General features: G+C 43.4%; 2 protein-coding genes and 1 non-coding gene across 3 annotated transcripts; all 3 read right to left on the minus strand.

Moving 5' to 3' along the window:
• Positions 1-23,121: 23,121 nt before the first annotated feature.
• On the minus strand, positions 23,122-117,673 carry LOC136155196 (exocyst complex component 1-like). The gene is given in 18 exon segments (XM_065917059.1): positions 23,122-23,785; positions 25,407-25,490; positions 25,492-25,607; positions 27,827-28,010; positions 31,540-31,768; positions 32,286-32,362; positions 41,555-41,662; positions 42,232-42,395; positions 48,487-48,592; positions 55,099-55,248; positions 59,965-60,077; positions 60,660-60,792; positions 61,006-61,233; positions 63,291-63,328; positions 66,485-68,201; positions 76,294-76,647; positions 112,379-112,480; positions 117,532-117,673. Coding segments are annotated over 13 exon segments (1,788 nt in total). The 5' UTR covers positions 61,216-61,233; positions 63,291-63,328; positions 66,485-68,201; positions 76,294-76,647; positions 112,379-112,480; positions 117,532-117,673; the 3' UTR covers positions 23,122-23,671.
• On the minus strand, positions 27,568-27,640 carry TRNAG-CCC (transfer RNA glycine (anticodon CCC)). Its single transcript has one exon. It is a non-coding gene; the product is annotated as a tRNA-Gly (tRNA).
• Positions 33,064-40,816, minus strand: LOC136155197 (uncharacterized). Its single transcript, XM_065917060.1, has 2 exons — positions 40,197-40,816; positions 33,064-39,212 (listed from the first exon to the last, which is right to left on the minus strand). The coding sequence occupies exon 2, from the start codon at positions 36,283-36,285 to the stop codon at positions 35,044-35,046; it is 1,242 nt and encodes a 413-aa protein (XP_065773132.1). The 5' UTR covers positions 36,286-39,212; positions 40,197-40,816; the 3' UTR covers positions 33,064-35,043.
• Positions 117,674-118,102: the final 429 nt, after the last annotated feature.

Here is a 118,102-nt window from a genome sequence, read left to right on the forward strand (position 1 = left end):
GCGCGGGCTAGGGTGCTGCTGACCCCAGGCCCCCAGCCTCCCAAGCTCCCAGGCTCCCAGGCGCGGTCTATGGTGCTGCGGACCCCAGACTTCCAGCATCCCAGGCTCCCAGGCTCACAGGCGCGGGCTAGGGTGCTGCGGACCCCAGGCCCCCAGCATCCCAGGCTCCCAGGCTCCCAGGCGCGGGCTCGTGTGCAGCGGACCCCAGGCTCCCAAGCGCGGTCTCGGGAGCTGATGGCCCCAGGCCCCCAGCCTCCCAGGCTCCCAGCTCCCAGGCGATGCTAGGGTGCTGCGGACCCCAGGCTCCCAGGCTCCCAGGCGCGGGCTAGGGTGCTGCGGACCCCAGGCCCCCAGGCTCCCAGGCTCCCAGGCTCCCAGGCGCGGTCTATGGTGCTGCGGACCCCAGACTCCCAGGCTCCCAGGCTCCCAGGCTCCCAGGCGCTGCTAGGGTGCTGCGGACCCCAGGCCCCCAGCCTCCCAGGCTCCCAGGCTCCCAGGCGCGTTCTATGGTGCTGCGGACCCCAGACTCCCAGGCTCCCAGGCTCCCATTCTCCCAGGCGCTGCTAGGGTGCTCCGGACCCCAGGCTCCCAGGCTCCCAGGCGCGGGCTAGGGTGCTGCGGACCCAAGGCCCCCAGCCTCCCAGGCTCCCAGGATCCCAGGCGCGGTCTATGGTGCTGCGGACCCCAGACTCCCAGGCTCCCAGGCTCCCAGGCGCGGCTCGTGTGCTGCGGACCCCAGGCTCCCAAGCGCGGGCTCGGGAGCTGAGGGCCCCAGGCTCCCAGGCTCCCAGGCTCCCAGGCTCCCATGCGCTGGCTCAGGTCCTGCGAACCCCAGGCTCCCAAGCTCCCAGGCTCACAGGCTCCCAGGCGCTGCTAGGGTGCTGCGGACACCAGGCTCCCAGGCTCCCAGGCGCGGACTAGGGTGCTGCGGACCCCAGGCCCCCAGCCTCCCAGGCTCCCAGGCTCCCAGGCGCGGTCTATGGTGCTGCGGACCCCAGACTCCCAGGATCCCAGGCTCCCAGGCTCCCAGGCGCGGGCTCGGGTGCTGCGGACCCCAGGCTCCCAGGCTCCCAGGCTCCCAGGCTCCCAGGCGCGGGCTCGGGAGCTGAGGGCCCCAGGCTCCCAGGCTCCCAGGCGCGGGCTCGTGTGCTGCGGACCCCAGGCTCCCAAGCGCGGGCTCGGGAGCTGAGGGCCCCAGGCTCCCAGGCTCCCAGCCTCCCAGGCTCCCATGTGCGGACTCAGGTCCTGCGGACCCCAGGCTCCCAAGCTCCCAGGCTCCCAGGCTCCCAGGCGCTGCTAGGGTGCTGCGGACCCCAGGCTCCCAGGCTCCCAGGCGCGGGCTAGGGTGCTGCGGACCCCAGGCCCCCAGCCTCCCAGGCTCCCAGGCTCCCAGGCGCGGTCTATGGTGCTGCGGACCCCAGACTCCCAGGCTCCCAGGCTCCCAGGGTCGGGCTCGGGTGCTGCGGACCCCAGGCTCCCAGGCTCCCAGGCTCCAAGGCGCGTGCTCGGGAGCTGAGGGCCCCAGGCTCCCAGGCTCGCAGGCGCTGGCTAGGGTGCTGCGGATCCCAGGCCCCCAGCCTCCCAGGCTCCCAGGCTCCCAGGCTCCCAGGCGCGGGCTCGTGTGCTACGGACCCCAGGCTCCCAAGCGCGGGCTCGGGAGCTGAGGGCCCCAGGCTCCCAGGCTCCCAGGCTCCCAGGCTCCCAGGCGCTGCTAGGGTGCTGCGCACCCCAGGCTCCCAGGCTCCCAGGCGCGGGCTAGGGTGCTGCGGACCCCAGGCTCACAGGCTCCCAGGCGCGGGCTAGGGTGCTGCGGACCCCAGGCTCCCAGGCTCCCAGGCGCTGCTAGGGTGCTGCGCACCCCAGGCTCCCAGGCTCCCAGGCGCGGGCTAGGGTGCTGCGGACCCCAGACTCCCAGGCTCCAAGGCTCCCAGGCGCGGGCTCGTGTGCTGCGGACCCCAGGCTCCCAAGCGCGTGCTCGGGAGCTGAGGGGCCCAGGCCCCCAGCCTCCCAGGCTCCCAGGCTCCCAGGCGCGGGATAGGGTGCTGCGGACCCCAGGTCCCCAGGCTCCCAGGCTCCCAGGTGCGGGCTCGTGTGCTGCGGACCCCAGGCTCCCAAGCGCGGGCTCGGGAGATGAGGGCCCCAGGCCCCCAGCCTCCCAGGCTCCAAGGCTCCCAGTCGCTGCTAGGGTGCTAAGGACCCCAGGCTCCCAGGCTCCCAGGCGCGGGCTAGGGTGCTGCGGACCCCAGGCCCCCAGCCTCCCAGGCTCCCAGGCTCCCAGGCTCCCAGGCGCGGTCTATGGTGCTGCGGACCCCAGGCCCCCAGGCTCCCAGGCTCCCAGGCTCCCAGGCGCGGGCTCGGGAGCTGAGGGCCCCAGGCTCCCAGGCTCCCAGGCTCCCAGGCGCGGGCTCGGGAGCTGAGAGCCCCAGGCTCCCAGGCTCCCAGGCTCCCAGGCGCGGGCTCGGGTGCTGCGGACCCCAGGCCCCCAGCCTCCCAGGCTCCTAGGCTCCCAGGCTCCCAGGCGCGGGCTCGTGTGCTGCGGACCCCAGGCTCCCAGGCGCGGGCTCGTGTGCTGCGGACCCCCGGCTCCCAAGCGCGGGCTCGAGAGCTGAGGGCCCCAGGCTCCCAGGCTCCCAGGCTCCAGGCGCGGGCTCAGGTCCTGCGGACCCCAGGCTCCCAAGCTCCCAGGCTCCCAGGCTCCCAGGCGCTGCTAGAGTGCTGCGGACCCCAGGCTCCCAGGCTCCCAGGCGCGGGCTAGGGTGCTGCGGACCCCAGAACCCAGGCACCCAGGCTCCCAGGCTCCTAGGCGCGAGCTTGAGTGCTGCGGACCCGAGGCTCCCAGGCGCTGGCTTGTGAGCTGCATCTCCCTGGCTTCGAGTGCAGGCCCGGGAGCTGCCTCCCCCAGGTTCAAAGGCAACCAGGCGCGGGTTCCGGAGCTGCGGCCCCAGGATCCCAGGCTCCCAGGCTCCCAGGCGCGGGCTAGGGTGCTGCGGACCCCAGGCCCCCAGCCTCCAAGCCTCCCAGGCTCCCAGGCGCGGGCTCGTGTGCTGCGGACCCCAGGCTCCCGAGCGCGGGCTCGGGAGCTGAGGGCCCCAGGCCCCCAGCCTCCCAGGCTCCCAGGCTCCCAGGCGCGGGATAGGGTGCTGCGGACCCCAGGCCACCAGGCTCCCAGGCTCCCAGGCTCCCAGGCGCGGGCTCGGGAGCTGAGGGCCCCAGGCTCCCAGGCTCCTAGGCGTGGGGTAGGGTGGTGCGGACCCCAGGCTCCCAGGCTCCCAGGCTCCCAGGCGCCGGCTCAGGTGCTGCGGACCCCAGGCTCCCAGGCGCGGGCTCGTGAGCTGCATCTCCCTGGCTTCGAGTGCAGGCCCGGGAGCTGCTTCCCCCAGGTTCAAAGGCAACCAGGCGCGGGCTCAGGTCCTGCGGACCCCAGGCTCCCAGGCTCCCAGGCGCGGGCTCGGGTGCTGCGGACCCCAGGCTCCCAGGCTTCCAGGCTCCCAGGCTCCCAGGCGCGGGCTCGGGAGCTGAGGGCCCTAGGCTCCCAGGCTCCCAGGCGCGGGCTAGGGTGCTGCGAACCCCAGGCCCCCAGCCTCCCAGGCTCCCAGGCTCCCAGGCGCGGGCTCGTGTGCAGCGGACCCCAGGCTCCCAAGCGCGGGCTCGTGCGCTGAGGGCCCCAGGCCCCCAGCCTCCCAGGCTCCCAGGCTCCCATTCTCCCAGGCGCTGCTAGGGTGCTGCGGACCCCAGGCTCCCAGGCTCCCAGGCGCGGACTAGGGTGCTGCGTACCCCAGGCCCCCAGCCTCCCAGGCTCCCAGGATCCCAGGCGCGGTCTTTGGTGCTGCGGACCCCAGACTCCCAGGCTCCCAGGCTCCCAGGCGCGGGCTTGTGTGCTGCGGACCCCAGGCTCCCAAGCGCGGGCTCGGGAGCTGAGGTCCCCAGGCCCGCAGCTTCGCAGGCTCCCAGGCTCCCAGGCGCGGGATAGGGTGCTACGGACCCCAGGTCCCCAGGCTCCGAGGCTCCCAGGCTCGGGCTCGTGTGCTGCGGACCCCAGGCTCCCAAGCGCGGGCTCGGGAGCTGAGGGCCCCAGGCTCCCAGACTCCCAGGCTCCCAGGCTCCCATGCGCGGGCTCAGGTCCTGCGGACCCCAGGCTCCCAAGCTCCCAGGCTCCCAGGCGCTGCTAGGGTGCTGCGGACCCCAGGCTCCCAGGCTCCCAGGCGCGGGCTAGGGTGCTGCGGACCCCAGGCCCCCAGCCTCCCAGGCTCCCAGGCTCCCAGACGCTGCTAGGGTGCTGCGGACCCCAGGCTCCCAGGCTCCCAGGCGCGGGCTAGGGTGCTGCGGACCCCAGAACCCAGGCACCCAGGCGCGGGCTTGAGTGCTGCGGACCCGAGGCTCCCAGGCGCTGGCTTGTGAGCTGCATCTCCCTGGCTTCGAGTGCAGGCCCGGGAGCTGCCTCCCCCAGGTTCAAAGGCAACCAGGCGCGGGTTCCGGAGCTGCGGCCCCAGGATCCCAGGCTCCCAGGCTCCCAGGCGCGGGCTAGGGTGCTGCGGACCCCAGGCCCCCAGCCTCCAAGGCTCCCAGGCTCCCAGGCGCGGGCTCGTGTGCTGCGGACCCCAGGCTCCCGAGCGCGGGCTCGGGAGCTGAGGGCCCCAGGCCCCCAGCCTCCCAGGCTCCCAGGCTCCCAGGCGCGGGATAGGGTGCTGCGGACCCCAGGTCCCCAGGCTCCCAGGCTCGGGCTCGTGTGCTGCGGACCCCAGGCTCCCAAGCGCGTGCTCGGGAGCTGAGGGCCCCAGGTTCCCAGGCTCCCAGGCTCCCAGGCTACCATGCGCGGGCTCAGGTCCTGCGAACCCCAGGCTCCCAAGCTCCCAGGCTCACAGGCTCCCAGGCGCTGCTAGGGTGCTGCGGACACCAGGCTCCCAGGCTCCCAGGCGCGGGCTAGGGTGCTGCGGACCCCAGGCCCCCAGCCTCCCAGGCTCCCAGGCTCCCAGGCGCGGTCTATGGTGCTGCGGACCCCAGACTCCCAGGATCCCAGGCTCCCAGGCTCCCAGGCGCGGGCTCGGGTGCTGCGGACCCCAGACTCCCAGGATCCCAGGCTCCCAGGCTCCCAGGCACGGGCTAGGGTGCTGCGGACGCCAGGCCCCCAGGCTCCCAGGCTCCCAGGCTCGCAGGCTCCCAGGCGCGGGCTAGGGTGCTGCGTACCCCATGCTCCCAGGCTCCCAGGCTCCCAGGCGCGGGCTCGGGAGCTGGGGACCCCAGACTCCCAGTCTCCCAGGCTCCCAGGCGCGGGCTCGTGTGCTGCGGACCCCAGGCTCCCAAGCGCGGGCTCGGGAGCTGAGGGCCCCAGGCTCCCAGGCTCCCAGCCTCCCAGGCGCGCGCTAGGGTGCTGCGGACCCCAGGCCCCCAGCCTCCCAGGCTCCCAGGCTCCCAGGCGCGGGCTAGGGTGCTGCGGACCCCATGCCCCCAGCCTCCCAGGCTCCCAGGCTCCCAGGCGCCGGCTTGGGAGCTGAGGGCCCCACGCTCCCAGGCTCCCAGGCTCCCAGGCGCGGTCTCGGATGCTGCGGACCCCAGGCTCCCAGGCACGGCCTCGCGAGCTGCATCTCCCTGGCTTCGAGTGCAGGCCCGGGAGCTGCCTCCCCCAGGTTCAAAGGCAACCAGACGCGGGTTCGGCAGCTGCGGCCCCAGGCTCCCAGGCTCCCAGGCTCCCAGGTTACCAGGCGCGGGCTAGGGTGCTTCGGACCCCTGGCTCCCAGGCGCCCAGGCTCCCAGGCGCGGGCTAGGTTGCTGCGGACCCCAGGCCTCCAGGCTCCCAGGCTCCCAGGCTCGCAGGCGCGGGCTCGGGAGCTGAGGGCCCCAGGCTCCCAGGCTCCCAGGCTCCCAGGCGCGGGCTCGGGAGCTGAGGGCCCCAGGCCCCCAGCCTCCCAGGCTCCCAGGCTCCCAGGCGCGGGATAGGGTGCTGCGGACCCCAGGCCCCCAGGCTCCCAGGCTCCCAGGCGCGAGCTCGGGAGCTGAGGGCCCCAGGCTCCCAGGCTCCAGGCTCCCAGGCGCTGCTAGCGTGCTGCCGACCCCGTGCTCCCAGGCTCCCAGGCTCCCAGGCGCGGGCTCGTGTGCTGAGGATCCCAGGCTCCCAGGCTCCCAGGCTCCCAGGCGCGGGCTAGGGTGCTGCGGACCCCATGCTCCCGAGCGCGGGCTCGGGAGCTGAGGGCCCCAGGCCCCCAGCCTCCCAGGCTCCCAGGCTCCCAGGCGCGGGATAGGGTGCTGCGGACCCCAGGCCACCAGGCTCCCAGGCTCCCAGGCTCCTAGGCTCCTAGGCGCGGGGTAGGGTGGTGCGGACTCCAGGCTCCCAGGCTCCCAGGCGCCGGCTCAGGTGCTGCGGACCCCAGGCTCCCAGGCTCCCAGGCTTCCAGGCTCACAGGCGTGGTCTAGGGTGCTGCGGACCCCAGACCCCAGGCTCCCAGGCTCCCAGGCTCCTAGGCGCGGGCTTGGGTGCTGGGGACCCCAGGCTCCCAGCGCGGGCTCGTGTGCTGCATCTACCTGGTTTCGAGTGCAGGCCCGGGAGCTGCCTCCCCCAGGTTCAAAGGCAACCAGGCGCGGGCTCAGGTCCTGCGAACCCCAGGCTCCCAGGCTTCCAGGCGCGGGCTCGGGTGCTGCGGACCCCAGGCTCCCAGGCTCCCAGGCGCGGGCTAGGGTGCTGCGGAACCCAGGCCCCCAGCTTCCCAGGCTCCCAGGCTCCCAGGCGCGGTCTATGGTGCTGCGGACCCCAGACTCCCAGGCTCCCAGCCTCCCAGGCTCCCAGGCGCGGGCTAGGTTGCTGCGGACCCCAGGCCCCCAGCCTCCCAAGCTCCCAGGCTCACAGGCTACCAGGTGCGGGCTCAGGTCCTGTGGACCCCAGGCTCCCAGGCGCAGGCTCGTGTGCTGCATCTCCCAGGGTCCGAGGGGCAGGCTCGGGAGCTGCCTCCCCCAGGTTCAAAGGCAACCATGCGCGGGCTCGGGTGCTGCTGAAAACCAGTCTACGGGCTCACGTGCGTTTGCTCGGGAGCTGAACGCCCCAGTCTCCCAGGTTCCCAGGCTCCTAGGCGCGGCTCGGATGCTGCCGACACCTGGGTCCCAGGCGCGGGCCGTGAGCTGCATCTCCCAGGCTCCGAGCGGTTGCCTTTGAACCTGGGTGAGGCAGCTCCCGAGCCTGCCCCTCGGAGCCTGGGAGATGCAGCCCAGGAGCCCGCGCCTGGGAGCCTGGGAGCCTAAGAGCCTGGGGCCCTCAGCTCCCGAGCAAACGCCCGGGAGCCCGGAGACTGGTTTACAGCAGCTCTCGTGTCTTCGCCTAGGAGCCTGGGAGTCTGGGGCCCCAGCTCCCGAGCCCGCGCCTGTTTGCCTTTGAACCTGGGGGAGGCAGCTCCCGAGCCTGCCCCTCCGAGCCTGGGAGATGCAGCTCTCGAGCCCGCGCCTGGGACCGTGGGGTCCGCAGCACCTGAGCCCGCGCCTGGGAGCCTGGGAGCCTGGTGCCATCAGCTCCCGAGCAAACGCCCGGGAGCCCAGAGACTGGTTTACAGCAGCTCTCGTGTCTTCGCCTGGGAGCCTGGGAGCCTGGGGACCCAGCTCCCGAGCAAACGCCCGGGAGCCCGGAGACTGGTTTACAGCAGCTCTCGTGTCTTCGCCTGGGAGCCTGGGAGTCTGGGGCCCCAGCTCCCGAGCCCGCGCCTGGTAGCCTGTGAGCATGGGGACCCCAGCTTCCGAGCCCGCTCCAGGTAGCCTGTGAGCCTTGGGGTCCTAGCTCCCGAGCCCGCGCCTGGGAGCCTGGAAGCCTGGGAGTCTGGGGCCCACAGCACCCGAGCCCGCGCCTGGGAGCCTGGGAGTCTGGGGCCCCAGCTTCCGAGCCCGCGCCTGGTAGCCTGTGAGCACCAGTTCCCGAACCCGCGCCTTGTAGCGTGTGAGCCTGGGGGCCCCAGCTCCGGAGCCCGCGCCTGTTAGCCTGTGAGCCTGGGGGCCCCAGCTCCCGAGCCCACGCCTGGAAGCCTCTGAGCCTTAGGGTCCCAGCTCCCAAGCCCGCGCCTGATAACCTGTGAGCCTTGGGTCCCAGCTCACGAGCCCGCGCTTGGGAGCCTTGTGTCCGCATCACCCAAGCCGGCGCCTGTGTGCCTAGGAGACGGGGAGCCTGGAACCTGGTAGCCTGGGAGCCTGGGGCCCGCAGCTCCCGAGCCCGCGCCCGGGAGCCTGGAAGCATGGGGCCCCAGCTCCCGAGCCCGCGCCTGGGAGCCTGTGAGCCTGGGAGACCCAGCTCACGAGCCCGCGCCTGGGAGCCTGTGAGGCCCAGCTCCCGAGCCCGCGCCTGGTAGCCTGTGAGCCTTGGGGTCCCAGCTCACGAGCCCGCGCCTGGGAGCCTGGTGTGCGCAACACACGAGCACGCCCCTGGGAGCCTGTGAGCCTGGGGGCACAATCTCCCGAGAACGCACCTGTTACCCTATGAGCCTTGGGGTTCCCAGCTCACGAGCACGGGCTTGGGAGCCTGGGGCACGCATCTGCCGAGCAAACACCCAGGAGGCCGGATACTGGTTTTCAGCTGCTTTGTATCTTCGCCAAGGAGCCTGGGGCCCCCATCTCCCGAGGAAACGCACGGAGCCCGGAGACTGGTTTACAGCAGCTCTCGTGTCATCGCCTGGGAGCCCGGGAGTCTGGGGCCCCAGCTCCCGAGCCCGCGCCTGGTAGCCTGTGAGCATGGGGACCCCAGCTTCCGAGCCCGCTCCAGGTAGCCTGTGAGCCTTGGGGTCCTAGCTCCCGAGCCCGCGCCTGGGAGCCTGGGAGCCTGGGGCCCTCAGCTCACGAGCCCGCGCCTGTGAGCCTGGGAGTCTGGGGCCCCAGCTCCCGGGCCCGCGACCGGGAGCCTGTGAGCCTGGGGGCCCCAGGTCCCGAGCCCGCGCCTGGAAGCCTCTGAGCCTTAGGGTCCCAGCTCCCAAGCCCGCGCCTGATAACCTGTGAGCCTTGGGTCCCAGCTCACGAGCCCACGCTTGGGAGCCTTGTGTCCGCATCACCCAAGCCCGCGCCTGTGTGCCTAGGAGACGGGGAGCCTGGAACCTGGTAGCCTGGGAGCCTGGGGCCCGCAGCTCCCGAGCCCGCGCCTGGGAGCCTGGGGTGCCCAGCACACGAGCACGCGCCTGGGAGCCTGTGAACCTGGGGGCACAATCTCCCGAGAACGCACTTGTTAGCCTATGAGCCTTGGGGTCCCAGCTCACGAGCACGCGCTTGGGAGCCTGGTGCACGCATCTGCCGAGCAAACGCCCGGGAGGCCGGATACTTGTTTTCAGCTGCTTTCGATCTTCGCCTGGGAGCCTGGGAGCCTGGGGCCCCCATCTCCCGAGCAAACGCTCGGGAGCCCGGAGACTGGTTTACAGCAGCTCTCGTGTCTTCGCCTGGGAGCCTGGGAGTCTGGGGCCCAAGCTCCCGAGCCCGCGCCTGGGAGCCTGGGAGTCTGGGGCCCCAGCTTCCGAGCCCGCGCCTGGGAGCCTGGGAGTCTGGGGCCCACAGCACCCGAGCCCGCGCCAGGGAGCCTGGGAGCCTGGGTGCCTTGGAGCCTGGGGCCCACAGCACCCGAGCCCGCGCCTGGGAGCCTGGGAGTCTGGGGCCCCAGCTTCCGAGCCCGCGCCTGGTAGCCTGTGAGCACCAGTTCCCGAGCCCGCGTCTTGTAGCGTGTGAGCCTGGGGGCCCAGCTCCGGAGCCCGCGCCTGGTAGCCTGTGAGCATGGGGACCCCAGCTTCCGAGCCCGCTCCAGGTAGCCTGTGAGCCTTGGGGTCCCAGCTCACGAGCCCGCGCCTGGGAGTCTGGGGCCCCAGCTCCTGAGCCCGCGCCTGGGAGCCTGGGAGCCTGGGAGCCTGGGTCCCTCAGCTCCCGAGCAAACGCCCGGGAGCCTGGAGATGGTTTACAGCAGGTCTCGTATCTGCGCCTGGGAGCCTGGGGGTCTGGGGTCCCAGCTCCCGAGCCCGCGCCTAGTAGCCAGTGATCCTGGTGGCCCCAGCTCCCGAACCCGCGCCTGGTTGCCTTTTAACCTGGGGGAGGCAGCTCCCGAGCCTGCCCCTTGGAGCCTGGGAGAAGCAGCTCACGAGGCCGTGCCTGGAGCCTGGGGTCCGCAGCACCCGAGCCCACGCCTGGGAGCCTGGGGCGTCAGCTCCCGAGAAAACGCCCGGGAGCCCGGAGACTGGTTTACAGCAGCTCTCGTGTCTTCGCCAGGGAGCCTGAGAGCCTGGGGCCCTGAACTCCCGAGCAAACGCCCGGGAGCCCGGAGACTGGTTTACAGCAGCTCTCGTGTCTTCGACTGGGAGCCTGGTAGCCTGGGAGTCTGGGGTCCGCAGCACCCGAGCCTGCGCCTGGAAGCTTGGGAGACTGGGAACTTGGGAGCCTGGGGCCCTCAGCTCCCGAGAAAACGCCCGGGAGCCCGGAGACTGGTTTACAGCAGCTCTCGTGTCTTTGCCTGGAAGCATGGGAGTCTGGGGCCCCAGCTCCCTAGCCCGCGCCTGGGAGCCTGGGAGCCTGGGGGCCCCAGCTCCCGAACCCGCGCCTGGTTGCCTTTGAACCTGGGGGTGGAAGCTCCCGAGCCTGCACCTCGGAGCCTGGGAGATGCAGCTCACGTGCCCGCGCCTTCGAGCCTGAGGTCCCCAGCACCCGAGCCAGCGCCTGGGAGCCTGGGAGCCTGGGAGCCTGGGGCCCGCAGCTCCCGAGCAAACGCCCGGGAGCCCGGAGACTGGTTTACAGCAGCTCTCGTGTCTTCGCCTGGGAGCCTGGGAGTCTGGGGCCCCAGCTCCCGAGCCCGCCCCTGGTAGCCTGTGATCCTGGTGGCCCCAGCTCCCGAACCCGCGCCTGGTTGCCTTTGAACCTGGGGAAGGCAGCTCCCGAGCCTGCCCCTCGGAGCCTGGGAGATGCCGCTCACGAGCCCGCACCTGGGAGCCTGGGAGCCTGGGAGCCTGGGAGCCTGGGAGCCTGGGGCCCTCAGCTCCCGAGCAAACGCCCGGGAGCCCGGAGACTGGTTTACAGCAGCTCTCGTGTCTTCGCCTGGGAGCCTGGGAGTCTGGGGCCCCAGCTCCCGAGCCCGCGCCCGGGAGCCTGGGAACCGCCACTCCCGAGCCTGCGCCCGGGAGCCCGGGGGTCGCAGCTCACGAGCCCGCGCCTGGGATCCTGGGGGCCGCAGCTCCCGAGCTCGCGCCGGGGAGCACGGAATGAGAAGTTTGGATGATAAGGCAATTCATCAAGGCTTTTGTGTTTTTACGTGACTATCTGATCTCATAGCAGTAACGCCCAGAATTTTCACGGCTTACTTTACTTTCGATATGTTATAAAGCATAGTCAATACATACTCTGCTATCTAATGTGCTCAAGTGAAATGAACTGCGCTGATTGGTCATTTGGATTTGTCAATGTTTTAAAAATTAGTAACATAATTCTAAATTAAAAAAGACATAACGTTGGCAGTCTGATTAAAATGAAGGATGAGACAAACCAACCTAGTGAATAGATTACTGGTGTTATGAGTAAGAAACAGGACCCAGTTCATATCTAGTTTTCAGGTTCAGTGAATGAGGTTCTTTCCCAGGTCATTTAGCAGAATTTGTTGAAGATGTCTAAGATATTAACCTTATTAACATTTCTCAGAAGGCTGGTTGAGGCTTGAAGCCTTCTTCTCTGCTTTGCCTCACAGGATTTGGAAAGGCTGATGAAACAACATTAGCAAGTTTCTAAGGACTTTGTGGGTAATGGCTTCGCACACAAAGGCCTGGAGAGACTTCCTCTGTCCTGGGAAGACGCAGGTGCGCCTGCCCGGTGGGTGACTGGGTCAGGGTGAGGAACGGACCCCAGTGAGGTGTTGTCATCTTTCGGCCCAAGGATGTTGCTCCATTTCATCCACTCACCCTGGAGAGCAGAGTCTGATTGCTCAACCGTTGCTCAGAAATGCGTCGTTGATCCATTTCTTCTTAAAATTGAATGCTTATTAGCACCGTGCTAAACATTTTACAAACACCATCTGATTTAATCCTTACAATGAACCTATGAGAGAAGCACTACTCTTTCCCTTTTACAAATTAGGATCCTGAGGCCCAGAACTAACTTACCTGCACAAGATCAGACAGCCCGAGAGAGGCAGGGTGTGAGGCCTGTGCTAACTTCAGAGTCTGAACTCTCAGCTCAGGTTACACTGTTAACTGATCTTCACGGGTGCTGCCCAATGGGTGGGTGGCAGCAACTCAATGATGCATGTCTCAATTCCTTGACTTTATCAGACTACAGATACATCTAACTCCTCTGAGCTATTACAACACTGTCTGTATCATTCATTTGGCAAATACCATTTATTGTCTTATACAGTTTATTTGATTCTGTGTATAAACATATTTTAGTTTGCATTAATTGGGGATCTTCGGTTGCAAGCTACAGAAACTAACTTCAACTAACTTAAGGGCTCCCTACTACTCCCCGACTGCAATATGGGAAGAATATCGGGTGATTCACAAAATCAGAAGAAAAAAGAACCACTTCATCTTGGGAAGATCACAAACAAGGGCAACTTTGGAGATCTTTATAGAAGACATTTATGGGTGTTCTCTTTTGGTGTGAAACGGGGAGGATTTAACTCTAAGTACCTTCATTCAAGCAGTGTCGCCTGCCCAAGATTCACACTCCCGGCAGAGATGGAGAGCCTGATTGGCCCAGTTAGACCAATCATCTGCCTAGTCTTTGCAGAGCATGGGGACTGTGATGGATAATCTTTCAGGATCCAAATGATCCTACTGTGATATGGGAAGAGACACAATCCATGTCTAGATTATTGTGATTAATTTTATATCCCCTGATGCAATACTATAATTTTTCAGGCAGAAAAGACAATCTATGGTACAAAGACAAGGCTAAGAGGCAGGAAATTATTAAGACAAAGGACCCAGAGAATAAGCAGAGAAATCACAATTCTTAGAATGATGATGCCCTAGGAAGAGGCACATAATTTCAGCCTCCATCAGTAAAAGTTAAAGTATTCATCTATTATACTCTTAGCTGTTCCTCTGCTCTCTTCTACTTTCAGAACTGTTCCCTGTGATAAATTTTATGGTTTGAGCAATCTTACAGGAGATTATTCCTCCTGAATAAACAAATATGGAAATGAATTTTTATGAACACAAGTTAGATGTAGTTCATTTCATTTATAGCTGTAGCTAAATAAACTTGGCTTTAAAAAAGCTAAGTAAAATTATAATGAGTGAATTTTAATACAAACCACTTCAAGATATTTTTTTTTTTTCAAATTTAAATTTTGGTTGGGCCTACAAACTGCCTTAGGAAAGCAGGTGGTGTTTTGGATTAAATTTTGTATTATTCCACTACGTAGAAATCCTTTTAGAAAGTTCTATTTTCCCTAAGTGCTACAGTATTGACTGGTCAACCTGACCTCAAAGTAGTTGCAGAGGATCAATGTTGGCTTAGCTACAGCTTGGCAAAGACTGGGAGGTAAGATAAGAGCTGTTGGTCCAGAAAAACAACCCATGATAAAGCGTTCTTTTAAACTATAGCAAATGCATATATTCTAACAAAACAATACAAAATTTCTTCCAAACAACTCTCAGATCTCTCTACACGTATTTTAAAATCATCTGCAAAACCATAAGGATCATGGTTGTGTGATGAAAATTCAATAGAAACCTCTAAAGATTAATAGTAACATATGGATAATCATTAAAGAAATTACATTCAATACCCTAAATTTTCAAACAATTGCACCTACTCTGTTTATATACATACTTTTTTGACATGCTTGCATGTTTTAATACACATATATCATTGCATGCTTTACCTTTTTCTTTGATGGCTCTGGTAATCCTACTTCATGATCACAGCAGCCATGGCTCTCATCTCCTATCACAACATACCAAGAAGGAAGAAGATATAGAGGCTAAAGACCCTGTATGTCTTATGAACTTTCTTTTTTTTTCAGGATGGACAATCTCTCTCGAGATCTCTTAGCAGACTTCCTCCTAGATCTCACTGACTAGAGCTGGGTTTACACAAATATGTACTCCTCAATCAAACCTAGGCAAAGGAGAGCTGGACTGTCATGGCCTGCTGAGAACAGGCCAAGCATGCTGCCCATTATGGTTTGGGAGGCTTGTAAGAACCTGGGCCTCATCTTCAGAGATTCATATTTATTTGGCTAGAGTAGGGTGCAGATATCAGGAGTTTTAAACATTTCCACAACTCTAATATGCAGCAGGTCGGGATCCAAGAGTCTATGCCAGCTTTGGTGTTTCACTTTTGTCTGGCCTGTTCCTACTCTGTAAAAAGCAGAGCTCTGTTAGCAGGAGGAGCAGGCAGACCCCACAGCTCAGTGTCTACCAGAGGAGCTGACAGTAGATCAGGTACACGGCCTCCCTAAGAGAGCATATCTGAAATCTACAGAAGACATTGTTCATTTAGGCCCTTCATGAATTTAATTCGTCAGTCTTTATAGAATGTATACCACTGTGGAGACCCTGTATATGTATAAGGTAAAAACTGGGAGTAGAGTATACTTTATCTTGTAAGTCCAATTTCCTTGTAACAACCTTCACTCAGCACCTAGAATGAGATCCACATTCTAGTTACATTAGGTGCTAGGTTCAAGCAGAGAACAGAGATTCTGCCCTAATGCAACTTACTTTCAAGAATACAGTTGTGCTCTAAACATTGAAGAGAATTGTAAAGAAATTCATGCAATGGTTTCCTCCTTCCATGAGTTAACAATTCAAGGCTGCCTGTTCACTTTCTACTGTTTAAACTCAATATTTAAGTACGTACATGTTCTAGACAGATACTGTTACACAAAATAATCCTAGTCATAAAGACTGCAGGCTTAGATATAGGGGAGATATACTAAAGAAGTAGTATATTATAGTTAAGTGCCATGAAGGAAAAGAATAGGCTCTTATGAGAGAGTTACAGGGCAACATAATTGAAATGAAAGGAGATCCAGAAAGGCTAACTGTTTAAAGTGAGATGGAGACAAATTTAAATTCAGATTAAAGCACATTCCTTCCATTTCTTAATTTCTGTTTTACTACCTTCTCTTCTAGCTGACTACCTGGAACTTCTTGAAAGACTCACCATCTTGCCAGTGAAATTGATCGAGATGTTATCTCAGAGAAGCTGCTTTCTCAAGATTTTTTGGGCAAGACATGTGCTCATAGACTCATGTTTGTCTTGCTTGCTATATTCTCCATTGTTTCTTATCACCTGATTTCCCTTTTTTTCATATATTCCTCTCCCCCCTTTCATCCGCCCCACTGTCTTTTTTCTTCCTCTTTTCAAAATATGAATTGCTCCTAAATGCACTTAGTACTCGGAGAAGGCAATGGCACCCCACTCCAGTACTCTTGCCTGGAAAATCCCATGGACAGAGGAGCCTGGTAGGCTGCAGTCCATGGGGTCGCTGAGCCGGACACGACTGAGCAACTTCACTTTCACTTTTCACTTTCACGCACTGGAGAAGGAAATGGCAACCCACTCCAGTATTCTTGCCTGGAAAATCCCTTGGACAGAGAAGCCTGGTAGGCTACAGCCCATGGGGTTGCAAAGAGATGGACACAACTCAGGACCTATGCATACCAGCATACCATATCATGGTGCTGCCAAATATTAAAAGCTGAGAACTCTTAAAGCCACAAGCACACATGTGAGCTGTCTTCCAAAAGACAAAACAACAACAACAAGAAACCCCAAATTATGTTAATTTGTTCAGAGGTATGAATGATGTAGCATACACCATTGTAATTGACTAAGCCAAAGCCTTTGACTGTGTGGATAACAATAAACTGTGGAAAATTCTGAAAGAGATGGGAATACCAGACCACCTGACCTGCCTCTTGAAAAATCTGTATGCAGATCAGGAAGCGACAGTTAGAACTGCACATGGAACAACAGACTGGTTCCAAATAGGGAAAGGACTACGTCAAGGCTGTATTTTGTCACTGTGCTTATTAACTTATATGCAGAGTACATCATGAGAATTGCTGGGGTGGATGAAGCACAAGCTGGAATCAAGATTGCTGGGAGAAATATCAATAACCTCAGATATGCAGATGACACCACCCTTATGGCAGAAAGCAGGGAGGAACTAAAAGGCCTCTTGATATAGAAACGAATGAAAATGAAAACACAACAACCCAAAACTTATGGGACACTGTAAAAGCAGTGCTATGGGGAAGGTTCATAGCATTACAAGCTTACCTCAAGAAACAAGAAAAAAGTCAAATAACTAACCTAACTCTACACCTAAAGCAACTAGAGAAGGAAGAAATGAAGAACCCCAGGGTTAGTAGAAGGAAAGAAATCTTAAAACTTAGGGCAGAAATAAATGCAAAAGAAACAAAAGAGACCATAGAAAAAATCAACAAAGCTAAAAGCTGGTTTTTTGAAAAGGTAAACAAAATTGACAAACCGTTAGCCAGACTCATCAAGAAACAAAGGGAGAAGAATCAAATCAACAAAATTAGAAATGAAAATGGAGAGATAAAAAAAAAAAGAAAGAAAATGGAGAGATCACAACAGACAACACTGAAATACAAAGGATCATAAGAGACTAGTACCAGCAGCTCTATGCCAATAAAATGGACAACTTGGAAGAAATGGACAAATTCTTAGAAAAGTATAACTTTCCAAAACTGAACCAGGAAGAAAGAGAAGATCTTAACAGACCAATCACAAGCACGGAAATCGAAACTGTAATCAGAAATCTTCCAGCAAAGAAAAGCCCAGGACCAGATGGCTTCACAGCTGAATTCTACCAAAAATGTAGAGAAGAGCTAACACCCATCTTACTCAAACTCTTCCAGAAAATTGCAGAAGAAGGTAAACTTCCAAACTCATTCTATGAGGCCACCATTACCCTAATTCCAAAACCAGACAAAGATGCCACAAAAAAAGAAAACTACAGGCCAATATCACTGATGAACATAGATGCAAAATCCTTAACAAAATTCTAGCAAACAGAATCCAACAACATATTAAAAAAATCATACACCATGACCAAGTGGGTTTTATCCCAGGAATGCAAGGATTCTTTAATATCCACAAATCAATCAATGTAATACACCACATTAACAAATTGAAAGATAAAAACCATATGATTATCTCAATAGATGCAGAGAAAGCCTTTGACAAAATTCAACACTCATTTATGATTAAAACTCTCCAGAAAGCAGGAATAGAAGGAACATACCTCAACATAATAAAAGCTATATATGACAAACCCATAGCAAGCATCACCCTCAATGGTGAAAAATTGAAAGCATTTCCCCTAAAATCAGGAACAAGACAAGGGTGCCCACTCTCACCACTACTATTCAACATAGTGTTGGAAGTTTTGGCCACAGCAATCAGAGCAGAAAAGGAAGTAAAAGGAATCCAGATTGGAAAAGAAGAAGTGAAACTCTCACTGTTTGCAGATGACATGATCCTCTACACAGAAAACCCTGAAGACTCTTCCAGAAAAGTACTAGAGCTAATCAATGAATATAGTAAAGTTGCAGGATATACAATTAACAACAGAAATCTCTTGCATTCCTATATACTAACAACGAAAAAATACAAAGAGAAATTAAGGAAACAATACCATTCACCATTGCAACAAAAAGAATAAAATACTTAGGAGTATATCTACCTAAAGAAACAAAAGAGATGGACAGGGAGGCCTGGTGTGCTGCAGTCCATGGGGTCGCAGAGTCAGACATGACTGAGCGACTGAATTGAACTGATACCACTGTAAAACTTTGCAATTTCAGCTGTGGGTTATAGGCCTGTAGCACTGATATTACCTGGGATCTTGCTAGAAATGCAGAGTCTTAGATCATACAAAACCTGCATTTCAACAAGATTCCTGGTTGTTTCATACGTACATTAAAACTGGGGACTTGCAGATGCAGAGGATCCTAGAACATAGAGTTATGAGAATTAATAATCTTACTTCCTAGACACCATTGTATATTTAACCTTCCTGGCATAGCCATTTTTGCTTTCTCAGCACTTTTTCATTTCTTTATATTCTCTAAGTTATCATATGTTGCTCTTCTCATTCCATCTGTAGCACAAAATATTACATATCTCTAAGATCTAGAAAATTGTAGCTGATCAGTCATCCACTGCCTTTTCTGTCTTCATTCAAAATATCTTATTTAATTTTGAAAAGCTGTATTAAACTTAGTTTCTAATTCCTTAGAATAAACAGATACTAACACAAATATAAACTGAGACATATTAATTAACCAATGTTTATCTTTAATAGGAATCATGTACATCTTACTTTCTCAAAATTTCTATCCAGTTATTTAGATAATTTTGTTATGTGACGTGCTTACTTTTCTAGATTCTTTTCTAAGAAGTATTTTGCTATCTGCCTTTTCTTTAAATAAGAGCCATAGCACCTCAGGTAAAATTAACCTTGGTCTGTTAACACAAACATTAGACAGTGTTTGGTCTTTAGATGTTTAAATATATTTATATCTGTAACATTCTGGAGAGGGAGGTCACTGTTGTGTGGAATATCAGCTCTGAAAATACTTGGCTTGAACCTCGAGCAATCCAACCAACCTTGGATCTTCTTTGTCTCCAGATCATCTACAAATGTTAAGGTTTTTTCCTATGTCAATAAAGAATATACACACACATATGAGTTTGATTTTGTTTTTAAATTAAACGTGGAGCTAATATAAAATAAGATTTATAAGGTATGTGTAAGGTATCAAGTATCATAGTACAATGAAATCCATGTAGCCACTGCCCAGTTTAAGTAACATAACATACCTTTCAAATCCTGCCCCTGCTAGATACCATAATCTTCCCTTCCTGCTCCCTAATCACTCTAGAATTTTATGATCATTTCCTTGCTTTTTCTCAGTTATACAACACTTGTAACTCTAAATACTGTTTATTTTGAACTTTTATATTAATAGAATCATATGATATATATTCTGTGACTTTTTTTTTTTAAACCTGACATTATTTTCCTGGTATTCATCTGCAGTAATTTTTGTAGATAAAATTCACTTATTCTCACTACTCTATTGGCAAATACTGAATACACCTTAATTTATCCATCTACTACTAATGGAAAGTTGGATTATTTGCAATTTTTTGCTATTACAACTGTACTGAGGGACTTTCCCAGCAGCCTAGTGGCTAAGAATCCGCCTTCCAATGCAGGGAATGCGGGTTGATCCCTAGCCCAGGAACTGGGATCCCATAGGCCATGGGACCTGAGCCTGAGCGCCACAACTAGAGAGAAGCCCACAGGCTGCAGTGAGGATCCTGACGTAACCAAAAGTAAAATAAATGTCAGAAAAGTGAAGCCGCTGCACTGACAGGGTCTTTGTGTTTATGCATTAAGGACACGAGTCTCTTTATGGCAGTGATTCAGTCCTCACTGAGTACCACTGACTGACTATGTTTTACGATAAATGACATGTAATAATTCTTCCGTATTGATTCTATAAGGACTTGCTTTCATACAAATGACAGCACATGATAAATTTAAGAATAATATTACCACATTTCAACTTTTTGGAAAATGTATTTCAGACTGTTACACAGAATCACATGATCCTCAAAATTCAAGTTTACAACTGATCTTCACAAGACCCTTATCCATATACACAATAGTTATTCAGAAGGAAAAATTCGATACAGTATTTTAGTAGTTACATGATTTGCAACCAATACTGAATTACTGAAAGCCGAAGAACTCTCAATGAATTACATATAGGATAACCATTCTCAAATACAAGAAGCGAGACAATAAAGGAAAATTTTCTGTTCAGTCGTAGAAAAATGATAAAGGCATTTATGATGAGATAAATGCTTTAAGTTAGTACACAACCTACTGGGTGAATAAAACTGCCACACTGGTTGGTAGTTTTCCTCTTGAATATATGTGGTATGGCATCATCCATTTTGGAGAAGAAAACGGCAACCCACTCCAGTATTCTTGCGTGGAAAATTCCATGGACAGAGGAACCTGGTGGGCTACAGTCCATGGGGTTGCAAAGAGTCAGACACAACTGAGCATGCACACATTACCCAATTATCTGACATTAAGTAATACGTAAAATTTCAAGTCGGAGTTCTCAAAACGGTTGCTTGGTATTTTTGAATAGTGTCTGGTGTACTCAGAGTGTTTCTTTTCATTTATCTTTTCTTCTTTTATAAGGTTTAGTGGGACTGTGCAATGCTGGAGCAATAGTCCAGAATGTCCTGAATAGTGAATTCCATTGTAACACCAGATCCAGGATAACAGCGAGCTATCAAACCTTCAAAATGCTTGTACTGGCGAATGAATTCATCCTGCATGGAGTGCCACACCACCTACAAAATGAAAATGAGAGTCGCTAAACTGCAAGAGGAAACAATACATAACAAGAATGTAGAAATACTGTCAAGACATATTCTAAGCATTTAGGATAGCATAATTCACTTTCACACATTGGAGAAGGCAATGGCAACCCACTCCAGTGTTCTTGCCTTGAGATCCCAGGGACGGGGGAGCCTGGTGGGCCGCCGTCTATGGGGTCGCACAGGGTCGGACAGGACTGAAGTGACTTAGCAGCAGGATAGCATAATAGTTAATCACTGTGGATGGTGACTGCAGCCATGAAATTAAAAGATGCTTGCTCCTTGGAAGAAAAGCTATGACAAACCTAGACAACATATTAAACAGCAAAAACTTCACTTTGCTGACAAAGGTCTGTAGAGTCAAAACTATGGTTTTTCCAGTAGTCATGTAGAGATGTGAGACTTGGACCATAAAGAGGGCTGAGTGCCAAAAAACTGATGCTTTCGAACTGTGCTGGGGAAGATTCTTGAGTCCCTTGGACTGCAAGGAGATCCAACCAGTCAGTCCTAAAGGAAATCAACCCTGAATATTCATTGGAAGGATTGATGCTGAAGTTAAAGCTCCAATATTTTGGACACCTGATGTGAAGAGCCGACTCACTGGAAAAGACCCTGATGCTGGGAAAGATTGAAGGTGGGAAGAGGAGAAGGTGGCAGAGGATGAGATGGTTAGGTAACATCATCGACTCAATGGACATGAATGTGAGCAAACTCTGGGCAGTCCATGGGGTCGCAAAGAGTCGGACACGACTGAGCGACGGAGCTGAACTGGGAGAGAGTGAAGGACAGGGAAGCCTGGCGTGCTGCAGTCCACAGGGTCACAGAGTCACGTCTGAACGACTGAACAACAACAGTTAAGAATGTACATCCTGAAGGAAGATTCGTAACTCCTCGAGTGACCTTGAGTATGTTACACCACTCTTCTGTGCCTCAAGGCCCTCCTTATCTGTAAACTGGGTCGTGATAATAATACCTTCCCCACAGGTTCAAATGAGATTAAATGAGTGAATGTATGTAAAGTGCTCAGAACAGTGTTTGACACAGTAATGTTTATTACATTTCAGCTGTTATTGTATCTGTTCCAATAGCCAACACAGATGTGGCTATGCACTACTATGTATGAAATAAGACTAAGGATTAAATGAAACTTCACAGCAGATGAAAGTTTAATTTATCTAAAATTAAGGATGCAAAACACTTCTTGATGACATGGAGAACACCAAGATGAGTCAGACTAATCATGAGCAGTCAAAGGGATCTATAGTCTAGAAGTGGAAACTAAATTGCTGACAGATATAAGCAGAAATCAATACGACACTGTAAATCAACTGTACTTCAGTCAAGAAAAAGTAAACAAATGAACAGTCCCATCAGAAAATAAACCTTAGACAACTATCAAGGCAGAACCTGACACACACACACTGACACGGCAGCGCTGTCAATAGGCTACACTTACTCGACTTGTTTCACATCAGCACAGTGCAAAGGGCTTTATGCACGTATTATTCTATTTAAGTCTCATGACAACCTGGTGAGGGCGGGTACTATGAACGAACACCACTTCTATCTGCCAGTTCAAAGAGTGCCTTCTTCGAGGATTTTTCCTTGTAAATCCTAAATGTCACAAATCTTAAATTCCTAACAGTCAGCTTAAGACTATTTTACTAAACAGCTTTACTTACACTTTTTGCTTCTCATCTTTTAGCTCACAGTATTTCTTCCACTGGGAATGCCACTTCTATTTTTTCTGTTAAGTTAGTATCTGACTTCCAGAGACTAACATAAATGCTTTCCTTCATGAAGCCTTCCATGATGCTAAAATCAAGAGTGATTCTTACTCATCTCTAACTGAGGTTTAAACCTGACTCTATCATACATTAGCTATGGGATCGTGGTCACATTACTCTACCTCTCCAAGCTCTGATTTTCACATGTATAAAATGGCAATGGCAATAATATTAGTGCCCACCTAGAGAGTACAGGTATTATTTCTGCTTTTCAAATAAGGAAACTGAGGCTCAGAGAGGTGAACTAACTTGCTCCAAACCAGGCAGTTTTACCTGGAGGCAGATTATGAACCCATATCCAGGCTCCCATGCTCACAATCACTCCACATTCCATTCCCTTACTACCTTCCAAACTAAAACAAAACACAGAAAGTCATGAAAAACCCGTCCCCAAACAAAAGCAAAACAACTTAATGTCTCAAAATGATACCACAGAAATATAAAATACACAGAGATAGCCATATAAACTTGTATAAATATTCCTTTTTTCCTCACAATTTACTAATCTTGTCTGCATTTTATATGGCGCTTTCCTCCTGCACTAAAATTAGAAAATGTATAGCATTTCTAGAGGAATATTTAGGGGAAAATAGATATATAAAAGGATGTGCAATCTAGGTAGGTTAAGAGAACTAAAGCATACCTGAAGTAAGTTCTCCTCTTCACATAAATGTTTATCAACCTTCTTGTAGAGGTTATCGAGACCTTTTTTCACTTCTTTTCCAGGAGACTCTTTAATAACTTTTCGGAGTTCTTGCTTGTTAAACGCAAGTTGATAGCTCACTTCCTCCTCTCTTATACCCTGTGCCACCCGAGCTTCCACACCTTCAAACAAATGCTTCAAGGAAATGAAAAGAAACAACGGCTAAGAACGGCTCTCACTACCACTTAAATTAAAAAAACAAAAAAAAATCTGATTATAAACTAGTATATATCCACTGTGTAAAAATCAGACGGTGTGTGAAAATATAAAGGATAAAATAATAATCAGCTATTATCACACTACTCAGAGATAAGTACTGTCAAAAGACTAGAATTCCCTCTAGTCTTTTGATGTGTGAGTATGAAAATGAGATTAATTTTGTATGCTATATTTTCCATTTAATATTTGATATGTTTTTCCCAAAGTATAAATTTTAATGGCTGCATCATGTTCCGTCCAATGACTATACTATGTTTATTCATTCCTTCAGTATTAAGTATTTAATATTTTTTACTTTTTCTCTTGAAGTTGGCAAAATCTACTCATCAAAAACAAAATCTATTATAAATACAGCTATAAATAACTTTCATACATAGGTATTTACCCACATTTTTGATGACTGTCCAGCATAAATTTCTAGGACTATAATTCTTCAGTTGAGGAGTGTAATTGTTAAGCATTCTGAAGACTCTTCATATACACAAATTGCTTCCCAGAAAAGTTCAGTTACTTTATATTTCTGTCAGCAGTATATGACACTATTTTATCTTATCATACTATCATAAGCATTATCATAATTAAAGAAAAATCTTTGTCATTTTGAAAAGTGAAAAAGGGGGACTTTCCTGGCAGTCCAGTGGTTAAGACTCTGCCCTTCCAATGCAGACGGCATGGATTGGATCCCCGGTGGACGGACGGGGATGGGGAACTAAGATCCCACATGCCAAGTGGTGTAGCCAAAAAAAAAAGGTAAGAAAGGTTTATTTGTCATTTTATTTCAATATTCTTCAGCTAGCAATGAAGTTTATCTGCTTTTCATATGCTCAGTAAGTACATTCAGAACCCATACCCATTTATATATTGGGATCCTAGTGCTTTCCTGACTGATTTTAAAAAGATCTTTTATATTTAGCATCCTGACTCTTGTACTGTTATAAATATTCTTCTCAGGCTGCCTTTTAAGTGTAAGTGGTTTTTTAACATGTATATTGGCAAGTCTTTACTTGAGCACAACATGATTTAATACTGACAAGTCAAATCCCCTCTCTACTATTCTCTAAAATTTTCTTAGCAATTATTTATTTATTCTTCATTAAATTACTACATTTTTAATAATAATTTTCTAGACAAATCTGTTCCAGATATTTAAATTTTTTTTCTACACAGATTTTAATTAATGTATTTATTTTTCTACACAGATTTTTAATTGGTTATTATAACATATAGGAAACAAACTGTTTTTTGATATATATATATACCTTGACTAGGTTAAAAAACCTACTTTACTTTACAAGATGAAATAACTCCCACATGTCACACACAGGTGATTGTAAGCCCGAGGGCCTCCCAGGTGGCACAGTCACAGACTCCGCCTGCCAGCAGGAGACACAAGAGGCCCGGATCTGACCCCTGGGTGGTAGGATTCCGTGGAGAAGGAAATGGCAGTCCATTCCAGTATGATTCTCTTTCCATATGTCTTTATGTTTCGGTCTTACTGCATTGGCTAGAGCTTCTCTAACAATGTTACATAATAAAGGATTTATCAATGTGTCTGCTCTAAATTTGATTTCAAAGGAAGTTCCTTTATGTTGCAGTTACGCATCATGCAGGCTTTAGGTCTGAGACAGACCCTTTACCCTAAAGGAATATCTGCCTGTTCTTCAGTTTACAAGGCACTGGTTCTGCATTTGAATTGCTGACAACAGACAGACAATTTTTATTTGACTCTAACTTCAAAACAAAGATGACGAATCACACTGTGGACCTAATTTGTTAGAAGGGTCCATTTAAGCTTCTACTATGTTGCAAAGTTCTCTAAAACTACCATTTCTCATGTTTAAAGATCAGATTTGCTCTGGGGAATGACAAGTCAAGAAAGGAAGGATAAAGAAAAGGCAATGAATAAAACAATTTTTTATTTTCTTTTTATCTTGATAGAATTTTCAAAATCTTCATCTGAGCTAGGGATAAAGGTTAGCCATTTACGAGGTAAGAAATGGAAGACTGGTATAATGGAAAAGGCTAAATCTATGGTTAATCCCCCTGCTTTGCTACCTGTCAATTACTATAACTTTTTATTTACTTCCAATTTCTTCATTTGTAAAACAAGGATAATGCTATCTTACCCCACATCATCGTTTACAAGAATTAAAAGAAATAATGTATATAAAACATCTAGCAGTGTCTGAGCAGCTTCAATATCTCAGTCCATCCTTCCTTATCCTCCTGCACCCACCAATGAATGAGCAAATTTAAATGTCTGTTGTGTTACTCACATCTAAACACAGGTTCAAAACCAAGAAAAAAATACTGAATGAAAATATGCTGACATTTAGCTTTTCAAGAGGTTGTCCTAAAGTGTATATGACATAAGACTGAAGGTGATCTGTGTTTTTTTGTTTGGCTTCTTTTTTTTTCAGCTTCTAGACATGAGATTTTCAAACGAGAAAGTGTTGCAAAAATATGGTGGAAGTTTTCCATCATGAGGACATCCCTGGGGGTCTTCTGGCTTTCGTTCGCTACTTTCTCCACTAAAACAAAAATGGAAAAAATGTAACGATGACCTGGTATGAATATGACCACATTTAGCTATGGAAAAATTACATGATTTTTTTCATTTATAACTTTAAGAAGGAAGCACATTTCTGGACTTAATCAAATAAAACATACTGTATTGAAGGATCGACCTAAACCTAAATAAAAAATCATTCTAAAACAGTTATATATATATATATATATATATATGGCTAAATTTGGATTCCTATTTCACATCTTTTAGCCAACCAAATTCTAAATTGTTCAAGTGCTTAAAATGTCAAAGGCAAATAAATGAATGCAATTGTAAGTACTAAGAAAAATAAACCTAATTAAAGAAATAATTCTGTGGTAGTACGAACTTTCTAAGAATGGCCCAAAACTGAGAAGTCATAAAGAGAAAGATGAATAAACTTAACATATAATTTGGAAGCTCTTACACAGTAAAACATACCATAAGCAAAACTGAATTATATCCTTCTAGGTTAACAAAGGATAACAAGACTGATAATACCGAGAAATACTGGGTCTTGAGGCAGATGTGACAGAAACTTTCACCAAACACTCAAAGGACCAAACTGGTATAATCTTTCTATGTGGTTATTTGGCAGAAACTCAACAGACACAAAACTTCTGACCCAGGAATTATTTCTAATAACTGATCCTAGGGAAATCATTGGACAATATACAGAAATATACAGAAAACTGGAAACAAACCAAATGCCTGTTAACAGAAGATCTGCTAAGTAAACAATGACAGATGGAACTCTATGTAATCATCAGAAGTGACTACGGTTATCTGTATCAGGAGACAAGGACAGACACTAGAATCACAGAGTCTAGCAGGTTCCAAACAGGGTGTAAGGTGTGAGAAACATTTCAAATTACAGAACACACAATATGTGCATGTCTGTCAGGGAGAGAGATATACTGAAAAGTTCACACAGGTAAAAATTAAATGTTAACCTTTGTATGATGAGATTACAAATTACCTTTAGTTTCTTCTTGATTTTTAAAGTCAGTGTGCTGATTTTGGGGGGTATGTAATGAGCATATACTACTTTACAATCAGACAAAGCAAAGCTACTTTGAATTTTAAAAGAAATATCAACCATATAAACATTCAATCATGTAATTTATCATCTTTCCCCTAAACCTGTTTCCACCAAAAATGTATTATCTCTAACTGTTGAGATAATTCTACTTTGGTCATTTTTTTTAGTTTTAAAAATTCCTGAATTGATGCAGTCAGATCATTTATTTCAAATTAAACACATCCACACTGTTTCTGTAACTTAACTGTGTGATCTGACATAGCTAGATGATGAATTACACTATTTTAGCATTAATTTGGGCTTCCCTGGTAGCTCAGCTGGTAAAGAATCGGCCTGCAATGCAGGAGACCCAGATTCAGTAACTGGCTCGGGAAGATCCCCTGGAGAAGGGATAGGCTACCCACTGCAGTATTCTTGACCTTCCCCGGTGGCTCAGATGGTAAAGAAACCACCTGCAATGTGGGAGGCCTGGGTTTGATCCCGGGGTTGGGAAGATCCCCTGGCTGATTGCACGGCAACCCGTGCCAGTATTCTTGCCTGGAGAATCCCATGGACAGAGGAGCCTGGTGGGCTACAGTCCATGGTGTTGCAAAGAGTCGGACATGACTGACTGACTAAGCACACACACATACAGACATCACTATTGATCAGCTCAAGAAGACTCCTGCTAAAATGCGAATGTAATCCACAAGGTCATTTTTGTGTTTAAAAAATGAATTTCAACTTTGCATACTGATAGCCCATATGAACCCTAAAATATAAGTAGTTCCTGGTAAATACAAAAGGGTTTTACACACTGTTTTTCAAATTTAAGAAATCTTTATTATTATTATTATTTTTAATATATATATATTTTTTTATTTACTTGTGCCAGGACTTCATCGCTGCATGTGGGATCTGGTTCCCTGACCAGGGATTGAACCCAGGTTCTCCACATTGGGAGTGTGGAGTCTTAGCCACTGGACCACCAGAGAAGTCCCAAATTTAAGAAATCTTTAATTTCAGAAAACTTAAAAAAGACTAGAGACTATGGAAAATAATGAACACATCTGTCTCCCAACTTCTAACTTAATCAGAAATAATGAAAACAACTGACCAAAAACACCAGAAATAAGGAAAACCACCACCAAAAACTTCTTCATAATGTAACAAAAGTTTACCATTAACAAATACTCCTCTGATAAGTTTAGTATATGCTTTATCTAGATCTCCACGACACTCAGCATTTTTAAAGATTGATTCTGCGAGTCCAGCAAATTCTTCAAATTCAGCAACAAACGGGAGAATTCCTACTTTACTCTTCTTTGAGATCTTTACTTCTTCCATTTGCCTTATTTGGTTACTCTAAAGTTAGGCAGAAAGCAAGGGAGAAAAATAGCTAAGCAACTTAGAAACAACGTACAATTAAAAGTAAATATATATACCACAAAGGCATGATGTAATTTAATACCTAGAACATTTCGGACATTTACTAATCAAAGATTAACACAATATGGATAACTATGAAAAACTATTTCTAGAGATTAAAAAGTACATAGATATCATTGAAGGAACTAAAATCAAGGGAAAAAATCCAAATTATTCAAAACAAAATGCACTCAAAGCTTGTGAACCTCAGGTCTTTGTTTCAAGTAAAAACAACCAATGAACACTTCTATCATTTATAAAAGGTAAGTATATAATGATTGCCCACTTTGGGGCAGAGCAGATACCAGAGCACACACAGGATCTCTCAAGATTATTTCTGGTTGGTGTCTATATAGTCAAGTTGAGAACCACAACCATTTCCAAATCTCATCAGCCTAAAATTTGTTTGGATAGAGAAGTTCTATGTTTTGGGGGTATGAGCACAGAGGAGAACAGGTACTTCTACTGTGGATTTGCATTATATAGTTTTCCATGTACCTATTAGTCATTCACTCTAAATCAGTATAGCAAAGTACTTGTGTAAGATGGATACAAAGTAACAAATAGACATATAGACAGAATATAGACACTTTGGTTCAAAATAATCAATTATGATTCTGTGTACTTCCAGGGGATCTAGTTCTATTCCCAGTAAGAAGTACATTGCCAAAGTGTTGAATCATTTTCAACTCCTACCTAAAATTTCATTGTGCTGAGATTCTGGGGGTATAACCTGAAAACCATATGACATGTAGAGATTAGAAAAGTAACCGTTCTTTTGTTCAATATGGTATTGGAAGTCCTAGACATAGCAATCAGACAGGAAAAATAAATAAAAGGAATCCAAATTGGACAAATCATTCTAAAACCTGTATGGAAACACAAAAGATCGTAATGCCAAAGCAAGCTCAAGAAAGAAGAACAAAATCAGAGGTATTATGCTCCCTGATTTCAAACTATACTACAAAGTTACAGTCATCAAACAATATGGTACTGGTACAAAAACAGACATGTACATTAACAGAACAGAGCGCCCAGGAATAAACCCATCCTTATACGGTTAATTAATCTATGACAAAGAAGGCAAGACTATACAATGAGGCAGAGACACCCAGATCATACCATTTTCAAAGGTTAAAGGGTACAAAACCACATCACTGTAGTGTGAGGAATCCTGAAAAGCAAAGTAAATGCAGGTAAGAAATGTACTGGAGTGCAGTGTCCAGCTTGGTAGTACTTGATATGTTTCTAATTTTATCCCTAGTTCTTGGCAGGCTAATCTTTTTAGCCCCGTTCCTTGAAGAACACTTTGGGCTTGGCCACCAGATGAAAGTACTAAACTCAGATACCATCTATTCCACTTTCTGCAGTTGTCTGACATTCATTCTTTGGCTCAATACACAGAGAACCATTCACTACTCTTTCAAGGTATGCTTTAGGTCCAGATCTTGTCCCAAGTACCAAAAACATGTAACACTTACTGAGCACACACAACTGACGACACTGTGAAAAGACTTGATTTAAATTAAGAAACAGATTGATGATAACCAACAGAAGGAACCATCCTCTTCCCTTTAGTGACAAGGTCCATCTTTTAGAAATACATGCAATTTAGGGAAAAAACACGACTTTATACCTTTGTCTAGGTTAATTTAACTAAATTTCTTCACTTCCCAGTTTTGAGAGGAACACGAACATTCTTCAGCAAACTATTACTAATTACCACTATTGTTCCCTGGTGACTCAGATGGTAAAGCATCTGCCTACAATGTGGGAAACCTGGTTTCGATCCCTGGGTCGGGATGATCCCCTGGAGAAGGAAATGGCAACCCACTCCAGTACTCTGGCCTGGAAAATCCCATGGACGGAGGAGCATGGTAGGCTACAGTCCATGGGGTCGCAGAGAGTCGGTCACGACTAAGCGACTTTACTTTCACTTTCATTACTGTCATCATCATCATCATCATCATCACCATTACAAGCAATTAGTTACAAGCTCTTATTCTGTACCAGGCAATGTGCTAAGCACTTCATTTGAACCCATGTCTACATCTCCCTGACACTATTATATCTTACACTTCTAACAATTACATTCAACTGGATTGAGAGGTATTACATTAAAGTTTTATATACTAGCTTTATTCACTGATAAGAGCAAGAAAATCTTCATATCCTAAAAATGTACAGTGTTCTCATGGTTAATGTTCTAGCTATTCTTATTCTATGTCACATAGGACTCATTATCTTAGACTTTAGTAATTCTTTATTTTCTTTTTGGCAATCAGCTTACAATCAGACCTTACAGGTTTATCATCACTTCTGAAGAAAGCTGGGCAGGGAAGAGGATAAGTGGCCAAATTTCATAATATTTCAAATGCCAGTGCAATCATTTGGTGGGGAAGGAGGGTTAACAAGTCTGTTGAGGTGACATTTACGTTTCTACGGATGGCTTTTAAACTTTCAGAAATCAGTAAGCATTATTTTTAAAAAGTATAAAAGATGAAGTGGATTTTAATCACCCTTAATATTTTTATTATTCTCTCATTATTCTATGGGCTTCCCTGGTGGCTCAGCCGGTAAAGAATCTGCCTGCAAAGCGAGAGACCTGGGTTCGATCCCTGGGTTGGGAAGATCCCCTGGAGGGAATGGCTACCCACTCCAGTATTCTTGTCTGGATAATTCCATGGACAGAGGAGTCTGGCAAACTACAGACCATGGGGTCACAAAGACTCAAACATGACTGAGTGACTTTCACTCACTCATTATTCTATGGCTATTCAAGCACTGGATTTAACTTAGAGGTTACATAGTAGAATAATTCAGATGATAAATACCTATTTTTACATATTAATACTAAATATATTCATAAAATGAAACTCTTTTTAGAACCTGGCCCAATCCTCTTCATATCTATAAGCTTACCAAAACCTAACAGAAAAAATAAAGTTAATGATTTTTTTCCCTATTAGGAGAAAAATGATAACTACCAAAAGTTGTCATAAGAACAATTTATTCTTAAAGCAATATGATTAAAGCTATTGAACTGAAAAAAATACTTTAATCAATTAAAATAACCCAAATATTAATTACCCTATTGTGATATATTAAAAGAAGAAAAACAATAAATTCAAGTTTCAGTTGCTTCATTAAATCTATGGTCACTAATTGGTCACCTGGGATTTCAGTTACTTAGTGGATCTCGGGTGTAATCGCTGCTGCCTCTGTGTCAGTCACTCCAGGAACTGGCCATGGTTCACAGTGTAGACGGGACACAACTTGGCACTAGCCTGCTCCTGGACACTGCAGCCAATACCCTGCTGCAAGGCGTGGGGACAGGAACAGTAGGTCCCCTGGTGGGAAGCCAGAAGTCTTTGAAACACACACACACAGACACACACACACACACACAGATACTCTGCAATGGTTAAGAGTTCTAAGTTACTGAAAAAAAAAATACCCAACTTACAATACATTTGTCAAAGTTCCTTTTGACAGTCACCAAAACATTTCCCAGTGTAGTGCTCAGAAAAGAAGCGGGGTCCACGTTCTGTGCAGTCCACACATGGCGACTCATTTTGACTAGCATGTCAAGGGAGTTAAAGCTACCGATTTTGTCTCCTAATGCAATCAAGTTGTTCAGTTCTGGCTCAATGCAGCGAAATATTTTAATCATCATCTGGCGGATCATATCTTTCCTGTTCAGAAATACAAAACAGAATAGTTAGTACAAGCTTCAGGTGCATTTACCTTTAACTTTAATCCACTCGGTATACACAAATGACTAAAATTTGATATATCAACTAACACTGTCCAAATAGTTAATTATTCTAGAGTGGTTTCCAACATAAACATATTTTTTTGAGGTTGCATTTTTATCACTCAAAATAACGTCCTTTGTAGAACTGGGTCCTGAAATGTGCTTTGTGATTTCTGAGAAATACACTACAATTCAAATGCAACTTCCTACCAGCAAACATCAAAATTGACTGCATTTGTGTGATTACAAGAGCAAAGAAAAGCCAAAGAGCCATAAAGGGGACCAAGTTTACTTCATTGAGAAGCTCTGTAACACACTGGGCACACAGATCGGTGCTCTGAGTGTTGTCAGCTATGGACAGTAATCTGGACTCCTCACTGGGCAGCATTCCTTCCTGCTCAATTGAAAGTTTACTTTTTTTTCACAATAAACAACAGATAGTAACAAACACATACTCAGATGAAACAGGCAGCGGTGGGCCAGCATTATGTTGCTGTGACAAAGTTCCTCCATCTGTGTCCTCTGCTTCAGTCTGCAAAAATTATTCAGATACTTCACATAATAAAAGGCTAACAAATTGAAGAGTTTAGTTTATATAGCAATAGCCTGCTCAGTCTCCAAATTCTTAGGAGAGAATGTATGATGAGAAATAATGATTTTTAAAGGTAGTATTATCAATGAAATTATATAATTTAACATGTTGCTTCAGAATGTTCAGGAGAAGCTTTGTTTTCAGATTTTATCTGAGAATGAGAAGCTGTGTTTGCTTCTGAGCACATTTAGGGGGGGTGGGGCGGGAGAGAAAGGTAGAGGAGACTCAGAGGGAGTGCAGGAACGAGGGGACAATTTAATAAAAAGCTGAAAATATCTAGGGACATGTTCAAGGGAGAATTTTGAAAATTAAAATCATTCTAATAAAATTAATCATCCTAATAAAACTTGAGCATAAAAAATGCTGTCAGAAGTTCTTACAGAAACTAACAAATTTACTAGCAATTACCATCTACAAGAACAAACCCCCTAACCATCTGAAAGACTTAATTTTGAGCACTGTTTTTATATGCTAGTTCTTTTAAAGATCATCTTAATTTTAAAAAAATCACTCGATTTGCATTGTGTTTTTAAGTTCTTTAAAATACTCTAGCAAATGGCTCATTTTATTTTCTTACATTTATGCCACCAGAGAGCCATGTTCAGTAGGCATTATTATACCCATTACATAGATGAGGAAAAGTAGGGATTAAATAATTAGTTTATGGTCTTGAAAGGTTGTTGCTGAACGATAAGACGCGGGATTCTTGGCCTCCGGAGGAGACGAATTCAATTCGGGGCCAGAGACGAGGCTGGATCGCTCAGAGCTTTTGTGTAATAAAGTTTTATTAAAGTATAAAGGAGATAGAGAAAGCTTCTGACATAGGCATCAGAAGGGGGCAAAAGAGTACCCCCCTCCTAGTCTTTAGCTGTATGGTATATAGTCACTCACAGTCCGTTAATGAAAAGAAAGGAATGTCATAAAATCTAGAATGGCACCAGATAATTCATCCCAGGCCATAAAACTATTGACTTGCACCTTGTACCAACAAATAGTTTCGTTTACATAGATTAGGGGAACAATACCTGAACAAGTAAGTTAGGCCCTTTGGCGGAACCAACTTGAAGATGGAGTCTGGGGTTCATTAACATAGCTTAAGACAACATTTCCATACGAAAAAGAAATGTATTGGTTAACTCAAGGTTTGGGAGTAGTTAGCTTTAGGTGAGACCAGGTGTCATGGCCACACAGAATGTTAGGAGAAACCTCCTTTTAATTTTGTATAGAGAAGGAAAAACAGATCGCTGGTTTGTTCTTTTCTGCCGGTTAAGAGAGATAAAAATGTCTGGCACTTACAGTCTCATACCTCCATTTGGAGACCCCTGGCCTTCCTGCCTGTTACTCTCTCATTCCCCCCTTTTCTTTTAGGAGAATTATGTTGCCTAGGGAAAAGGGGCGTCGTTTTCATTCCATAACTGCTTCTGAGCTGACAAGGGGCGTTGTCCCTAAATTGGTGAGGCAACATATTCTCCTAAATCCTCATAGTGAGGATGTCTGATCCAGGGGCCCCAAATAGTAATCGGAAGAAGCTGCAGTGATAGCAGGAGTTTGAGCAACCATTTGTAACTTAAAAGCTTTCATGCGACTAGAAACAAATCCAGTTACACAGTTACAGATGCAGGGAGCAAAGAGCAAAAACAAAACAATCAGAATTATTGTAATTAAGATAGTTTTCCACCATGGGGAACTAGTTAATGTCTCCCAAAGTGAGGCGATTGAGGCTTCAGGAGTATCCATGGCCCCAATCATCTTGTTCATGTGTTTAGTAAAATGAGTAACATTAGTGCTCATATCAGGTATATATGTACAGCATTGAGTATGAATGATGGCACAAGTTCCTCCTTGTGCAGCAAAATAGTGATTAAACTGAGACAGTGTATAATCAAAATTAAAAGTCACATTATGTCCATAGTTAAGGTACAGAGTATTACACCAGTTCATTCTAGGGTTGTTAGATGTCATCAGATGAAGAAGAGGCATCACATGTGATTGTTGTCGAAGGTATTCGCAGACTTGGAGAAAGTCTTTTCCTTGAAGTGGAGATGTCCACCACGGGAAGCCTTCCACTGATGAAGAGGGGCGTGCTCCGCAGACCCAACAGTTAGACCGATTGTGGAATGCAGCATAGGAGTGAGCCCAGGACAGGAAGGCACTGTCTTGAGGATCAAAGGGCAGACTCAGGATTTCTGGAGTCAGCAGAAGTAGGCTCACATAGATTATCAGGCCCATCTGAAACATACAAAGTCAGAGCATAGAAAGTAAAAACAAAAAATGACATCACTTAGTTCTGGTCAGGGTGCCACCTCTTGACTCGAGTGTGATGTACCCAAGAATCAATTCCTGGCACTTTGACAGCTGTGGGAGAAGAAAGAATAACCTGGTAAGGGCCTTCCCAGAGGGGCTCGAGGGATGAGCCCCCAGATCCCAATGTTTTTGTGAGGACCTCGGTTCCTGGCTCAAATAGAGGCTTGCTGGATTCAGAGGCTGGGTCAGGAGTCGTCTCCCGGAGTTCTGTTAATGCCTGTTGAAAAGCTGAGAGCTGAGTTACATAATTAGTTAGCTCTAAGGCTTCAGGATCTATAACAATGTCTGTGCGTAAGAAAGGCCTTCCATAAATACATTCAAAGGGGGACAGTCCCTCCTTTTTGGGGGCAGTTCCAGCCCTCATTAAAGCTATGGGTTTCTTGAGTTAATTTGCGCAGATGTCTTTTGATAATGTCATTAGCTTTTTCAACCTTTCCTGAGGATTGGGGTCTCCAGGAACAGTGTGAGTGATACTCTATTCCTAGAGCTTTAGACACCCCCTGAGTTACAGCAGCTTTAAAGGCGGAGCCATTGTCACTCTGAAGGCTCCGTGGCAGCCCAAACCTGGGGATGATTTCATGGATTAAAATCTTTATAACTTCCTTAGCTTGTTCACTACGACAGGGGAACGCCTCAATCCATCCAGTAAAAGTATCCACCCAAACTTGTAAGCAAGAATATCCATTAGGTTTTGGCATATGAGTAAAATCAATTTCCCAGTCCTCTCCAGGATACTTTCCCTTTCGTTGTAATCCAGATTTTGCTAGCCTTTCCGTCTTTGGGTTATTTTTCTGACAAACCTCACACCGTTTGATAATGTTTTTTAAAGTTTTCATTATATTTTTACCTTCAAACAAACGAGAAGTCATCTGGCAAGTACTTTCTACACCCAAATGAAAACTCTGATGTAAACCCTTAAGAATTTTCCACTGAGCATTTTCAGGAATTATTAATCGTCCATCCTCGGACTGTAACCATCCTTTATCAGTAATCTTTGCTCCTCTTTTCTCATATCTTTTTAATTCTTCCTCAGTATATTGTGGTTTTTCTTGTTCTACAGGACCTGTCCATATCAAAGGCGTCTGTAGGGAGGGGGTTTCATAAAGTGCCGCTTTTTTGGCTTGAGAGTCTGCTAACAGGTTACCGGTGGCTACTTTACTCCCATCCCTGCTGTGCCCTTTGCAATGCATAACCGCTACTTCTTTAGGACAATAGATAGCAGTTAAAAGTCTCTGGATCTCTCTGAAATGCTTAATAGGTTCCCCTGTTGCTGTTTGAAACTGTCTTTCTTTCCATACTGCAGCATGAGCATGCAAAGTCAAATAAGCATACTTAGAATCAGTGTAGACATTTACTCGCTGCCCTTTGCTTAACTCTAGAGCTCGGGTCAGAGCCACAAGCTCCGCTAACTGGGCGCTGGTTTCCTGGGGGAGAGATTTTGCTTCTAAAACCTGTTCAGCCGTCACCACAGCATAACCTGCTTTACGCTTTCCATCCCGAACAAAAGAACTGCCATCTGTAAATATTTCCATGTCAGGATTGTCTAATGGGGTATCCATTAGATCTTCCCGAGCTGCATAGTTTAAAGTTAGAAATTGGGAACAATCGTGATCAGGTGTTTCATCTTCCTTCTCAGGAAGGAAAGTAGCAGGATTTAAATTTCTACAAACTTAAAGCTTAGTTACTGGTCCTTCTAACAACAGTGACTGATATTTAAGAAGCCTACTGTCTGTCATCCAAATGTTAACCTTAGAATTTAAGATTCCACTCACATCATGAGAAGTCAGTACAGTAAGGTTTCGTCCAGTAATTATTTTTAAAGCTTCAGGTGCTAATAAAGCAGCTGCCCCAATTACTCTTAGGCAGTGGGGCCACCCACGTGCAATTACATCTAATTCTTTGCTTAGATAAGCAATAGGTAGCTGGTGAGGCCCCCGGGGTTGTGTCAAAACTCCCAAGGCCATACCTTTCCTTTCAGTGACAAACAAGTTAAATTCTGACCCTGTGGGCAAACTCAAAGCTGGAGCTTGCAGGAGAGCAGTCTGAAGAACCTTAAAAGCCTTTTGAGTATCTGGAGACCAAACCAGTTTGTCAGTTTGGGCCTGCTGAGTTTCAGCTATAAGTTTATATAAAGGCCGGGCAAGTTCTCCATAACCCGGAATCCAAATACGACAGTAGCCTGTGATTCCCAAAAATCCTCTCAATTGCCTTAAAGTCATAGGTAGGGGATGGTTTAGTATAGGTTTAATTCTCTCGGGGCCTATGGCCCTAGTCCCTTCTGATATGATTAGGCCCAGATATCTAACAGATTGTTGACAAAGTTGAGCCTTTTCTCTTGATGCCTTGTAACCGCAGCCTGCCAGAAAGTTTAAGAAATCTTCTGAGGCTCGTGAACAAGCTTCCTCTGTCTCAGCACAGAGCAAAATATCATCTACATATTGTAACACTACTGCTTTAGAGCTATTAAAGTTTTGTAGATCCCGTGACAAACTTTGTCCAAATAAGTGGGGACTGTCACGAAATCCCTGGGGCAAAACTGTCCAGGTTAACTGAGAAGCTGGCTGAGTAGGGTCTTCAAAGGCAAATAGAAATTGACTTTCCTCTGCCAAAGGCACTGAAGAGAAGGCATCTTTTAAATCAATTACTGAAAAATATTTGGCTCGTTCAGGAATTTCAGACAGTAGCGTATAAGGATTAGGCACCACGGGGTGTAAAGGAACCACAGCCTCATTTATTATTCGTAAATCTTGAACTAATCTCCACTTATCATTTGATTTTTTTACACCCAAAATAGGAGTGTTGCATGGACTGTTACAGGGAACTAATAGTCCCTGCTCCTTTAAATTTTCAATGATGGGTTTTAACCCTTCCTTAACTTCAGGTTTCAGTGGATACTGCTTCTTATGTGGGAATAAGTGTGGGTCTTTGGAGCTTGACAACTACAGGAATAGCATTTTGTGCTCGACCCACAGATTTTCCATCAGCCCATACTCTAGGATTCACATTTTCTTCAACTAAAGGGAGAGAAAGGGAGGGCTCCATATTCATGAAAACAGAGGCATGGACCTTGCTCAGTATATCTCTCCCCAAAAGGGGTGAGGGTGATTCTGGCACGATAAGAAACTCGTGTGAAAATAGCACAGAATCCCAGTTGCACGATAGAGAATAACTGAAGTAATACCTTTTGGCTCGTCCAGACAGTCCCATTACGGAAGCGGATCGGGAAGAAAGTGGGCCAGGGGCTTCAGTAAGCACGGAGTAAGTTGCCCCAGTATCTAAAAGGAAATTGACGGATTGGCCTCCCACCGTTATCAATACCCGGGGTTCCTCAGGTGTAATTAGGACGGGAGCTTGTGTGGGGACCCCCGGGCACCTTCAGTCCTGATTGTCTTGAGAGTCAGACCCCTGAGACCTACACCTCTGGGGGCAGTCTCTCCTCCAGTGTGGTCCCTTGCAGACCGGACATGGAGCCGGGGGCGGCTCAGACGCCTGAGGGCAATCCCGCTTGAGATGCCCCTCCTTTCCACAGCCATAGCAAGCCCATCCCTTTTCACCTGGGTCCCTCTGGGCATTTTTCTCAGGCTGTTTAAGAACGGTTTTCATAGCCATTGCGAGGGCTTCCGCCTTTTCCTTCGTCTTTCTCTGCCTTTCTTTCTTTTCCTCATATTCCCTACCATAATAGACTGTCTGAGCCAGTTGTAACAGATTATCTACAGACTGATTTGGTCCATACGCCCGTTTTGATAACTTACGGCGAATATCTGGAGCCGACTGAGTGAGAAATCTATCCTTTAAGATCACTTTCCCCTCTTCACTTTCGGGATCAATCTCAGTGAATCTGCGAAGGGCTTCTCTCAGTCTGTCTAGGAATTTACCAGGAGCTTCCTTCTCTTCTTGTTCTATGTCTGCCAGTTTGCCATAGTTTAAAGGCTTAGAACGCGCCTGCCTGAGTCCTTCAAGAATACATCTGACAAAATGACTCTGATCCCATCTTCCTTTAGCAGTGTTAGAGTCCCAGTCTGGTTCTGTAGCTGGGACCGCCTGACTCCCAGTGGGGAGGGCAGTCATCTCGTCCTCCCTCTTTCCCACTGATTCATTACCAAGCCATTCATCTCCATAAGCAACCGCTTTACCCAAAACTCGAGGCTTTGAGTCGGCAGTCAACGTTTGTCCCAAGATATACATCACATCCTTCCAAGTAAGGTCATAATGCAGAGTAACACCTTTAAAAGCTCTAATACACTCTAATATACACTACTTCTACCCAATTCCCTTGCTTTTTACAGAACTGTTTTAATTGTAAAACAGTATTATACTTAAGAGACCCTCCAACTGGCCACCGTTCGCCATCCTCCAGTGGGTACCGCGGCCATGCAGTATCACATAGGAAGACCAGGTGTGTCTTCTTTAAGCCCTGGGGATCACATCTATCCCAGTTTTGCAGGATACAGTTCAAAGGAGTGAGGCTGGAATTGTTAGCTCCCATCTGTAAGAGAGAAAAAAAGCGACCAGCGCCATTTTTCTACCGGAGGCGTCCCTCCCTGCTCTAGATGGGGGTGTAGACAGACATTACACCAAAAGCTTTTCCTTCCTGGTCGGACTTAGTCTGTCCCTTACCGACGCAGGCGTCACACTCGTCCCTCCCGGTTCTACCACCGAGACGGGGTGGGGATGCACCCAGGGTAGACCTGATGGCATCCCTGACTGACGTCCAGCTCTTCACCTCACTTGCCTCTGATGCCACCCAGGGTGCAATCAGAGTAACCTTCCGGAATGCCTCCCAAGCCAAGACCTCTGGGGGACACATTCGTCACCTGAGTGCCTGTGCACGACCCGGAGTATATTCCTGACCACAATAAGACTGATACAAACATGAAACTGAGATGTTCCTTCCAAGAGTCACCACACCGGTATAAGAGCCTCCTCTGCTCCAGTAAGAGCCAGTGTTACCAAAAGAAAAAAACCATTGCAGTTCCAATCCAAGTAACCTTTAACATCAGAGATGCTCTGGGAGTTAGAGCTCCATCTAGCTTCCAAACTTTCCATGCCTAGCGAGGCTAGGCGCTTCCTAACTACCAATCCAAGTTTGAGACCTAGACCACAGTAGAGTAGCAACATAGGTTACAAGTCTCTTGAAAGCCTAAGATCCGAGAGATAAGGTTAGTACTTTTAATTCCCAAGGAGTTATGAAATGGTCAGAGACCGAAAAGTTTGACCGAGAAAAAAGAGTTCGGTCCACATGCTTTGCCCGTTTCTGGTCGGCTCCCAAAGGGGACACTGGTTGCCTCTTGGCATTGGCAGGTCGGTATAAACCCCCGACAAGTTTCTGCCATAAGCCTTATGAGGTCGCCGAGGAAGCGCAGAGCAGGGCCTTTCATTCATTCACACAAGCACACCGTAGAGTTAGTAAAGAACAGCGGAAAACGTGTTCGCTAGGAGAACAAAGAAGTAGAGCTCCAAGCATCCTTACCTTGTCCTGAAGGATCCCGGACGAGCCCTCAAGATGAAAGGTTGTTGCTGAACGATAAGACGCGGGATTCTTGGCCTCCGGAGGAGACGAATTCAATCCGGGGCCAGAGACGAGGCTGGATCGCTCAGAGCTTTTGTGTAATAAAGTTTTATTAAAGTATAAAGGAGATAGAGAAAGCTTCTGACATAGGCATCAGAAGGGGGCAAAAGAGTACCCCCCTCCTAGTCTTTAGCTGTATGGTATATAGTCACTCACAGTCTGTTAATGAAAAGAAAGGAATGTCATAAAATCTAGAATGGCACCAGATAATTCATCCCAGGCCATAAAACTATTGACTTGCACCTTGTACCAACAAATAGTTTCGTTTACATAGATTAGGGGAACAATACCTGAACAAGTAAGTTAGGCCCTTTGGCGGAACCAACTTGAAGATGGAGTCTGGGGTTCATTAACATAGCTTAAGACAACATTTCCATACGAAAAAGAAATGTATTGGTTAACTCAAGGTTTGGGAGTAGTTAGCTTTAGGTGAGACCAGGTGTCATGGCCACACAGAATGTTAGGAGAAACCTCCTTTTAATTTTGTATAGAGAAGGAAAAACAGATCGCTGGTTTGTTCTTTTCTGCCGGGTTAGGAGAGATAAAAATGTCTGGCACTTACAGCCTCATTCCTCCATTTGGAGACCCCTGGCCTTCCCGCCTGTTACTCTCTCAGTCTCATAGTAAGAAAGCCATAAGAAAGATTCTGATTTGAGGCTCTCCATTTTTCTCTGGCTTGCTTTCATTTATTTTTTAAGACCATGGGGGCTTCCCTGGTGGCTCAGCAGGAAAGAAATCTGCCTGCCAATGCAGGAGCCACGGGTTCAATCCCTGGGTTGGGAAGATCCCCTGGTGAAGGAACTGGCAATCCACTCCAGTATTCTTGCCTGGGGAATCCCATGGAGAGAGAAACCTGGTGGGCTACAGTCCACGGGGTTGCAAAGAGTCAGACACGACTTAGTGACTAAATAACAACAAATATACATTAAAACATCATTGTAATTTTTTAATTCTATTTACTTTTTCTTGATCACTAAAACAATAAATTTGCTTTTTAAAAATATTTTTTGCCAAGTAAACTCAGACATTTCCCCCACTCATCAATTTGGAGAATGTTTAGGCCTAAGATAGTCTAGAATATTAGATTAGATGCCCAAACACTATCCTTTTTTTTATTATCTTATATGATAAAAATTACTTAAAAAATCCTTACAATGTAAATTCTTTCTGTTCTGATATTGAAATTATGACAACATAATGATTAGGCTAATTATGATATAGATCACAAATATGAGCTAGTAAATAAATGTCACCCATACCACAGTTCCAGGCATACTCTGATGTCGCTGTAGTTTGAAAAATTTACTTATGAAGTCTTGTTCTGCCAGACACAGGGGCTCCAGTTCACTCAGTACCTGTTCAAAGATCTGAAGAAAACCAAAATGATTCTACAAAGAACTGAACAAAACGCTTAAAATAACATTCCACATTTAATCACTTTTCTGCAGCAACCAGGGAAGCTTTATCTATAATCTTAATAGAATCCCCCAAACAAATACTTCCAAGATTGACAAGACAATGCAGTATTGATGAGGCATAACAGGGTCAGAACATACCTAAAACAAAACTGACAACAATTACTCACTTGGAATCTGGAAAGAGGAACAGAGTGATAAAACTTTATTTAAACAATTTAGCTTCATAAAAGTTGTTTCCTCTTTGTAGTCACTCAAATAACTGGATTGACAATGCAAGCTCTTTATGATTTATAACAAATTTTAATAAAGCTGTTATGTCATTTAATTGATGAATCACATTTCAGTTGCCATTTGACCAGTTATTATTTTTTTTTTTTTAGATTCAGAAATGGAAAGTAAGACACGGTTAATTAAAAGAGTCAATAGAGCCCAAATCTTTGAACACAATTAAAGCAGTAACAAACTGGTGCTAGAAAACTGACAGTAATGTTTAAGAAACATGCGTCATTTTATCTTACCTTATCAAACCTGGCTCTGTCGGCGACATCGAGATCAGAGGCCGACATGTTTCCCATGTCCAGCAAGGAAGATGACTGAGACCGGCGGTTCCCGGAGCTCTGAACACTGAGCTTATTTAGACTGGAAGTAGACCCGGTTAATTTCCCGGAACTCCCGTGAAGACCTGGGAAATGATAAACCTTTAAAAGCTGTGACCTTCACGAATGAAAGGTTCATGGCATCCATCAGGGCTCCCTTCTGCTGTCCTGCTCTTCTGGGGCTCATATGGGTTAGGGCACAACTCTGCCACATGAAGAGGATGTAGAGTGTCTTCCTCTTTCATTAAGATTTGTGTTCTACTTCTGAGCCTATGTAAAGACAGGTGAAATCATACAGAATCACAGAATAAGACTGAAAGGGATCTTAGAGATCACACTGTGCCCTGCCCAGTCTCATCACAGTTGTCTGATGATTTTTCAAAAGTAGATGAGGAGTTCTTTTCCACTCAGAAGACATGACTATGGATGAAAGTCACTGACCCCCTAGAATACTAGCTAACATAATGATTGTATTTCTAGAAAAAAACTGCCATATTCCAATATTATTTGCCTCTACATTGAATCAACATATTAGGCTGAACCACATGAAACTACCAACACTCAATTAATCTTGTCCTACTAAAAACGTCAATTACACATGACTCAACTTAATACATTCCTGAACTCAGACATTCCTGTTTTTTCAGCAAGTGAATTGATTAAAGTTCTTTTAAAAACTAAACAAAACGAAAAGAGAAAAACTAACAACAAAAACAAAACCCTGAATATTTGTTGTATTTAAAATACAACTAACATAACACATACATAGTTAACTATATTAATATGGGACATCTGAGTTTAGGTATAAACATAGGTATCTATCATAGCTATGAGGAAAAATGAGAACAATATGTCTGCACAATATCCTACATACACCAAACTATTAAAGGATTCTATTTTTACAAGAAAATGTGATGTTTCTATTCAGAATTAAATTTAAACAGTAAAACATTTTTATTCTTCTTGACTATTTCTCAGCTAAACCTGTATTATTCACTGATGGTCAGAAGGGACAAATAATAAAATAAGTGATAAAAAATATGATATACAAATCATATTTGTATATGTAAAGTAAAAAATAACAACAACAAATATGATATACAGTTAGTTAGAGACAAACTTTGGTTTCATTATGCAAAATCTGACCATACGTACAAGAAATTTTATAGTTTCTAAACACAGCCTGAAAACAAAAGTATAACGGGTAAGACTTTTTATAAGTTTCTGACTACCCACCATACATGTTTAACCATGCCACACATTTCTTGGATGCAGCCATCCCACTTCCTTTCTGTTGGTTTTCTTTCTGGCCAAGCCCTGGCAACCCAGAGCAAGCAGTGTTTCTGGCGCAGCTTCTCCAGGATGAACGACTGGCTCCTAGACACACACACGCACTGAGAGCACCTGCTGACACGCCGAGCACGCCCACTCTCGGCTTCCCGTCTGACAGCACTGCCTTTCCAGGCAGTGTGGCTGCCACGGGTTAGGCTGCAAGCGTCACAGACAAAGACAAGTTAGCAAGCTGCAATCTGCACAAACCGCGCACAAGAGGAAGTTAAAGCTCTAGTTGAAAAGACACATGCAAAGAACCAGGAGCACCAAGCAACGAGAGAGGCAACATATGTTTAGTTGGTCAGCTACTGCTTGAGAAATTACATGACAGAAAAACCTTTACTAGTCTTTTAATGTACTATTTGATGCAAATATTCAGGTAAAAATATCTACATGTGTAAACCTCCCCCACACTTTTAAGTCTCCTAAGCTGATGTACTTAAATTTAAAGACTACACTTCCAAGTTCTGATTTCTGAAGAAAACAGAGTTCAAGTAAATAATTTAATACAGTGAAAATTTAATAGAATGAACTTGCACATTTATACATTAAATGCATTAACAATCCTGTATTCACTGAAAGCTCTTGGAAGGAATCTCCACTGTACTAAATAATTTTATACTCCCTCTGATAAAAAAAATTATGAGTGGAGTTTTAAAACCATTTTAGAAATAATAAGCTAAACTGTTTAGTAACTTAGCTGGCTCTGTGAACACTGAGAATAAAACACATGTATCAAAACACTAATTATTGGGAGATGGGTAGGTAGAAGGGTAAAGCTGAGAGACAGGTCTAATGTGGGAATTGGAGTTCTTTCAGGGTCATTTGGCATTTCCTTTATCTAAAACCTCTCTTTAGTATTTGTTCGATCAATTGTAGAGATCGTTTTGTGAAACATTCTAAACCCAAATGAGAATCTAACTTGAATGGCAAAGAAAGAAATTATAGAATAAAACAGAAAATTAATGAATATAACTCTAGAAATATTTAAGAAACGGAAAACAAGGTGTCAACTCCTGCCAAACAGGGATAGTGATAGTTGCTATTGCTAGGCAAAAGCTCGAGTATAAACTACTAATTTGCCACACCAAAAACATGTCAATCTTCCTAGCCTTGTCTGCCTGAAGTTTAAAGGAATATGAAATGATAAGGCTGGACACACAGCAACCAGGAGCGGGGGATGCACTGGAGCCACTAGCTTGTCAATCTGAACAGTATCTTCTGGCGATCTTAAGGTGTCACTCTACTAAGTTCACCAGTTTCAGAGCAAAGCCTGATTCTGCATATAGTTTTCTTTTTTTAAAGTAGTTAATAAATACTACTAGTGCCCTATTTGGGCTCATAAAAAAGTCTATATTATTTATCAGCAAGAAGTAACAATATTCTGGTAAATTTTAAATATCCTTAAACAATTTCTGCTAGAGTACAAGCACCAAGAGGGTAGGGTCTTTGCTCATTGCTGCATTCTCAGTATCGAGCAGCGATTATCATGTAATAGGTAATTAATAAACATTTACTGAATGAATCATCCACTCAGGACTGAATGTAGTCTTGTGTTCAAGACTCCCTTTGGAGTCAACAAGATTTCTTAATTTCAGTGGAGAAACACTGGAAAAAATGTGCTTGGCATATCATTTTTTAAGTTTTGGATTACTAAAGATAAGGAAGTTATTATGTAAATGGACTCAACTAATACTTGTGTGTCTTATCTTAGTAGTAAAAAGAAAAAAAATGGGCAATTTAAAAAATTATTACTAGATATCCTTTGCCTGTCTTTTCATTCAGTACATCTGAGGAATATAGAAGAAAAACAAAACACCAAAGTATCAATCTCGGGAGGACAATCCCACACCTCTGAGAGTATCAGGGTAACCTTCTGACCTTAGAAAGGCAAAGGTTTTATAAAAACCTTACCACAAAGAAAAAGTGCTTTACTGGCATTTTAACATTGTTTTAAATTATCTAAACTAAGTAGATGTTAAAGACTTGAGTAAAGAATGGTTCAAAAAGAGAGAATTCCCCTGAATCTCTATGACTATACACAATTTCCTTTTGTAAAATACATTCAATCTGACTTTCTATTCTTTTTTTTTTTAACCGCCCGCCGCTGACTTTCTATTTTTATTAGTATCTCGGATGCAGCATTTTCAGAGCAAGGAAAAAACAAAACAAATTTAAAATTTTATTCATAATTCCTTAATTTTGATCCATTGAAAATTTACCTTCCCCAAATTTTAGGTTTCTCTTTTAACTGTAATTACTATTAAGAACTGATTTAAACATAATTCGAATCCTTGAAAAGGTATCTTTAAAAAGTTTACATTCTATCTATTTAGAACTTCTGAAGTCATTTGTATTTAACTTGAAATTTATTTTTAAATGTTGACCAACAAGCTACATTTTCAAAGATGAACAAAATAGTTTTTATCCTCTGAATTCTGTTTATTATTTAGTTTTTCCTTTCTTGTAACTGATAACATCAAAGTAATAGAAACTATAATTTTTTGGTTACTCTCCTATTTCTTACTACTTAATGGATACATACGAGAGATGTAATCTTAACCCTGTTTTAAAAGTATCTTCTAAACTTGTCTTAGGTTAATTAAAAATTTTTTAACAAGATAATTTAAGAACTTCAAAAAATAAGAAAAAAAAATTAAGGTTTTAGGTTAATGCAATGATACCATTAAGATAGTATTGTATTTGATTTAAATTATATTCCAATTATGTCATTTATCTCAATGAGAATCTTAAGCTTGATAAATTAATATTATGACAGGGGCATTAATAACCTCCCAAGGAGGTAGTTTTAGAAAGATTTCCCTTTTACTGCAGTAGCAAGTGATGACAAATATACTAAATGAAAACATTAAACATGTAACTGTATTAATATGTTGTTTACTAAAAAGAAAAACTGATTTTGTTATAGCCACGCTTTCCGGGAAACAGACTCACTCAGAAGGACAATGCAGATAGTGGAGTGCAGTTTATTACACCGGCGGGCCCAAGGCAGAGTCTCCTCTTAGCCAAGGACCCCGTCCAGCATTTGTGAAAATCTTTTATACCCCATGTGTACGTGTCCAAATCCACCACCTACCCCATGTGTACGTGTCCAAACCCCACCACCTACCCCATGTGTACGTGTCCAAACCCACCACCTCAATTCCGTTGAGACTTACATAAACAAAGGTAGGGTAAATACAACTACAATAACCCCATCATTCAAGTGTTGTGTGTTCAAACAGTCAATAGTCAATAAGCCCGGAGTTACATTCCAACCAGTTAATAATCGATAAGCCTGTGATTACATCCTGATAGATACAGGAAAAGTTTATGACCTGTCCGGAGACAGGGGTGATTACGGTATGCTTCCTCTTAGGCAATGAGCAACCTGGATGTGATCTTCAAGATTCCCCTGTCTGGAGGGGGTCTTATCCTTCCATTGTCGTTCCCACAGGCACTAAGCAGAGAGTTCAGAGTCCACTGGAGAGGCAGCCGAGCACGATCAGCACGGACAGGCCTGAGATGGAGTCCAGGCCCTATGAATTCCTTCTTCAATTTAACATATCCATGGTGAAACATTAACAAGGATATAAACACACCGTTTAAGAACAAGTAACCTTTAGGATGAGTTAGCATTTCTGTTTCCAAAAGCCTATTGTCCCAATATTTTTATCAGTATCTTTACCAAAGTGCAATACACAGATTCAAACCATTTAAAAAATCGGAACTAGTATCACCAATATATTAGTGTTGTATTAAAAACAAAAACAAACCACAAACCAGTGAATCACAAAATAATTACCCACTACTAAAGATAGTCTTCTTTGTCCTAAAGAAAAGAATGGAAAGACGAGCTATCAATTTCAATCAGGGCACAGGCTCCTTTCAACAAGCAAATGCTACACTCATGGTTCTAAAGGGGAGCTATGCAGACACAGAGGACACACTGTAGCCATTTAAGGCCAGGTTCTGACTCCGACAGGCACAGAACTCCATCCAAAAAGCCCAGAGATGGGTACATGCAAGAGCAGAACGTGGCCTCGGCAAATCATTTCCTTGCAACTTGATACTTTCACTGGTTATCCTTTTAAATCAAGTTTTTTGTTTATTTAACATATTTAGAAGCAACAAAAACCCCTCTTGTTTCAAAAATAACTCTTTGGAAAAATAAAGTATAATTACAGGAGAAATTTTGGTGACATTTTTACAGCCCCTTCACAGGGGAGAAAACACTTAGCAACTTTCTTTTTGATTCAAAATAGCCAGTGACAAGTAAGAAGCCAGGCATCACTTCACTTCCCTGTGGAGTGCAATGACTTAAGAGATCACAGACTTGCCTCCAACTGGAACAAAAGGTCTTTTAGGAAATCAGAAACTGAACTTCCAACATCTGTCTCTTAATCTAGTACTTTCTCTCCAGACTGCACTTCATTCTCTGGCCAACTGCTGCTGCTGTGACTATACACAGCTGTCCCTGGTGTCTGTGCAGGGTTGGTTCCAGCACCAGTGGTGGACACCAAAATCCATGGATGCTCAAGTCCCATGGTTGGTCCTCCGTATTTACGGGTTCCGCGTCTGCGCTGTACTTTTATTAGACACGGCATGTATATACAATTGCTGTCAAGTTCACATACTGCAGAATTTTAATTAGTAAAAATAAGGCTTTAGAGACATACTTGTTCCATGAAAAACCTATAAATCAAACCAATGCATTAGATTTATTCTTTTACTAATTCTATTGTATCTCCTTCCACCTTGCCTAAAAAGTCTTAAAATTATGTGTCACAGATAAATAATTTTTAGTAGAAGAGAAAACAAGGGGACTGAGGTGCCTAAGCTTACCAAGCTTCTTGCTTTCTTTAGTTGTGCCAGTCATCTTGATCTTTGCAACTTCAAAGACATCTTTAATTTCTCTCTCACAGAGTCATGATAAATAATCCATGCAATTCTTAAAAGTGAAAACAACACATACTCATTAATAAAACAAGTATAACAATTTCCATTTCTCAATCCCCCCATATCCTTTGTGCTTGTTTTCAATTTTGTGGTCTTAAAATATTTGATGCATTTCATAGGACACAAGAAGGCTATTTTCCATCTTTTAAAAAAACTGAACTGGCATCATAATATTAACAGTTTGTAAAAATATGAAGTTGAATAATCACACTCACATTTTCACTTTTATACTTTCAGTTCAGTTCAGTTGCTCAGTCAAGTACGGCTCTTTGCAACCCCATGGACTGCAGCATGCCAGGCCTCCCTGTCCATCACCAACTCCCGAAGCCTGCTCAAACTCACGTCCATTGAGTCGGTGATGCCATCCAGCCGTCTCATCTTCTGTTGTCCCCTTCTCCTCCAGTCTTCAATCTTTCCCAGCATCAGGGTCTTTTCAAATGAGTCACTTCTACGCATCAGGTGGCCAAAGTATTGGAGTTTCAGCTTCAATATCAGTTGTTTCAATGAATATTCAGGACTGATTTCCTTTAGGATTGACTGGTTGTATCTCCTTGCTGTACGAGGGACTCTCAAGAATCCTCTCCAACACCACAGTTCAAAGGCATCAATTCTTCGGTGCTCAGCTTTCTTTACAGTCCAACTCTCACACCCATACATAACTACTGGAAAAGTCATAGACTTGACTAAATGGACCTTTGTTGGCAAAGTAATGTCTCAGTTTTTTAATATGCTGTCTAGGTTGGTCATAGCTTTTCTCCCAAGGAGCAAGCCTCTTTTAATTTCATGGCTGTAATCACCACCTGCAGTGATTTTGGAGCCCCCCAAAATAAAGTCTCTCACTGCTTCCATTGTCTCCCCATTTATTTGCCATGAAGTGATGGGACCAGATGTCATGATCTTAGTTTTCTGAATGTTGAGTTTTAAGCCAACTTTTTCACTCTCCTCTTTCACTTTCATCAAGAGGCTCTTTAGTTCTTCACTTTCTGCCATAAGGCTGGTGTCATCTGCTTATCTGAGGATTTTGATATTTCTCCTGGCAATCCTGATGCCAGTTTGTGCTTCACGAAGCCCAGCATTTCAAACGATGTACTCTGCATATAAGTTAAATAACCAGGGTGACAGTATACAACCTTGATATACTCCTTTCCTGATTTGGAACCAGTCTGTTGTTCCATGTTCAGTTCTAACCGTTGCTTCCTGACCTGCATACGGATTTCTTGAGAGGCAAATAACGTGGTCTGCTACTCCTATCTTTTGAAGAATTTTTCACAGTTTGGTAATCCACACAGTCAAAGGCTTTGGCGTAGTCAGTAAAGCAGCAGTAGATGTTTTTCTGGAACTCTCTTGCTTTTTCAATGATCCGATGGTAATTTACACATTACCTTTCATGTATTTTAAACATAGCTGCATTCATACGATACTGGGTGTTTGGGGCAGCACAATCACGCTTTTCCAGGTCATATGCTAATGACTGCACAGTATTATGCTCTGCTGATGTTCAGTTTAGTAAACCAACCTCCTAACACAGACTACATAATTGGTTTTGATGTTTTCCTGTGATAGACAATGTTACAACAAGCTTTTCATCTCTAATGAACTGCTTTCTTGGAATAATTTCCTAAGGGTAAAATTACAGTGCTAAAGAATAAGGGAATCTTTTAACTCTTCTTCCATAATACCATGCTGTTTCAAAAATTATTATACCAATAGACAGGATCAATGACACTGAAGCAGGACACTGAGTTTTACCATACCTTGCCAGCATGGGGTAGTAAATTAGCCCCAAATAGGTTACTCTCATAAGAATTTAATTACCACATCTTACAGTTTTCATAATCAAACGATTTCTTTTTAAAAAACAAAATTTATTCTAGTTCAAATGAAAACATCTATTATTTAACATGCAAACTCATTCCCTCATCATCTATGCTTATTATCATACAAAAATATTTTATACCCTGACGAAAGAGTCAACAGTGGGAGGCCATGTATTTTTCCAAATCCTATGTTAAATGCCTTATGTAGAGTTTCACTAAATTTAAATAAATCCGCAGCAGAAAAACTCCTATGCCTAGTTATTCTTTAAATTTATCATGAAATCTACACTTCAATTTCAAACACATCCAGTTTTAGAACAGTTTACTTTGCTTTAAACATCAGATGTAACTTTCAAAGGTATATCACTTAAATTATTTGTATACTGACTCATAGTTCATTATTGATTTGTTTAAGTTATTTTATAAGTATATAAAAATATATTAGATATATTTATATATATTTAGATATTTTATTGATAGATACGTCCTTATAAAAAATTTTTGGATGAACATAATATAGAGCCTTCTTTTTTCCAATTTGCATGCCACATACATTTCCCACAGATTCTCCGTAAGGAAAGTTAAATAGGAAATTTTTTCCTGTGATCTTTGTGTGTAGCTTTAAAAGCAAATCTAAAGCTAAACAGACACTAAAATTATTCCTATTTCGTTCAGCTATTTCACTTTTCAGCATCTCATTCGTTGAATTTTAAATTATCACAAAAACACTGATCACTGGAAATCAATGTAAATGGCTGACCAATTTATAATTCATAAAATCTTCATTAGATTTCTACTCAACTCACTCAATATAACAGACTGCATTCCAATACCCAAACTAAGTGCACACTACTACCCAAGCAATTTAAACAGTCGCTATTTCTAAAACAGTGATTTGAGCAGACTACTGAAAATCACCTTCTTTTTCAATACAATTGAAATGACTGAACACCTTCCCCCAGGTGCTCAACAGAACCCACAGGTGGGGAAGCCCACAGACAGGCGTGACTCCCAGCTCATTCACTTACTGAATTCAGAGAGAAGCTTCTCACTGGGAGTATTTCTCTTAGCATCCTGTATACAGCACCTAACTTAAAATCCAACTATCTTGAGCTTAAATACTGTTATCTCAGGCAGTATTTCCAACTTTTTCTTGTGCTCACTTTAGAGTCTTACAGATAACACCATGTTTTATTTTCTATATTTACAAATATAGGACTGAGGCTGAGACAATGTGTGAGCAGTCTTAAAGACTGTCGGCCTCAAGGGGCTATTGGGAGAGGAAAGATTGTTCCTACCTAAACAAGGATAAACCATCTCCCTGCTCAACTGCTCTACATGCTCTACTGCCCCAGCTAGGCAGAAGGGATTCTGGGCAGCCGAGCTTATTACATGCCCAACGCACCTCTATTTTCCTTAGGCTCTAAATTACATACACCCCAAATCAGGGGTTTGCTTAGATTCAGCCGTAAGTAGAGTTGGGGCAGGGCCTAGTTATTCTTTTCCCTAAAGAAATGAAGACAAGCTTTTCCTGGTCCTGCCAAAAAGTGTGAGCTGGGTACAAATAACCAAGTACAAAGGTGAGTGCTACGTCACTTCAATCAGGTTCAACTCTTTGCAGCCCTATGGACTAGAGCTCACCAGGCTCCTCTGTCCATGGAATTCTCCAGGCAAGAATACTGGAGTGGGTTGCCATTTCCTTCTCCAGGGGACCTTCCTGAGCCAGACACTGAAGCTGAATCTCCTGTCTCCTGCATTGGCAGGCGGGTTCTTTACCACTAGCACACACTACATGGAAAGGATCAAGTACAAATAGCATCTGGATTTAATTATTATTTCTTACCAAAGAAACACTGATTTGTCAGGTTCCTTTTTTCATTCCTTTCCTTCCATTTCCTTTCATTCCTTTCTTGGTCATATTAATAAGATTCCTATTTTTGAAAACACTTGAGCAACCAAATTAGATTATCAGGCATAAAACTGCATGGTCTGTCACAAGTTCAAACACAAGACAAAGCAAGATTCTTTGGAAATAAGATAATTTCATTTAAAAAAGCACATCAATACTGTCAATTGAAAATATACCATGAGCAGAGAATGATTCCATACTTCAGCACTAGACTGGCTACTGGCTTGCTTCTTCACTTTAAATTACATTCATGAAGCTACATATATATAAAGATACGGCAATAATACTCACTGAGAACACAATCAGGCAAAAAGCTTATTGATTATTTTACTCATTTGAATATTCACTAGGGGACAAAGCACTTGTTGGCACAAAACTCTTAAGATGTAACGATATTTAATCATTCAAAATACAGTATTAATCCTCTTAAAACTTCAGAAGGCAAAGATTCCAGTCATGCAAATATTCTTCTGTAAACTATCTCCAAATCAGAATTCTGCTGACTCAAAACTAATCAGAATACAACACAACAGTAGAGTCCTGAGCCCAAGGGTTCCTGCTACAATGGCCGTTTACTAAATGAGAGCATGTCATTCTGCTACTCAAAGCCCATCAACACCCCTCCCTCATCTCTCTGCAAGTAAAAACCAAATTCCAACACCGGTGCCCAGTCCCTTCCAGATCTGCCCTGCCCCGCCCCCCGCCCCCCACCGCACCTCTCACGCCCGCCCTCCCATCCTGAACCTGACTCCCCGTGCTCCCACCACCACGGCCTGCTTGCTCCTCCAGTGCTCCAGGTTGTTCTTGCCTTGGGGCACTTGTGCTGTGCTGGGAAAGCTTTCCTCGGAAATTCCCACTGCGCACCCCTGCTTATCTTTAAAATTTGTGCTCAAATGTTGCCTTCTCGGACCACCCTTTTTGAAACCGCAACCTTTCTGATGTCCTAGCATTCCCTGCTTTATTTTCTCTAGAGCTCTCAGCAGTACCTTCCAGCAGACTATGAAGTTGACTTTTATGTTGGTCCTTCTCCACTGGAATATGTACTCTGAACAGGCAAGTGTTCGCCTGTCTCCTTCAGCGCCGTTCTCTTTCGTGCATACAACAGTGTCAGCACACAGCAGATGCTCAGCGCGTTTGCTAAGGGAACGTGTGAATGGCTCTTTCTTGTCCAGCTGTGGCCATCCGTGTGTGTGTGTGCTCAGCCACTCAGTCGTGTCCCACTCTGCGACCCCACGGACTGTGGCCACCAGGCTCCTCTCTCCACGGGATTCTCCAGGCAATGGTACTGCAGTCGGTTGCCATTTCCTTCTCCAGGGGATCTTTCCAACCCAGGGATCAAGCCTGCATTTTCTACATTGACAGGTGGATTTTTTTTTTATCATTGCGCCACCTGGGAAGCCCAAGTGGTATTTATCACTGTTTTAATCTCTGCGTCTCACAAGTCTGGCACCATCCTGTCCCTTGTTTTGGGATTCTCTCTTGTGACTTATAATCTCTATTCCTACTATCATCTTCTTCGTCCAAGATTTCACTTCAGCTCATTATTGTATTAGGTTCTTAGTTTCCCCTATCAAGTCTCTTCCTATGTCTGAAGAATGCTGCTAGGACTCACGACTCAGATTTTTCAACCTAACTTCTCACTCTTCTAGAATATGGAATTTCAGCTTCAGTCAGGCTGGTCTTCTTAAAGTCCCGGGAAAAGAGTCAAGTCCAATGTTTTCTATGAAGTTTTCTCCTGTGGCTACAGGTCATGAATTTCCTTTCTCTAACATGCTATACATTTAAACTCATATCCAGTTCAGCACTTAACTCTGGCCGGCTGCTAAGGATAGTTGCTCTTCCCGGGCAGACCTGACGCTCTCTGGAAGTAGGAGCATGTGTGGGAGCCACTTCTTATTCTTACATATGGATTAGTGAGTACAAAAGAGGCACACAGTGAAAATCTGGTGAGTGACAAAGAAATGTACCATAATATGATAATCCAATTTTTCCAGCTAGTGTGTCCCACAATCAGGAACAGAAATACCCATGTTCCTCTGTGCCTGGAACAGTGGAATGTCTGCTTAATAAAGAGGCACACTGCATGTGCTTAAAAGAACAGATTACAGGTTCTTATAAAGCAAATGCCTCATTGAAAATATAACTTCATACTCTCTAGTTTTTATATTGCACATAAAGCAACTCAGGAAATAATTATTTAACTAACTAAACTAAATGATGCTTCAAGCTACAGTACGGCCTAATACTATACTGAAGTTCAAATTTTAGCTGTTCTCCATCTAAGTACATAAAATAAATGTTCTCCAGAATTTTAGACTCTGTGGGAGAAGGCGAGGGTGGGATGTTCAGAGAGAACAGCATTGAAACAAGTATACTATCAAGGGTGAAAGAGATCACCAGCCCAGGCTGGATGCATGAGACGGGTGCTCAGGGCTGGTGCACTGGGAAGACCCAGAGGGATGGGATGGAGTGGGAGACGGGAGGGGGGGATCAGGATGGGGAACACATGTAAATCCATGGCTGATTCATGTCAGTGTATGGCAAAAGCCACTACAATATTGTAAAGTAATTAGCCTCCAACGAATAAAAATAAATGAAAAAGAAAAAAAATGTTCTCCATAGCTAATGAGCACTAAGAAATTCAACTACTTGCTGCTTTTTTAAGAACATACAACAGTGCTTCAAATGTCACTTGCGGAACTGAACACACGACCTCTCGATTCTAAAAGATAATGCTCTATACTCAGTGAGTAACTGACGTCAAATCCATACCTTTGTTAGTCCCTCATATTTTCGATAATCCGTACTCTCTAGCCACTCCATCAGCTTGGCATATCGGAGTAAGTCTCTATGAAATGCATGATGATTAGGTAAAGTCAGTTCAATAGAGCGCTGAGCAAGAGTTGAACTCTGATCACGACCCTAGAGTGAATAAATAAGGACATAACTATCACTGACAGTATAAAGAAACACTGTTGTAACTAAATATCCTTAATAATGATCAAGCATGGCCAAGCAAAAACAACAGAACATAGAAATATAAGAACTGAGTACTTACTTTTCTTTTTTTAATCATCCTGTGTATACAAACTGAACACCACCACCATAAAATAGTCATAAACACACAAGAATGACTCTCTGATAAATCGACTCATTTTATCTTTTAGAGTAGTTGAGAATGAATAGTTTAATCAACTTTACCTCTCCCATAACATTTTACAATTGACTAAGCAAATAAATATCATGATATAAACTGTTACTAAGAAACACACACCGAACAGGGGAAGTCATTCAAAACAAATTGTCTCCATCTATGATATCTCCATTAGAGTCTACGATATTTAAACAGCAGGTGAAAATGCACAGGACACAGAATGTCAGAACTAGGAAGGACTGCAGATGACTGCTTCCTGGGCTTTCCAGGGCAGCGCTCAGTGCTCAGTTGCTGGATCATATCCTATTCTTGGCCAACCCAATAGATTGTCTGTAGCCTGCCGGGCTCCTCTGTCCATGGGAGTTCCCAGCAAGAGTACTGGTGTAGGTTGCCATTTCCTCCTCCAGGGGATCTTCCCCACCCAGGGACTGAACCTATGTCTTCTGCACTGCAGGCGGATTCTTTACCACTGAGCCACCTGGGAAGCCCTTTCCAGGATAACCCCTAATAATAATGTAATTTTAATTTTTCCATTAATTTTCTACAGAAGCAACTATATAATTTTGTTTTTAATCCTTGACATGACTTATATAAATGAGCACGTTTTCAATCAGCCTGAGGCAGACGATGCATCCTGACTTTTGTTCTAGAGTATATGGATCCAGTAGATCAGCTGACCCAACGGAACAAACTGAAATTCAAAGGGCTAAGTGATCCACACAGGCCACACAGGCGGAAGGCTAGAATCTGAACCTCAGCCATGTGAGTCTCACTTCTGTTTTCTTTTAAAAACATGCCAAACAAAACCATTCTAACCAGACTCAAAAACTGCTGAAGGTCATTACAAACATTACATTTCAGAAATGTTTACCACATCAGAAGGATGACTGAGATTCCACTGACTCACAGATATTAGATACTATACACAGAGAGAGATTAGTTTTAAGTCTGCTAATGTCTCCAAATTGTGCCTTAATTAAGTTACACTAACTAAAAGGAAGGAGTATTTGACAAACTTGTTATTGCTGATAAATGTTTTCCAAATATTTTACCCTTATTAATAATAATATTAGATATATTTCCATTATCCTTCCTCATTAATTTTTCAATAATTCAAGACTCAAAATCATGGTTTATGTTCTTCTATAGCTGTTTACTCAGGTCACTGCATGTTAAGTTGTACTATTTAATTTAATGTCAGGAAAACTCTTCAATTAAAAACCTTCATCTCTCCTGCAAAATGGAAGAACCAACATTTATAGAGAATTTTACGGTTTACAAAGCTCTTCTACATATATTACTATTCAAAACTTTCTACTGTAAGTAGCATTTCCAGATCATCATCATGTGAAAATTCACTGATATAAAAACATTATTACCTTCAGACTATTAGGATATATTAAATATTGTTAGTGTTAACAGAAAGATTTTAAGAGAAACTGGTTTCAAAATATATAGGAAGGAGAAAAAATACTTAAATTGCTTAATTCAATCAATAATATAGATAACTATCATATCTAGAATTCAATCGTGCTAAGAATTTTACTCTTTATATACTTTAAAAATTAAGACATTGTTTAAAGTTTCTTATTAGAGATAAATAAATTAGTAATGATGACTGAAAACCTTTTGAAAAGGACTGGCCATTCTAGATGCCTTTAAGAACACCATGATTCATGAGAAGAGGTCAAAATATCAACATTAACAGGAGTTTTGGAAGAAGCGGATTCCAACCCTCATGAATGACTTTGAGGGGTATGACTTCAGTACAGGAAGTAACTATAGATGTGGTAGAAAGCAGAACTAGAATTAGAAGTGGAGTCTAAAGATGTGACTGAACTGTTATAATCTCATTTAACAGATATTTAATGGATGAGAAGTTGCTTCTTACGGATGAACAAAGAAACTGGTCTCTTGAAAGAGAATCTACTCCTGATGAAGATGCTGTGAAGGCTACTGAAATGACAACAAAGGATTTAGACTATAATTAATACATAAACTAAGTTGATAAAACAAGTAGCAGGATTTGAGAAGACTGACTCCAATTTTGGAAGAAGTTCTACTGTGGGTAAAATGCTATCAAACAGCATTGCATGCCACAGAGAAATTGTCTGAGAAACGAAAAGTTGATCATTACAGCAAACTTCACTCTTGTCTTATTTTTAAAAATTGCCATAGCTACCCCAATCTTCAGCAATCACTGCCTTGGTCCTCCAGCACCTTCAACATTGAGGAAAGACCCTCCACCAGCAAAAAGATGATGACTCAGATGGTAGGCTCAGAGGGTGCTTAGCAATTTTTAGCAATGAAGTATTTTTAAAATAAATGTGTACATTCTTCTGTTAGACATAATGCTATTGCACACAATAGGCTACAATACTGTGTAAACATAGCTTTTTTACGCACTGGGAAACCAAAAAATTTGTGTGACTTGCTTTACTGACACATTCACTTCATTGTGGTGTCCCTAAGGTAGCCCCTATACACTGCTGTAGAGTTTTAAGTACATTACCTTTACCACATCCTCACAAGCATCTTGAGGGTAGCAGCCATTTCTTACTCTTACATATGGAGGACAGTGAGTCCTGTCACACAATGTAACACACAAATCAGACACACAATCAAAATTTGATGGTGAACAAAGACATGTAACCCAGTGCAGTAATCGAATCTTCCCAGTGTGTCCCACAACCAGGAACAGAAATCCCCTTGTTTCCCAACTCTTTGCTAGGTGACACGAAGTATTCAATTTAACACACAGAAAATCTCTTTTCTGCACTTGGGACACTGTCTTTCATCTTCATCAGCACATTCCAGGTTGTTGCAACATTCTGGTTTTTAACATGCATTACTCACATGTAACAATGCATATTAGATTTTCAGAACTGGGATGCATTCATTTTAAACAAAGCCATTAGTTTATAAGGCAAGGAAGCAAAAATCACAAATAATAGCATGTTATAACAAACAATTAAGGGTGGAGAAAGGATTATCATTTAATGACTGGTATTTTCCATACCATTTACAAATGTGGACTATAGCCTGTCAACAGGATAATTTAAAAAAACTAGGGAATTGTGTAAAAATAGATATTATTGAAATAATAGTGTAAGAAAAATGTGCATTAGTATTTCCTATGTGATTCCTAGGTTTACTTTTTTCCTGAAGCTTTTCAAGTCAAGTGGAATGTTAAGAGAGTCTTCCCCTGGTTCCCCCTTGCACGGTTAGTTAGCTGATCTTCCTTTACTCCCATGGTACCACCATAACATACACCCTCCCTCAGTCTGTTTGTCGCCCTTCTCTAGATCGTGAGCAACTAGAGCAAAGAATCAGCCTCTCATCTATTCCAATGAAATGTCTGGAATGCATCTTTAATCACTTGGCAAATGACTTCCAAATAAAGGAGTGAGTGAGTGAATGAAAGAATGACAGAAAGAAAGGCAAGCAGAATGAGATTAAATGCCTTTGGATCTAAATAAACTTTCTGTTATGGGACATTAAAAAAACTGCCACAAATATGGTTAACAGGTAGCTCAAATCAGTAAATTATAACTATAAAGATTCTGCTGCTATTAAGCTTAGTAAACCTTACAGGGGAAAAAAAAGAATCGGAGAAGCTGGAGCCAAAGTTGATGTACTCACAGGCACGGAAAGAAAGTAGGACCTGTTATAGAGTTGAAGGAGGGCCTGAGTAAACTAATCAGAAATAAAATAGAGTAAATACAATTGTTTCAGAATACTACAAAGTGAAAACAAAATAAGAACCTGGAATATCAGTCAGCATTTCTTGATGAACAAAATTTCACTCAACTTTTTTTTGGCCCCAAATCCCTATTAAAGAGATCATAAATACACAAAATCTAATTTATGACACCTAATTTATTCAAGAAATATTAAGTCTAATTTATTATTTATTAAAAAAAGCACCTTCTAGTCAAATCCCTCTAAGGTATACTTAACAGTAACATTTATATCATTGCCACAACCTTAATTATAACACCCTTTCCACATAGAAATAGAGATAAAGGTTTTCTATAAGATTAAATCAACTAGAATTTACAATTGAGTTAGTCATTTTTCTCATATTTATAAGTATATGGAGCCAATGAAATACTGAAAACATGGAATCAAGTCCCTGTTCTCACTTGAAAATACTGAAAAATAAAACAGGCCAAACATTAAAAACGTAACAAGTTTGGACTTATTTTTAGAAACAAGATTGTCTAAATGGGGTATATGTAACATGCAAGCACAATTATTTAAAACTTAGGGAATTTTGACTAAAAGGAACTGTCTTCATAGGAGACCACTGAGGCCCCGAAAACATCTATGAGCAAATACATACATATCTAAAAATATTAAAATCAAATAAATATAGAAAGGAACATATTGTGCTCCCAATTAAATACATTAAAATTTTTTTTCTGTGACCATTTCATTTCAAGCTACAGGAACATGCCAGTACTATAATAAGATAAAATTACCTGTCGAACAAAAACATTGTTGAGGTGACTGGCCAGTCTCCGGGCAAAATTCTCTCGCAAATCACTGAAACGCTGCTGCTGCTGCTGCTGAACTGCCAGAAGCACGTCATGGCCTGAAATCGTGACAGCTTATTCAACGGGTTAAAGAGCTCCCGGATGTCTAAGGAGTGCATTTATAACAGAAGCCGTATTTCAGTTCTGAAGAACTCAACCTTTTGCTGGTTTATGCGTGTGTTTATAAAAGAAAGGTAAGGGGGAAAAACAGTGTAACTCAGCGATCCTCACGCTGCGGTCTTGCCTCAGCCTCACCTGGGAACGGTCAGAAACATGGATTCTAAGGCCTCAGAGCGGACCTACTGCTTCTGCGCTGGCCCCTAGCCGTGATCCCGATGCAAGCTCAAGTTTAGGAACCGCTGGTCTAGCAAAGCCTTACGGCATCTACTTTGTGCTAGGTCCTGTGAACAGCGCTGAAGAAAAATGCTGGTGTTAACGTAGAGTCACTGATGGTCAATCAGAAGGTACTGAAATGAACAAGTTCTTCGTGCCGATATAAATTATGTTTGAGAGTAAGTGAAACTTGTTTCAATAGCTAATAATCTAACCCTAAACCACCTGCCTCATGGACTTCTTGTCAAAAGCTTTACACTAAGTCAGAAGCTTAGTCCCAGGTTCTTGGGCAGATTTTATGGTCATACCTGGTCGAAGAGCTACATTCACGCACTGCAGCAGGGCATCTGCAGCATTGGTGCAGGCCTCAATGCCCCTGGAAGAAGAAAGATCTCCTTCCTGAAGTGCCTTTATATGACCTTTGGCCAGGTCCATGTGGCTCTGGAAAGTAAACAAACACACCATTTGTCTGTGTACTCTTAGGAAGTTTACAGGTAAGATGCTACGCAATCCTATTACTGGGTGTTTGAAACTTCAGTATTTTTAAATCTTGCTCTCCTAAGGAAACTAGAAAATACTTGCAAATGGGCTTTAGAGATCATTAGTTTTGTTTTTTTTTTTTAATTGTTGCTAGTAGTTTATAACCATGCTTACCACAAGAAACTCTATCTCAGATAGGAGTTTTACGTTATTAGTGTTACTGAGATGAATGAGGTGGTTGCTTTCGGAGATCTGATCCATCTGTTCTTTTACACTTTGGAGCATTTCCTCATAACTGCTCAGTTTCAATTCAATCTGATCCACCTCCTTGAGAGGCTCATCCAGTAACTTCATTAGGATGTTGACTTGCTTTTCAGAGGCCATGATAGACTGGATGTTGGCCTACACAGTTAAAAAGAGAAGTAATACTTCATATTCTTCAAATGAAATATCCATAAATCTTTGACAGCAGCGTGACTCAGCAGCAGCGGCAACAAAGGCTGACACACACATCTACACGTCTACTTTAATTGGCTGCTTTGTGTTTACACTCCACTTTTTCACACAGTATTTCAGGGAAGCACACGTCCCCTTATGTGGAGGTTAGGGACCAGATCTCAATACCGCATATTTAGGGCATGCGCCATGATGTATCATCAGCAATGGTGGACTCTCATTAGTGCCGTTAGGTTATACCATCTCTGACGCTGCTTCCAGCTCTATCAACTATAGACATTTTCTATAATCTGCAACATTTATGTAAAACCCTAAACAAAAGCATAATAATCACCTATGCTAATACCTTAGTTAAGAGGGTAGCAGTAGCATGCCAGTCTTTAACAGATACATGGAACTAATTTATAACTGTAGCATGATTGGTACTAATAGGATGTGGAAGAGTCTATTGCCATAAGGTAGCTCCTTCTACAATATTCTTTCTTTTCTCTTTCATTTGCAACTACTTTTTTTTTCCAGACAAAGTAGCAACAAACCACCGACCCCTTATTAATATTTTCTAAAGACTCTATTGATTCTCAATTCCCTGAAATATGGAAGCTTTCAAACCCAAAATTAAGCTGCAAAGTAATATGATGACTTGAAACACAGAGGCAACATTAACTAGAAAATACAAACCACAAAGCCACATTAAGAAGGCAGATAACATGATATGAGGAAAAAATTTGGATAAAGAGTTAAAATAATACCATTGTATGGGTGATGCTAAAATTTCACATGTTATTTTATATACTATTCATAATAACTCCCATGGAGGTGCAGCCCAACTGTAAAGCAGCAGAGCTCTGACCCACTGAATCTTAAGCAGCAGAGCTGTGACTTGAACTGATCCAGGACAATTTTCACTTCAACATCTTGAAGTCTCTTCTAGGCTTTACTTCCAGAGAGTTCTACAAATTTGTAAGCTTGGGCTATTGGTGTAATCTCTGGACCTCAGTTCAACCTTACAACTTCTGTACCTTTCATGTATAAAATGCCAACACTCTTTTAAGTCTTAAAAACATTCCTTATTCTCAGAGTTTTTCTTAAATTCATACTTTGCCTAACAAAACGACACCCCCCTCACAAAACACTCTCATTTTAGATTTTTCTCATAAGACAGGTGCTACTTGTAGCTTTTTACTTCCTAAAGATGTACATGTAGGTACAAGCTCAGATATGTGCATACAAATAAACAGCATCTATTCCACAGCAGTTCAGAGGAGTCGTCAAACATCCTTTTGCCCTGGCTCTCCTGTTTTCACTACACTATTTTGCTCTCTTTGGGTAAAGGATTCGCTTCTTTCAGCTCACTCTCTCTCCTTCTAACTTGTACCTATTTTTTTCCCCCCAAACCACAAAAATGTTATTCTCTTGCCTTGAACTATTCTGAAGTGTTCCAGAGGCTGGGGGAATCAACCCCCAGGGTGGTTTCAGGTTGGCTACTTTCTACTTCCATCACTTCATATCAAGAACCTCCCCAAATCCAGAACCTCAGCCAACTGCCTTCACTGGCCTAATAGGAATGGTTCTGTCTCTGGACCAAGAACAGTGAAAGACAGAGGGAGGCAGCTGGTGATGCGCTTCTAGGGAAAGACAGCAACGATCCCACCGTCTAGGCTCAAAGGCAGCGGCAGCAGAATATGAACATCACCAGTCTCCTCAGCTTACCACACATCACTAGCCACACGTTACAAGAAAGGCTGACCCCATCTAACACCTGCAGCTCTCTGGACAACCTTTCTGCAAAGGCCTCGGCGCTAGAAATTGCATATTCACAGCCTTCCATCATTATCTCAATATCCCGCTCTTCTCTTGCATTTAACTCTTGGCATTCATCCACTGCCTCTTCCTCACCTCCTGTCACACTCTGATTTTCTCCACTTGGAACAGATTCTTAAAAGAGGGTAAAAATTAAAAATAAAGTAGTAAAAAACTAGGAAGGACAACAGCATTGTACTTACAGGTAAGGTCAGTTATAAGCACAGGTCACATTTAGAGGCTGAAAAATAGGAAAAAAATGATTCAAAATATATGAAAAAAAACTTATTTTATGAAGAACCGCATATGTTAACATGTCTATTATAACAAAAGCATGCAGTCTAATTTATTGACTTGTGTTAAAACAGGCCTTAGTCACACTTTCCCAAAACATAATTAAACTATAAAACAAATATACAACCGGAAACGAAACACGTGTACAAGCCTAACCTTTTTTTTTCTCTACCTGAGATAACTGTTGCTCTAATACAATAATGCTTATAATTCAGGACACATGAGGAACAATTTGCTTTCCTTTTTTTTCCAGGTAACACCTTCTTCTGTTATTTTTGTTCTTTCTATCTTTGTTATGTTTTGTGTTTTCCTCCAAATAACTTTCAATTGAAATTTTAAAAATGCATCTACAATTCATAATTTATTTTGGGCAATGAAAATATTAACTGAACTTTCCATTTCTCTCTGTAAAAATTTTTCACATGTGTTTATAAAATTTCTAAGGATCAGCTAATAGAAACTTTCTCAATATCTGTATAGTAAGAACAACATCATGGCTGTGTAAAACTACAAAAATTTCAGCTGTCTTCCTGCTTCAAAACAAAAGACCAGGAGGTCAGAACTGAGATGCTTTCTAGATAAATGTTTCAGTTCACTTTCTGGAAAGAACAGACTCAGCATATGGGATTTTACATAAATCTTGAGATCGAGAGATAAAATGAAAAAAATAATTTTACCCTTAAATAAACCTCGAAACAAAGTTACTGATTTTCAACAATTCACAGGACACGCTTTAAAACACAAATTCCAAGTGTTTTAGATATTCATTATTTTGTATGAAAATGAGAATCTACATTCAGCATGACTTGACATATGTTAACTTGTCCTTGAACAAAACACACCTAATTCAAAGTAACAAATGATCTACTCTTAAGAATGCTAATTAGCCAGCTTTAGATAACATGCCAGAAAAAAAAGAGGGGCTAAAACTTTCGGCACAGGCAATTACAGACTGCAGTACACAAACGCAAGTCCCTTAGAGCGGCGTCTCCCAGCTCTCAGCCCTTTCCAAGTCACTCTGGAAATGTTAAAAGTGTTTTGTGTGCAGCTTTTTAGCCACTAGGGGGCAGGGGATGCCCAGTTCATTCTGCACAGCTCCTTACACAAGTAAACATTTAAAATAAACAAATATTTTAAATGATCATAATTGTTTCAGAAGGCATCTTCTCACATAAGCAAGGTCATGAATCACTGTCAAGTAAAACTGAAGTAGCACCAAATCAATAACAAGAAACATTTTTATGGACTTTGAAACTTTAGAAAGCATTTGTATGTTCATTATCTAATGTAATCCTCAAATAAATTCCATGAAATAGTTATTATTTTCCCATTAGAAATTACCACATACTATGTCCTTAGTGACTGCCCAAGAAAAGCTGAAATCTTGAGTGTTACACCTATTAATGCCAAGGTCCCCGCCCCACCCCATGGGAATGCTGGATGCTAAAACTGACAGGGATTTTCAGCTCAAGATGGCAGACTAGGACACATTTACTTTCTGTTCCTTCTGAAACCATACTTAAATAAAAGTGTAGAAATACCAAAATTAATAAGCCAGTAAAAGCCAAGAGGTTGTGGAAGTCATCAACTACAGAAAGATTTCAACATATTTCGAGAAGGCAAAAAATGAAACCGAGTGATGAATAAAATAACTAAGGAAAGACTGTCCTAAGGAGGGTCTGCACAAAGCCAGTTAGCTTTCAGTGAGTTCTGGTTATAGCAAAGGGCAAGGAAAGAAGAGGAGCTGAAAAACAAGGAAATTAAAGTTATTTTAGGGAAAAAAGTTAATTGTATGAGCTCCAGAGACCACTCAGCCTGCTGCCATATCAATCCATGGATTACAATGGATTGTTGGTAAGCAAGACAAGAAAATAAGGAAGAAACAAAAATGAAGAGATTGTTCCTTACTGAACTCTTCTCAAATGAGATCAAGGAATTATGGTTAAATGCCACAGCTGTAAATCATTTCTGCTCCTAGAGAGGTCAGATAGGGCTTATGATATTTCTCGCTTTTTTCAGACATAATTTAGGTCTGAGAAAAACCTTTTGTGTCCTCCAATCTCAAATCTTCTTGGGGATGGAAGTCCAAATTTACTCTGACATACTATAAAAAGAATCTCAAGAGCAGAGGGCAAACTAATTTATAATATATGAATTATGTCCAGTGTTATTTTAAATAGATTTTAAACTAAAATATATAAATAAAGTTTCACTGATCAATACAATTCTGGGTTCTGAAACCTCTACATGTCACATGCCTGCTGTGTAACACACAATGTCAGCCCAGGAGAAAGAAAACACTCCAATGAAGTAAGCCAAAGAAACAAGATTCAAACTCGATAAAGCCATGTTAGACTAGGAGTTTTCAGTCCTATCCTATTCTTTTGAAGCTTCTACCTTGTGAATAATAACATGTCTCCCTTGTCCTAGACACCCAAGAGTGTGACTTCTCTCCTGGGCATAAGAATCTTTAGAATTATATATGGTAGTAAAGAGTGGACCCAGCTGACATGCTCACAGTGACCAAACTGTATTGACTGACTGAAGCTGACACAGGGCTCCACTATGAAGCTGCAATAAGTGATGTGTTTGCTTTCTCAACATGAATGAGCTGCCTTACTGAACACACTCCAGGAAGGCCACAGAAACAGGCTTCTAATCCATACAGAATAATGCACTGGTAAATTTCTTTCAGGAAAGCCCATGATTTATCTAGACTATCATCTTTACATATCTGGATCCTTCAAACTATCCCAAAGGGAAAACCTCCGCTGGTGCTATGCTGACAACTGGTGGTCCTTAACCTGCCTCTTCTGAGATCAGAACCCAACGCAGCAGGTGATCAATTCATGAATTGAGCAAAAGAAAACCTACAGGGTAGGATATAGACTCATTATAGGTATGACACTTAGGGCTAAGTGCCATAAGGAGGACAAGAAAAGAGCAGTAACACGTGAAGCATGTATGGCGGGGAGGCACCACAGCCCAGAGCAGGTTTGGGTCACAACCTGGCTAAGCCATTACCATCTGCACACCCTGAAGAACAGTCTAAGATTTAACTGTTGTACCAAATTTCTAAAAAGAAGTGAAGAAAGAGGCTTACCCGCCAGAAAAGGACGTGGTGGGGTGCAGCACCTGGCCAGGTGAGGGCTCTGCATTCCGGCTGGTGATGATGGCAGAGGAGCCGCGGCGGAGAAGCTGCTCCTGGCTCCTGGCCTCGCAGAGAAGCTGGAGAGGTCCCCACAGGTGCTGGACCACCCCCGGGAGGGTGGGTGGCTCCTGCAGTCAGCTTTGCACAGGTCTCTGAGACCCAGGCAGGGAAGGGCCGGCAGATACACACGCAGGCACCAAGGGGGCTGCATGATGAGGAGCTAGATGGGATGAGCTCTGGAGAAGGAGGCCCCCACGGTCCTGAAGAGTCTCTGCACGGTGGCCCATCTGGTGCCAAACACCTGCCACCCACAGTGGGAGGTCTCAGCGGCTAGAGAGCCCGGGAGGGGTCGTGCACTGGGGCCCGCCCTTTGCCCCGGAATTTGCAGTTTCTCTGTGACACGTATACCATGGACGCGTCACAATTGCCAGGCTGAGTCCTCCTCTCTCCAGGGCGTGTTTGACCGCGAGAGGAGTAAGAAGCTAGGGAGACGCTCTCCCAGTTTCACATTCTATTCTCGGGTTATTTGGCGCACAATACGGGCAATTTACTGTGTAAACTTCTTTCTGTGCTCCGCCGCCGGCGCCCGCTGGGCCGGCGCTCGCTGGTTTTGCGCCCTCGGGGTGCCACCACATCTGGCCGGGGTCACCCCGCCGCCCCAGCTCCTGCTTTACAACCTGGTCGCAGGCTGCTCAACCAGGATCCAGTGCCCTCATCGTCCGGGTTTTACAGCATGCCGAAAAGGTGGTACCCAATCCAGCAGGCTGGGTACTCCCGTGTGGGCGGGCTACCCCTGGCGAACTTGAGGGAGCGGCCGAAGCAGCAGCCCGTCCTGTCCACTCGTAATTCCATGATGTTCGGACCTTCGAGAACCGTCAGAATTCCTCCACCGGGGCGCAAAATTACTCTCCTGCGTTCACTCCCTGAGCTACCTGTTCAGGTAGCCAAGGCTGGGAAGCCGGTACCAACCAGTCACCGCCCACTTCCTCGCGCAAAGGAGAGTAAGGCCATGGTCCAGGAAGATCAAAGGGAAGGCGTGACAGAGGAGGAAGGTCACACAGAGGCCGAAGGAGAGGACAACGGAAAGATGAGTCCGGACCGCAGCGGGGCTATGACAATGACACCTAGGCCCCAGGAGACCGGCGGGCTCCTCCCGCCCCTCCACTGCCCTCCCGAGCCTCCAAACCTCCTTCCGGGGCACCCAGGAGGCAACTTCAGTGAGAAAGCCCAGGTGTCTCGGACGAAGCCTTCCTCCCAAAGCCCCGCCATCTGCTCAGACGGCACTGCTGGAGACGGCCGGCCTCCCTCGCAGCCTGGCCCCCTGGCCACGGTGCTCTCTGCCCCAAGTCCGCGCTGCAGCCTGCTGCCCGAGAGGCCAGGAGAAGTGGTGCTGGGTGAAGACCACCAACCCGGCTGCCCAGAGTCACCGATGTCCGGGAAGGCGCTGCAGCGTGAGCCACCTTCAGACACCCCGCGGAGAAGCTCTTCTCCCCTGGGAGCCGCCGGCAGTGGGCGCCCCCGCAAGAGGACGATGCCCCCGCCGCTTTTTCTGCCACTGCCGCCCCCGCTGCCGCCACTGCCGCCCCCGCTGCCGCTGCTCTGGGGTCGCAGTGACCTTCCCCCGCCTCCGAAGCTTCCAGCCATGACTCGCGCCAAAACCCGGGGCACCCTGAAACAAAACAGGGACCGTCAGAGGAACAGAATCCTGAGGGATCCAAGGCAGGCCATGCGACGCCGCAGCGCCGCCCCGCCTGCCCCAGGGACCACAGGCTCCCTGCCTCCGGTCAGTCACACGTTGCAGGTCCCTCCTACCACCACCAACTTGGCCGACCTGTCCTCCAGATTCCCCAATCTGGCTGGCCTTCCACCTTGCCTGACACCTTATGTGGATCGGGTGGCAAGACACACAGCCCCCGTGGACTCTCATTCTGCTAGTCCTGCAGATGCTCTGCCTCCAGTTTCCAATCCCACTGTGGGAACTGCCCTCAAGGAGGATGCGGGCACTGCGTGTGCAGTCAGAGCAACACCACCTTCTATTTCTGACCTCTCCACACCCCTGAGCACCCCAACCCTCCCCTTCCAGCCACCCTCCGACAAAAATGAATCCCCAACACCCATGTGTGTAGATTCTCCCCCTCCCTCATACTTACTCACCCCTCTTCCAGACCGCCCCATCGCTCCCCCTGCTACAACTTCTACTGGAGTCCCTTTTACCACCACAGTCACAGCATCTCCAAGTGTAACCTTCCTGTCTCCTTCAGATCAGGACGTCACTGACATGGACACTACTCCCCCGGCTCATGCTGTAACCTTTCAGTCTCCCCCAGGTATTGGGGTGGAGCAGACACGCACTGCAGGGAGACCAGACACCACCAGCGCCATTTGTGCCGACGGTCTCCTGCCCTGCTTCAATCTTTAACTATGCCTTTCACTCCCAAACCAACCCTCACCCTACATCTGCAGCCACTGATGGGCAGCAGAGAGCCTCTGTTTTTCCCAAGCCCCCATCTGGGGCTCCGGCTGCTGTCTTCCCCGGGCCCCCACCTGGGGGTCAGGCTGTCGTCTTCCGCGGGCCCCCACCCGGAGGTCAGGCTGCCGCCATTCCCGAGCCCTCAACTGGGGCTCCGGCTGCCGCCTTCCCTGGGCCCCCACATGGTTATCAGGCTGCCGCCTTTCCCGGGCCCTCATCTGGGGCTCCGGCTGCCGTCTTCCCCGGGCCATCACCTGGATATCAGGCTGCCGCCTTTCCCGGGCCCTCATCTGGGGCTCCGACTGCCATCTTCCCCGGGCCCCCACCTGGGGGTCAGGCTGTCGTCTTCCGCGGGCCCACACCCGGAGGTCAGGCTGCCACCTTTCCCGGGCCCCCACCTGGGGGTCAGGCTGCCGCCTTTCCCGGGCCCCCATCTGGGGCTCCGGCTGCCGCCTTCCCCGGGCCCCCACCTGGGGCTCCGGCTGCCGCCTTCCCCGGGCCCCCACCTGGGGGTCAGGCTGCTGCCTTTCCCAGGCCCTCATCTGGGGCTCCGGCTGGCGCCTTCCCCGGGCCCCCACCTGGGGGTCAGGCTGTCGTCTTCCCCGGGCCCCCACTCGGAGTCAGGCTGCCGCCTTTCCCGGGCCCCCACCTGGGGCTCCGGCTGCCGCTTCCCCGGGCCCCCACCTGGGTATCAGGCTGCTGCCTTTCCCAGGCCCTCATCTGGGGTTCCGGCTACCGCCTTCCCCGGGCCCCCACCTGGGGGTCAGGCTGCTGCCTTTCCCGGGCCCTCATCTGGGGCTCCGGCTGGCGCCTTCCCCGGGCCCCCACTCGGAGTCAGGCTGCCGCCTTTCCCGGGCCCTCATCTGGGGCTCCGGCTGCCGCCTTCCCCGGGCCCCCACTCGGAGTCAGGCTGCCGCCTTTCCCGGGCCCCCACCTGGGTATCAGGCTGCTGCCTTTCCCGGGCCCCCACCTGGGGGTCAGGCTCTCGTCTTCCCCGGGCCCCCACCTGGGGGTCAGGCTGCTACCTTTCCCGGGCCCTCATCTGGGGCTCCGGCTGGCGCCTTCCCCGGGCCCCCACCTGGGACTCTGGTTAATGTCTCCCTTGGAACCCCATCTACGGCCTTGGGTCCTGTCTTCCCCGGCCCCACTGTGTAGGACTCCAGCCAGTGTCTTCCCCATCCCTCCATCTAGGGTTCTGCCCACTCTCTCCCCTAGCCCCCCATCTACAGCTTTTGGTCCTGTCTTCCCTGGCCCCCTCTCTAGGGCTTTGGCTCTTTCCCTCAGTCCCCAAATTATGGCTTTAGGTCCTGCCTCCCCCAGCCCCCCATCTATTGCTTCAGCTCCTGTTTTCCCCAAACCCCCATCTATGGCTTCGGCTCCTGCCTCCCCCAGCCCCCCACCTATGGCTTCGGCAGTTATCTATGCTTCAGCAGTCAGCATCTCTACAGATGTCAAACCAGTCTTTGACATCAAAGCTATGGATGCACCTCCTCCTCAGACTTTACTTTCTAGTCTACCTCTGACTCCAAGGACAACCACTACTCATACCACATGGCTCTTCCTGGTTCTGAGAACACAGCACCCAGTGGCAGCGATGCCTGGACCCGAGCCTCGACTTATTTACCTGTGGACGTGGTCAACAGAGGTACCCATGTTTCAAGTGAAGCTTGAAACCCAGAACTCACCATTGAACCCACATCTGGGGCCAACAACAGGAAGAAGCCTAACAAGTCTATTCCACTGGGAAACCCATTAGCCCTAGCACAAGATGAAAAGCTAACCTCTTCTGCAGTCCAGCCACCCAGAGGAAGGATAATGGATTCGGGTTTACCAGATCCCCTGTCTTCCACCACCACCATCAACATGCAGCCGCCCTCTGTCTACAGCTCAGGTATTTTCCCCAGGGATGTATCTGCTACTTCTGGTTTTGGAATGGATACCACAGTGCCCAGTCCTGGAGACAGTAGCTTGTTGTCTTGCTAGTACCACATGAGGCCCACTGTTGATGGGGCTGCAGCCTCTATGGCTGGTGGGAGTTTTGGGTTGGTGTGAATGCCCTAGGCCTCACTTATTCAGAAGCATCTGGCCCACCTCACTTTTGCACAGAACTGTGTGGGACACCCAGCACCACCTGTGTTCCTACTGTGGCCAGATCACCTTGGGCTCATCTCATTGCAGCTGGCTGCTGCAGTAGGAACAGCAAGCCCCCATCCCAGCATCCGGGCACATATCTGGTTCCAACTTGAATCCAAACGCCTGGGGTCTCCTTCAGCCAAGTCCAGGTGGTAGAGTCACGGCAGGGGAAACCACCATCCTTATGGTTAGAGGTCGGGGTGTTACCACTTCCCATCACTGCACCCAGGACCCACATGAGTGTAGACAATCTACAGTTACAAATCCCATCACCATGAAGAAGAAATTTGTGTCAAGGGACAAGTCAATTTCAACTTTTCACTAGAACAACACTGCATCCATTGGATTTGCAACTGTGAGACCCACCCCTGGCTTGAAACCCACTAGAAGTTCCACCTGACTTCCAAACACAAGGGGTCCACCTGTCCAAGATCCAAGTGGTGGTGGTATAGGAGGGAACGTCATCATTCCCAGGAATGGAGGACCTGGTAGCCACACTTCCCATCAGTACAACTGGGACCCACCTGGCCAATACACCATGGGTGAACACATGGAAGGAGCCACATCTCATCTCGGATGGGAGGCCCCAGTGTCAGCACCTGCCACTGGGCTCGGAACTCATATATGCAAAGCACAGAGCGGGTGACGGGGGCCAGCACCTCACCCGCTGTGACTGGGTACACTTCTGCTGTCCCATTCACACAAAGCACCCAGGCCTCCCCAGCCCAAACCCACGTAGTACGATGGGGGATAGCACCATATATATTTAGAGAGGAATGTCTGCACTCAGAACTCCTGGGACCCCAACTCAGGGCACCCCTCTGACTTTGGAGGAGCACGATGTTGCCTTTAGCAGCAATGAGCCAAAGGACCACACGCTCAGCGATATGCACGAGTAGGTGTGTGTTGTATGTGCATGGGTGAGGAAGGTGGGTGTGTGTGTCGTGCAGGCTGAGAAGTATCTGAGCCCAGTTCAGAACTACATACCAGAATTGAGAAGTTCCATGTGGAGGATGGAAAGTAATCTGCATGTATCATCCACTATGCCATCCCTGGTTTGACTGTAAACTTGGCCGACCCAAACTTCTGGATATTTTCCCTACACTTGGAACTGGCAAGTTCTACAGCTGTCTTTAGCTGCTTCCTCTCCCCCTACCCATTTGCCTCAATGGACACTTATCTTTCCCAGCTTTATGGACAAATATGTATATAGGTAATTTATATATAAGTAAAAACTTATTCCTGTTAATCTACTACTGTTTGTGTGTCTTTACCCATTGATATATATGAGTCATGATGTGTTGAGGCAGACTTAAGGTTGCAAAATTTTCTGGGTCCCAGTGGCTGGGTTGTGGAGCTAGGCATACATTATGACCATGTGTGCTGACTTCTGAAATCTGCTTTGAGTGTAAGGAGTGACAGTCCAGGAAGAACTAAGGTCCAGAGGAGGCAGAGACAGGGCAGCTCATCCTTACTTCTCTATGTCTCTCTCTCTCCCCCTGCACCACTCGAACCACACCAGAGGCCAGACAATCCCTGATGTGTGAAGAGGAAACACACTTGATGGTTTTCGTTTTTGAAAACGTTTAAATGTCTCTTTTGTGCATCTTTTGATCCAATTGAAACTTAGGCCAGTCATCTCTGTATGTTCCCACTTCACCCAGAGAGGATGGACTTTGTATCCAGGTTCATGTGTCTGGAGAAACAAAGGAAGAGTCCATGCCTGCTCTGTAATTGTTGAAAATTTAAGTTTACTTCAAGTTGATCATACTGCTTAAAGTATCAGAAAAGATTCTCTTCAATAACTGGCTTGGCTCTGAGATAGGCTGCTAAAATACCAAACATAAGAGGTATAACTGTGTCCAGTTCTAGCAGACCCTAGAGTTTTGCTGGGCCTCCAGGAGGTTCAATAAAGGCAAAACTCCTGACTCTCTGTAGCCTATCCTGTAGTCAGAGGGGAGAACAGAAATCAGTGTAAATTATCTGACAAGCTGGTGGTGTGGTTTAGTTGCTAAGTTGTGTCAGACTCTTTGCAACCCCAGGGACTGTAGCCCACCTGTAGGCTCCTCTGTCCACAGGATTTTCCAGGCAAGGATACTGGAGTGGGTTGCCATTTCCTTCTCCAGGGGGTCTTCCTGACCCAGAGATCGGGCCAGGTCTCCTGCATTACAGGTGGATTCTTTACTGACTGAGCCTCCAGGGAAGCCTAGTAACAAACGCAACAGAGATTGAGCAGTGTATGGGCAGAGAAACAAGGTGTTCCAGTTAAACAGTAGAACAGGATAAGTCTTACTGGGAAGGTGGAGTTTGAACAGTGTAGCGGGAGGGAACTGAGTCAGATATCTGAGGAAAAAGCATTCCAGATAATGGGAATAACCTCTGCAAGGCCCAGAAGAAGGACACCAATGTCCTAAGGGAAAAGCTAGTAAATAATGCGGCTGGAAGAAAGTCAGAAAGTGGGAAGGGAGAAGAGAAGAGGAAAGGAGGGTGGAGAAGATGTGGATTGAATTGTGGCATCATCATTTATTGATTGTGTGATCACAAAGTTAATCCAACCTTCAAACGTTTCAGTGAAATCAGTGATTTTCCTATGGCCAATTTACCTCACACGAGTTTTGGAAGGATAAAATAACACAGGGAAATGAATTATAAGCCACTGTTATTATTCTACACATAAAGACAGATAGACAGACAGATATAGAGAGTTAAGACAATTTTTTTGTCCCCCTCCACAGATTCATATATTGAAGCCCTATCCCCTTATGTGTGATGGAATTAGGAGATGGAGTTTTTAGGAGGTAACTAGGTTTAGAAGAGGCCATGAGGGTAGAGCTGTCATGATAGGATTAGCTCTTATAAGAAACAGAAAAAACACGAAAGCTTTCTCTCTCCACCATGTGAGGAGGACACAGCAAGGAGATGGCCATCTACAAGCCAAAAATGGAGGACTCACCTGGAAGTGTTTCTGCCTTGCTCTTAAGACTTCCCAGAAGTGTGAAATGTCTCTTGTTTAAGCCACTTAGTCTATGCTATTCTGTTATAGCAGCCTGAGCAGACTAATACAGGCAGGTGAGTAGGGAAAGGATAACTGATAGCTACATAGATGGAGATAGAGCATGCATATGTATGCTTAATGAATTACTTCAAATGTCCTCACCAGGCAATTCAAATAGGAGATTCCCATTTTAAAGGGAGCATAAAAGTGCTTGCTTTCATGAAGTATACAGATGGAAAAATACTGCAGCCTAAAAATGCACAGCACTGAGCCTAATGCAACATTTCTGAGATTAGTCCTGCAAAACAAAGAACACCATCACAGAGAGGCCGACAGCCTCCTCCCGGCACCCTGCCGCCTGATTCATTTACTCCAAGTTGTTCCTTCCGACTCCAGAGGATCAAAGCTCCTGTTGCCTGACTTCAGACACTCTCCTTCCCTACCAGAAGCAGGGTTGAAATACAGTTTGCTTCTAATAGTTCCACACCTTCTCTCGGCCATGCAGGACAACATCACCAGGGACAATTTTTAACTTTTAAAATTTATAATGCTTTTCATTAAAAAACAAAAATCCTTCAAAGCTGAAAACAACAATTCTGATAAGGCAAGCACTTAGCAAATGTATGAGATATAAAGATGATTTTGAATTTCATGTTTTAATGCATTTACACAGTTGAAGCTTCATCTAAATAAATGGAAATATTGTTATGAAAATACTATGTGGACATGATAGCATCTCAAATACAGAAATTCAACTTTTCTAACCCCAGTTCCCCTCTCCAGAGACAGTTTTTGGCCACAGGAATGTTGCCCCCATAATTCTAGACATTATGTTTATCTGCTGTATCCATTGTAGATCCATTTTAGCACCCTAGCATGAGGCAGGAAGATAAACTCCTACCCCCACTACTTCTCATCCCTCTTCCCTCCAATACATCATATTCATTTCATCACTTCTGCTGCCTCTCTTCTGTAATGCCATGCAATTTTTGCTGGCTTTTATTGAAGGGAGAAGTAGTAGTCTAGTGGCTAAAAGCCTTGGTTCTGGAGATGGACCACTTGGCTTGGAAGCTTTGTTCTTCAGTATATTATTAGCTCTGCAATCCTGAGCAATTTACTCAACCTTCCTGGGCCTCTGTTTCCTCACCTGTATGATGAGGAACTGGATGATAACCACCACTGCGTGGAGTTGCTCGTGATGATGCAAATAATAACACATCTGCAGCCTTCAATGTCCAACACACGGAAGCTCTCAAGAAATACTAGCTATAGGACATAGCTACAGTACTCACTTTCACTCTAATCTCATCATTTTCTTTATGCCTGAGACTGCTTGTGCCCCCAGTTCTGTCTTTCCCCTTGTACAGCTCACCTTTGGGCAATAGCATGTTTGCTTTACCTGTGATGATAATATTTATAATTTGTTATGCAAACACAACAAAGTGTCCTGTGTTTTATTTACAGGTTGATGCTATGGGTTGAAAACCAGTAAGTTAAATTAACTAAGTTCTGCTCGGTCCTGGGGACAACAGAATGGTAGAACTGTATTTCCCTCTCTGTAGGCATGATGCTCCTACTTCTGTCTCTATCATCAACTGTTTAAACTCATGCTGTATTTCAGTTTGCTTTTTCCTTCAACTGCTATTTTCTCACAAAATGTCATCACTTCTCCTAAAATCTGACCCACCTTCTTTTGTTCTCTTGAACCATTTCCCCAGAATAAACTATTTTTAAAATGTTCAAAGGCAACACTGTTTCCTTGCCCTGGATCCCCTCCTCTTTCAGAACCCTTGCCCCTCCCCCTCCTCAGTTTGAAGCTCTAAGACCAAAGGAAGCATAAGACCCTGAAAGAAAAGAGACCAAATTGCTTTCAGGTTAGACTGGAAATAACCACTAGTTACTGATCATGAAAACGGCATAATTCTGGCCCCATCACTCCTAATTTCCTTGCCTTGTGGGAGAGTTAACAATCTGGATTTCAAACAGTACTTCAGGTCATTATGAGCCAGGTAGTCCTTATTCCATACTGTGCCCAATACTGGTCTAGGCCACGAGTGAGATCTCACCTAGGGCCTCTTATATTTCTTAAGATTAGAAATTTTGTGTGGAACTTCAGGCTAAAACTCTCGTTATTATCAAGCAGGGCATTTTCCCCACATATACCTCTCAAGAATTAGCAGGCGGCTTGTGGAAGATTTGAGAATCCCAGACTCATGAATGCATGTCTTTCTTGTCGCCGATATTTTCTTCTCAGAGATCCAGAAACACCCTTGCCTATGCTGAGCCCACCCAGGCCCTCCCTGGACCGGGCGCTGCCGTCACCCAGGGTGACGAGAGGCGAGGGGCTGCCTGAGCAGCAGCTGACGCCTCACGTGAGACGGAGCCGGGCGCGGTCCCTCAGCAGCCCCGGGACAGGGGTGCCGCCCTCAGACGCTCCTCTCGGGCCTGGAGAACGCCGCGGGTGCTAAGTGTTGGAGCCACAATGTGGACCTCCCGTATTTGCCCAAGGTGGAAAGGCTAGGAGAGACAGAAAAACAAAACAACCTTGAGAAACAGAACCAGGCTTGAAAAGTTCTCTCTCTGAGACAAGTGGCACTATTGTCTTAAATTCACGCTAAGTTGGAGATCACACACCTTTGGTTTTTAAACTGGCAGATACTTGTTTTACAATGTTGTGTTGGTTTATGCCATACAACAAAGCAAATCAGTCATAATTATATATACATATATAATATATACGTTATATATAATATATAATTATCTATATCTGTATCTCCCCTTCCTCTTGAGCCTACCTCAGCCCTCCCCTCACTCCCCTCCAGGCCATCACAGAGTACCAGGCTGGGCTCTCCGGGTTATCCGGCAGCTTCCCACTAGTAGCTATTTCACACGTCATAGTGTCTATATGCCAATGCTACTTTGTGGCGACATGGATGAACCGAGACACTTTCTTAGAAGTAGGTTTTCAGAACATGGAGGAAAAATGAAAGCTTATGTCCAAAGAGATGGGGATGTGTGTGGGGGAGGCGGGGGGACAGTGAGATAAAGGGTGCAAAACATAAGCTCTGTCCATTTTTAATTTGCTGCTGGACTAGCCCAGGCTGTTGTACAGAAATCTGAAAACACTAAATGTGGTGAAATAGCCACATGGACAATTGCTCAAAAATACTTTTCTGTTCCCCTTGAAACAGAATGATTTTACTGATTTCATCAAATACATACCTCAAAGTGATGACAGAAAGTTGAGTAAGTTATGTGCTGGGAATTGCACTTATGATTATTAGCAAGCACAATTACAGTGCTTACACTACAACAAGTACTATTTTAAGTGCTTAGCAAGTGCTTAAGCCCATTTAATCCTCACAATTGCAATCTTAGGTAGGTATTATTTATAATACTGACTTATTTTTTTGAAACTGAGGCCCAGAGAGGTTAAAGAGCCTGTCCAATGTCGCACAGTAAGTAGATGGCAAAAACCCAGGATTAAAACAAACCATCTATACTTTCATCACTTTGCTATGTCACCTTATTACAAGTTATGTTTAGGGAAGGGACAAAAATGACAAGACTCAACTAAAAGGAAAAGGGAGAAATGAGAAAATGACTGATCCTAGAAGCTAGGCAGGGTTTAGGCTCAGGAATTTCTGGTGATGAGGTCTAGAAATAAGAATAAGAACTTTTGGGGAATATTAATTTGGGGTAGTATCTGAATCCATTGAGAAATGACTTTGTTTTCTTTAAAATTTATAAAGACCAGTTGGATGAAGAGTCATAAAGGAGAGGAAAAGAAGATGGTGGCTTAAGTAACGTCTTACTTAAGTAACCTCTTCCCTCTCGTTAGGACTTCCTGGGTAGCTCAGTTGGGAAACAGTCTGCCTGCAATGCAGGAGACCCCAGTTCGATTCCCGGGTCAGGAAGATCCCCTGAAGAAGGGAAACTGCCCACTCCAGTACTCTTGGGCTTCCCTCGTGGCTCAGTTGGCAAATAATCCGCCTGCAATGCAGGAGACCTGGGTTCGATCCCTTGGTTGGGAAGATCCCCTGGAGCAAGGTATGGCAACCCACTCCAGTATTCTTGCCTGGAGCCTCCCCATGGACAGAGGAGCCTGGGGGGCTATGGGGTCTCCAAAGAGTTGGACATGACCGAGCAACTTTTACTTTCCTTCTAATTAATAGAGGTGAGAGGACCTGTGGAGAAGGACAGAGCTCTCTCTACTAGCTGTCCAGACATGTTACCAGGATGAACAAGGAGAAAAACGGCAACCACTGTACTGGATCTGATGATCCCGCAAAGCCAAGGATTCAGGTTTTTAAGAATGGCTTATGATGGCAAACCTGCTGCATGCCGCTATTCCACTAAGTGTGCTTCCAGGCACACATCTTAACTGGGGTAATAGTTCCTAAGAGGTGCACATTTGTTCGGTACGGTTGCTGTAATATTACTACAAACTTGGTGGCTTAAAACGAAACACATTTTCTTACGGTTCTGGAAGACAGAGGTCCAAAACCAGTTTCACTGGACTGAAATCAGGAGTTGGTAGGACCATTCATGCCCCCTCTAGAGGCTCTAAGACAGAATCTGTTTTCTTGTCAGCATTCCTTGGTTTCTGGCTGCATCAATCCAAACCTAGCTTCATCATCACTTTCTCTTTGGAGTCAAATCTCCCTCTACCTCTCTCTCGTGAGGACACCAGTGATGACTGAGTGCCCATCCAGGTAACCCAGGAGAATCTTCCTATCAATAACCTTAATTTAATCCCATTGGCAAAATCCCTTCTGTCATTTAATGTGACATTCACAGGTTCTGGGCATTAGAATATGGATATTTAGGGACAAGGGTATTATTCAGTACACAACAAGGAAGATACAGTTATGTTTCTCGGTTGCAGGAAATGAAGTTTAGGAGAGCAATTTTTCCCAGGTTTTACAATCTCCAGAGTTGAGGTTTAAATCCTGGCAGTCAGAGTTTAGGACACACTCTAAACAATTTCAATCTGTGTCCTTAACTACTGCAGACTACTTGGTTAAGAGTCACACACAGGTATCAAGACCCAATTGAATAAAACATGATGTACTGTCTCATCTTTCACTTGTGTATTTCTGAATCTGGCCCAGCGCAGAAGAGTCCAGAAAATTGTTAAGCAGGGTTACTAAGAGAAAGCATTTCCTGTTTGATTTGCACTGAGTAATGAAAGGTTGCTATTTTTTTTTAATTGAATATGCCACCAAGTAGTGTTATCACCATTTTATATACTCAAACAACCAAACAACAACAAAAAGCTATGGATGCAAAGGTGTCAGGGTCATGTCTAAAGGCATCCTGCTGGAAAAAGAGCTGGGTACCAGATGCCGAGACCCGGATTCAGCCCATCCGTCCTGACTAAGCACCTATTCAGAGATTGTGACTCACCACCCAGCACCTGAGTCTTTATATCCCAGCTTCAAGATGGAAATTAGTTGAGGGATCACAGACACTTGTACTAATCACCAATTCATAATCTGCTAACCCCTTCCTTTGTGGGAGAGAACCTGACATTTCTAAAATCCTTTTCTGCCTGAGAGCGAGCAGAGCTGCCCTTGCTCCTCTGGCCATGACCTACTGTGCTTTGAAAAGGAGATTTGGCAAGTGCAGCTGCAAACACATCTCCAATATCACACATCTATGGAAAATTCCAACCAGGTTTTAGGCCCAGTCACATTACATTTTTCTGAGGATCAGTAATGATTTGCTGCCGGGGTCCAGCCTCGGCAGGATCCAGGGGATACCCTCAGGATGAACGGCGTCGGCGAGAGAGAGAGAGAGAGAGAGAGAGAGAGAGAGAGAGAGAGATGAGAGACTAGCATTGATAGGGCCAAGTCTGCGAGAGAGAGAGAGAGAGAGAGAGAGAGAGAGAGAGAATGACCAGACGCGGGTGCAGAGAGTCTGGAAGAGTCTGGCAATGCTTTATTTTTTACCATAGCTTTTATACCCTAAGTTTGTACATTTCTAAGGGGAAGATAGTTTAACATTACGTCAGCTTGTCCTTCACGAAACCAGGGTGTTTTCTGCATACTTCTTTGTTTATGAGGGTCTTGTACATTATCTTCTGGCCTTGGGGCCTATTGACATTTTATGACCTAGGTGAATGCAAAGCTGTTTTCCGTAATCTATTCTTTAATGAACACAAAGGTCAATCCTTTTGCAGAAGTTATCAGTTAAATTTATCTAAAAGGTTTACCACACAAAGACTCTGCAGCTCCAGTGAGGCAGCCCCTGTTTAGCATTCCTGGTTAAAATTAACAAATTTAAACTCTTATTTTTCTAAATCTTTAACTATAACCACTTTTAGAATAATATTTTTATGTTCTCTCATAGGGCTTCCTCACCCCCGAAGGGCTCTGTGCCTACTAAAGACTTTAGGTGATCAGGTTCTTTATGCTGTTTTATGATTAGGATATTATAAGCAATCATGCATATTAGTACCAAGGACCTAAACGCATTTGCCAAACAAACTAAAATACCAGCAAAGGAGTTTAAATTAAAACACTCCTTTCACCCTAAATAATCTTATAAAATACCACCACCTGGGAAACTTATTGATTAAAATTCTAAATTGATTCTTATTTGGGAAGAGATCGGGGAAGGCCTTCCTGCCTGTGTCAGAGAAATTAGGGAGTAGTCCATTGAGGCAGGCATCAGAAAGACAGATATCATCTTTAAGGTGAGAGCCGGGGGCAGCTTTCCAAAACCCCTGAAAACCTGATTCGCCTTGCCCGTCAGGTTTTCTCCCCTATGGCCTCTTTAGGGGTAGGGTCTCGTGTGTTGGCTCCCGGCAATTTGCTGAGGATCAGTAATGCTCTCCGTATGCTAGCTGACAAGGGCATGATCTCTGTGCTTATTATATTCCATTTGTCAGTTCCTCTCTGACACAGTTGTCCGCAGGATTCCTTAGGAATATTTGAGTTATTTAGGCACTATTTCAGGAGTTGCTCCTGCCTGTATCCTCTCATTTCTTAATCAACAATTCCCAATAAGTAATTCAGCTGAGGTAGGTTATGAGAGGCATTCTTCCCTACTCCATGTGAATCTACACCCTGGACATCTGAATCTTCATGCCCTGTAAGTTTCAGATATGTGACATCTCATCCTCCCCATCATCACTATTTTCAGGAGTCAGGACCACAACGGTGACTGGCAAGTTCATCAACCTTTCCATTTCTTTCCCTCTTGATTGTTTCAGAGTGATTGGCGAGAGACTGTGCGTTTCGATTTTTTGAAAAGCTCAGTGGTCCAGAGACAATACTAGAATTCGGCCCTGGAGAAACACACATTCTGCTCATTGTTCTCTCTCTCTTATAGAACAGAAAAGAGACTCACCCATCACACAGTTACGCAAGGTTTACCTGCATGCACTGCTAAGGATTTGGATAAGACTGCTAATACTCCGTGTTTCCTACAGGAAGATACTTTGCATTCCATAAAATTAAATCCACACCATATGAGAAATTTAGTCTAACCTCTTATCTATTGATTCATGAGGTTTGGCTCACTGAGATTTCCCCCTCATTCTACGGTGAAAAAAGGGAATTGCTGGCCAAAGACATCATCAAATGTTTATGTTTCCAAGTTTGCCAGTTATCTTTAACTCTATTTGGGTTGCCTTTTGCTATGCAGAATTCTTTCATTTTTCTGAAGTCAAAGCAACTCTCTTTTTTCTTTATATCTCAATTTCACACTCCGCTTAGAGAAAGACTTCCTCATAACAAGATACAAATTCTCATCCTACAGGCCTCTAGGTATTTGTTTCTTACCATGGGACATTACTCAACATATGCTATACAGGCAGTTCTCACTCTGAACAGTTTGCTCATGCATGAATTTCAGTTCAGTTCAGTTCAGTTCAGTCGCTCAGTCATGTCCGATTCTTTGCAATCCCATGGACTGCAGCACGCCAGGCCTCCCTGTCCATCACCAACTCCCAGAGTCCACCCCAACCCATGTCCATCGAGTTGGTGATGCCATCCAACCATCTCATCCTCTGTCGTCCCCTTCTCCTCCTGCCCTCAGTCTTTCCCAGCATCAGGGTCTTTTCAAATGAGTCAGCTCTTCGCATGAGGTGGCCAAAGTATTGGCGTTTCAGCTTCAACATCAGTCCTTCCAAAGGACACCCAGGACTGATCTCCTTTAGGATGGACTGGTTGGATCTCCTTGCAGTCCAAGGGACTCTCAAGAGTCTTCTCCAACACCACAGTTCAAAAGCATCAGTTCTTCTGCACTCAACTTTCTTTACAGTCCAACTCTCACATCCATACATTACAGTTATTTAATTAAATAATGCCTATCCCACAACAGAACAAACAAATTTCAGATACCGGCATGTATTAACTGTGAGGAAGTGCCAAACTTCACAGCTGTTATCAAGTTCACAAACCACCACGGTGATGATAGATGTATATCACAATTAGAGAACAGTCAGGCCCCATCTTTCAAAGTCTCTGGGCTAATTTGGCCTTGGAGTACAGAATGAAACAGGGCAAAGGCTAACAGAGCTTTGCCAAGAGAACACACTGGTCAGAGCAAACACCCTCTTCAAACAACACAAGAGAACCCTCTACCCATGGACTTCACCAGATGGTCAATACCAAAATCAGACTGATTATATTCTTCACAGCCAAAGATGGAGAAGCTCTATACAGTCAGCAAAAACAAGACCAGCAGCTGACTCTGGCACAGATCATGAACTCCTTATTGCCAAGTTCAGACTGAAATTGGACAAAGTAGGAAAAACCACTAGACCATCCAGGTGTGACCTAAATAAAATCCCTTAGAATTATATAGTGGAAGTGACAAATAGATTCAAGGGATTCGATCTGATAGTGGCTGTAGAACTATGGATAGAGGTCTGTGACATTGCAGGGAAGGCAGTGATCAAGAACATCAACAAGAAAAAAACGCAAAAGGCAAAATGGCTGTCTAGGAAGGCCTTACAAACAGCTATGAAAAGAAGTGAAAGACAAAGGAGAAAAGGAAAGATATCCCCATTTGAATACAGAATTCCAAAGAATAGCAAGGAGAGATAAGAAAACCTTCCTCAGTGATCAATGCAAATAAATAGAGGAAAACAATAGAATGGGAAAGACTAGAGATCTCTTCAAGAAAATTAGAGATATCAAGGGAACTTTTCATGCAAAGATGTTATAAACAGTGACACATCCCAGAAAAGTCAAGTCAGAAGCACTTCTAGAATAGTGATGTGAGGAACTCTGTGGATCCTCTTCCCAATAAAAAACAAATGATCAAAGTATGGAAAACAATTTAAATATGTCTGGAAGCCATCCTAAGGTCATATAACAAATGGAGAAATACTTATTCAAGAAAATCTGCTAACTTTTAGAAGAACAGAGTCAGTGCCATCTGAACCATGCCTTGCCCCCTTCCTTTCCCAGGTATAGTGACAGGAGGTCTAATCTAGGCTTGGGAAGTTAAGAAGATGGAGTAAGTCTTTCATGACAGTCCAAGCCTAGGGTTATGGTATCTGCCAAGAGGAGCAGACCACCTATTTCTCATCCCTTCCTCTCCCAGCTTCATGTGGCTAAAGCTCTATTTCAGGCAAAAATGACTGAGAAGGTAGAGGCTCTCTTCCTCTACCTGGGCCTTGTTGTAGGACAAAAGTTCCACAGCAGCCATGACAGGCTGAGAATACTAGACCTTAAGCATCCTCGTCTTAGTACACGAGTATAGCTGAGGTTCCATGTTAGGAGGAGAAAGCCAAGACGACCATACAGTATCTTTGCCTAGAACTCTGCTCATAGAACATGGGTGTCTCTGCAAGAGAAACAGGGTGCTGTCCTCACCTTAAACTCTGAAGCAGTAGCAGGTACATTCTGCCCGGGAAGAAGAGGAAGCCTAAAAGCACAGAGCACTCCATACTTCTCCTTAAGAGGACTCATCTTATATTGAATGGAGTGTGGAGAAGTTCAAGCCTAAGGACACTGGAATCACCAGTGGTGATTTTGGTGATAAGTAAATTAGTTGGGGCTTATAGCTCTGTAACAGCAATACGAGAAAAGGCAGAACAGCTAGAAGGTTAGTAGAAATAACTGAGGAAAGAAGTAGCAGGGTCCTCCTGGGGGTGGCGGAAGCCTTAAAATGTGACCTCAAAGACAACTCCTACAGAAGTTGTAGAAGCACTGGAATCAGATTGTTTCTGTTCAAGCAGAATCAGATCAGACTTCAGAGTAATTTATTTACCAGGGTGTTGTCAAAACAATAGAGCAATCAGCTAGAAATTAGCATAGGCTAACTGTGGCATCTGATACCAATGCAGATATGCCATCTGCAACTAAAGCAGTATCCTCAAAGGGAGTTCACTGAAAGAGATAATCAAAGAGGACAGAGATAAAACCATTTTAACCCAGTGGGGTAGGAGGAGTCATACTCAAGCCTGCACTCTCTAAGCTCAACATTAAGGGTTGCACATTTGGGGAAAAACTAATTTCACTCAGCTAAAACAAGCAACTAACTAGAAAATAAATGCCAACAAACAAGTAGACTAGTTAACAATGATAGCCCTAGAAATAGGGAGTTAGTATCAGAACTGCTACAATGTATTATCAAATATCCAGTTTGGAACTAAAAAAGTACCAACTATGAGAAAGGCAAATAAACAAGAAAGCATAGTTTCAGGATTTAAAAGAACAGGCAAAGGAAACTGCATTTTAGAGAGCCCAAATGTACTTTGAGGAGAGAAACTCTAAAGTAGCTATTACAAACACCTTCAAAGAACTAAAGAAAGTCACACTTACAGAATTAAAGGAAGATATGATGATAATGTCTCATCTATTAGAAAAGATCAATGAAAAATAGAAATGATAAGTTGAACCAAAAGGAAACTTTGGAGTTCAAAAAGCCCAATAACCAAACAAAAATTCTGCTTCAGGGGTCAACAGGAAATGGGAGTTAGGAGAAGAATAAACCAGTAAACACGAAGACAGGCTGATAGAGATCACAGAATCTGAGAGCAGAAAAAAAATAAGAATGAGGAACAATGAAGAGAGCCTTGGAGAAATGTAGGACACTATTGAGCATACTAACGTACGGATCCATTCTTCATGGATTCTGCATTTGCAAATTTGACGACTTGCAAAATGTGTTTGTAACCCCCCAAACGGACACTCAGCGCAAGTTCACAGTCATTTACAAACTTATATAAAAAGTAATGAATCATCTGAGTCACCCAAAACATGTTCTAACTGAGGTCAAATCAGGCAACACACTGCCCTGTCATTTCAGCTCTCACACGGAACAAGTTTCTTTTCTGACGTATACTTAGTGTCAAGTTTTTCATGTTCTTGTGCTTTTTTGTGATTTTGCTATTTTAAATGGCCTCAACTGTAGTGAAGTGCTGTCTACAAGCACAAGACGGCTGTGATGTGCTTCTTAGGAAAAAAGGTGTGTTAGATAAGCTTCATTCAAGCATGACTTATAGTGCTGCTCACTATGAGTTCAATGTAACAAATCAACAATACTTTACATTCAGGAAAAAGAAGAGGGGATTTGTTTTGTATGTGACACTGCTCCATAAAGTGCTAAGGTAATATCCATAGTATGTGATGAAGCTACGGAAAGGTAGAGTTTTACAGATAAACTTTTCAGATAACTTGTAGATTTGTGAGTTGATGAACAATTTTTTAAAAATGCAGTGTACAGATTGCTTTGAGGCTGAATTCCAAAGAATTTTATGGTCAAACAGTTAATGAAAACACGACCAATTCCTTACACAGTCTTCTAAAAAACAGAAGAGGACAGAATACTTCTCAACTCATTCTATTATTTCAATTTACCCTGATGCCAAAACTGGACAAACACAAGAAATACCCATACATAATTTGAGATAATGTGGGTGTGGGATTTGATCTATTCTCAAGAATGAGGACTATTTCTGGCTTAGAAGTGAACCACAGTTCTGATGATAATAATTCATATTAGTATGTGTCTGTGTTGTAGTGCTCAATTGTTTAATCTTCAGTCTTAAATATTGTTTCATGGCTGCAATTCCATCAAACAATATGTATATAATAAATTACCTGCCCCCCAATAGAGAAGAAAATCTTAAACAGCTGCAGTGATTATTATCAGAAACTTTATATGCAGCCATAACATCAAACAGTGCTGCTGGTGTTTAGTCGTTCAATCATGTCCTACTCTTTGTGCCCTGAAGGACCGCAGAATGCTTCCCTGCTCTTCACTATCGCCCAGAGTCTGCTCAGACTCCTTGAACTGGTGACGCCGTTCAACTGTCTCATCCTCTCTGGTCTCCTACTCCTCCGGTACTCAGTCCTTCTCAGCATCAGGGTCTTTCCCAAAGAGCTGGATAGCTCAAACAGTGATACATATATAATTTATCATGTGATCAGATGATAATAGTCTTCTTCAGCCAAAGCTGATAAATCACAAAAACGAAGGACTGAAACCTGATGCCAAAATAATTTTCTCTTCCTGTGTTAAACAATACAGAGACTGAGCAAACTTCCTCTGACTATGTTAAACAATACTGAGAATAAGCAAAGTAAAATTAGGTTTTTGCTCCAGGGAATACTCCCTCCTAGAAGAGAAGGCTGAGCAAATAAGAGCAGTTGACTTGTGGAGACGAGACTTACTTGTCACACCGCACTTCAAAACCCTCACTTCCCTGTACGTGCCAACCCAAAGCAGTTACAGCATAAACTCTGCCCGGTCCCAGCTGGTTCCCTCTCTTGCAAGATTCACCTGAAAATTACTCTCTAAAATTCTAAAACCATGCAACTATTCCCCACCTCCCCGGTTTTCCCCTTCAGAGATGTTACCAAGAGTGTGACAGCTATAGTGTATTTTCCCTTATTGCAATATGTCAAATAAATTTAGCTTTACTGGATTCAGGATTTTCTGTTGATCTTTAGGGGCTGTTGGCACACCCCTTAAGATTTTTATATTCTATTGGACAGTGAGTTTTTAAAGACAGGCTCTTATACTCTACTCTCCAAGTATATGTCAGAAAGTACCTCCCAAAAGAATGACTGCATTCACCAGGCAGTTAAGAGAAACCTATGAAACTGAAACACTGCCTTTTATTTTAAAAATAACTATAGTGGAAGAACAAATGCACTACAGTCTCATGCTTTAGAGACTAAAAATAATAGTATGTTTTTCATTGCTTTCTAATTAGTGTAGAAATTATCTAAAATGGAAAAATGAAACTCAGAGGATCATATCAGCCTAGAGAAGCAGTAAAATTTGCCACATTTTATAAAGACAGCATTTTAAAGAGAAAAACAGAACATGTAGAAGGGCTTTGAACTAAATCATTCATAATATGATAAGTAATCTACTCCTAAAAGAGGTTTAAAGGTATTTGACAGTATGGGAATGTACTTATTTATTCAATAAATATGTTTAAAAAAATTTTTTTTAATAAATATGTTTTAATAACTACTATAGGTTGAGTCAAGTTTTTGGAACTGGTGCATAATGGTTAACAAAGCGAATGTTCTCTAAATACATGGGACTTGTATTCTAGTTGTAAGAAGGCAAATCTTTCAGAAGTTAATGCATACATAAATATAGAATTAACCACTTGCGGGAGGAAATACAAAAGTGAAATTTCAAGTATCTTACATAATGGAAATAATAGATGACAGGAATGAGATATGTTTCATCGATCTTAAATAAAACAACACACTCGATCTGAGGAGGAAGGACTGAGACCATGTGAAACTCAGCGCTCCACGGGGCCACAGAGAGCTGGACAAAACTGAGCCCACGACGCACAGGAGACACAGCTCAGCGCCCGAAGCTCTGTTTCCACACGGCGTCTCCAGAAGCGTCAGACAGAGTGACTCTGAGAGAAGCTGCAGCTGGGACTGGTTATGGAACCCTAACAGAGACCAGCTACTGCAGGAGACAGCATTCTAACTCACTGACTGCACTGGGCATTTTCAGTAAACACACATCACAATGCTTACCTAGAATGTACAGGACATAACCTGGTCTGCATTAATACATTTAGGTATCTAAACTCCAAAAGAACACACAAGTGGGATAAAAATCACTTAAGCATGAAACATACACACTTACCCAATCATAATTCAGTACTAAATAAAGAGTTTGAGTTGTCTCAAGGCCCTCTGTGCTGAACTAATTCTTAGAAAAGCACATTTTCCCAAGTCTGAGTCAGGAAGAAATACAAAATAGGAACAGGCCAATTGCCAGTAATGAAACAGAACAGATAATTTAAAAACTGCACCCAAAACAAAATGCCAAGACTAGATAGCTTTTACAGGTGAATTCTACCAAACAGAGAAAAGTTGTCATCTATACTTTTCAAGTAGACTCAAACACTGTTAGCCCACAGGCCATACTTTGAGCAACAAGTGTGTAGGGACTATAGCGATAGCTATGTGTAAGCCAGTGTCAGTCTCCAAGGAATTTCAATAGCAATCAGCAGGAAATGATTGAGCAGGTCCGCAAATCATTGTCGACTCTTCCTGCAGAGGTCTTAATCTTCACTGGGAACATGCAGGTACCCAGAGTCTCTGTCCTGGTCTAAGTAAGGCAGACCAGAGGAAACAGGCTTTACGTAGCGCAAGCTCAACCACCATAAACGCTGCGGATGAGGTCGGCAAGAGTCGGATTTTTCTGTTTGTTTTCGTTTTATTCATCTATATATGCACAGTCTCTGAAACAGAACCTTCCTTTAATAAGAGTTCAATAAGTGTTTGTTGAATTAGATTGGAAGTAAATGAAATCTTTCTGGTCTTATTTTCTAGTTCACCTTAAATATTAAGACTTCTAGTGACATATGGGCTGATTCTCAAAGAGTGTATTTGCTGGAATTATGCTTTCAGATTCTTGCTGTTCATACAGATAAGAAATGGCTCAATATCTTTACTAACTTGAATTCAGCAGCTTACTCTTACTGGGTTTCTGACATCAGAAATACCTAACTTGACTACTTTTCAAAATCATAACATGGATAAATCTAAAGAGCTTTTCTATTTAGTATATCATGATCATAAAATTCTTGTTGGAAAGATTATTTATTAACAATCCAGCAGCACTCGGTAACCACATTAACACTTCTTAATAAAAAGTATAATTAAATAAGATTTTAATGATGCTAGTATCTCCTTAGAATTTTTAATGTGATAGAAAACTCAGTGCCCTGAGTTTATCATGGAAGCCTAGATTAAAAGCCTAGCTGTCTCATTCTTCAGCAGTGTAGACCCTCTGTAAAATAAGAAACAAACATTATATATATGCATATATATTGGTCAGGGCCCCAGTGTCTGACACAGATCTCTTGGACTTGTAGAGGGAGATACTATCATTACTCTTTGACCCAAGTTCCTGACACAAAGCTCTTGAGACTTTCGTTAATTTACTGAGTGATGGGACCATCTGACACAGAGCTCCTAAGTCCTCTGTGATTTCCTAGGTGATAGGAATATCTTTCTGTTCTCTTGGATGGAGGATGGTCACCAGAAAGAGCAAGCTGGGAGCAGAACTTTGGGACTTTTGGTCCCATCTCCTATTCTCCAGGAGGGGAAAAGGTTGGAAGTGCAGTTTGTGATCATGCTAACATTAGGAATCCTCCATAAAAACCCTAAAAGTACTGGGTTCAGAGTATTTCCCCGTTAGTGAACACACCTACGTGCGTGGAGGACAGCGCATTTCAATTATAAAAGGTAGACTCTTGCACTCAAGACCTTTCCAGACCTCATCCTACGTATGTCTTCATCCAGCTTTTCATTTGTAACCTTTATAAAATATAAAATCAGTGAACTGTTTTCCTGAGCTCTATGAGCTGCTCGATCAAATTACTGAATCCAGGGAGGGTACTGTGGGAACCTCCAATTTGCAGCCAAGTTGGTCAGAAATTTTAGGCAACCCGAGGATCTACTACTAGTGATTAGTATCTGAAGTTAGGGGTTGGGGGAGGGGCAGTCTCACAACCCTTAACCAGCAGCCTCTATGCTACCGCTGGTTAGTGTCAGAACTGAATAAAGGATATCAAGCTGGTGTTGGAGATTCAGCGTGGGAAAAATCCCAGACATCTGGTGTCAGAAATCTTATGAACGAGTTGGCCTCTGCTGCTGTTGTTGCTATTTAGTCGCTAAGTCATGTTGAACTGTTTAGAGATACCACCAGGTTCCTCTGCCCATGGGATTTTTCAGGCAAGTACACTGGATTGTGCTGTCATTTCCTTCTCCAGGAGATCTTCCCGACCCAGGGACTGAACCTTCAGCTCCTGCCGTGTCTCCTGCATTATCAGTGGGTTCTTCACTGCTGGGCCACCAAGGAAGCGCTCAACACCCACATATCAAGTGGAAATCACAGCTCACTTGAGACTCTCATGTCAAGCAAAAATAATCACAAAAGTCATTCTAAAAGTCAACAGATGTGAAGAGTATACCAAACTCAGGGGGGTGGCACAGGAGTCAAAGCTTTTTTTTTTTTTCTTAGCTTGCAAAGCACTTTAACATTCCTTATCCTGTTTGAATTACCCTAAGAGCATTTTCTAGTGCCAGTGTAAGGGAAGGAACAATATGAACAACCCTCTTTATTTGTGAATATACAGATACAAGCATACCTCATTTGACTGTGCTTAGTTTATCAAGCTTCACATACATTGTGGTTTTCACATATTGAAGGTTTGTGGCAAGACTGCGTTGTCAAATGATGGTTAGCATTTTTTAGCAATAAAGTATTTTCAACTGAGGTATGTACTTTTTTAGACATAATACTGTTGCACACTAGACTACAGTATAGTGTAAGCATAACTTTTTTGTGCACTCAAGAGACCAAAAAAATTCATGTGACTCACTTTATCATATTTGCTTTACTGCAGTGGTCTGGAACTGAACCTACAGAATCTCTGAGGTATGCCTATATATAAATACACTGAAGCCCTAAAATCCTAAGGCTAAGGGCAGAGGACTTCTCTTTGAGAATTATAGCATTTTGGTGTTTTGAAACATGTGAGCAATGCCTTGTAATTAATTTTCCCACCATCATTATTTTATGTTTAAAAGCTTTAATGTGTGCCCAGATTTCTAAGGTCAATAAACAAATAATATATTCTAAAAAGAAATGGCCCTGAGACAAAAACTGCTTGCCAGTTTGTTTTCTATCATTGATATCTATTGACAAATATGCCAATGGTTGTGCTAATCAATGTCATTTCAAATTTGTATCCTTCCATTCTCAAACACAGACTTGAGTAGACGTTTTATTCATATAAATGGAATCTTTTCAAGTACTTTTAAACTTGAAATCATAGGACTTATAATAGTGAGAAATCTACAGTTTAAGTAATTACAACACAATTCATTGAAAACTTTTTTTGAGAAACTCAATTTTTTGAAATGTTAGTGTGAGAATCATATAAATCAAGCTCCCCTCTCCTGTAGAATTTTGGCCTGGAGTTTTTAATAATTATTTCAGGAAATATGATAAGTGAGAGAAAGTATAAACACATTTCACAGAACTTCTTATATATATGACATTATAGTATATCAAACTAAGAAAACGATTCTGCAACAATAAGCAATAGTCTTATGACTTGAGATATGCTTACAGATCATTTCCGATCAAGTATGTAATATTTAGTATTTTGATAACAAGAATGGTATAAGACCATCTCTGTTCCTCTCTTAAAATGGAAAATAAAATATTATACATGTCTCCTTCTTATTTCTGTATAATGCTTCCCCCGCATGCATTGCAGAGCCAAAACCTGACATGAAAGTTTATGACAGAGTGAGATTGTAAAAATGTATTTTTTATCTGAGACGATTTTGCAATAAAAGCACATTTCAGTCCTTTAAAATAACAGTCGACAAGATTTACTGTATCAAATGTAAGTGTCACACCTCAGTCAGTGGTTAAGATTTCAAACAAACCCCAGCCGCTAAGCTGAAATTGGCTTTTAAAATCTTTAAGTTAGTTTGTTCCCAGATGAACATTTTTTTTTAAACATGAAAAACCACACTTATCATACAGCTTGCAAATTCTCTGGTTTCCATTTACCCATTTTATTATCTTTTTATTACTGACAGAGACAGGAGCCAAGTCAGAGCTACATTAATCCAGAAACCAAAAGTAAGTAGACGACAATATTGTGAATATTAATGCAAGGTGGCAGCTCTTATTTTTCACCATCCCATCGTATTTTTCCTTGGAACCAATTTGTACAAAATGTATTTAAAAATCAGAAAGTTAAAGACAACCAATTTTCAACTCATTGACCTACAAATTTGTCTGATTGCAGGGGACTTCTGTTGTAGCAGGGAGATTAGGAGTGGGTGCTTGAAACTTCAGGTCCCTTGGGGAGGGTGTAATCACTGCTGACAATGCACCCGAGCTGTTTTATGTCTGGGGTAGAAATTGGAGGACATCTAGCCAGTTTATGAGTCCCAAGAGAGGGGGCAACGGATGTCCATAACCGTAACACCTCACTCTGTGGGGAGCCTGTCTAGTTTGTGGCAAGAATTTTAAGCTTCATTTTTCCTGGATAGCGTTCCCTTCTCTCTTTTTCTTTCACTCTCTTGTCTAACTAAATAAAAGTAGACCTAAAAGTACATTCATACATTCATACACACACACACACACACACACACACACACACACACAGAAAAGAAAATTAAATGAAGAAAATCTCAACAAATTCGACCTTAGATTTGTTTCAGCTATTATGAACACTCAGACTTAGCACCCACTTTCTTTGCAAGTTTATCCCTAATAATGACCAATATTTGTGTACTGCCCTTAGGATTACCAAAGGCATTCACAAATGTAACATCTGCACAATTAAAAGTTTCTGCAGCAGGAATATAGCTCCATCACGCAGATTGCAAATTTTAGTCTTGAAGATGGTTTTTTTGAAACAAAGTCCCTGAGATAGAAATTAAATCTACTTTTCCAGAATTCAAAGTCCAATGATCTTTTCTGTATACTAAATTGATATTTTCAACTTTGAAATGTTTATTAATTGTTTTAATATTGTATATAAAGAATAAATTAAAATTAGACTTCCTACATTCAGCATACTCAAAAAGGTAAACCTATACAGAGTATCCAAGGAGTAAAAATACCAAAACACACAGTGTAAAATCAGATAGAAGGTGGATGCCAAGGGTCCTCTAGTTCCCTTTCCTTTAAGAGTCCGACCAGCGAAACGTGAAGGGCTGGGACGCAGGGGAGGCGGCAAGCAGGAGACACTGCGCCCTCTGGTCCTGTCACTTGTGTGCTCCCTTGGGAAAATGTGGGACTCACTGAGTATGATTATTTCCAATAAACCCAAAGTGAAGACTACCCAAGTGCCCGTGAGTAGAAGGATGGATTAACAGATTGTGATTTACACAAACAAGAAGAAAACACAAGCAATGAAAAAGAATCATCTTCACTTCACCCAACAGTGAGGCTTTCTTAAATACGCTAATCAGCCAAAAAAAAAAAACAAAAAAACAAGAGCCAGACACCAAAGAATACACACTATATTACCAAATTTATATAAAATGCAATGCAGTCAAACTAGTCTCTAGGTTAAAGGAGGCGAGGAGCTGCTGAAAGGAACTAGTGCAGGGGGTATGGAGGGCTCCGCCTTCATCTGCATGATGGGTGCACAGTTGTGCTTTATTTGTCACAGTCTTTGAAATGAAACATTCATGATATTTGTACTTTCCTCTACATAGAATACACCTCAATAAAACTTGCAAAGGAAGGACATAGTTGGACCTTAAGACTGCATCTGTACCACCATGGATCTCTTGGATTAACTAACTTGTAGGCTTTTTCAGGCTGAAGAACTTTGGAAAAGTGTGGGCTTTGGATCCATTTGCCTGAGTTACAAATCTCCACTGCACTGTGACACTCACTGGCAATGTGTTCTAAGGAAGTCCCCTAAACCCTCGGTTTCTCCAGTAAAGTTTTTATGGATTTGTGCCCCTCAACTCCCCAGTAGGGACAAACAGCATAAACAGGACAAAAACATAAACGTAAACCATATAAACTGAGAGACTGCAAACAAACTGATGGTATCATTCTTCCTCAGCCCTTAAATATCTTTGAGTTAGTGCTATCACTAGCAAAAAAAAAAAAAAAAAAAAAAGAAAAGAAAAAAAATCAAATTCTGTATTAGGAAGGTCTGGTAATAATTCAGTACGGCCAGCAACTCTCCACAGTTTAGTGCCTTCACACAACAGATGTTATTTCTGACACTTGAATGGCCAGGTGGGGTTTCCTCATTTAACGGCCTTCAGAAATCCTGTCCTCGGCTCAGTCTTTGGGATCCTCTCACTGTGTATTTGGAGAAAAGAGACCTTAGGAAAGGTGCATCTGTCCTTAACTGCTTTGGCCCTGAAGATGTGTGTGTTGCTCTCATTTACATTCATTTTAGGGGGAAGCAGCCACAGGGCCCCATCTCTCTGCAAACAAGCTCAGGAAAGTATGACTTTTCATTATCAGTCCATTAGCCACATCTGCCACATTGTCCTTATGTTCTCCTACACAAACTACAGGTAATTTCTGAGGCTCTATCAGTTAGGCATTTCACAACAAAGTCACAGAAATCCCAGGATCATTTGATCTACAAACGCATGTAACTTTGTGAAATATATATTCCAACTGGTTGACTTTAAACTCAATCTAAATACCAACGGATCTACTCACATTTCTGAGAGACAGCTTACATTCATTAACAAATGTTAGTTAGCCTGAGTCTCAACACCAAGGTGTCAGATCAGATCAATCTGAATTGAACACACTTTACTTTTTTGATCTTCAAGGTGAGAGATATCTTGGTGTTGTAGAAAGTACCCAGCACTGGTAACTGGGGTCATGATCCACCTTCTAAATTTATAATCAAATGTCAATATAATCAAATCTAGAGGGAATTCTTATATAGGACTTTTAAAAAATCTTCATAAACTTAAACCCACTGTAAATATTGTTCTCTAAAACTTTGGAAATGGAAGTTTTACTTTTACAATAGAAGGCTTATATAAGATACAGGACTTATTCCAAATCACAAACTTGGAACCAAAACTTGAGGCTCTATATTACCAGTCTAATATATATTTTCTTTCTTAGCAAAGCAGGAAAATGTCAAAAGGAAAAATGTAATAATGGTTGCATGTAGGAGACACTAATGATCAAGTTTAAGAAAAAATTTGATAAATCTGATAAGACTGTTTTACTGCCGAAATTCTCCCTGCTCCTTGATAGTTGACCCAAGTAGTACCAGGAACTGCAATTATATCAATAATCATCATAAACTGTATCTATTTCTCACTCTTCAATCTTTTTTTTGTACTTGCAGGCTTAGGATTGCAAAACATAAGGCAAAAGGTATCACTTTGAAGAGTTTTCATCATTATAACCTTTTGGTCCCAGGAAGTGGTTATTTCATTTTAATAGTCCTCTTTCTATATATATAGGTGTCTTATGCCTGAAATGAATTTTCAAGACTGTCTTTATGTGAAGTATTTGGCAATCCAAAAACTACTGTTTCTGAAAATATGTATAGACCAGGAATGAAGTGTTCCATTTTTACAATGAGATGCAGATTTCCCATTAAAAAGTAAAGCTTTCATCTCCAATGCTATCAAGGACAGTATTTGAGTTTTGGTGAATTAATTTAAGAGGCTATAGAAGTCCTATAAAAGAATTTTTGCTAGTCTATTTATTACTTACTGTTGATTATAAATTTGAGCATTACTATTAGTGTCCAGCTTGTGACTTTGAATAGTAGCAGATAAATATTGCTAACTGGTATTTAATCATTTTCAGTAACACTCTTTTCAATTAAACTTAATCTCATACACGTTTATACAATTTTACAATTTAATTATACAATTATCTCATACTATTTGTACAATTTGAGGGATCAATTATCAAAATGCATTGATACTATTTTTTTACTTGTCTCTATCTCAATCACCCTGTTTACTGTTTTAAGTGCCCTTTCTTCCTTAAAGCAAAACAGGACAAAAAAAAAAAAAAAAGAAAGAAAGATAGATACAGGAGAAAATGTGGAGGTTATTTCAGGGCTGAAGTAAGATATGAAGAATTGTTCTAATCTTTCCTCCAGCTTTTAACAGTGTTTCAAACTCTATCAAGTAAGAATAGATGACTGTTATGCGATGTAGGGCATTGTGGGCCTGGGGTCTTCAATATTTCTCTAAGTTTGTAGATTTCATGGTCACAAGTAAGCACAAGTAGTTAATAAGTTCTATGCACCATCTTCGCTAACCCTACATACCTATGAACCGGCACAATGCCTAGTACATAATACTTGATTAAAAATTAATGAAGTATGGTTGGCAGCAGTTCCTCTATCTCTTGGCCAATCCTGACTTGTACATTCTTCTCTCAATATTATAGGTAAGCCAAATAAACAATCACCCTGAAAGCTCTTCAAATGGCTAAGAAAACTTCTGTCCCAAACTATACTGTCATCTGAAATTCCACTTTTGAGTTTCATTCATTTAGCTAAAAATGTCGGTCTTGTTAAAATGCAAAACAAATGCAGCAACACAGAGTCAATCACACTTGAATCCCTTTTAAATTATTTAAACTCATGACAGATGAATATCAGATTTGTTTTTCCCTAGTGCAGTCTGGCCAGAGGAGGGAGTCATTCTGTGGTCATAGAAGTAGGATGAGAAAAACCCAAGTCAGTAAGATGAGTTTAGATGAGTCAGAACAAAGAAACTTATCTCACACTGTTGCCTATAGATGAAATAATACTAAGAGCATACATATTATCTGATTATTACCAGTACTCATACATAATGAAAGTGAGATCCACTGCTGTGAACTAGTTAAAAGCTAATCATTGTCAGAGTCAAGGTTAGTTTCTAAGAGACTTGACTTTTAGTTTTGTGCTCCTTCTTTCAACTTTGATTACTTCTTTATAAATGCGAATCCTACTTCAAAGTAACCTAAACCTTATAAAATATTTTGGAAATTCAAAAGAACCTTAAAAGGAGTATCAACAAATTTCCTGCCTCTGTAATTTTCTATAGTATACATAAATAACTACTTAGGCTCCTTAAGAGTGATTCAATTTTCCAAACATGTAAACTATGATTAATTAAGTGTGAAGGTTTATGATTATGTAATTGGAATTTGGTTTAAAAATATTCTCCATCATTTTCATCAATACTAAATCAGCTAATTGAAATAATCATTGGGATCTACATCTATAGCAAAAAAGAAAAATCTGTATTGCTGCAAAAAAGAAAATATCTTTCCTCCTACTTCAAAAATGTATTCAATAAGGTAATTACTGCTAAATAAAAATTATACCATGTTCCATAATAGAGTGCTGAGGTCAACAGAGTCAAAATTAAGAATATCAGGCAATGCATTAGAGTTCTCGAGAGAAATGGGACCAATAGGGCATAAATATGTATATATGTGTGTTTATAACAATATATGTATATATTTATACACAAACACATTCATTACAGGGAATTAGCTCCCATGATTAGAGAGATGCAGAAGTCTCAGTATTTGCAGGGTGGTAAGTCAGAGCTGAAGACTCAAGCCTAAGTCCACAATTCTGAGAATCAGGAAAGCCAATGATGATGTTCCATTCTAAAAACTAGCAGGCTTGAGATCAGGAAGAGCTAATGTTTTAGTTTGAGTCTAAAGGCAGGAGCAAAGTCAGTGTCCCAGTTCAAAGGACACAAGTTGGCAGAATTCCCTCTTCACAGGGGAAGGTCAGCTTTTCTGTTCTATTTAGGCATTCAGATGATTAAATGAGGCCCACTCACATTAGGGGGGGGGGGCAATCTGATTTACTCGATATGCCGATTTAAATTTTAATCTCATCCAAAAACACTCTTAGCAAATACTTGGTGTCTTAATCCACTTGGGCTGCTGTAACAAAATACTATAAATTGGACAACTTATAAATAACAGAACTTTCTCAGAGTTCTGAAAGTTGTACATCAAAAGATCGGAGTGATAACATGGTTGGCTGCTGACTTTTTCTGGGTTGTAGACTTCTTATTGCATCCTCACATAGCAGGAAAAACAAGGGATCTCTGTGGGGCCTCTTTTATAAGAAAACTCATCTCATTCATAAGGGTTCACCTCTTGACTCTTAAGTCACTTCCTTACACCCTTAACTCTTGATACTATCATTCTTGTGGGTTGCCATTTCCTCCTTAGGGGAGCTTCCTGACCCAGGGATCAAACCTGTCCATCTTATGTCTCCTGCTCTGACAGGCGGGTTCTTTACCACTAGTGCCAGCTGGGGAGCCCCCTACGGTGCCTGGCATCTACATTAGTCAGGGAGCACTCTAAGGGAGCCCTCTGTGACATCCTAAAACAGTGGGGGCAGCAGGAACATTGTTCATAGTAGGGTGACTGAGTCATAATTTTACGTAGTGAAATAGTCTACTGATAAATCCATTTTCATTTTGTGTTTTACTGCTCTGTACTCACAAAAACATATAAAAATGAGCTTCCCTACAGTCTCCAACCCTAACTCCCTTCTCTCCAGAAGCACAGTCAGCCCCACAGTTCTAGTTCTTAACTCTCCATGTGACAAGGTGCATAGTAGACAGGATCCTCTTCACACCTCTTTAAAGAAATCAGACCCAGGACCATGGACCACGACGCTGTCAGTTCTTACAACGGCTCTTTCTGTGTGGAGACTGGGGACACTCCAGGTCTTCCCTGGTAGCTCAGAGGGTAAAGCATCTGCCTGCAGTGCAAGAGACTGCGCTCCATCCCTGGGTCCAGAAGACCCCCTGGGGAAGGGAACGGCAACCCACTCCAGTGTTGCTGCCTGGGGAATTCCATGGCGGGAGGAGCCTGGCAGGCTCCAAGAGAATCTAAGGAGAGAAAGACAAATGGTAGTGTACTACAGAGAGCTCATATTCTCTTGCTTATCTTTTTCAGGAATTTTGTGTTGTCAAATACAGTCATCATTAAAATTTAAATGATATAAACTTACTGTGAAACTAATTTTATTAACAACAATACTAACGGATATTCAAAACTCATCACTTCCTAATTATTATACTGCATTTTATTATAATCTGTGCTCTTTCTTGAGGTTATTTACATGTCTTAAATTTGTATGGTGGAAATAATAAAAAAAATCTGTTCCCAACTCTGCCTTCACTGACATCATGTTGGTAACATGAAACTGACCACCATGGGAGCAGTCCCACTACAGAAATTGGCAAACACTACACTGTGGCTTCAGTTTCACAGTGAGTCCATTACGAAGCTGGCATATCACTTGGCTGACAGAGTGAGTGCCAAGGTCTAACAAGGATGATCTGACCCTAGCTATTGTGAGGTCACTGAGGATGAAGCAGAGGACAGTGGTTACAAATTGAACATGGCACCCATGTATGGAAGGATTTCTAAACGTGCTGTGTCTATGGAGTGGATTCTAAATCATGATATTCTGGAATCCCCTCCACCTTCAAAGGGATCATTCCTGGTCTGATCAAAAAGTATTGGCAGGCATGACCTTTGCAAATGAGGACCAAGTCTCTCTTCACTTTTTCTGGTATAGAAGAAGCCTCCGATCTCGTCTACAAAATAATGGAAGGGTTTCCCACTATTAGATGACACTGTACATTTGCCCAACTAGGTGGTTTGTGTCTGGATCCAAAATAAATGGTATTTATATGAAAAATCTGATATTACTTGTACCCCTACGATTGTGTAATGATTCATGTTTGTTATTGCATGGGGAAATGCCTTGTTAGTAAAAATTAAATGTGGCAGTAGGCATATCTCATAGGGACACTGATTATAAATTGCATTTATTACTAAGTTTCATATAGGCCAAATATTTGAAATATTCATATTGTCTTAGAAAAAACAGGTGTGATTAATGTTTTAAATGTTTGCATCTGATTCCAGAAACTATGTTGCAGAGTTATAATTCCCCCTCTATCCCTCAGATTTTGTGAGACTAAGAAATGATTATACATGTGACATTGGAAGGAGAATTGATGAAGTTGGTAGAAAGGTCCTACAACCTTTCTCAAGACCCCCCAAATCATGCTACCTTAAAGATACTCTAAGGATGGCTCAGATATTACAGTTAGTCAAATGCAGCTAATGAGTTAGTAAAATTAGGATATTAATGTTACTGGGAATTGGTTGATCCTCACTGATTAGTGAGTTAGTCATGAGAAAAACTGCCCTATCCATTGTATCCCAGGGGCTAGCCAAGGAAAGAAAACCATTTTACAAGCAAGATTAAAGGGAATTAAGTACAGAGAATTGGTTATACCAGTCATGGAAGAGCCATGAGACCAAATAAGGGATGTGTGCAATCCACAGATTATCACCAACAGAAGACTACTATTCTCTTAGGCTGGAGGTCAAAGGAAACAGGTGATATCACCAAGAGTCAAGACAGCATCTATGGTCACCTGGCTGACAGGCTTTTTAGGACCTGGAGTCAAAGAGTTGAAGACATTCCTGCCAGAGATGCCAGCAAGATCAAGATAGAGAAAAAGACTCTGGTTTCTCCCTTCCTCCTGCTCCTCAACTACATATCAAGGATTCTCATTAAATCTAATCATGTGAACAGTATGTAGCTTCTAGGGGTCAGCAGAGCAAGAAAGGGAGAGGGAATACATCTGAGGGGAAACAGGTACAGGAATAATAAATCTAGCAAATCCAAAATATGTATCTATATCTAGATGGATAGACAGATAAACACAGACTCCCCCCAACATCCATTAATGCTATGACAAGGTAAAGAAAAATAGGGTTTTTTTCCCCTTACCCAGGTATATTATCTAAAGGAGCACTTAATTAGTTACTGAATTAGAAGTTGGTACATTCAACTGCTATTTAGCGTCCTAAATGAGCACAAGATTGGCCAAATATCATGAGAGTCTATTACTGATCCAAGAGACTCTTTTTTTCCCATTATTCCAAAGCTCTCTATCTGTTCTCAAACTGTGAGAGGTACTATAAAACAGAAAATGAGACTGATCTGACAGTTAACCCACTCTTTTCACCTTGCCTTCTTTTAAATATGCTGAGAAAAGTAAAATGGTCAAAAGGAAAGGAGGAGGAGAGGCACAAGTATGCTCACAAACTAGGTGATGGATGGCTGACAGCTGACTCTTTCTCAAGTGCTTTTATTGTCCCACGTGCTTACCCCTGCATCCCAGGAGACAGCTTGATGTAACACGCCAGTATTAGTGTCACTTCCTTGCCATATCCTCTTTTCACCATCACAAAGATAAGAGTCCATCAGAAAATACATGTTTCCTAGGGTTACTTCTGTTTTACGCAGATCCTCTTTATGAAGCTATTCTTAGAGTCCTCTTCAGTATCATAAGCTTCAACTAAGAAAACTACCTTTCCTTCCTTTCTGAACATTGTTTCATGAGGAATGAGTCCTGTTACTTACAAAGATAGGCAGAGGTCTCTCAAAGCAGAAAAGTCATCTCTTTTGCTTGCTTTCCACGTGCCATCTAGGTACTACAGTTAAGAACTTCAAGCACACAAATTTGTTCTAGAGAACTGGCAACTCAAAAATACAAATAATCTTTATAGTATTCAAGTAACCCTTAAACTTTTTGAAAAATAACCTTGCTTTAAAAGTCAGAGTGCAAAAAAACTCAAAAGAGTTGGCACGTCCCTCCAAAAGATTCTCTAACGTTTAGCAAAACTGAATTCACACTAAATCTGTTTATGAGTAAAAGACAAGTCAACTTTAAAACCAATCATAGATGACAATGTTTCTTTTCAATGTGTCTGCTTTGGAGCCATATTTCTGCTAAACACTCAAAAATTTCTTCTTGAGTATTTAGTGATATATTAGAACCAGAAATAAGGGATGTTAGTGCTAGAAGGCAGTCAACGGTCTGTAATTTAATTCACATATTCCTTCTGCACCAGACTCTGTAAGATCACTGAGTCAGCTTAAGAACTTTGAAGCTGTAGAGTCCAGGGCAGGCCATTACAGTATGCCGATATCACTGTCCTCCTGCTCTGACGTTCTCCACTGAGTGACAGGGGAAGGAGAAGGAAGCGCAGTCACCATCAACTGAGAGTGATGAGACTGGAATATTAAAATTCAGGCTTATCTGAGCTGACTGAATTGGCTGGCAGAATGTTCTCCAGTTAAAGGTGGGGAAAGGTTAATTCTGCACATGACACCGCTACTGCATTTATACAAGTCTCCTAGGACAACTGTTTGCCTTGAATTGTTTTCTTCCTTTATTTCAGTCAGACAGTTGTGTTGACTGATTTTTCTTTTTGATGTATGAAATGACTGTTTGACTGAATTTACCATTTGATTTCTACTAACGCACTGTAAAAACAATAGTCAACTTAGACTGGCAGGTATGAAAAATTCTACTGCAGAACCAGACAGAAATATTGCGTTCTATAGGTACATATGTCATATGCCCTGGGTTTTGGAAAATTGTTCCAATTTCAACTATTTTGCCCCATGTTTCAAAAGAGTGGGGCCACTGATTTAATAGTAAAAATAAGATTTGTGAAGTTCATATAAAAATAATTTTGTGTGAACCTGAGAATCACATAATGGGATCAGAAAAGAACTATTATGAGAAATTTTACTGTTTCTTACTTATCAAGAGGTGTTTCTATGTCAAACTTTTCAGTCTTCTTCTAGAAGATGTTTAGGAACAAAAGGTTTGAATATATTCATAGCAAATCCTTATTTATAGTTTTGTTTTCCCAATAATTATAGTTACTAAGATAGGACATGGAAAATGGCCTATCTCATGATTCTAAGCTCCTATTGAACATGTGGAAATTGGTAACATGAGTAGGAAAGTGAAGCAACTTTTGAGATTGTTACTGAGTAATGCTGATTTTATAATGAGTGCTTCCTTACATATCTGACTAATTTATCACGGTGCAGATGGCTGATTCCCATGCTTAGAAATGACAAAGGTCTTAAGAAATTCTCCATATTCCATTCATCAATCTGTGTTCTTCTTCAAAGCAAAATTAATCCCTTGACTATTAACATAGTAGCTTAATTATAATTTTTAATTTTAAAATTAACTGTGAGAATCGGAATTTCTGGTAGGAAAAAGTGATGGAAGATGGGACAAAATAAAATAAATCAAAGAATTCATAGAAAGCTAAAACAGAATTTTTCAATAGTAGGTAAGGACTTCTGCTTCCAACTATATCAGTTTACCTTAGGAAACCATACTAGAAAGGTCAGATAAATCATAAGCAACATTTGACTGTGAGCATTATAAAGCTAATGAGGTAGCCATGACATAGAAAAATAAAATAGAAAAGAAACTCATAGAAGTAAGAACAGTATTCTGCACATGCTTTATCTAATCCAGTCATTTAGAAACTATTGATGAAAATCAAAAGCATGAGAAACCAAATATGGCTCCTAAGAGGCAGAAAAGCCAGTAGATCTTAGGACAATATTGGAGGACTGAGGAGAGAGCAGGGTTGGACTTTAGAAATAACAAGGCAGCTAGAATTTTAAGGATCAAAATCCCAGAGATGGGAAAGATTCAGAGACTCGAGCTCAATTCAGCAACAGTGGTCCCTTGACGTTATCACATTTTCCACGTAGGTAGACAAGGCAAGATGTTAAGAAGTCAAACAAAAGCTAACTGAAGTCAAAACAAAGACTCAGGAGTCTTGTAATGCTGAGGAGATAAAACTGAGGTTCAGAACCCACCAAAGAATAGTGGCCCGGTGGAAAGCTAATGATATGAATTAGGACACTGGAGGTTTCTATATGTATCTGTGTCCACGTGAATGTGTGTTAGGAAGGTTGATGAAACAGCTACCTTGATGGAAACATCTATAAAGAAGGAAAATGAGTATGAAGCTTGTGCAATGACTGAAGATCAATAAGCTGATCTTTCCTTCTGCTCCTTACCTGGGAATAGGAAATTCTCTCTTGAAAAAAGGACAGTTGACCGTTCAACAATACAAGACTTAGAGACACCGACTCCCTATGCAGTCAAAAATTCACATATCACTTGATAGGCGGCCCTTCCTATCTATGGTTCTGCATCTGAGGATTCAACCAACCACGGATCATGCAGTGCTGCAGTTGTTGGGAAAAAATCCATATATAAGTGGATCTGTGCAATCTAAATCCAGGTTGTTCAAAGGTCAACTGGAATGTCATTATGATTCTCTACAACTTGTCATATCCCAAGTCTGGTGTTCATCAAAGAACCACCAAGACTCCCAAGAAAAGGAGAATTAGAATAAAAAACAGAATCAGAATCATGGATGACCTAGATATTAAAGTTCAAATATATTTTGATAAATATTACCAAGTTCAGGAAAATAGATGACAAGGTAGAGAATTTAACTAGACAACTAGAAACTGATTAAAGTTGAACTGACAGAATTCAAAATTAAACTCAGTAGTGGGCCGAACACAGGTGAAGAAAGATAAATGAACTGGAAGACAGAGTAGCAGTAAAAATAGGAAGACTAAACGTGGAAAACAAAAAGGATAAAAAAGTACAGAAAAGAGCATTTGAAACATATGGGCCACAGTAAACATTTTCATCATATGTTTACATTGGAGTCCAAAGGGAAAAGAAGAGAGAGATTCGGGCGAGAACAATATTTAGAAATAATAGCTGAGAGTTCTCAAAAACTAAAAAGAATATATCAAGCCATAAATTCAACAAGCACTAAAAAACGCAACAAGAGTAAATATAAAGAAACCATATCTAACACCACCAGAGTACAATTTACAAATAGCAAAGAAAAACAGAACACCTTAGAAGTAACCAGAGGAAAAACAACAGTTGACCTTTCAACAACGCATGAGATTAAGATTACTGCTTACTTCTCAACAAAAATGATTAATACTAGAAAATAATGGAAAGTGCTAAAGAAAATAACTGCTCACTGAGAATTCTAGAGGCAGAGAAAATGTTGTTTGGAAGATGAAATAAGGAAATCTGCAAACAAACAAAATTTAGAGAATATGTTCTCATCAGAACCAACTGAAAGGGAGACCCGCAGGCAGAAGGAAAATTATCATAGAGGAAAATAAGGACTTGACAAAGGAATTAAATAGAACAGAAAGGAAGCGTAAGTGAATAAATCTGAATAAAATCTAACTGCACATAAGAGTAATAATGAAATATATAAAAATTAGAATGCATTAAAACAAGAGGAAGAGGAAAAAGTAATAAAATAAATTTAAGGTCTCAGCACTGCTTGAGAAGCAGTAAAGGAGCTAATAAGTCACGGTGCATGTGTAACTGCTACCTATATAAGCATTGTGAGCTAATAAAGGGAAAATGGAGTTTGATGAATTTAAAAGGAAGAGCCAGAGGAACATAAAAAGGAAGGACAAGCAGAAAACAAGGAGTAAAAGGTCTATAATAAGATACGTTAACTGTAAATAGTCACATTAAAGGGCAGAGATTTTTTGAAACAAACAAAAATCTTAATTCTATGCCCCTTACAAGACACCATAGTCAGACTGCAAGTTAAAGGATGCAAAACTTATGTCATAAAAACAATAAGCAAAACTGAAAAAAAAATAATGGGAGATTTGAAAGCAAAAAGTATCACTGGAGATAAGACAGGATAATAAAACCAACCATTACTTTACAAGGAACATGTCATAAAACTAAACTTCGAGGCAATATATGAAGGGAAATTCTGAAAACTAACTAGAAATAAAATCTAAATTACCTAGATCAATAATTCAGAACAACAACAAATCAGTAAACTACAGAAGATCTGAATACCATTGTTAAAGTCTTTGGCCTATACACCCCGAGGAAACCAGAATTGAAAGAGACATATGTACCCCAACATTCACTGCAGCACTATTTACAAAGCTAGACAAGGAAGCAACCTAGATGTCCACCAGCAGATGAATGGATAGGAAAGTTGTGCTATATGCACACAATGAAATATTACTCAGCTATAAAAAGGAATGCATCTGAGTCAGTTCTAATGAGGTGGATGAACCTGGAGCCTATTATACAGAGTGAAGTAAGCCAGAAATAGAAAGACAAATACTCTATATTAATGCATATAGAGAGAACTTAGAAAGATGGTACCAACAATCCTACATGCATGGCAGCAAAGATGACACAGATGTAAAGAACAGACTTTTGGACTCAGGGGGAAAAGATGAGAGTGGGATGATTTGAGAGAAGAGCATTGAAACATGTACATTACCATATGTAAAATAGATGACCTGTGCAAATTTGATGCATGAACCAGGGCACCTAAAGTCGGTGCTCTGAGAAAACCCAGAGGAATACAGTGGGGTGGGAAATGGGAGAGGAGGTTCAGAATTGGGGGGGACACATGTATACCTGTGGCCATTTCATGTTGACCTATGGCAAAAACCATCACAATATCCTTAATGTAACTATATCCAATTAAAATAAATTAATTGAAAAACTCTTTGGCCTACATTTGCATAAAACACTGCATTAACAAGAATGAAATGCACATTTACATACAAATTTTGAGGTGTACATGGCACATTTTTAAGTTGACTGAATGCTGGGTATAAAACAAGACTCAGAATAATCAAGAAATTTTAAAATGTATAACCAATATTTTATCAAATATTTGGACATTAAAAACACACTTCTGGATTTCCATGGTGGTCCAGTGACTAAGACTCCATACTCCCAATGCAGGGAGCCTGAATTCCATCTCGAGTCAGGGAACTGGTTCCCACAAACAAAGAGTTTTCATGCCACAACTAAACGACCTTGCATGCTACAATGAAGACTGAAGATCCTGAAAGCCACAACTAAGACCAGGTGCAGCTGAATAAACAAATTAAATTAAAAAAAAAAAAACCAAAACATACTTCTGATAAATATGGATGTCAAAGATAAAGTCATAATAGGAATTAGAATTTCATTAATTGAATGATAATGAAACACTGACCTAGAGCCAGACATCCTGGAATATGAAATCAGGTGGGCCTTAGTAAGCATCACTACGAACAAGGCTAGTGGAGGTGATGGAATTCAAGTTGAGCTATTTCAAATCCTGAAAGATGATGCTGTAAAAGTGCTGCACTCAATATGTCAGCAAATTTGGAAAACTCAGCAGTGGCCACAGGACTGGAAAAGGTCAGTTTTCATTCCAATCCCAAAGAATGCTCAAACTACCGCACAATTGCACTCATCTCACACACTAGTAAAGTAATGCTCAAAGTTCTCCAAACCAGGCTTCAGCAATACCTGATCCGTGAACTTCCAGATGCTCAAGCTGGTTTGAGAAAAGGCAGAGGAGCCAGAGATCAAATTGCCAACATCCGCTGGATCATCGAAAAAGCAAGAGAGGTCCAGAAAAGCATCTATTTCTGCTTTATTGACTATGCCAAAGCCTTTGACTGTGTGGATCACAATAAACTGTGGAAAATTCTGAAGGAGATAGGAATACCAGACTACCTGACCTGCCTCTTGAGAAACCTGTATGCAGGTCAGGAAGCAACAGTTAGAATTGAACATGGAACAACAGACTGGTTCCAGAATTAGGAAAAGGAGTACGTCAAGGTTGTCTATTGTCACCCTGCTCATTTAACTTACATGCAGTGTACATCATGAGAAACGCTGGGCTGGAGAAAGCACAAGCTGGAATCAAGACGGCCTGGAGAAATATCAATAACCTCAGATATGCAGATGACACCACCCTTATGGCAGAAAGTGAAGAAGAACTAAAGAGCCTCTGGATAAAAGTGAAAGAGGAGAGTGAAAAAGTTGGCTTAAAGCTCAACATTCAGAAAACGAAGATCATGGCATCTGGTCCCATCACTTCATGGCAAATAGATGGGGAAACAGTGGAAACAGTGGCTGACTTTCTTTTTCTGGGCTCCAAAATCACTGCAGGTGGTGACTGCAGCCATGAAATTAAAAGACACTTACTCCTTGGAAGGAAAGTTATGGCCAACCCAGGCAGCGTATTAAAAAGTAGAGACATTACTTTGGCCACAAAGGTCCGTCTAGTCAAGGTTATGGTTTTTCCAGTGGTCATGTATGGAAGTGAGAGTTGGACTATAAAGTTGAGCACCAAAGAATTGATGCTTTTGAACTGTGGTGTTGGAGAGGACTCTTGAGAGTCCCTTGGACTGCAAGGAGCTCCAACCAGTCCATCCTAAACGACACCAGTCCTGGGTGTTCATTGGAAGGACTGATGTTGAAGCTGAAACTCCAATACTTTGGCCACCTGATGTGAAGAACTGACTCATTTGAAAAGACCCTGATGCTGGGAAAGATTGAGGGCAGGAGGAGAAGGGGACGACAGAGGATGAGACAGTTGGATGGCATCACCAACACAACAGATATGGGTTGGGGTGGACTCTGGGAGTTGGTGATGGACAGGGAGGCCTTGCATGCTGCAGTTCATGGGGTCGCAAAGAGTCAGATATGACTGAGCATCTGAACTGAACTGAATGAAAATATACTGTAGCAAAACCTGTGGGCTGCAGATAAAGCTGTGGTCACACAGACGCTTAAGTATTAGAATTATATAATATATGTAATCATATACGTGTGTGTGTGTTGTGTAAATGGAAAAAGAATAAAGCTTCCAAAAGATACCCTATTACCTTGAGGTAGACAACTACTGAACTATACCTAATAGTGGAGGCAGGGCAGACTTCAGAACTTCAGGAGACCAGCAGAAGGCAGCATTTGGAAACAGGAGTAGCTTCCAAATTAGGCAGTTTGAGAGCACAGTGAACGCCAATGTCAGAAGCAGTCTCCAGGAAAAAGCATTTAATGTATAAAGTGGTGGAGAAACTAAAATATATTTAAGATTTGACACTCTAATTCCTTTTAAGGATGATTTATGTTTCTAGGGAAAAAATAAGAAGTACTTGATGTAGAAGGTGAATAACTTTATAATTTCCAGGAGAATCTTGGTACCAGGATGACACAATGAAGAACTTGGGAGTCCCCTGACTAATCTAGCAGCGAGAAAATGAAAACAGAGATGAGAGAGAGAAATACAAAGACATATTTGTGCAATTGGGCACTGCTGCACTTTAAAGTCTAGGTATGCACTCCAAATCATAAACAAATGCCACCATGTTCAGAGCTAACCCTGAGACAGTGATTAGTGTCTAAGAGATTAATTAGGGACAACTCTTGGCATCAACAACGTATGGAAGAAAAGGACATCAGATTGGGCAAAGGTAGAAGTAAAGTTGTGTTGCAGCCTCAGGAAACCTCAGGTGACCCTTTGGGGGAGAGTTCTTAAAATGAGATGACCCCTTCAGGGGGATGTCCCAATTCAGGAGGATGTCTTAACTTTTATATTCTTACACCTGTCATTGGATGAAGGGCATTGTACGAAGGGGTGATGTGACCCTGGGCTAAGTGGCTCCCTTTAGCTGAGATTGGCTGTCTGCAGCATTTCCAGGGCTGGGGCAAAAGCTCTAGAATCTGAAAATTGTTCAACTTTCCTTGTCCGGGTTGCCAAAGTAAAAAATACAGGCAGGGTATATTACAAATAGTTCTTTAGCCTGGAGAAGAGGTCTTGAAGCTGTGAGCCACTCACTGGGAAGCAGCAGGACATGAAGGATTCTTGAACAGATCGGAAGCTACTGGAAGGCCTTTCAGGAGTTCAATCCCATAATAAATACTGTACCTTCAGTGTAACTTTGCCCTCTCTGCCAGTCTTCCTCAGTTCCCATGTGGGCCCTTTTGGACTTGAACTTGGTGTTCCCAGAACTTGAGCTGGAGACTTCCATGAAGTCTGCTTTCCATCTACTGGCTCAGCTTTCTTGCTCTCTCTGCTCCAGGCTAGTCTCTTCAAACTGCCTTTTCCATTTCTGGCAATAATACCCCTCTCTAGACCTAACTAATGCTTTTCTGGGGCAAAAGGAAGAGAATTAATAAGGGTAACTTTTATTTCTAGGAGGGAAGTTACCATATTCCTTCAGAGTATTCATCTCCTTGATTATTTAACTTTTACTCTAGATTACTCATGGGTATTTCTGCTCCCCTACCTTCAACCCAAGGAGGTTTTAGAACATTGTCCTCTCTCAGCATCAAGTCTCTCTCCATCCTCCCTCTCTCTCTCTAAGACCCACCTTTATCCACACACTCACAGGCTTTCTGGACCTCCGAGGAAGATAAGCACTTCACAGAATCTCTGCTACAGGACCAAACATACTGAAATGACTTTTTATGAAGATATTGAAGCAACAGAAAAAGAATACATGAGGATTGTTTCTCCTGAGGGTTCAATTATTTAGAGGGCCTTTATCACACTTCGATTGATAAATCTAACCTTTCCTTTCTTGACTACAGTTGATCACACTGTGATGAAAACAAGGTAGAAAATGGAAAAATAATATTTGGATTTTAATGAAATAATAAAAAGGCAGGGCCTATCTTTGACTTTTGCCAAGTGAGAAAAGAGTTCACATTTCGACTATGTGGTGGCAGGAGTCCCTTTTAAAACAGGGCCAGTCTGCATGATGCATTGAAAAATCAACCTTTTCAAATATAGCCATAACCCCTCAAGATTGTTTCATTTCTTGGGGCCAGGCAAACCAAACTTCGGGTTTGGTTTGAGTGGTGCCCTGTATACTAAAGTGATAAACATAATCTGGAAGCAGAGCACAGGCTAAAAATATGGAGCTGGCAGCTTTTGATTGAAATTGAAATATTTTTCTGCTTTTAATTCACTGCATAAAATTTTAACTGTCCACATTCAATCAGGTAGGTCGTCCTAATGATCATGAGCTTCAACCCTGCTAACAACTAAGCCTGCACGGTTAAACTCTACTTTATCTGTTCCAGAAACCTCCTGGGTTTCTTTAATGCCTCTGTTATTACTTCCTTTGCATCATTCTGCGTTTCTTTAAAAACACAGCTGTGTGACCTCTGGAAGTTTTATTACTTCCTTGAGATTTGGTTGCCTCCTCTATGAATATCTGGGTATATATTTAGTATTGCTCAATAGAATTTTTTATGATAATGAAAATGTTTTGCATCTGTACTATCCAATGCAGTATTCACTAGCCACATGTAGCTAATAAACATCTTTAAAATATGGCAAATCCAACTGAGAAACTGAAGTTTTAATTTTAAAATTTGTTTAAATACAAATAACCTCATGTAGGTAGCATCTACTGACAGTATAAATCTATGTAATATTTTAAGGATATTCTCCACTCTAAAACTCTACCATTCATTAGCTCAACCTAAATATTTCTGCCCTTTGACAAGCAGAAAATAATTTATGCCTCCCTTGAAATTATTTTTCAAGACCTTTGTCAGTTTGGGGACATCATATTCTTAAAATTGACTTTGCTTTGTGAAACTTTAATAATGTTGACGTTTCCTGCCCTTGGAAGCACCTCTGTTATTATGGGAAATGTTGTGGACGAACAAGGACCATTTCAAGAGACATGGAAAAAAACTCCTTCTGGACTTAATTTCATGATGAGGATGCTCAGAATGTCAAAATGCTAAATTGCTTATAGTAAAAACCATACCTTTTTCACACTATTTTCTGCATGTAGCTGGAAAATGTTTAAAATATTTTAAAATAACTGCACATCTATTTCTGAAGCTGATTTGGCTGTTCAAGGCTTACTAGAACTTTATCCATCTCACTATTTCACTCAGTAAACAAATGCAGTTGTTACATATGTGTCTGTGTTCCCTTCTAGATTATGTGTTTATGAAGTTAGAAACTATATTTATGTCACAGCGCTTATGTATAGCACAATATTCATTGCTAATTCAGATCGTATTTTAAGATGAGACAAAAGTTAACATTTTTAATGTAGTCACAAATATCTAGCAAACCAATCAGAAAAAAAAAAAAAAAAACAATTTTTTTAATTGGTCAAGGACAAAAAGAGAAATACTTCATGCAAAATCATATCTCTAATAACTACCACTGGAATTAGAACACACACATGCTAAAATTATTTTAAAATATCTTATCAAAGACTTTAAGGCTGTACCTAAAAAGATTATATCAGAAGTGAACATAATCACGTTGTCTGACCAGCGTGAATCACGCAAGGCATATTATATATAAAATAAACAATAAGAACCCACTGTATCGCACAGAGAACTTACTCAATACCTTGTAATAAACGGTAATGGAAAAGAATACACACACACACACACACACACACACAACTGAATTACTTACCTGTACAGCTGACATACAACACTGTAAATCAACGACACTTCAATTTTTTTAAATAAGTGTAAAAGGTCGTATAGCTTCATAAACTCACCTCTGGTACCCAAGGGACTACCTGAAACAACAGCAGCTACAACTTTCCTGGAGACAGGACGTGGCCAGCAAACTGGGCTGTTACACTCGGTAATAGTCATACCTGTAAAAAAATATACAGGCTCATTAACACATAGGAATTCCTCATTTTTCTGGCAGTATTAGGCAATGAGGTATGCATATGAGAATTTTTTAAATGACAAATTTAAGAAGAGTATTTTAACCTTCACTCATTAATTTTTTCTAAAATTAAGAAATGTATTCATCAGTGTATTTAATGTTTCCTTGATGACTTGGGGTCATCAGTTCAATCAACGTTTGCATGAATAATACAAATGGAAGCAAGACAAGCACTCACACTGAAACTGAAGATGACATAATGTTCTATCAACTGGAATAACTGATGAAGGAGTAAGAAAAAAAAGACAAAAATGAAAACAAACCATGATCAAGAAACAGTCACGTTCTGACTTCTTCTATTTAGTTTCAAAAAGTGAATTGAAAGTGCTCCGTTGTGTCCGACTCTTTGTGACCCCATGGACTGTAGCCCACCAGGCTCCTCTGTCCATGGAATTCTCCAGGCCAGAATATTGGAGTGGGTAGTCGTTCCCTTCTCCAGGGGATCTTTCCAACCCAGGGATCGAACCCAGGACTTCTGCATTGCAGGTGGATTCTTTCCTGTCTCAACCACCAGGGAAGCCATTTCAAAAAGAGACCACAAATCCCAGTGGTATCTCCAACATTATTAGCTGTCTTTATCCCTTGTTTCCATTTTCCTTTCCTTTTTCTTCTACCCTAGAGGGGTTCCAGGAAATGTTTATAGCTGCTCTCAAGACAAATTCTAATACCTGCTTCTTCTCAAAATTTCACAATGTGTCCAGGAGATAAACAGTGTGGAGGTCAAATACAATTCACCACAGGGAGATCTGTGGTGAAAATAACATCAGAAACTAGCTCCTAAACATGCAAAGAGCAGAGTATGGTGTCAGGCACTAATTTCCTTCCAAATACCTCTCCATTTCTAAACGATGTCTTTATTTATTTACCAAGATCCCTTTTTATTGGTTCCCTCTTCCAGACTGCTTCACTTCACCTGTCCTCACATTAAAAATATATTCACACTCTTTTTGATTCCAGTTATTTGCTCATTAAGTAATCATAGGACTGTTGGAATTAAATACAGAGTAAAATTAAAATACTGGAATCACTTGGAGGGTTTAAGCACTTCCACCAATGAATACTGGGTGTGGAATTCAAGAGGCTGCACTTGACTTGGCCTTGTCCAAGTTCTTTCTTAAGAAGTTTGTAAGATAAACCTAAACTCAGAGTTATTCAGATTGGACTGCTTTCTCAGGTGGACTAGAATTCACTGCTCATTCCACCCACTCTGAGGTCAGTGGCACTTTTCGGAGATGGGGTGGCCTCCTCTGCCCACTGCGGAGGCTCAGTTCCCCCTGGGCCCACTCTCTGTCTCAAATCCCACACTGAGGCCAGATGCCAGCCTTCCCAGAACATTAGTGGTCTCCTTTCAGTGTTTGAACTGCTCAGACTGAGTCCCCGTGGACTCTTTCTCAGCTTGAAACCTGATCTTCAACCCCTTTACCTGACCTGGATGGTCACCTTCCTACTCTAGGCTTCAGCTGCTTTAGCTGTAAAATGATATATCTCTTCTTAGTTCCATGGAGTCGCAAAGAGACCGACACAACTTAGCAACTGAACAATGACGACATGATATTCTTTATGATACCCTGTATCGCAGGACCTGTTTCTACGGCTCCTGATGCCAGCTTCTTTCACAATCATATCTTGTTCATCTCTGAAAGTGGAATCCAAATCAATCATTTCCAGGCAGCTTTCAAATCTAGAATCATTCCCTGAACTTTCAAAGCAGGTTCTCTTAATCCCTTTCTCCTAGGATGGCAGGCACTTCATACTCTGTCTTCTCTCCTGAGGATTCACAACTCCTCCAAGATCAAGATGCTGCTCAACCAATTCTCAGGTCACACTCTGCACAGCGCTTGGTGTATGGCAAACAGCCAATAAAGATTTGAAAACGAATTAAATCGAAATGAATGACTGACATTCATAAAGTTGCTGACAACTTTAATTGTTCTCCCTTCCTGGGGAGAACAGTTGGAAGAATCCCCAGTCTCTCTTGTGGCCACAGAAATGGACTGTGGCCAAAACAGCAGCAGAGAAACTGACCTGGATCCTTCCAGAGCTGGCTCATCAGAAACTTCCATATGCATTTCTCCATATTCTTGACCCCTTCTGCTGATGGATGCAGATGGGGATGAGGTCTAAGGGAAGGGAGACAGTATAGGATGGGAGGAGTCTGGGTTCCTGAATGACCATCTGAAGGAGTGCAGTCTCCCCAAAGTGAATACCCACCCAGGGCTGTGATGTGGGAACCATAGTGCTGTGCTGCTGAAATTTGGGGAGTTGTGTGGTAATTTAGCATAAACCATTATACGCACAATTATGCTAATTATACGATCCACTTAAATGGCCCTCAATCTAGTACATTTAAAATGACAGACATCAATTTGTGTTATTGACACTTTTACCCTCCAATTTAACCCTGCTCTTCTGAATCAGTCATTTGACCTCAGAGAATATCAATTCCTCAACAGATTTTACTCTGAGATTCATACACACTGCAATCAGAATTACAATATTGGAAAAATAATGTTGAGAAAGTACTTTCCAGAGAAAACTTCAGTAACTTTTAATTCCTTGATCCTGCTTTGAAAACACAGCATAGTAAACTACTTGCAGTTTATCCATATTTATTGCTAATTAACAAAGTATTTTAGTTGGGATTAATTTTTAACAAATAAATAGCAGGTTTCTTGTCCACATCACAGCTGAATGACTAAATTCTCTCTCTGGAAGATTTCTTGACTGACCTTTATTTGTACTCAGTCAACTGATCTGGGTCAAATACCAGATATTAAAAATCTTCAGCATGTTCTTTTTCTTTCATTACTTTTCATCCAATAAGCATTTGACCACGTGGACTTTTCTCTGGTCTGGAGTATTTTTACTAACAAGCTACATGATGTTGCAAAAGACCTTAAGGCCCAAATGCTGGTATCTAATGAGTCTGTTCCTTTGAAGAGACTGATTTACTTTTGCTCCAACTTTTGGAAAACTTGCCCCAAAAAGCTCCACCACCCTCCTATTCTGCCCACTTCATCCATTAGAGAAGACGATTTTCTCAGTGTTACTTCCAAGGTACAGGCAGATGAACGCTTATACAACGGATTCAGTTACCTGCCTGGGAACTGAAAGGACCTTTCCCATTCAAATATCCTGGTTAGGAACCACGTTTTTTAATTTCTCTGGGAATTAAGAAACAGCAAGGAACGAGGGTACGTGGTTGATAAATGAACGTCAGTTCTTCTGAAAATCACTCTGTCTCCTCCCGTTCCTCTTGGTGTTCAAGGTAGGGAAAGAACCCTGGTCATCACCATGTGGTTATCGCTCTCCTTCTCTTCGAAGAGACAAGCCGTTTCATTGAGGACACTAATTCACCAAACTCAAGGCTCGAATTCCTTTTATGTACCCGATGCCTATCTTTATAGTATATGCCATTATCTTCAACAGTGAAATGATATGCTTTATTCCTCATTACAGAGACCAAAGTGCTATAGCAAAAGTCACTCCTGAGAGTTTTACGTGGAAATTTACTGACTCAAGAACAAATTTCTGTAGAAAAAGACAACCCATCTCTGTGTTACAAAGCATTGTTCCTTGCATCAACCACCAGTGTTAACTACAATCTATTATGATTTGAAGCATGCTAAATAAGCAGATTGTACTAAAAAAGAAAAGCACATAAAAAACCCACAGAACAAAACCCAAACTATTCTCAATAAAAATATCCATTTGCTGGAGCCAATCTGAGATTTAACCAGGATTAGATACTTTAAACTGCAACACTGCATACCAGAACACCATGAAATAAACATTTCTCCTGATTTGGATACCATCTCCTCCTGATGCAAACTCTACCCCGACCCAAAGAAATCCAAAAATCCCAAAACCAGCCAACCAACAACAAAAAATAACCAAAGACCCAAAACCAAACAAAAAACCAAAGAAACCACGCCCATTACTATAACTAAAATTCTCAAATATTTGAGCGTCTATGGTAACTGCTCAAAGAAGTATTTTTTAAATGCTCATTTAACTTAGGAGCTTCCCTAGTAGCTCAGTTGCTAAAGAATCTGCCTACAATGCCAGAGACTCGGCTTCGATTCCTGGGTTGGGAAGATCTCCTGGAGAAGCAAATGGCAACGCACTCAAGTATTCCTGCCTGGAGAATTCCACGGACAGAGGAGCCTGAAGGGCTACAGTCAGTCCACGGTGTCCCAAGAGTTGGGACATGACTTAGCGACAATACTGTCACCATTTAAGAGCAGTGCAGCTCCGCCAAAAGTCGCCAAAAGTCGTTAGGCTTGAAAAGCCTAACGGAATCAAGAAAAACTCTTCACCATACCCCAAAACATACAAAGGCGGGAATAGTTTTATTTCAAACTTTGCTTAGATGTTAGTATGTCACAAACTGCCCTCCAAGACGCGCTCTTAGAGTCAGTGACCGTCAATAAAGCCTGAAAACGCTGAAAGTGAACGTTAATAACCTTTTGTAGCCTATCCTCCAGAAGGCTTTAGCAAAGAGCACGGAGTCCCACCTGAACACCCGCTGTTGGCGGCCAGCGAACAGGATCCCGAGCTGGGCGCCCCCATCACCGGCGCGCATCCGGGAGCAGAGACCTCTTCACACCCGCGGACCCAACGCGCCCGACGCGCACCCCGCGGCCCCGACTTCGGGCTCCTCGGAGGCACCTCCCCTTCCCGAACCCGCGAGCCCGCGGCGACCGGGTCCAGGCGGCGCCCACAGACCCAGAGGCCGCCCCCCGCGGTCGAGGGGCGCCGAGTTAGGGAGGGCTGCGAGCGCGCGGGGCGCCCACAGTTCCACGACCGTCTTGGGCCCCGGCCCGGGGTCCTCACCCTGCGGCCGGTGGCGGCGACCCCGGACCCGAGGACCCAGCGAGGCTCGCGCTCCCCGAGGCTGGAGGAGTCGGGGGCCGCTGGCCGTTGGGCAGGCGGGGGCGCGCGGTGAGGGGCTGCGGATAGAGCTGCACTTACTCGTGTCTGCGCTGCTCCCCGGTCCGGGGCCTTTCGCAGTGGGGACCGACCCAGTCTCCACCTTCCCTCCCCTCAGGAGCGGTCCGGGAGCTCTGGCGTCCCTGTGCCTCCGCCCACTCGCCTGTGGCCGCTCGCGCCTGCGCACTCGCACCTGCAGCCTCTCGCGCCTGCGCACTCGCTCCAGGCCCAGTGGGGGCGGGGAGGGGCGTTTGTCAGCCCCAGGACTCCTGGCTGGAAAATCCTGACTTTACATTTCCTTAGAGTGTTGGACTTGATATCAGTTGTTTAAAAAAATAAATGTCAAGTTTTCTTATCCTAATCATCATTTCATGACTATAGATTCTGTCTTTGTAAGATTTAAGAATAATAATTTCTACTTGGTCAACTGAGTCAGATAATAGGTACCAAACTTATCTATTGCTTCTATAAATTTTCAGTCAATACGTTTTAGCCTGTGAAGTTTTATTTAGTGTGTGTGTGTGTGTGTGTGTGTGTGTGTGTGTGTGTGTTACTACTAATCAGCCTCGGCAGGGGCAGAGTCTTGAGATGAAGGGAGAGTTAGGATCTCCTA

This window comes from Muntiacus reevesi, unplaced genomic scaffold (genome assembly GCF_963930625.1).
Source record: "Muntiacus reevesi unplaced genomic scaffold, mMunRee1.1 SCAFFOLD_115, whole genome shotgun sequence".
Lineage (NCBI taxonomy): Eukaryota > Metazoa > Chordata > Mammalia > Artiodactyla > Cervidae > Muntiacus > Muntiacus reevesi.

What these genes read in the sequence shown, in the direction of transcription:
- LOC136155197 (XM_065917060.1), bottom strand. Translation starts at nt 36,285, where the DNA reads ATGGATACCCCATTAGACAATCCTGACATGGAAATATTTACAGATGGC.